General features: G+C 47.7%; 1 protein-coding gene across 1 annotated transcript; it reads right to left on the minus strand.

Moving 5' to 3' along the window:
- Positions 1-47,310: 47,310 nt before the first annotated feature.
- Positions 47,311-120,965, minus strand: WDR1 (WD repeat domain 1). The gene is made up of 15 exons (XM_075346891.1): positions 120,813-120,965; positions 119,271-119,392; positions 115,975-116,065; positions 111,731-111,878; positions 94,064-94,244; positions 87,334-87,411; positions 87,162-87,242; positions 78,747-78,980; positions 78,558-78,647; positions 59,414-59,568; positions 58,415-58,496; positions 55,795-55,905; positions 53,468-53,641; positions 52,934-53,078; positions 47,311-47,994 (listed from the first exon to the last, which is right to left on the minus strand). The coding sequence occupies exons 1-15, from the start codon at positions 120,826-120,828 to the stop codon at positions 47,885-47,887; spliced, it is 1,818 nt and encodes a 605-aa protein (XP_075203006.1). The 5' UTR covers positions 120,829-120,965; the 3' UTR covers positions 47,311-47,884.
- Between the last annotated feature and the right edge of the window lie 9,271 nt (positions 120,966-130,236).

Genomic DNA, 130,236 nt, shown 5'->3' on the forward strand with positions numbered 1-130,236 from the left:
TGTAGTGATGTATATTACAGGTGTATATAGGGATGTAGTGATGTATATGACAGGTGCAGTATATAGGGATGTAGTGATGTATATTACAGGTGCAGTATATAGGGATGTAGTGATGTATATTACAGGTGCAGTATATAGGGATGTAGTGATGTATATTACAGGTGTAGTATATAGGGGTGTAGTGATGTATATTACAGGTGTATATAGGGATGTAGTGATGTATATTACAGGTGCAGTATATAGGGGTGGAGTGATGTATATTATAGGTGTATATAGGGATGTAGTGATGTATATTACAGGTGCAGGATATAGGGGTGTTGTGATGTATATTACAGGTGCAGTATATAGGGGTGGAGTGATGTATATTACAGGTGTATATAGGGATGTAGTGATGTATATTACAGGTGCAGTATATAGGGGTGGAGTGATGTATATTACAGGTGTATATAGGGATGTAGTGATGTATATTACAGGTGCAGGATATAGGGATGTAGTGATGTATATAACAGGTGCAGTATATAGGGATGTAGTGATGTATATTACAGGTGCAGTATATAGGAATGTAGTGATGTATATTACAGGTGTAGTATATAGGGGGTGTAGTGATGTATATTACAGGTGTATATAGGAATGTAGTGATGTATATTACAGGTGCAGTATATAGGGATGTAGTGATGTATATTACAGGTGCAGTATATAGGAGTGTAGTGATGTATATTACAGGTGTATATAGGGATCTAGTGATGTATATTACAGGTGCAGTATATAGGGGTGTAGTGATGTATATTACAGGTGTAGTATATAGGGGTGTAGTGATGTATATTACAGGTGCAGTATATAGGAATGTAGTGATGTATATTACAGGTGTAGTATATAGGAATGTAGTGATGTATATTACAGGTGCAGTATATAGGGGTGGAGTGATGTATATTACAGGTGTAGTATATAGGGATCTAGTGATGTATATTACAGGTGCAGTATATAGGAATGTAGTGATGTATATTACAGGTGCAGTATATAGGGGTGTAGTGATGTATATTACAGGCGTAGTATATAGGAGTGTAGTGATGTATTTTACAGGTGTATATAGGGATGTAGTGATGTATATTACAGGTGCAGTATATAGGGGTGTAGTGATGTATATTACATGTGCAGTATATAGGCGTGTAGTGATATATATTACAGGTGTATATAGGAATGTATTGATGTACATTACAGGTGTAGTATATAGGGGTGTAGTCATGTACATTACAAGTGTGTATATAGGGATGTAGTGATGCATATTACAGGTGTAATATATAGGGGTGTAGTGATGTATAGTACAGGTGTATATAGGGATGTAGTGATGTATATTATAGGTGCAGGATACAGGGCTGTAGTGATGTATATTACAGGTGCAGTATATAGGGGTGTAGTGATGTATATTACAGGTGCAGTATATAGGGATGTAGTGATGTATATTACAGGTGCAGTATATAGGGGTGTAGTGATGTATATTACAGGTGCAGTATATAGGGATGTAGTGATGTATATTACAGGTAAAGTATATAGGGGTGTAGTGATGTATATTACAGGTGTAGTACATAGGGGTGTAGTGATGTACATTACTGGTATATATAGGGATGTAGTGATGTATATTTCAGGTGCAGTATATAGGGGTGTAGTGATGTATATTACAGGTGTAGTATATAGGGGTGTAGTGATGTACATTTCAGTTGTATATAGGGGTGTAGTGATGTACATTACAGGTGTATATAGGGATGTAGTGATGTATATTACAAGTACAAAAAACAAACAAAACCGCTCACCACTGCAGAGACAAGCCTGAATATATCCTCCTGTTAGTCCCCTTTGGTCCGGCACGGATTACGGCAGCAAGCCGAGAAGATAATAGAAGAAAGCAGTGTAAAAATCCAGCTGGACTCCAAAGGGATAAATAAAAATGCTTCTTTATTTATATCAACTCGATTAAAAATATATATCCATTTCTCAAGTAAAGACACCGGCTTGTTCACACTGATGCATGGCAGATGTATACTACTACGCGTTTCGGCGGAACGCCTTCCTCAGGTCATAGTCAGTACAAGATTAAGAGGATATTTATAAATGTTTTTCCTGAGCAGCGAAGTAACTCACATGTTCTCAATAAATTAATTATATAGGGGAGTATACACTGCTCAGGTAAAATCACAAATTCACAAGAGGAAAGTACAAAAAGACCATGAAGTATTTATCTAACCTTAAATTACATAGGTATCCATCCAGATAAAATACAGAAAAAAATATATATATATCAATTAACATCTAGGTATGAAAATCTTATATATAGATAAATATACATATCTTTTTTTCTTTCTTTTTTTTCCCATAAATGGACATGAAAATCAATAGACACAATAAAACCCCACTTTATAGATGTAGATAATCACATTCGTTTGTCAAAACACATTATAGGAAGCAAGACATATAAAAAGGACATTGCCCACAGGTATAAGAAGAGAGAGAGAGAAAAAAAAAAAAAAAAAAAAAAAAAATTATAATGTCTCGCAGTTGTCAGCCGAGGCCTACCCGTATATGTAAGGCTCAAACAGAACACATATCAATATTAATGAGCGACAGAAATATCAGTGTTGAGATCTACAACAACAAATCAACCACGCTCATACAATGGAAGTGTAAAGTGCTGTTGTATTAGTCTCGCAGTTGTCAGCCAAAAAAAAAAAAAGTTAAATTTCTCTCTTTTTTTCAAAAACCTCAATAGCATAAGATCAAATCATGTCTGCTATTTAATCCCTTTGGGAGGCGGGTATCCAACATAAAAATCCACCGACTTTCATGATTAAGTAGCTTTCTCCTATAGTCGCCTCCTCTCAATGGTTTAAAAACCTTCTCTATACCCTTGAATTTAAAAGCTGTCAAATTGCCCTTGTGGACTGTTGCAAAATGTCTAGATACCGCAGAGATACCAATGGTATTAGCGTTCACTGAATCGGACATGTGCTTGCGTATACGTTTTTTAAGTGGCCCCACTGTACAGCCTACGTACTGAATCTGGCATTGTTCACACTCTATCAGATATACCACATGATCACTATTACAGTTAATGAAAGTATTAATGTTAAAGCTATTACCATTGTGGAAAGATACAAAGGTATCACTCTTGCTAACAAAACTGCAGCATTTACATTTAGCGGCACCGCACTTAAAAAAACCTTTGACTTCTAACCACGTGGTAGATCTGACCGGCCGTGCGGAGACAAATGTGCTAGGGGACAAAATACTCTGCAAAGTGGGAGCCTTTCTGGCAACAAATCTAACTGCATTCTTGCTCATGATTTCCTTCAATCTCAGATCTTGGTTCAGCAGAGGTAAGTATTTTTTTATGATATTTTTTATACTGTCAAATTGATCACTGAATTGCGTAGAGAAGGTAATAAAACAATTATCGTTGTCCCTCTGTTTAGATTTGTCGGTAAGGAGGTCTACTCTATTTACTCTATCAACTATATGCTCTGCTCTGTCTAGTACCCACCCAGGATAATCTCGTGCTCTGAGTCTGTCTTTAACCCTTTGTGCCTCTTTTTTGTATGTAGCTGGGCTGGAACTATTTCTCTTAGTACGGATCAATTCTCCCACTGGAATATTTCTCAGAACATGTTTAGGATGGCAGGAAGATGCATTCAGTGTGTTATTAGTGGCCAGAGGTTTCCTAAATGGAGAAATACATACTCTGTTATCTTTGATGGAGAATTCAATGTCCAAAAAATTAATTTTTGTTTTATGTAGATTGTGTGTGAATTTCAGATTGAACTCATTATTATCCAAATATGAAAACAATTCCTCAGCTCTGGATTCTGTGCTCCTCCATACGAGTAACATGTCATCTATGTATCTCCCCAGCCACAAAATATCACTAAAAAAAGGTGAATTAGTACTGTATAAAAACCTCTCTTCCCAAACCGCCATAACAATGTTAGCAAGGGAGGGTGAGAAAACCGCTCCCATGCTAACACCGCTCCGCTGCAAAAAAAAACGTTTATCAAATGAAAAATAATTGTGACTGAGGAGATACTTGACCGCAATTAGCAAAAATTCGACAATAGAAGGGTTATAATTGCTGAAACTGTTCAAAAAATATTCCAAACAATTAATGGCTACATCATGAGGTATATTACAGGTGCAGTATATAGGGATGTAGAGGTCATCGGAGTTTACAATGAACTCTGATGACCCCCATGCGACACCCACGCTACAGCTTCACGGGTTCATCAGAGTTCATTGGGAACTGTGATGAGTCCCCGATGCGGTCCCTGCGATGCTCCGGCTTCCAAGTTCTCACCACACACACATATGTATACACACAAAGCAGACACACATGGATACACCGAGCACATATACAAGTATAGCGCACATGCATGTATACACTGAACATACACTCTTCTTTATACTCACCCAGTGATGCGGTCCCCGGGACTGAAGTCCCCGCATTGCTCCTGCTTCCAGCTCCACAAGGCACTGAATATTCAGTGAGTATAATGAGCGGGGGTCAGGAGCGGGAGGCAGCAGAGCCAGAGACAGCATCGCTGGAGAGAGGTAAATATAGAAAATCTTTTTATTAAAAAGATCCATTTTTTCTCCGGTACGTGTCACACTGATGTCACACGGATCACATCAGTGTGCGATCCATGTGACACCCGTGCTACCGGTGAAAAAACAGAACTGTCTGCGTGTGTGCGTGCTTGGCCACGAGGGGTCACACAGTCCGTGTGAGTAACAGCAAATAACAACATGGGTACGTGTGGCATCTGTGTTAAAAACTGATGTCCCACATACCTGAAACACGGACGTCTGAAACCGGCCTAAAGTTGCCAATTTTCTAAAGTGAACAGTCACAAGTTAATTAAAGTTCATCATCTCATCATTAAATAGTGATGTAATTAGGTCCTTCATATTATCATTGAATCTTTGGATTATTTAACTTACTGTTTGTTTATGAAGGGATAGTATATACACTATATACAGTATTGGGTAAAACTGAGTTAATTATATTAGCCCGGCCCTCTAAAACCATCCCAATTTCTCATGCGGCCCCATGGAAAAATTAATTGTCCACCCCTGCTCTAACGGGTGGGCAATTAAGGAAAATCAGATAAAAATATCATTTGCATAATAATTTGGAACATGGTGTAGTGAGTCCGAGTGTCTGCACTTCTGTCTTCTGGGCTGTGCTCTTTTTGGAGGTCTATTGTTTCATCTGTGGGGGGTGTCAGAACCCGGATCACGGCTCATGAAGAAAGTTTAGCTAATCATTAAATAAAGTCACAGAAGTTATTTTATATCTGTAAGAAGGTAACTTTATAAGAAACAAACAACAAATAACTGGGAAACCGCAACTGTAAAATGATGTAATTGGGAAGTTTTCTTTTTTCTTACTAGCATTATGATGGTGATTGGTATTTTATCAAGGTAAGTGTACGAGAAAAATATATCTCCAGCACTGTGTCACGGCCATCTCCATTACTAGAGACTTGTGACAGGATCTGGGCCAGAGTCTCTCTTTGCCATCTGAGACTCCTCACATTAAATGTATTCCATTTCCTTTGGTGCTGCAAGGGTTAATGACCATTTTACTTTCCAGCAGCTTCTGACTCCTGGCCTCAGGTGTTGATGGTTGGTGACCACTCCCTTCCCCTATATATGGTCAAATCTGCCAATAAAGGGTGCCAGTTATTCTGAATCCATTCTGAAGCTAGACCTCGAGGTGGAAAGAGATGCTGGAGCCATTTTTGTTGGGAAGTGGTGTAGGTTGCAGTCCTGGTGTCTGACTGCAGCCATGAAGTTGGGCTTTTTTCCTTTTTTGTTCCGTCTGTCTGTCATATCTTCCTCTTCATGTTGTATTAGTGCAGCGGTGGGACTAGTGATCCTTACCTGCCAGCTCACTAGCCATTATTATTAAAGGGTCTCTCATAGCTTCATGTATCCTGCTTGGTGACAGGTGCAGAACCTGTATAGGGACTGGCTAGGAGTGCAGACTGCAGGGGGTGTCCCTTGCCCCTCTTTAGCATCAGGGCTCACCATTGTTAAAGTGTCACGGTTGTTACCACTTGTTTGTTGTGGTGAACCCCCTATTTGCTGTGTGTCGCCGTGTACTGGACCCTCCACAAGTCTGTGTGACTCGCCCACCCCAGGGCTATGGGACACCCGGTGCCGGGCCGGACTAGTCCGGTGGTAGTCAGTGGTGGCTGGGCCCGGCTCCGTGGCCCTGGTGGGTGTCAGTATAATATGTGGCTGATGACTAAGTTTGTGTTCGTGACGCCACCTGTGGTATGCGGCTAATAAGCCGCCGCTGCTGTGTGAGGCCTCCGGGATGATGTTATGGCAGCAATGGTAGTACTGCTCCCCACAGGTGGAGCAATGCCCGGGGCACAGTTGGTGCTTGTGAATGTCTATGCAGATGAAATAACTGAGGCAACTTCAGAGGTGCAGTTCAAGTTCTTTACTCACAGTTCTTGTCAGGGCAGGCAGGACCCTTGGACTGCTGGGACCGCTGTCAGGGACCTCCGTCTTCTGGGTGATTCCGAGTGTGAAATCCGGTACCCTCTCTCTTAGTGTCTCCTTCTCTGCTGTCTTCACTAGCCTTGCCCGAGTTTGGATGGCCCTGGCTTGGCCTCCACTACAGCCTCCAGGCTGGGGGGTCACCTGTCGGCTGATTACCCCTTTTCTGAAGGTCTGCTATGGGTTCTGGCCCTGGGAGCTTGCAACGTCCCTGGGCCTCGGTTTTTACTGTTTGGAGATTGTCTTTGCACTCCTCCAGTCTCTAGGGACCGTCCCCTGTCGCAGCTTAATCACTCCACCGATGTCAATGTGGACCAGGCCACCGCAGCCTGCAGCTACTCGTAGCGCCTCTGGGCCCTCGGCTTCGGTACCCAACAAGGACTGCTCGTGGTACCTACAGGACTACCCGCGGCCCTGCGACTCCTTCTGTTCCTACGTGGTGTCACCTGGACCTATGGGTCCCAGGGTCTTCACCAGGAAGCGTCTCTTTCAGTTCCTCTGCTCCTGTCTGACTTGGAGCTTTCTTTCCTTCTTTCTTTCTTTCTTTCTTTCTTTTCTTTCTCCTCCTTGCCTGCCTCCAGCAGGCCTCCTCCTCCCTCCTTTCTCTCGTTCTTCTCCTCCAACTACATGCTGCTTCTCTCACTCCCTGAGGTAAACTGAAACTAACTTGACCTTCCTTTCTCTATCTGCTCTCTGGTGGCTCCTCCCACCTCCCCAGTTGCTAAGCTACCACCCTATGGGAGCAGGGATGGGTCTTACAGCCCCTCTCAGCATGCAGCATGGGAGGGTTGCCTGCCACTTTCCCTGGTCCTGTGTGTCCCTAGCAATGGGTGTAGTGTGGATTTACCAGGGGACCGGAGTTCACTCTCTTCCTCTCCCAGAATGGGGCATCACACCGCTGATGGGGTGCAATGACCTGTGGCGACGGAAGCCTCAGGGGCGCCACACTCCCCCACAGCAAATCCCAGCACGTCCTCGGGCTGAAAAACAACAAAAACATGTGAAGAAACTGCAAAATTTTTGTTATGCAAAACATAAAACAATAAAACATTTCTTCCCTTTATGGGAGGCACATATCAGTGAACGTTGCGAACTTCTTATAAAGAAAACTCTAAGTGTGCACTTCCAGTCCATTGCACGGTTTGGCAAATCCCCCATAATTCTGGTAGGGGGCACAACAGGTGCAACTAATTACATTTTTGGCTACAACAAGTCCAGTAGCCCGGCAGTTCGTTTCTTTCAATCAAACAAAATGACATAATCAACCAGCCATTAAGTCCAATGGCCTGGTTACATAGGACACATAAACAACATACCAGCCACTAAGTCCAGTGGCCTGGTATGACATGCCACATACACTTCCACCGGGGCCCACATTCCAGTTCAGTGGCCCGGTAGCACATAACATGGGGGGTGACGTCTTCAAAAAGAATAAGGGGCAAAACACAGCAGGAAAGGGTGTCGTCTTCGAAAAGAATGAGGGGCAGACAGGGGCTATCTACAGTTCAGCATCTCTTCATCTTTACTTGTAGGGATTCTTCTCCGGCTCCCCACCTGGCAGCAGGTAGACAGCGGTCAGCACAGTCTGCGTCTCCTGCGTGGCTGTAGCAGGCCTGCTGCAAGATGCTGCGGCCTGGGCCTGCTCTGAGGTAGTGCTGCTGGCTTGCATAGGGTTACTGGCTGGCGCGAGGCTGCTGGCTTGCAGGGGGTTACCAGCCATACGGCGCCACTCTGGCTCTTCTGGGGCTGCCTCCTTGTCTTGGCGAGCCACGCCTGGCATGGCGGCGGCCTGGGTTGGAGTCGCTGCTGCGGTGAGATCTTGGCGGGCCGCACCTGGCGTAGCTGCGGCCCGGATCGGCGTCGCCGTGTCGGGCGTCTCTCCAGGGACCGCGGGCATGGCAGCGGGGGTTGGGGCTCTCGCGCCGGCAGGGGCATTAAATGACTCACCCCTCAGTTGCATCTCCGGTGTTCTGGTGGTCGCTGTCTTGCTGCAGGGTGCTGGTATCGGAGCTGCGGTCGTGGCACGCGCGCCTGCAGGAGGACCGGGCAGGAACCCCACCGGGCAATCCGGGCTCCGCCGGCTGGGGGTGTCACTCTCTTTACCCGGCTCTGCAGCGGCGGCTGGATCTTCTCCGCTCTCCAGGACGCAGGACACAACCCGGTTCTGAGGTGCGTGTCCCGGCTCGGCCACTCCTCCTCTGGCCGCTCGTTGCTCGGCGTCCATCCTTTTAGCTTCTTCACGCGCCATCTTTTCTTCCTCCGCCTTCTATGGCGGGCACCGCTTCGCGCGCTTTTCTTGGACAAGGGGGCGGGGCTTCTCTTCGCGCCCTTTCTTCTTGCACGCCCCCCTTCTTCCCGCTCTCAGCAGCGCTAATGGCGGTGGTTTCTCAGTAAAGTACACAGTCTGTCACACGGTTCTTCAGGCGCACAGTACCCGGTTAGACCGGGCACGAAATCCTGTTCGTGACGCCAAAGTTGACTCGCCCACCCCAGGGCTATGGGACACCCGGTGCCGGGCCGGACTAGTCCGGTGGTAGTCAGTGGTGGCTGGGCCCGGCTCCGTGGCCCTGGTGGGTGTCAGTATAATATGTGGCTGATGACTAAGTTTGTGTTCGTGACGCCACCTGTGGTATGCGGCTAATAAGCCGCCGCTGCTGTGTGAGGCCTCCGGGATGATGTTATGGCAGCAATGGTAGTACTGCTCCCCACAGGTGGAGCAATGCCCGGGGCACAGTTGGTGCTTGTGAATGTCTATGCAGATGAAATAACTGAGGCAACTTCAGAGGTGCAGTTCAAGTTCTTTACTCACAGTTCTTGTCAGGGCAGGCAGGACCCTTGGACTGCTGGGACCGCTGTCAGGGACCTCCGTCTTCTGGGTGATTCCGAGTGTGAAATCCGGTACCCTCTCTCTTAGTGTCTCCTTCTCTGCTGTCTTCACTAGCCTTGCCCGAGTTTGGATGGCCCTGGCTTGGCCTCCACTACAGCCTCCAGGCTGGGGGGTCACCTGTCGGCTGATTACCCCTTTTCTGAAGGTCTGCTATGGGTTCTGGCCCTGGGAGCTTGCAACGTCCCTGGGCCTCGGTTTTTACTGTTTGGAGATTGTCTTTGCACTCCTCCAGTCTCTAGGGACCGTCCCCTGTCGCAGCTTAATCACTCCACCGATGTCAATGTGGACCAGGCCACCGCAGCCTGCAGCTACTCGTAGCGCCTCTGGGCCCTCGGCTTCGGTACCCAACAAGGACTGCTCGTGGTACCTACAGGACTACCTGCGGCCCTGCGACTCCTTCTGTTCCTACGTGGTGTCACCTGGACCTATGGGTCCCAGGGTCTTCACCAGGAAGCGTCTCTTTCAGTTCCTCTGCTCCTGTCTGACTTGGAGCTTTCTTTCCTTCTTTCTTTCTTTCTTTTCTTTCTCCTCCTTGCCTGCCTCCAGCAGGCCTCCTCCTCCCTCCTTTCTCTCGTTCTTCTCCTCCAACTACATGCTGCTTCTCTCACTCCCTGAGGTAAACTGAAACTAACTTGACCTTCCTTTCTCTATCTGCTCTCTGGTGGCTCCTCCCACCTCCCCAGTTGCTAAGCTACCACCCTATGGGAGCAGGGATGGGTCTTACAGCCCCTCTCAGCATGCAGCATGGGAGGGTTGCCTGCCACTTTCCCTGGTCCTGTGTGTCCCTAGCAATGGGTGTAGTGTGGATTTACCAGGGGACCGGAGTTCACTCTCTTCCTCTCCCAGAATGGGGCATCACACCGCTGATGGCGTGCAATGACCTGTGGCGACGGAAGCCTCAGGGGCGCCACATGTGCGTGACACACTGATGCCTATCGTGTGAAAAGCACTGAGCGTGCAAATTATTAAACTATCGAGTAGAACAGTGAGTGTAAAGAATGGCGACCATTCATGTAATGGTAATAGGTATAAAAAATAAGTAGTTACTGACCTCTGTGTGGGGACAGTGTACTGCCCGTCCAATGGTGATATGGGGTAAATATTTCTCCAAACAGCGGAGGAAGAAAAATTTAACTTTTCAAAAGGCGTTCGATTTCTTGTCCACCTTGAACTTCCAAAGTCATAGGTGAGGTTACTGCCAGGGGCATCTTTGTATCTTCTTTGTATTCATGGACATTGGAAGTTACCAAAGGTGTGGGCAATTTATCAGATTAAATTCAGACCAGATTCTCCTTTACCAACTATTTCTCTATGGAGAAGCATTTACACCACTGGACCGTAGGACGGGCAGCAGATTATTGGTAGGCTCTCATCACACATAGGTCATCAACAACTTACTTTTTATACCTATTATCATTATGTGTATAGTTGCCATTCATTACACTTAAGGGGGCTTTACACGCAATGATATCACTAACGAGATGTCGTTGGGGTCACGGAATTCGTGACACACATCCGGCCTCGTTAGTAACGTTGTTGCGTGTGACACGTACGAGCGACCGCTAACGATGCAAAATACTCACCAATTCGTTGATCGTTGACACGTCGTCCATTTCCAAAATATCGTTGCTGCTTTTGGACGCAGGTTGTTCGTCGTTCCTGAGGCGGCAGCACATCGCTACGTGTGACATCCCAGGAACCGTACCTGCGTCCTCCGGCAACGAGGTGGGTGTGACTTTCATGCGGCTGCTCTCCGCCCCTCCGATTCTATTGGACGCCTGCCGTGTGACGTCGCTGTGATGCCGCACGAACCGCCCCCTTAAAAAAAGAGGCTGTTCGCCGGCCACAGCAACGTCGCTAGGAAGGTAAGTATGTGTGACGGGTACTAGCGATTTTGTGTACCACGGGCAGCGATTTGCCCGTGACGCACAAACGCTAGCGATGTCGCTGAGTGTAAAGCAGCCTTTAGTGTTACCTTTGTATTTTTATAATAAGCACACTCAGTGCTTTGTACACCGTACACCTCAGCACAGGATATATTTTTCCTATTCATTGATTTCTTAATTGGGGAATTACAGACACACCTTACACCACTATATTTCATGTAGCATTAATGTAGTTTAAACTTCCTACATTCTATGTTTGCATATGTCTTGGCGCTTACAGAGACTGCTGTATCCCTTTGTGTTTAGTGTAGTTTTAGCAGTTAGCACTTGCTATATTTGGAGATGTATTTTCTTTGCAGTATATATTGGAGCAATAGACAGCCTCCTATTCCTATATTTTATCTGGAGATGCAGTTTTTTGGTTCTATTGGCATCGTATTTACTGTATAGTTACCATTCATTACACTCACTGTTCCCTTTGTATTTAATAAGCTCACTTAGTGCTTTGCACACTGTAGACATCAGCGCAGGAGATATATTTTTCCTATACATTGATTTCTTAATTGGTCGATACCGACTCCTTACACCGCTGCAATGTCATTGTTTTGGAAATACTGCAAGGTCTCATAAAACTAACATATAAAGGTAGGTAGGTGTGTGTGTGTGTGTGTGTGTGTGTGTGTGTGTGTGTGTGTGTGTGTGTGTGTGTGTGTGTGTGTGTGTGTGTCCACTAAAGGAATTTGCACCGTCGTATGTACAATCATGAAATTTTGCACAGACAATCCATTTGACTCAGGGAATGTCATAGACCATGTTTTGAGGGGAAATTTTAACCCCTCGCTTTACAGTTATTCGTCAACAAACCTTGCTCCATTAAAGTCAATGGAGCTGGGAGCACAGTGCAGCCATAATGTCACAAGAATGCGCAGCCACGCCCTTAAATGGAATGTTGGCATGCCACAATGCAGCCAGGGAAAGAGACCGACAAAGACAGACAGACACAGGGAAAGGGATAGTCAGAGACAAACAGACAAAGAGAGACAGACAGGGAAAGAGACAGACAGAGAGAGACAGAAAGAGACTGGGAGACAGAGAGACCGCAACGCCGGGTGCTACAGCTAGCATATCTAGTTATTTATCTATCTATCTATATACATATATATACATATATATATATATATATATATATATATATACATATACATATATATATACACATACATGTTGAATGCACAACATTTTATTTATATATATATATATATATATATATATACACATACACACACATATACACATACACACACACATGTTGTGCGTACGACTATATATTTTATATATATATAAATTATATTCGCTTATCCATGTTATGTGAAAGCTTATAACCGGACTTTAAATTCATCCATTGGTTTCATAAATTACTCTTTTAAAAGCTGAAACTCTCCCAAATTTGGTTTAGGTTATGAAAATAAAGTTGCTGAAATATTGATCATTTAATGAACACAGAAGGGTCAGATTTTGGAAAGACAAAAGTTTTGTCACCTTGTCATATAATGCACCCAACCCTAGTTTACATCCTCACCTGTGCTCACTAAATGATTGGTTAATTAGTGGGTGCGTATAAAAAGAAACCCAGCACCCCAGACCTTCATTTGAACTGCAACTTGACCTCTGACAACATGACAAAAATCCACCCTGCGACCAAAGCCTTGATTATCAAGAGGCTGAAGACCAGATCCACTGCAGAGGTGACTGGCACCTTTAATGTGTCTCAGCGTCAAGTACAAAGAATTAAAAAAAGATTTGAAGAGACTGGAGATGTTTTTGACAAGCCCAGGTCCAGCAGACCCCAAAAGACAACTGCTCAGGAGGAACGTTTGGTGGTTAGAAAATCCAAAGCCAGCACCTCTTCCACTGCAGCAGAGCTCCAACAGGCCTGGTCACCTCAAGTCCCTGTGTCAACTAGAACAGTTTATAGGATTCTGTCTCGAAATGGCCTCCATTGTCAAATCAGTGCACATAAGCCAGCACTAAACAAAAGGGAATTAAAAAACCGTGTGGCATTTGCAAAGCCACACATCCTGCTAAACAGATGAATGCTAGAATAGTGGCAGAAGGTGGATTTATCTGATGAATCTTCAGTTGAATTACTCCACAGCTGCCGCAAATACTGCAGGAGACCTACTGGAGCCCGAAGACAGTTAAGTTTGGTGGTGGAAAGATCATGGTCTGTAGTTGTATTCAGTATGGGGGTGTGCAAAACACTTGCAAGGTGGAAGGCAATATCAATAGTCTAAAATATTAAGAAGTATTAGCTAACTCTTACATTCCCAATCATAAAAGGGGTCAAATTCTACAGCAGGATGGTGCTCCATCTCATACATCCATCTCTACAACAAAGTTCCTCCTGGCAAAGAAGATCAAGGTACTCAAGGACTGGCCAGCCCAGTCACCAGACATGAACATCATTGAGCATGTTTGGGGTAGGATGAAAGAGGAAGCTTGGAAGACAAAACCAAAGAATCTAGATGAACTCTGGGAGGCATGTAAGACTGCATTCTTTGCTATTCCTGATGACTTCATCAATAAATTGTGTGAATCATTGTTGAACCGCATGGATGCAGTCCTTCAAGCTCATTGAAGTCACACAAAATATTAAATATGGCTCTAATAGCACCACAGCTTCATTCACCAATGTTATGCAACATATTTTTGTATTAGAAGTTAAATATTTGTTTGAATTTCACATTACTTTCTGGGGGTGACAAAACTTTTGTCTTGCCAAAATCTGACCTTTCTGTGCTCATTAAATGATCAATATTTCAGCTTTGCAGCAACTATATTTTCATAACCTTAGCCAAATGTGGGAGGGTTTCAGCTTTCAAAAGAGTAATTTATAAAACCAATGGATGAATTTAAAGTCAGGTTATAAGCTTTTATTTACACAACATGGATAAGCGACAGAACTTCTGTCAGGGAGTGTGTGTGTGTGTGTGTGTGTGTGTGTGTATATATATATATATATATATATATATTATATATTTTTCACATGTTACATTTTTACAGCGTTCTTTTCCTGCATGAAAACTTTTGGCAGTAAAATCACTGTGTATAAAACGTTGCTATTTGCTGCTTTTTTTTTTGTATGGATAACGTGCGACTTCTATACAGTACATATTAAGCTTGTTTTATTCACCAAAAATGCTGCCAAAAATGTTAGAATTTACACGCTCCAGATTTTCCAAAACGCTACAGTGCTCAAACTCAATCAGCAATTCTGACTTCTGTTTTCGAAGAAAAACATCAGAGATAATGGCAGATCTCGAGTAGGGTATATGTAAATCGAAATGTCTGTGAGCCATCAACCTGTCAACAGAAGACACTGTGCGCAGTGGTAGTTCACAAATGTGGTGACGTGATGCCAGAGCGGCACTGTAAGTGACAGAAGAATATACAGGGTAAGTCATTTTATACACTCTCCAAACCATATTAATAATTGTTACCAGATCAGCATTTTTATTTGTTTTTAAAGGGACTCTGTCAGCAGATTTCAGCCATGTAATCTGAAGACAGCATGCTGTGAGTGTTAAAACAGATTTCAGCTCTGCCTCTGTTATTTTGAAGTCTTTTCTTGTTTACCTGTAATGTTAGCTTAAGCCTGTTATCTTTTTTATTAGTGGCTCTCAGCAGGTGTGAGTTGTAGTGCAAAGCTAGGGTCACACGTAGCGACGCAGCAGCGATCACGACTGACAACCTGACCTTATCAGGATCGCTGCTGCATCGTTACATGGTCGCTGGTGAGCTGTCAAACAGGCAGATCTCACCAGCGACCAGCCCCCAGCGACGCGTGGAAGCGATGCTGCTCTTGGTAACTAAGGTAAATATCGGGTAACCAAGCAAAATGCTTCGCTGGTTACCCGATATTTACCTTGGTTACCAGCGCACACCACTTAGCGCTGGCTCCCTGCACTCCTAGCCAGAGTACACATCGGGTTAATAAGCAAACCTTTGCTTATTTACCTGATGTGTACTCTGGCTACGCGTGCAGAGAGCAGGGAGCCGGCACTGGCAGCCTGAGAGCGGCGGACATTAGTACCTAGGGTAAATATCGGGTAACCAGCGAAGCACTTCGCTTGCTTACCCGATGTTTACCTTGGTTACAGCTTACCGCAGGCTGCCAGACGCCGGCTCCCTGCTCGCTTCAGTTCATCGCTCTCTCGCTGTCACACACAGCGATGTGGGCTTCACAGCGGGAGAGCAACGTCCAAAAAATGAAGCAGGACATTCAGCAATGACCGGCGACCTCACAGCAGGGGCCAGGTCGCTGCTACGTCACACACAGCGACTGCGACGGGACGTCGCTGCTACGTCACAGAAAATGGTGACTTAGCAGCGACGTCGTTGTCACCGTCGCTGTGTGTAACACCACACTAACTCCGCCCCCTCTGTGATTATCAGCTTCTGTCTATGGAAATGGACACTGAAAGCCTGGTGTGGGCGAGAACAGCTCTCCCAGCAGTGCTACACACAAAAGCTAAAATCTTTCACAGTGTCAAAACAGCTGCAGCCACTAATCTAAGTGATACATCATTTAACTCAGAGCCTCTTTGCCAACATTATGCTGCTCTTAGATGAATTAGCAAAAACCTACTGACAGATTCCCTTTAAATAATGAAAATGTCATGAAAACTCTAAAATGCAGTGGTGAACAACTAGAGCATGAGCCGGAGTGAAGAGGAGAGTACTGTCATTTCGTTATTTGGAGCTTTTGATCACTCTTTAAAAGAGTTTTCCAACTAAACCCATTTTTGACCTATACACAAAACTGGGATTAATAAAAGAAAGAAAGCTTCAATTTTATTTAACATCATAAATATGCTATTTTTATTGTCACAGATTGCATGCTTTAGTTATAAATGGATATAAGCTATAAAGACATGGACTCCACATCCCAAAATCACAAACTGATCTTATGCTGCCAGGTGAAAACTTAGTAAACTGAACATGTCATGGCGAACCTCTCAGGGGGTATGATCTTTAAATGTGCGGTCCTTGTCTTTTTCTGTGGAGTTATAGCATAAATGTATATAGTGTTTATTCTCTAGGAGAGGATCTGCACACGATTATTAAAAAAAAGGCTTTTTTTTGTTTGTTTGTTTTATTAGGAAAACAGCGTTATACCGGTCCACAGGTTGCATGTAGTATTGCAGCTCAGCCTCATTTATGGTTTCTGGAATAAATCAGCCATGCTTTTCTTATGTTGTTCAAATGTTTTTTGTGCCACATTTTGGAAGTTCTAATATATGTGCAACAAGAGAGAAGTAGCTAAAAAAAAATAAAAAAAATAATAATTATTCTATTATTATTATTATTATTAATATATTGTAATTGGGATTTTAAGACTTGCTGTGTTCTCAGGAAAAGAATAAAAAAATATATATTATAATAATTGAGATTGAGATTTGCTGTGTTCTCAGTAAAATTTAAAAAAAAAAAAATAATTATATTATATTGTATTGATTTTTTTAATATTTTACTGAGAACACAGCAAATCTCAAAATCCCAATTTTTATTATTATTATTAATAATAATAATTGGGATTTTGAGATTTGCTGTGTTCTCAGCAAAAAAAAATAAAAAATTCTTATGCAGAACAAACTGTGGCCAATGTGACATTACTGCTCCCAATCTAAGGTTTGGAAATCCCATGAATGACATCACAGTGGATGTAGATATGTGATGCTACACTGCCGTCTGCTGTTCACTCTCACGCACTGCATACATATCATGTATTATATCGCAGGACAAAAGTTTGCTGGATTAGGACTAATTAGTCATTTCATACCCTCTTCCCGCCAGGGCCATAACAAGCATTCAAAGGGTAAAATCAGGAATAAACCATCATTTTGTAGACCTTTTCTGAATTGTAGTGACGCAGATCGTGGATAGTGGTGGCGTCTCTGCTGTAGTCATATAGAAAGTTAGCAACAAGTGTTGCTGTATTCCCACAACAAGGGAAATTAGGTAATACAAGGTGGAAGGGTAAGAAGGAGCATCATACTGTGTATAGGGGCATTGTGGGGGGCATCATACTGAGTGATGTGGGGGGGAGGGGGGAGTGTAGGCATTAAACTTTGGCAAAGGCAGGCAAGAATTCAGTCTGGCATCTCCCCCACGCCCGCATGTGGTTTGAGTAGTTGACATGTGACCGCTCATTCATATGCAATTTACACACTTTTTGGATTCTCCCATGCTGGCAGCAAGAGTGGACGCTCATGTGAGCTCTAGAATGTGATTTGCATACTTCTGGCCACATTCTAACTAGACGTGTGCGAGCCCTGCAAGAATTCAGCAGTCTACAGAACCTTCATTAGTACAGAAACACATCACCATAACCAGCAGCAGTACAGAAATACATCACAAGAGCCAGCATCAGTACATGGTACATCAATTGTAATGTCAAGTCAAACCTGATCGAAAGAACCTACAACTCCCAGTATGTACTTAAGAATGGAAAGAATATATTGGGAGTTGTTATCAGTCATCATCAGACTGCAGACCATGCAGGTACCACAGTACTGATGAGAATTTATCAGTACTGCAAATAAACATTTACATCCATGTACTTTATAGATGACGTCTCTGTTTGGAGATGTTTTTTTTCTTTTCTTCATCTTGTCCAGACACCATGAGGACTATTCACATGCATAACTCTCCATTGCAGACTTCTCCGATCTTCTTCAGCACATCCCAACACGATGCCCTTAAATATAGCAGAATGATAAGGCTCTTTAATAAAAAAAATATCTGTCTTATAGTGTGGGCCTGAATAAATAATTGCTTCTCACTGTATTCTCTGCACAAAGTATGACCGAAACACTGGCACTCTTATGGTACATGCCCTCCATACTGCTATCTCCTTTCTATACTGCGCCCTCTCTTCACACTGTTCTCTCACAGAGTCCCCACTATACTGCCTCTTCTCTACATTGTGCCCACTTATCACACTCCCCCTCCTCAGCATACTGTCCCCTGATAGATATGCCCTCACACTGCCCCCCAATGCTATTCCCTCTCTATACCGTCCACTCCCCCCACACACACCCACACACATTACCCAGTTTCTCTTCTGTGCCTCCTCATATTTTTCTCCCCCCCATACTGTCTCCTTACCCTATTCCCCCCATACTGTCTCCTCACACATTTCCCCCTCCCTTATACTGTCTCCTCTCATATCAACCCTGCTAATCATACCGTCTCCTCACATATTTACCCCCTCACTCTCTATACTGTCTTGTCACACATCCCCCCACTCCTTATACTGTGTCTGCACCCATCCCTCTCGCTCCCCATAGTGTGCATGTAAACATCCCCCCTCTCATACAATTTCCTCATACATGCCCATTTTTGTCCTTCATACTGTTTCTTCACACATACCCCTCACTCACCATTCTGTGAACACATACTACCCCCTCATTCTGCTTCTTTATACATGTTCCCCTTTGCTTCCCATACTGTGTCTGCATCCATCCCCCCTCTCATATTGTTTCCTTATACATCCCCCTCTTGTTCCTCATACTGTCCGCACCCATCCTCTTCCTCTTGCACTCCATACTGTGTTTGCATACATTCCCTCCCTTGCACCTCATACTGTGTCCACACCCAGCCCCCCTCGCTCCCCATACTGTGTCCACACCCAGCCCTTTCCTCACTTTCCAAACTGTGCTCAAATTTCACCCTTCCCCTTCACTCCTCTTTCAGTGTCAGCACTCAGCACCCATCCCATCCTTTTGTTCTCCAAACTCAAATGAACCCTCCCCAATTAAAATAAATCTTTGGTTTATTCAGCTCCACTGGAGCACTGATGACCTGACTACGCTGCTGAAGTCGCCCTGATCAATGCTCAGGGCTTCAATTGTACTTGTGTCTGAAAGGCGCAAGTACAATTAATCGCTGGGAGCCGTAGAGCTGCACTTTATCTGAGCCATCTGTCAGTTCAACAGCCAGCTCAGAGTATGGCCAAATCCCAGTCCAGGGGGGCAGCAAAACAAAACTACTGGATAGACACCTTGGACCACCATATCAAAGGGCTCGATAACGCATTCCTGCCAGCTGCACCCAGAGCAAATCCCCCGCTCAACACCCCCCACCCCCTCCAAATACACCCCTGGTACGAGGAAAATATGAGAATATAAGTGGGCATTCTACTGCTTAGGGGGCCAAGAAGGGGTATTAAAGTGGGAACACTAAAGGAGCTTTAGTAGGTGTATGGCTTTGCAGTGAAGGCGCAGTGACAGACGGGCCTGATTCATCATTTGCATACTATTTTTGAGACAATTTTCTATTTTTCATCTGGTGGAATTTGTGATTGTTTTTTGCACCAAATATTTCAAAGTTACACACGTGGTTTGTGAATTTTACTCAAAGTAAAAAATACTCTATGTCTGTCTATAACTTTTGTTGTAACGGTTTAGGGGAAAAAGTCCCACGCTTCACTAAAATGTCGCTAAATTTGAGCAAACATTTCAGGCACATGTAAAATTACTCCACAGGATGGATGGGGGTGACTGGAATACATTTGCACAAAAAATTGGGACTTTGAAAAATTGGAATTGCTTAATTGCAGCAAATATCTAGAAACCTTAAACTCCAACCATAAGGATGTAAAATACTATAGTATAAAGAAAACCAGGCAAACATGTATAAAATAGACTAAAAAGGCACAAAAATAAAAGAGGAAATAAGCACAAATGAAAAACAGTAAAAAAAAAACCACCAAAAGCTAGACAATAATGCATCAGGCGCCAAGTGTCCAAGCTTCCAGCTCTTTACTGATGGAAGATATATAATGGTGTCACCATTACATACCTCACTTCCTAAACAGAAAATTACCACTATTCTTGTACCTAAGTGAGCCCCTCATTCTCACTTAGGTACAATTCTACAATTCTTCACTCTCATTCGCAGCTGCTATGGTTATATGTATGGCCAAGCTTATAGCATAACATTGAGAGAGAAGTTCATATTAACTCCTTATAGGGATTCTCAAAGAATTTGTTAAAATGGAGTCCCTGGTATAACTCAAACTGCAACTTGTCCTAGTCACATGTACTTATGGGCTGCAGGCTGAAAATATATAACTCCTAAGACCTGTGTATCAACTGATGAGCTGTATCACATATACCTCAGTCAGAGCCTGGGAGCACAGGTTGCACAAGTTGAGGGGAATAGGTTCATCCTCCTCAATGTTTATTTGTTTTCTTGTTGGGCATGCCAGTCTCCCATTCATGGCTATAAAACTGTCAGACTGATTGAGGAAGGGAGCAAAGCTGGAAATCTTGTCAAGAACAACATGGATTAAAAAAATTATTTTCTTCATGTATTACAGCCAGTTGTTGACTGAGGTATGTGTGATACAATTTTTGTAAGCTGAAACAAAGGCCTCAGAACTGTAAATCTTTAGACTACAGCCCATACTGACACATGACTAGGACGGTTGAAGTTTGAAGTATATCAGAAACAACATTTTATGTCATTCTTTGAGAAACGAATTAAGCAGAGCCTAATAAATAGAGTGCATCCTTCATCAGTATGCTTGAAAGGGAATGTGAAATCAGGAAATTACCTGTAATTTAGATAAGGTTTTTATGTTGATTTTGTTTTCTTACCATTTTCTGAGCAAGCTCTAATTTGGGCAAATGTCATTGTGATGGGAGGAGGAAGAGGTGAGCTGTAACATCACTTATTGTGAAATTTCATTACTGGGTTCCGTACTGTATATCAAGGAGTTACCGGTTAATGTAATCGTGCCTGTGATGATTATATTACTGTTGAAAAGTCAATTTTACACAACAGGGTCAGTGTAGTATTAGGGTTAGCAGCCAGTGTGATCAGATAGTGATATGGAAACTTGAATTTAAAAAAAAACAAAAAAAAAAAAACGGAAAATAAATGTTTAATATAAAAGTCTGACTTAAAGGAAATATGCCATTGGAAAATGGTCTATTGTTTAACAGGAATCTGTCAGCAGATTTTTACTATGTAATCTGAAAGCAGCATGGTATAGGAGAAGAAACCCTGATTCCAGCAATGTATCGTTTATGGGGTTGTGTTTTGCTTTATCAATATAACTAGTGTTTTATCAGCTGGAGATTATCATTAAAGGACTAGGAATCCCATGTTTGGCAGTCAGGCTAACTTGTGTAACTCCCTCCCTCCCAGACCAATGATTTGCAGCTTTCTGACAGAGCAAAGTCTACACTGAAAGCTGCCAATCAGTGTTGTGGGCGGGGTTATACACAGCTCAGCATTCTGAGTTCTGCTAGATCTGCAGAAGAGGGTGATTTTACCACAACTGCTGTGTCCAGTATATAAGTAATGGTTAAATTAACAATTGTAGGATAGTGACAATAACTGAGGGCAGAATGAAATATTTCCTCCTTTTCTTCTAGAGAAAGAAAGAGGAAGAGATATAAGACAGAAAGTTACATCTCTTCATAAACCTCACCCTCCTTACAGTAAACACATATTAAGCTCTTTTCTATTAAAGGGAATCTGTCAGCTGTTATTTGCTATGTAATCTGAGAGCAGCATAATGTAGGGGCTGAGACCCGGATTCCAGGAATGTGTCCCTTACTGAGCTGTGTGCTGAAGTTTCAATACAGTCAGTGTTTTATCAGCAGGAGATTATCAATACAGGACTAGGTCTCACTTGCATGCCAGACCAGTTAATCTGTGTTAACCTGCCTCCTCCACTGATTGGCAGCTAGCTGACAGTGCATAGTGTCCACAGGAATCTGACAAGGGTTTTGGCAGGGTTTACACCAAGCTCAGCATTCTGAGCACTGCAACATTAGTGAAAACAAGGATTCTAGCAAACCTGCACCAAGCAGTCCAGCAAGTGAAACATTGCTGGAATAAAAAAAATCAGTGCAGATGGTGGAGCTAAAATGACTGTTGATCCAATTATGTGGTATAGGCTTTAAGAGGAGAGGGAGTGAAAGTCATCACCAATCAAAGTACGTAGTACAGCAATGGAACCAGGAGAGAGAAAACAAACAATATAGAGTTATAATAGTGCACTGCCAAAAATACTAGTGTGGAAGAGGCAATAAAAGTAATAACCTTTTTATTAGGGTTTTTATAGTTCACAAACCGGTTTTCGGCTCTCTACCGGAGTCTCGGTCCCTACATCATTAGATCATATGGCAAAAACCTACTGACAAATTCTATTTAAAGGATTATTCCAGCACATTCAACATCAGACAATGAGTGACAGTAGTGGCATCCTGTCTACTGATACCTGTCTTATTAGAACAAGTTTCGGAGTCTACATAATCCTTTCAATATGAGCAAAATTTATGAATCTGGGTATTTTCTTCCTAAAAATCCCTAAAACGTTAAATTAATTAGTCAGCTTAACCATGATCTGCGTAAAGAAATGAACATGTTTCTTAAAAAAAGATGGATCATCTTTCCTATATAGTAGAAACCACAAAGCCAAAATGTGCAATACACTCCGTTCTGCAGACGATAAAATCCAAGATATGACCTAAAACTCCTGCGGATTTCCAGATTGTAGCCTCTTACGGAAACAATTCACATAGTTACTGTAAAATTAACCTGTGATATTGTATTTTGCAACCTTGTGTGACACAGACCACCCACACAAAAAAAGGGACCCTTCAATCTTTTGCATTTCTATGTGCTGTTACCTTAGGGAAAAGTGGGACAAATGTCACCAGAAACCATTTATTCATTAAAATCCTGCCAGATAGGGACAAATCTCTTCAATCCACTTCTATTCCTGGATCTGATAGTGTGCTGCTGAGAAGAGCCATGGAAAAAAAAGCGCAACTTTAGGAACCTCAATGGGAACAAAGTTGGCACCAATGTTTGCCATCCTGTTCTAGAAACAGTACATCTGTAACCTGTGGCCCATCTGAAGCTGTATCTGTCATAGAAGATGGGATCAAAGTTAAGGGTTAAAAAAATACAATGGCAATCAATGCCAGCTCACCGTACATTTAGTTGCTCCTTCACAGTGCCTCACCCCAGGATCGGGGCAAAAATATATCCTCAAGTAGGAAATCAATTCAGCACTCCAGTAGTAAAATTTTACTGCAACTAGTTAAAATCCAATACATGTAATCAGTGCACAGGCCGCACGGCTGCTGACACGTTTCAGGCGTCTCCACGCCCTTAGTCCAAGCATGTGTAAGTACAATGGGAAGTGTGATTTAAAGGGATCACAACCAAATGAAAATACAGACTTGATTAGATACACAAATACAATGCAAAATAAACCAGTCAATAAGGGCCTGTTCACACACAATTCCTCTAGATTAACCTCTCTACTGCAAGGAACAAAGCACATCAAAGCGAGGAAAAAAAGGAAAGAAGAAACAGAGGAAAATTTTCTTTTCTGCCTTTTGTTTCCTGTTCCCTTTTTATTCTCTCCACCTTCCATTGAAGAGATGTGTGTGTGTGTGTGTGTGTAAATAAATTAAATATATTATATTATATAATATACAATATACACACACACATCTCACGCTCTCTCTCTCTCGCTCTCTCTCTCTATATATATATATATATATATATATATATATATATATAATTTATTACACACACACACACACACACACACACACACACACAGTGTCCACCGCCATTAACTTGAGAACGGCAGCAGCTATGGGCATAGAAGTGGTGTCTAGGTATAGTAAAGTAGCCATGCGTTATGCAATGAAACCACCTATAGTGCCACCTGGTGGAAAACAACGGCAATCGCATTTTTCATCTCGAAAACGGAACGAGATAGAGAAAAAAAATTGAATTACAAAGTTGTAGGGCATTGTCAGCTTTGCCCATATATTTTCAATAGGATTGAGATTAGGGCTTTTTGATGGCCACTCCTTAACCACCACGGGCAGTAATATTGTGTTCTAGCTGTCATAGTGTTAATCTCGGCACACATTTCAGCTGATTTATACAGCGGACATGTGTGCCTGCCAGGCACGAGCAGACTAGTTATCCGCTCATGCCTTTTAACCCCTTAAATGGCGGTCTATGTGACAGCGATATTATAATAGCGATCACGCTTTAACTTTGCTCACAGGCCTCCACCGGAAGTCACATGGCGTGATCACGTGGATCCGGTGGTTGTCATGGTAGCAAAGAGTCATTGAGGACTCCTGTGCTCACATGACTAAGGTTCTGTAAACAAACAGCCGACTACTGGCTGTTACAAGAGATGATCAATTCTCCCGGTCTGAGCGATGCTGCTCTGATCGGGAGAAATAAATGAGCGATCAGACTGCTGATCATTATAGCCCCCTAGGGGAGCTAGTTAAAAAAAAAAGTTGACAAAATAAAAAGGTATCGCCGCGTTCAGAAATGTCTGATCAAAATTTAAAATGAATTAATCTGATCGATAAACAGCGTATCGGAAAAAAAATTCCAATCGCCAAAATTACATTTTTTGGTCGCCACAAATTTTGTGCAAAATGCAAACAGGCGATCAAAACGTAGCATCTGCACAAAAACGGTACAGTTAAAAACGTCAGCTCAAGACGCAAAAAATAAGCCATAACAGCCATAGATCCTGGAAAATGAGAACGCTATGGGTCACAGAAAAGGGTGCAAAATGTGCGCCACTTTTTTCGGACAAATTTGTGATTTTTTTTAACCCCTTAGATAAAAGTAAACATTCATGTTTGGTGTCTACGACCTCACACCAACTTCAGGCATCACAGCGACACATCAGTTTTACCATATAGTTAACACTGAATAAAATCTCAAACAATAGTGCAATCGCACTTTTTTGCAATTTTTCCGCATTTGGAATTTTTTTGCCGTTTTTAAAAATTCTGGCTTTTATAACAGCTTGCAGTCTCTGAGGAATGGACTCAATGAGTGACAAACAATACTCTTCATCAATCTGGCTCCAACTTTCTCTGATTGCTGCTGCCAGATCAGCTTTACAGGTTGGAGCCTTGTCATGGGCCATTTTCTTCAACTTCCAAAGATTTTCAAATTGGATTGAGATCTGGACTATTTGCAGGCCATGTCATTGACCTTATGTGTCTTCTTTCAAGGAATGTTTTCACAGTTTTTTTCTCTATGGCAGGATGCATTATCATCTTGATAAATTATTTCATCATCCCTAAACATACTTTCAATTGATGGGATAAGAAAAGTGTCCAAAATGTCAATGTAAACTTGGGCATTTATTGAAGATGTCATGACAGCCATCTCCCCAATGCCTTTACCTGACATGCAGTCCCATATCATCAATGACTGTGGAAATGTACATGTTCACTTCAGGCATTGTTTATGGTTTACCTTTTCAGTATGTAAATCCCATTTCCTTTAAGCAGTTTCTTACAGTTCGGTCAGACATTGACTCCAGTTTCCTCCCATTCGTTCCGCATTTGTTTTGTTGTGCATTTCCCATTTTGGAGACATATTACTTTGTTTCCGGTCTTGACGCTTTGATGTCTTCCTTGGTCTACCAGTATGTTTGCCTATAACCACCTTCCCATGTTGTTTGTATTTGGTCCAGATTTTAGACGGCTGATTGAACAACATCTTTTGAAACATTGTGTGATTTACCCGCTTTTAAGAGTTTGATAATCCTCTCCTTTGTTTCAATTGACATCTCTCGTATTGGATATGTATTCATGATTTTTTTTTTTTTTAGTGTTTCTTAAAGCCAGAAAGTTGCCATTTGAAATGACTTTAGTTTTGTGCCATGTCTGTGATCTGCTTTTTTTAAATAAAAGTAAACAACTGAATGTACATCCTCAGAGCCAGGTGAGTCCATAATTTTTGCCATGGGTTGTATATGATAACTCATGGTTTCATTTAAAAGTACAGCTCATTATGTAAATAAAAACATAATAAAAAAAAAAAAAAAAACCACGAGCCCTCACAGGACCAGATTGACTGAAAAATAAAAAAAAAGTTACGTCTCTTGTAAGAATGTCGAAAAAAGCCCGGAAAGTGCAAAATCGGCTGGTCGTAAGGGGGTTAAGCCACTTTGTAACCAGTTTGGCAGTATGCTTCGGGTCATTGTCCATTTGAAAGACCCATTTACGCTGAAGCCTTAAAGTTCCTGGCTGATGTCTTGAGATTTTGTTTCCGTATTGCCACATAATAATCTTTCCTCATGACGCCAGGTATTTTGTGAAGTGCACCAGTCCCTCCTGCAGCGAAACAACCCACATGATGCTGCCACTTCCGTGTTTCACAGTTGGGATGATGTTCTTAGGCTTCAAAGCTTCTCCCTTTTTCCACCAAACGTAACGATGGTCATTATGGACAAAATTCAATTTTAGTTTCGTCAGATAACAGGACAGGTCTCCAAAAATTAAGGACTTTGTTCCTGTGTGCATTTGCCAACATTACTCTGGTTTTGTTAGGTTTCTTTTGATGTAATGGCTTCTTCCTGGCAGAGTGGCCTTTCAGCCCATGTAAAATGCAGTACTCGTTTCACTGTGCCAATAATGATACAATCTTACCAGCTTCCGCCAGCATCTTCACAAGGTCTTTTGCTTTTGTTCTTGGGTTGATATGCACATGTCTGACCAAAGCACATTCATCTCTGCTACACAGAACCCATCTCCTTCCTGAGCGGTATGATTGCTGGACATTGCCATCTTGTTTGTACTTGTGTATAATTGTTTGAACAGATAAATGAGGCACCTTCAGATATTATAATATGGAAATTGCACCCAAGGATGAACCAGACTTGTGCAAGGTCATAATTCTCTTCCTGAGATCTTTGCTGATTTCTTTTGACTTTCCCATGATGCTACACAGAGCAGCAGTATTTGCGGTGTGCATTAAAACATCCACAGGTGTGTCTCTAACTCAGATGTTGCCAAACCTATCAGAAGCTTTCAAAGACATGACATCACCATAGGGGCAGTCCCATATTGTTTAAAGGCATCGTACTGTTAGTGGATGTAAACGTTTGACTTTGCAGAAAGTAAAAAAAATGCCTTAAAACATTTCTCATTCATTTTTGGCAAATATAAATAATTTTGGTTCCTAATTGACCTAAAATAGGAAAAGTGTATTCTGATTTCATGTCAGATAGTGAGAAAAACATGCAGATGTGTCTTCAGAGTGGATGGAAACTTCTGGTTTCAACTGTATGCTTTAATACAAACAGGACTAGGTCACTGTATCCAGCACACTCTTCTTCTGTTATCATTATTCCCATATAATTGAAGGACATTCCATAGCTAATGGCCCTCGCACACCAGACCTCACATATGAGTGGGCAAGGCCTTACCTGCCACAAGTAACCAACACTTCTCTCGCTGGTGGCATCATTTCAATTTGATTACTCGTTATGCTCTGAATGACTTCCCAAGCATATTCACAATCAAAACAGGGCGGACCACAGAACTACCAGAGGCAACCAAAATCTCCTGTGATGGCATAAATCATCCTATCGATTGTTTGGAAGATCAACTTTCACGCGCTAAGAACTAGACAGCAATGAGGCCAGTCATGGGGCCAGATTCCAACTAGGCAGACTTTTGGTGGCTCATTATGACTCCATAGACTATGTCCATGCATTGGGTTTTGAGGTTACAGAGGTACAGCGTGATTTTTGGCTTATGGGGTAGTAAGAAGGAAGGGAGGAACAAAAAAAAAAAATTAAAAAAAAAGTAACCCACACCAGTCAAAATCTGTTGGCCAGTTTAAGAAAACATTTAAATGTGCTTATTGAGGAGCTCAGAGTGTTACGGGTGGGGACGCTCCTCTAACCGCAGCAATACACACTTTGATACAAATTCTGGAATGGAGACTTTAACTGCAAACTAATTTAATTTTTTTTTTTTGCAGAGATTGCAATTAAAAACCCTTTTGTGACCAAAAACTTGTCTGCAAAGGAAAGGTCAGACGTGCTTGATGAAATCTCAGGACTTCAATTTATTAACATGGAAATTTGAACCTAATTTCCCAACATATACTCACTTTGGGAAGGGGAAATCAAGTACCCCAGTAAAGAGAAAATATTAGTTAATCTTAGGCCCCTTTCAGACGTCCTTGTTTCAGGTACAGGTGACATCCGTTTTTAACACGGATGCCAGACGTACCCATGTTATTCTCTGGAGTTACTCAGACGGCAGTGTTCTCACATGGAACGTGGGACCCCTTGTGACCACACACACACACACACACGTACGTCATTTTTTTCCAGCAGCACGGGTGTCACACGGATCGCACACTGATGTGATGCGTGTGACATCGGTGAGACACATACCGGAGAAAATACGTCTTTGAAATAAACGGATTTTTCTGTACTCACCGTAAAATAGTTCTCTCTTAGCAATCATTGGGGGACACAGGACCATGGGTGTTATGCTGCTTATCCATAGGAGGACACTAAGTAGATGCAAAGATGTTAGCTCCTCCCCTGCAGTATACACCCCCTGGCCCAGCCAGGCTACATCAGTTTTAGTACACAAGCAGTAGGAGAACAAGTAACAAAAACCGTGAGTGAATACTCATAACAAAAAAGTACTAAGAGAGAAAAAACCTAAGGCCCAACAGGGCAACACGGAGGGTGCTGTGTCCCCCAATGATGGCTAAGAGAAAACGATTTTATGGTGAGTACACAAAAATCCGTTTTTCTCTGACGCCGCATTGGGGGACACAGGACCATGGGATGTCCTAAAGCAGTCCCTGGGTGGGTAAACAAACAACACAACCCAAGGACTAGGAACCAGTCCCAGATAGGTGCTCCACTATCGTTTGCAGAATTTTCCTACTTCGGTTCGCCTCAGCCGAAGCCTGGGTATGGACTCGGTAATGCTTTGAAACAGTATGTAGGCAAGACCAGGTCGCAGCCTTACACCCCTGTTCCACTGAAGCCCTATGCCCAAGAGGTGCCAACTGCTCGCGTGGAATAAGTCCGCAGCCCACTAGGACTGGGCTTTAGTTTCAAGTGTTAGACCTCCTGGATCGCAGAGCGAAGCCAGCGTTGCCTATGAAGCTGCCTCTCCTTCGTTAGGCCTTTCAGGAATGACGAACGAGGAGTCCATGGTCCTAAAGGGGCTGTCCTGGGTACGTAATATTTGAGAGCCCTCAAGGTCTAGCGAATATAGGAACCTTTCCACCCTATGGACTGGGTGTGGACAAAAGGAAGGCAGAACAATGTCCTCGTTCATATGAAACGGGGAAGTAACCTTCGGAAGAAAATCCGGAAGGGGGCGTAGAACCACCTTGTCCTGATGAAAGATCAGAAAGGGTTCGCGGTAAGAGAGTGCTGCCAGTTCCGAAACTTGTCTGATGGACGTAATCGCCACTAAGAATGTTACCTTCCAGGATAGAAGAGCAAGAGAAGATTCCTTAAGAGGTTCAAAGGGGGACCTCTGGATACCGTCCAAAACGAGATTGAGGTCCCATGGGTCCAGCGACCGTTTGTACGGGGGAACTAGATGGGAAACGCCCTTGAGGAAAGTCTTGACTTGCGGATTGCAAGCTAGGCGGTATTGATAGAATATTGAGAGAGATGAAACCTGCCCCTTAAGGGAGCTGAGGGCCAACCCCTTTTGCAACCTACTGCAAAGAAAAAAAAAAAAACATCAAGAATTCTGGGGTTCGCCAGAGGCATAGGTTGGACATTAGATTCCCTGCACTGGGAAAGTGTACAGGTGCTAGAGGTGGGGAGACAGAAGGCGCAAATAGGGTCTTACCCGGTATGACTGGAGATGACAGAAATAAGAGTACACTCACCTGATCTGGTTGTGCCAGTCACAACTCCTGAGATCGCATGTGAGTGTCAGATTGGTTTGAAAGCAGCGGCCCCGTGGCTAGCAATTGTCAAATATATAGAAATAGGAAGACGGGTTTTAGCCGCGCTGAAAAACCACTGGTACAGGATTAATGAAGAGGTTTCTTTTTTATTTCAGCATTTCCAACGCGTTTCAGAGACTGGAACCGTTTCCTTCCTCAGGGAAAAAAGAAATCATCATGATTTCTTTTTTCCCTGAGGAAGGAAACGGTTCCAGTCTCTGAAACGCGTTGGAAATGCTGAAATAAAAAAGAAACCTCTTCATTAATCCTGTACCAGTGGTTTTTCAGCGCGGCTAAAACCCGTCTTCCTATTTCTATATATTTGACAATTGCACTGGGAAAGGAAAGTTTTCCACATACGGTGGTAAATACGGGATGAAGGCCAGCTTTCGGGCACTGTACATGGTGGAGATGACCACGGGAGAGAATCTTCATCTTGTTAAAGTCCAGGTCTCAATGGCCAGGCCGTCAGCTTCAGGGCTCTGGAGTTCTGATGGGAAATCGGCCCTTGGGTCAGCAGGTCTGGGATGCTTACGAGGCGCCATGAGCAATTGTACTAATTCGGCATACCAGGCGCACCTGGGCTAGTCCGGTGCTATTAGTATCACCGGGACTCCTTCTGCCTTGATCTTCCTGATTACTCGCGGCAGCAGGGGCAGAGGCGAAAAACATGTAAGGTAGACGGAAGCGACTTAAGGAGACTAGAGCATCCGCGCCGATGGACTGTGGATCACGTGACCTGGCTAAGAACGCGGGTACCTTTGCGTTCAACCTTGAGGCCATTAGATCCACGTCTGGTGTACCCCAGCGAGTGCAGATGTGTGGGAACACTTCTGGGTGGAGAAACCACTCTCCGGCGGCCAGGCCTTGGCGACTTAGTAGGTCCGCCGCCCAGTTCTCTACTCCCGGTATGTGTAACGCTGAAAACACAGACCCCAGTCGATTCGGCCCAGGTGAGGATCCTGAGGACCTCGAGATAAGCGGTCTTGCTGCTGGTACCTCCCTGCAGATTGACCTAGGCCACAGCTGTTGCATTGTCCAATTGGACCCGAATCAAACGACCTGCTAGCAGAAAGGGGTAATGACTTGAGCGCGAGAAAGATCGCACTGATTTTCAGGATGATTTCTGGGAAGGGAAGACTCCTGGGCGTCCATCGTCCCGAAGCAGTGTGGAGCCTGTGCGCTGCTCCCCAGACTAAGAGGCTGGCGTCCGTGGTCAGGAGTAGCCAGTCCACTTGGGGGAGAAAAACTCCCTCTCGATATGGAAGAGGACTGAAGCCACCAGCAAAGAGCATACCTGACTGAAGGTGTCAGGTGAAAAGTTCGTCCAAGGAAAAGGGGCTTTTGTCCCAGGCAGCTAGAAGCGCAAGCTGCAGTGGGCGGTAGTGTGGCTAAGCGAGCAGCACTGCCTGTATAGCCGCCGCTATCCTACCTAGAACTCATACTGAAATCATATGGAGCGAGAGGAGTATGTAGAAGGCAGTGTACCGCTTGTTGTAGAGCCTTGTCTTGAGGGAGAAATATCGAGCCCCGAAGGGTGTCCAGGGACATGCCCAAGGAGGTGATGGATTTTGACGGGACCGGGGATGATTTGACTGGAGTCAGAAGCCGCCCTAAGCGGGATAGGGTGCTCACAGAGATCTGCACGCTGGTTGAGCCCTTGATGAGGAGGTCATCCAAGCAAGGCAGAACAGCCACTCTCCTGGCGTGAAGGGCACTCATGGCGGCTGCCATGACCTTTGTTAAGACCCTTGGTGCTGTGGCAGAGCCGAGGCAAGGGCCACAAATGAAAAAAAGAAGTCCTGAACAGCGAAGCGGAGGAACTTTTGGTGAGCTGGAGCGATGGGTATGTGCAGGTACGCGTCCCTGATAGCTAGGGAGGCAAGGAATTCTCCTTCGACCATAAAGGTAAAAAATGGACCCTAGGAATTCCATTCTGAATCTCCTTACGTGCACGTTTGCTCAGGTGTTAGAGGTCCAGGATGGGTCGAACAGACCCGTCCTTTTTTGGGGACCACGAGAGGTTGGAATAGAAGGCCTTGAACCTCTCGCCGTCCGGAACAGGTACCATCATCCCTGCCATTTGGAGGGAGAGGATCGCTGAGGAGAAGGCCTCGCGGTGTTTTGGAGTCTTTGGGGGGGGGGTTGAGAGAAAAGACTGATCAGGGAATCGGGTCCGGAATTCAATGTGGTAATCAGAAGACACAAGGTATCGCACCCATTTGTGGTCTGAGGCGGCAGCCCAGATGGAGGAGGACGAGCCTCCTCGGTCTTTGTCTAGACTGCCAGGACGAGGTGGACTCGGGGAGGGCTGAGAAGGTCGAGCCCCGCGTGTCTAGTAAAAAAACATCCTGGGCTAGAGTTGGGGGAGGGAGGTACTCTATTTTCCTCCCGTGGCGTAAAAAAAAAGAGCCTGCCCAGACGATCGGTAAACCATAGGTCTGGAAAGGGGTCCTGTGAGAGGCTTCTTAGAGACAGAGTCCGCTCTCTATTATAGGAACCAGAGGGCCTTACAGATGGCTATGGTATTTGAGGCGGCAATAACTGCGCAGGTAGCAGCGTCGAGGGAGGCCTGCATGAGGTAGTCTGCCGCCGCAGCAATGTGAACTGTTACATCTGTGAGGGTCTGAGGGAAACTGGTAGTCCTGGTGCCTGTGCGACCCACACGGAAGGGGAGGGGGACACGCAGCCTCAAGGCGGAGCGATCGAGCTGCTCCACTTGTAAGTCTGTCGGGTCCTTGAAAGAGGATCTATCAAGTCAAAGACAGGAGGGTCCTTCAGGCAGGCGGAAGCCGGGTGAGGGTCCACCGAGGCCGGATCAGCCCAGCCCTTAGAGACAGCTAAGCCAAAGAGGTACCGGGATTCCATGAGTTTACGGATACCGAAGCGGCGTCAAACATTTTTTTTTTTAGGTCTCTTCACCCTTTTAAAAAGGAGACCGCAGGGTCAGTAGTAGTGGATGGGAGATCTTCCACATGCAGAGTTTGGTTAATTGCTGCAATAAGGGAGTCCATCGCAGCTTGATCGCTCGGGGAGGTTGAAACCAAGGAATCATCCCGGTACAAACATCATTCCCCTTCCTCCGGCTCCTCAGAGACTGCGGAACATGTGGGAGAACCCCATCTGTGTACCCCAGAGGGAAAACCATGGGGGTCATGCCCTTTTTCTGATCTGCATCCGGTGAAGCAGAGGGCTGATTCTTATCAGAAGGACCCTCTATAGAGGTGTCATCAGGTTGCGTTCTGTCCAGGGGCCCCGAGGGGTGTGAGGACGATGTTGCATAGCCAGCACCAGGTTCTGGGAACTGTGCCCATTCCAGGGGACTGGGAGCCGTAGGCTCTCGGCTGGCAGCGGTTGCTGCGGTGGTGGTGGTGGGAGGGGGGAGCTACAGGGGCACCGGACTCGCAGAAGGAAGAGGTGCTATCATCCCCTAGTAGCTCAGCGTGGCAGGATACATTAAGGGTATGTGCGCACGTTGCTTTTTACCTGCTTTTTACCTGCTTTTTTGCTGCTTTTTCTTCTGCGCTGTTTAATGCCAAAATGGATGTGTTCTTCTATTCAAGCAAAGTCTATGGGAATTTGGGTTTCTTGTTCACACTATGTTGTTCAAAATGCTGCCTTTTTGAGGCAGAACTTTGGTCAAAAACTCAGCTTTTCAAAGAAGCAACATGTCAATTGTTTTTGCCATTTGGGTTTTGCACTGCAAAGCTGAGTTTTTGACCAAAGTTCTGCCACAAAAAGGCAGCATTTTGAACAACATAGTGTGAACAAGAAACCCAAATTCCCATAGACTTTGCTTGAATAGAAGAACACATCCATTTTGGCATTAAACAGCGCAGAAGAAAACGCAGCAAAAAAAGCAGGTAAAAAGCAGGTAAAAAGCAACGTGCGCACATACCCTAAAAAAGTCTTATAGTTGTTACTGTAGTTGTGCAGGGTATAAAACGTGACTGCAGCCTCTGGCTGATGAGCCACAACTCTGATTGTAATGAGGGAGCAATGCTCTGCAGAGCTAATCTGCAAGTGAGGATATAACTCACCCAGAACACTGATGGCCCCTCCCCCCCTCCTCCTGCATCCCAGTTCCTGTGGGAAGGAGGAAGCCAGCTCTGAGATACACCCACAGGCTCTGATCACAACAAGAGGGAGCAATGCTCTGCGGGGCCCCTGTGTGAGGAGAGGTATGCGCGCTTTCGTGAGGGGGCGGGGCTTAGCTCTGACAAGAAGGCATGAGAAAATAGAATATAAAGAAAATGGTGGGAAGGGACTCCCCTTCCCCCCTCCAGCCCTGCACAACAATGGTGGACAGAAAAAACTAAGTGTACCGCAGCTGCGGGTGCACTGAGTACTGGGAGCTCTCCCCTCCCCCCACCACAGGTGGAATGCTATGCAGGAGTCTGCAATCAGCCCATGTGCATCCAGTCAGTGTGACCTTTGCTCCAATTCCTGTCAAAGAGCCAGTGTGGAGATTCTGACGCCTGCTGTGCACGGTCACAGAGCTTATATCAACTCAGAGCCTGCCAGAGGAACTGAGGAAGTTTTTCATCTGCTCTGGAAAAAATCGGAAGGATCTCACCTCCGCTCCTGAGGAGATGGCAGTCTCTGCCTGGTCACGCTGGTGCGGAGCGTGTATCAACTCAGAGCCTGCAAGAGGGACTGAGGAAGTTTTCATCTGCTCTGGGCTCTGGAAAACCTGTGCCTGTGAGACCCGTCGTCCAGTGAGTAACAGCCCAGGATCCAGCGTCGTAGGAGGGGGTACGGGGAGGAGACACTCCGCGTTCCCGCCTGTTGATGGTTTTGGGAAATCGGTCCCCGAAGGAAATAGGCACGCTCTAAAAAAACGATTTTTGTGTACTCACCGTAAAATAGTTTTCTCTTAACCATCATTGGGGGGACACAGGACCATGGGTGTTATGCTGCCTATCCATAGGAGGACACTAAGTAGATGCAAAAGCATAGCTCCTCCTCTGCAGTATACACCCCCTGGCCGGGCCAGGCAGCCTCAGTTTTAGTATACAAGCAGTAGGAGGAAAAACCAGTAAAAACTTCTCAGAGGAACATGAGAAAAAGAAGAATCATAACCAAATAAGGTACTGAGAGAACCAAGGCCCAACAGGGCAACAGGGTGGGTGCTGTGGCCCCCAATGATGGGTAAGAGAAAACGATTTTACGGGAGTACACAAAAATCCGTTTTTCTCTGACGCCTCATTGGGGGACACAGGACCATGGGACGTCCTAAAGCAGTCCATGGGTGGGAAACATAAAAGAAGACAAGCCAACCCAACCCAAGGACTAGGAACCAGTCCCAGACAGCCTGGAGCGCCTACTGAGAGAGGTGCTCTACTGCCGTTTGCAGAATTTTCCTACCTAGATTTGCCTCAGTTGAAACCTGGGTATGGACTCTGTAATGCTTTGAAAACGTATGTAGGCTAGACCAGGTCGCAGCCTTACACACCTGTTCCACTGAAGCCTGATGCCGAATGGCCCATGAAGCATCAACTGCTCGCGTGGAATGAGCCCGCAGCCCACTAGGAATGGGCTTGAGTTGCAGGCGGTAGACTTCCTGGATCGCAGAGCGAATCCAGCGAGCCAGAGTCGCCTTTGAAGCTGCCTGTCACTTCTTAGGCCCCTCAGGAATGACGAACAAAGAGTCCGTTTTCCTAAGGGGGCTGTCCTGGATATGTAATATCTGAGAGCTCTGACAAGGTCTAACGAATCCAGAGACCTTTCCACCCTATGAACTGGGTGTGGACAAAAAGGCAGAACAATGTCCTCGTTCAAATGAAACGGAGTAAGAAACTTTGGAAGGAAATCCGGAAGGGGGCGTAGAACCACCTTGTCTTGGTGAAAGATCAGAAAAGGCTCGCGGTAAGAGTGCTGCTAGCTCCGAAACCCGTCTGATGGACGTAATTGCCACCAGGAATGTTACCTTCCAGGACAGAAGAGCAAGGGAGGATTCCTTGAGAGGTTCAAATGGAGACCTCTGGAGACCGTCCATAACGAGGTTGAGGTCCCATGGGTCCAGCGGCCGTTTGTACGGGGGAACTAGATGGGAAATGCCCTGGAGGAAGGTCTTGACTTGCGTTTTTTTGAGCCAGGCGGCATTGGTAGAAGATTGAGAGCGCTGAGACCTGCCCTTTAAAGGGAACTGAGAGCCAACCCCGCTTGCAAGCCAGACTGTAGAATGTCGAGAATTCTGGGGATGGCCAGAGGCATAGGCTAGACGTTAGTTTCCCTGCACCATGAAAGGAAGATTTTCCACGTACGGTGGTAAACGCGGGATGAAGCAGGCTTTCGGGCGCTGATCATGGTGGGAATAACCGCGGGGGAGAATCCCGCTCTTGTTAGTACCCAGGTCTCAATGGCCATGCCGTCAGCTTCAGGGCTCTGAAGTTCTGATGGGAAATGGGCCCTTGGGTCAGCAAGTCTGGGATGTCTGCAAGGCGCCACGGTGCGTCTGCAAGCATTTGTACTAACTCGGCGTACCAGGCACGCCTGGGCCAGTCCAGTGCTATCAGTATAACCGGAACTCCTTCTGCCTTGATCTTCCTGATTACCCGCGGGCAGCAGTGGTAGAGGTGGAAATATGTAAGGCAGGCGGAAGTGGTGCCAGAAGCAGACTAGAGCATCTGCGCCGATGGACTGCAGGTCACGTGACCTGGCTATGAACGCGGGTACCTTTGCACTCAATCTTGAGGCCATTAGGTCCACGTCTGGTGTGCCCCAGCGAGTGCAGATGTATAGAAACACATCTGGGTGGAGAGACCATTCTCTGGCGGCCAGGCCTTGGCGACTTAGAAAGTCTGTTGCCCAGTTCTCAACCCCCGGTATGTGTACCGCTGATATCACTGATCTCGTCGATTCGGCCCAGCTGATGATCTTGTGGGCCTCGAGATAAGCCGCTTTGCTGCGGGTGCCCCCCTGCCGATTGATATAGGCTACAGCTGTCGCATTGTCCGATTGGACTCGAATCTGATGACCCGCCAGCAGAGGGCAAAACGCTCTGAGCGCGAGGAAGATCGCGCGGAGTTCCAGGATGTTTATGGGTAGGAAAGACTCCTGGGGCGTCCAACGTCCTTGAGCAGTGTGGAGCCGGTACACTGCTCCCCAGTCTAGGAGGCTGGCGTCCGTTGTCAGGACCAGCCAGTTCACTGGGAGAAAAGATCTCCCCTTCGATAGGGATGAGGACCGAAGCCACCAGCGGCGTGCATACCTGACTGAAGGCGTCAGGTGAAGAGGTCTGTCCAGGGAGAAGGGGCTCTTTACCAGGCCGCTAGAAGGGCTAGCTGCAGTGGGCGGAGGTGCAGTTGAGCAAAGGGTACTGCTTCCATAGCCGCCACCATCCTGCCGAGCACTTTCATGCTGAATCGAATGGAGCGAGACTGAGGACGTAGAAGGCAGCGTACCGCTCGTTGAAGAGCGATCGCCTTGTCCTGAAGGAGAAGGCTCAAGCCTCGACGGGTGTCCAGGGACATGCCCAGGTAGTTGATGGCTCGTGATGGGATCGGGGATGATTTGTCCAGATTCACTAGCCACCCTAAGCGGGATAGGGTGTCCACAGTGATCTGTACGCTGGTTGAGCAGTCGCGGAAGGAGGGGACCTTGATGAGGAGGTTGTCCAAGTAAGGGAGAACGACTACTCCCCTGGCGTGAAGGACGCTCATGGTGGCCGCCATGACTTTGGTGAAGACCCTTGGTGCGGTGGCAAGGCCGAAGGGTAGAGCTACGAATTGAAAGTGGGAGTCCTGAATTGCAAAGTGGAGGAACTTTTGGTGATTTGGGGCAATGGGTATGTGCAGGTACGCGTCCTTGATGTCTAAGGATGCGAGGAATTCCCCTTCGACCATGGACATGTCGGTTAAGGTGTTTGAGGTCCAGGATGGGTCGAACTGACCCATCCTTTTTGGGGACCACAAAGAGGTTGGAATAAAAACCCCCGAACTTCTCGTCGTCTGGGACAGGTATTATCACTCCTGCTGTTTGGAGCGAGTGGATTGCTGAGAAAGAAGGGAATTTTGTTTACTTACCGTAAATTCCTTTTCTTCTAGCTCCAATTGGGAGACCCAGACAATTGGGTGTATAGCTACTGCCTCCGGAGGCCACACAAAGTATTACACTTAAAAGTGTAAGGCCCCTCCCCTTCTGGCTATACACCCTCCCGTGGGATCACGGGCTCCTCAGTTTTAGTGCAAAAGCAAGAAGGAGGAAAGCCAATAACAGGTTTAAAGACAAATTCAATCCGAAGAAAACATCGGAGAACTGAAACCATTCAACATGAACATGTGTACTCGAAAAAACCAAAAATCCCTAAGAAAACAGGGCGGGTGCTGGGTCTCCCAATTGGAGCTAGAAGAAAAGGAATTTACGGTAAGTAAACAAAATTCCCTTCTTCTTTGTCGCTCCTAATTGGGAGACCCAGACAATTGGGACGTCCAAAAGCAGTCCCTGGGTGGGTAAAAGAATACCTCGTGATAGGGCCGTCAAACAGCCCTGTCCTACAGGTGGGCAACCGCCGCCTGAAGGACTTGTCTACCTAGGCTGGCGTCCGCCGAAGCGTAGGTATGCACCTGATAATGCTTGGTAAAGGTGTGCAGACTCGACCAGGTAGCCGCCTGGCACACCTGCTGAGCCGTAGCCTGGTACCGTAATGCCCAGGACGCACCCACGGCACTGGTAGAATGGGCCTTCAGCCCTGAAGGAACCGGAAGCCCCGCAGAACGGTAGGTTTCAAGAATTGGTTCCTTGATCCACCGAGCCAGAGTGGATTTGGAAGCTTGCGACCCTTTACGCTGACCAGCGACAAGGACAAAGAGTGCATCCGAGCGGCGTAAGGGCGCCGTGCGGGAAATGTAGATCCTGAGTGCTCTGACCAGATCCAACAAATGCAAACCTTTCTCAAATTGATGAACTGGATGAGGACACAAGGAAGGTAATGTGACATCCTGATTGAGATGAAAGGGGGATACCACCTTAGGGAGAAACTCAGGAACCGGACGTAGAACCACCTTGTCCTGGTGAAACACCAGGAAGGGAGATTTGCATGAGAGCGCCGCTAGCTCGGACACTCTCCGAAGAGACGTGACCGCTACTAGAAAAGCCACTTTCTGTGAAAGACGAGAAAGGGAAACATCCTTCATAGGCTCGAAAGGCGGCTTCTGGAGAGCAATTAGAACCTTGTTCAGATCCCAGGGCTCTAACGGCCGCTTGTAAGGAGGGACGATATGACCAACTCCTTGCAGGAACGTGCGCACCTGAGTAAGTCGTGCTAGGAGTTTCTGAAAAAATACAGATAGCGCTGAGACTTGTCCTTTAAGGGAGCTGAGCGACAAACCTTTTTCCAACCCGGATTGCAGGAAGGAAAGAAAAGTAGGCAATGCAAAAGGCCAGGGAGGAACTCCCTGAGCCGCGCACCAAGATAAGAATATCTTCCACGTCCTGTGGTAGATCTTGGCGGAGGATGGTTTTCTAGCCTGTCTCATGGTGGTAATAACATTTCTAGATAATCCTGAAGACGCTAGGATCCAGGACTCAATGGCCACACAGTCAGGTTCAGGGCCGCAGAATTCAGGTGGAAAAACGGGCCTTGAGATAGCAAGTCTGGTCGTTCTGGTAGTGCCCATGGTTGGCCTACCGTGAGGTGCCACAGATCTGGGTACCACGATCTCCTCGGCCAGTCTGGAGCGACGAAGATGGCGCGACGGCAGTCGGCCCTGATCTTGCGCAGCACTCTGGGTAACAATGCCAGAGGTGGGAACACATAAGGTAGCCGGAATTGCGACCAATCTTGAACTAAGGCGTCTGCTGCCAGAGCTCGGTGATCGTGAGACCGTGCCATGAAAGCCGGGACCTTGTTGTTGTACCGTGACGCAAATCAGGTCGACGTCCGGCATCCCCCAGCGGCGACAGATCTCCTGAAACACGTCCGGGTGAAGGGACCATTCCCCTGCGTCCATACCCTGGCGACTGAGGAAGTCTGCTTCCCAGTTTTCCACGCCTGGGATGTGAACTGCGGAAATGGTGGAAGCCGTGTCTTCCACCCACGTTAGAATCCGTCGGACTTCCTGGAAGGCTTGCCGACTGCGTGTGCCACCTTGGTGGTTGATGTATGCTACCGCTGTGGAGTTGTCCGACTGAATTCGGATCTGCTTGCCTTCCAGCCACTGCTGGAAGTCTTGTAGGGCAAGATACACTGCTCTGATTTCTAGAACATTGATCTGAAGGGTGGACTCTTGCTGAGTCCACGTACCCTGAGCCCTGTGGTGGAGAAAAACCGCTCCCCACCCTGACAGGCTCGCGTCCGTCGTGACCACCGCCCAGGATGGGGGTAGGAAGGACTTTCCCTTTGACAATGAGGTGGGAAGAAGCCACCACTGAAGAGATTCCTTGGCCGCCTGAGAAAGGGAGACGTTCCTGTCGAGGGACGTCGACTTCCCGTCCCATTGACGGAGAATGTCCCATTGTAGTGGACGCAGATGAAACTGCGCGAAAGGGACTGCCTCCATTGCTGCTACCATCTTCCCTAGGAAGTGCATGAGGCGTCTCAAGGGGTGTGACTGGCCTTGAAGGAGAGATTGCACCCCTGTCTGTAGTGAACGCTGTTTGTCCAGCGGAAACCTCACTATCGCTGAGAGAGTATGAAACTCCATGCCAAGGTATGTTATCGATTGGGTCGGGGTGAGATTTGACTTTGAAAAGTTGATGATCCACCCGAAACTCTGGAGAGTCTCCAGCGCAACGTTCAGGCTGTTTTGGCATGCCTCTTGAGAGGGTGCCTTGACAAGTAGATCGTCCAAGTAAGGGATCACAGAGTGACCCTGAGAGTGCAGGACTGCTACTACTGCTGCCATGACCTTGGTGAAGACCCTTGGAGCTGTCGCCAAACCGAAAGGCAGGGCTACGAACTGAAGGTGTTCGTCTCCTATAACGAAGCGTAGAAAACGCTGGTGTTCTGCAGCAATCGGCACGTGGAGATAAGCATCCTTGATGTCTATTGATGCTAGGAAATCTCCTTGAGACATTGAGGCGATGACGGAGCGGAGGGATTCCATCCGGAACCGCCTGGTTTTCACATGCTTGTTGAGCAGTTTTAGGTCCAGAACAGGACGGAAAGACCCGTCCTTTTTTGGCACCACAAACAAATTGGAGTAAAAACCGTGACCTTGTTCCAGAAGAGGAACGGGGGTCACCACTCCTTCCGCTTTTAGAGTGGACACCGCTAGCCGCAGAGCATCGGCTCGGTCGGGAGGTGGAGAAGTTCTGAAGAAGCGAGTTGGAGGACGAGAGCTGAACACTATCCTGTACCCGTGAGACAGAATGTCTCTCACCCAACGGTCTGTGACCTGTGGCAGCCAAATGTCGCCAAAGCGGGAGAGCCTGCCACCGACCGAGGATGCGGAGAGAGGAGGCCGAAAGTCATGAGGAAGCCGCCTTGGTAGCGGGTCTTCCGGCTGTCTTTTTTGGGCGTGACTGAGTTCGCCAAGAATCTGAGCTCCTCAGATCCTTTTGAGTCCTTTTGGACGAGGAGAATTGGGACCTGCCTGAGCCTCGAAAGGACCGAAACCCCGACTGTCCTCTCCTCTGTTGGGGTTTATTTTGTCTGGGCTGAGGTAAAGATGAATCTTTACCCTTGGAGTGTTTAATGATTTCATCTAAGCGCTCCCCAAACAGTCGGTCACGAGAAAATGGCAAACTGGTTAAACACTTTTTGGAAGCAGAATCTGCCTTCCATTCTCTTAACCACAAGGCTCTGCGTAAAACTACGGAGTTGGCGGACGCCACTGCCGTACGGCTCGTAGAGTCTAGGACAGCATTGATCGCGTAAGACGCAAATGCAGACATTTGAGAGGTTAAGGGTGCCACCTGCGGAGCAGATGTACGTGTGACCGTGTCAATCTGTGTAAGACCAGCTGAAATAGCTTGGAGTGCCCATACGGCTGCGAATGCTGGAGCAAACGACGCGCCGATAGCTTCATAGATGGATTTCAACCAGAGCTCCATCTGCCTGTCAGTGGCATCTTTAAGTGCCGCCCCATCTTCCACTGCAACTAAGGATCTAGCTGCAAGCCTGGAGATTGGAGGATCCACCTTGGGACACTGGGTCCAGCCCTTGACCACGTCTGGGGGAAAAGGATAACGTGTATCCTTAAGCCGCTTGGAAAAACGCTTATCCGGATAAGCGTGGTGTTTCTGGATTGCCTCTCTAAAGTCAGAGTGGTCCAGAAATACACTTAATTTACGCTTGGGATACCTGAAATGGAATTTCTCCTGCTGTGAAGCTGTCTCCTCCACAGGAGGAGCAGGGGGAGAAATGTCCAACATTTTATTGATGGACGCTATAAGATCATTCACTATGGCGTCACCATCTGGTGTATCCAAATTGAGAGCGGTCTCAGGATCAGAATCCTGATCAGCTATCTCCGCCTTATCATACAGAGAGTCCTCCTGCTGGGACCCTGACCAGTGTGATTAAGTCGAGGGCCGCTCATAGCGAGCTCGTTTAGGCTGTCTGGGACTGTCGTCCGTGTCAGAGCCATCACCCTGGGATGCAAGAGACACCCCCGGATCCCGGAGCTGTTCCGACTGAGGGGGTCCAGGGAGCAATGAGTTAACAGTGTCCATGGCCTGAGGTACTGGTCTAGACTGCAATGTTTCAAGAATTTTAGTCATAGTCACAGACAATCTGTCAGCAAAGATTGCAAACTCCGTCCCTGTCACCTGGACAGTATTTACAGGAGGTTCTGCCTGGGTCACCTCCAGCAGAGGCCCCGGCCGAGCAAGTGCCACAGGGGCCGAGCACTGCACACAGTGGGGGTCAGTGGAACCTGCCGGTAGAACAGCCCCACAAGCGGTACAAGCAGCATAGAAAGCCTGTGCCTTGGCACCTTTGCTTTTTGCGGTCGACATGCTGTTGTGTCCTCTGAGAAATCTAGGAGGGTATATAGCAGAGGATCCCCAGCGACCGTACAGTGCAATGTAAAGCTGCAAGCATAAAATACAATATACACTTCGGCACCAGTGGGGTCAGCCCTTGAGGGCAGCTTACCGCCCGCTGAAAAGCGGGTGTGTGGGCACCAGAATCCCGTGTCTGGGTCTCCCAGCCTCCTCTCTCCAGCTCAGACTGCACACAGGAATGGCTGCCGGCGTCCTGTGAAGAGAGGGATCGTGGGCGTGCCTCAAACAAAGTGCGGGAAACTGGCGTCCCACTGTGCCCAGTGTGAGGGCTGGAGTATGCAAAGCAGACTCCAGCTCTCTGCGCTGACGTTCTATACAGCGTCCCGCCCTTCCCCTGACTGGCAGGCCTGGGGGCGGGAACGAAACGAAACTAGGCCGCAGAAAGCCGGGGACTCGAGTAATAAGCGCGGCCGTGATATATGCACGGCCAGCGCGGAAGTCCCCGGCGCACCACAAGTCCCAGCCGCGCCGCAGCGAAAAAACTGACAACAGCGGCCGCGCGGCAGTTTCAAATACATGTCCCCTCTCAGCAAAGCTGTAGATAGGAATGGCACCAGCGCGCAGCGCTGTTGTCCCCGGCGCACTAACACACCCAGCAATGCTGCAGTGTGCGCGCGGACTGTACGGGGACACAGAGTACCTTGGCGTAGCAGGGCCCTGTCCCTGACGATACTCCGCTCCATATCCAGCAGATTCCCCAGGGGCTGTGGACGGAGCACGGTCTCTGTGCCTGGAGACCGGTAAATCCCACTTCACCCAGAGCCCTAAGGGGGATGGGGAAGGATGCAGCATGTGGGCTCCAGCCTCTGTACCCGCAATGGGTACCTCAACCTTAACAAACACCGCCGACAAAAGTGGGGTGAGAAGGGAGCATGCTGGGGGCCCCATATGGGCCCTCTTTTCTTCCATCCGACATAGTCAGCAGCTGCTGCTGACTAAACAGTGGAGCTATGCGTGTATGTGTGCCTCCTTCGCACAAAGCATGAAAACTGAGGAGCCCGTGATCCCACGGGAGGGTGTATAGCCAGAAGGGGAGGGGCCTTACACTTTTAAGTGTAATACTTTGTGTGGCCTCCGGAGGCAGTAGCTATACACCCAATTGTCTGGGTCTCCCAATTAGGAGCGACAAAGAAAAAAACTTCGCGTCGTTTGAGTCTTTGGGGGGTTTGAGAGAAAGAACCGACTTGGGGGTCGGGTCTGAAATTCTATGCGGTAACCGGAAGACACAAGGTCTCGCACCCATTTGTCGTCTGAGGCGGCAGCCCAGATGTGTTTAAAGAGCCGCAGTCGACCTCCTACAATGAGTGTGTCTTCCGGGGCGCCGAAGGAGTCATGAGGGGGGAAAACGTCGTGGCCAAGTCTCCCTAGTTCTGGACTGTTTCGGTCTAGGTTGCCATGACGAAGTGGGTTTCGGGGAGAGCTGAGAAGGTCAGTCCGCAGCTGGTGGCGGGGACTGCACGGGATGTCGACCAACCAAATGAGTTCCGAAAGGAGCGGAACGAGGACTGTGGACGTCTGGTGAAGGACGTCCTGGACTTCAGCTGGGGGAGGGAGGTACTCTTTCCTCCCATGGCGTCAGAAATGAGGTTGTCCAGACGTTCGCCAAAGAATCGGTCTGGAAAAAAGGGAAGGCCCGTGAGAGACTTCTTGGAGGCAGAGTCCGCTCGCCATTGTCTGAGCCAGAGAGCTCTACGGATGGCTATGGTATTTGAGGCAGCAAACGCTGCGCAGGTAGCAGCGTCCATGGAGGCCTGCATGAGGTACTCCACCGCAGCGGCAATTTGAGCTGTTACCTCTGTGAAGGTATGAGTGAACTGGGATTCCTCAAGCGAAGTGTTAAGGGATTCTGCCCAGACAGAGATCGCCTTTGCGACCCACACAGAGGCAAAGGAGGGCGAGAGGGAGGAATCCGCAGCCTCAAAAGCAGAGCAGGCGAGGTGCTCCACCTGTCTGTCTGTTGGGTCCTTGATTGAGGAAACATTGGGTAAAGACAGGAGCGTCTTTGTGGTAAGGCGGGAGACCGGGAGGTCGACCGAGGGCGGATCAGCCTAGCTCTTAGGGGCAGGTGAGGCAAAAGGGTACCGGGACTCCATGAGTTTTCGGTTACCGAAGCGCCTGTCAGGCTTCTCCCTTTGCTTTGTGAGGATATCCTGAAACTCTGGGTGATCAGCGAAAACCTTATGGCCAGTGGTAGTGGATGGGGGATCCTCCACATGCAGAGTTTGGTTGATTGCTGCTATAAGGGAGTCTATTGCAGTTTGATCATCTGGGGAGGATGAAACCAAGGAATCCTCCTGGTACAAACAGCATTCTCCCTCCTGCAGCTCTTCAGAAGCCGTGGAGCGTGTGGGAGAGCCTGCCCTGTGTGCTCCCGAGGGAGAGCCCACTGGAGACACCCGGCCGTGTGCTCTTTTCCTGATCCCTGCAACCGGTGAAGCACCTCCATAGGGGTATCCTCAGGCTGCGTTCCGTCCAGGGACCCAGAAGGGTGTGGAGGACGCATTGCATATTCAGCACCAGGTTCTGTGACAGTTTTTCCATGGATTGGGACAGAAACTGTGCCCATTCCGGTGGGCTGGGAGCCCTAGTCTCTGGGCTGACTGTTGCGGTGGTGGTGGCAGGGGGGTCTTGGGGGGCTATAGGGGCACAGAACTCACAGAGAGAAGAGTGTGTGTTTACGTGGTAGCTCAGCGTGGCAGGCAGTGGAGGCTGAATAATAGACTATAAGGGCCTTAGCACTCTTAGTGCCCTTAGAATTCTGCATGTTCCTAATAGGAGTATGCCAGGAGGGGGAGCAATGCTCAGCAGGGCTACAAGTGAAGCAAGCACCTCACCAGAATCTGCCAAGGGCCCTGTCCTCAGGAAGGAGTAAGCTTTGTGGAGATCTTCCCACGCTTTCCGGGGGTAAGGGGGGGGCTTATCGCGCCCGCGGGGGGCGGGGCTTAGCACTAAAAGAGCACGAAGAAAAAGTCAGTGTGCCCCCCTCCTGCTGTGGCTTCTGGCAGTTTTCCTCCCTCTCCCTCCAGTCAGCACACAGCTTGTCACTGGTGGTTCTCTCTGCCAGCTTTTCTGCTAGAGCAAATAAACAGTGTGAGTCCCTGAGCTCTGTGCCCCTCCCCCTGCCACCGGGAAATTATCTGTGCAGGAGTTTCTGCAAACAGGAGTGACTCCACCCCCCCCCCACCCCCTCCTCCAGCCAGCAAGCTAGAAAAAAGTTAACACTGTTCAGGATCCCTGGGCTCTCCTCCTTGCAATCAGCAAGGGACTTTCTCATAATAAATACTGTAAATTCAAGCTTATGACAGTTTGCAGGAGGAGGAGCTATGCTTTTGCATCTACTTAGTGTCCTTCTGTGGATAGGCAGCATAACACCCATGGTCCTGTGTCCCCCAATGAGGCGTCAAAGAAACAAAAAATTCTTGCTGCAGTAGTCTGCAGAGATGTGCCTCCAACAGACACTAAGCTAAAACTGAAGTAGCCTGGCTGGGCCAGGGGGTGTATACTGCAGGGGAGGAGCTAACATCTTTGCATCTACTTAGTGTCCTCCTATGGATAAGCAGCGTAACACCCATGGTCCTGTGTCCCCCAATGAGGCGTCAGAGAAAAAAAAAGATTTTCTATATTCACCTGTATCCAGCACTGTTTTCTCTGGCTTTGCAGTCTCCTGCTTCTGACCCCCGATCATTATACTCTGATTATTCACTGCACTGAGGACCTGGAAACCGGAGCATTGTGATGACAGCACCGCAAGGACAGTATTGCTGTGGACAGGTGATTAGCCAGCAACCTGTGTGTATAGTGACATCCAGGAGGTCATTGGAGTTCCCAATGAACTCTGATGAACTCGTGAAGTTACCATGGTGATACCTGCTGTAGCACAGGTGTCATCAGAGTTCATTTGGAACTCCAAGGACCTTCTAGACGTCACTGCACACACTGCTGGATAATCACCTGTCACCAGCGGTGATGTCCCTGCAATGCTCTGGCTCCCAGGTCCTCAGTGCAGTGAATAATCAATGAATATAATGAGCCGGGGTCAGAAGCAGGAGATAGCAGAGCCGAAGACAGCATCACTGGATACAGGTAAATATAGAAAATCTTTTTATTTCAAAGACCCGTGTTTTCTCCGGTATGTGTCACATTGATGTCACACGTATGCAAACACAGATATCACACGAGTGACACACATCACAGACCCACAAGGAACAAGAAAACTATACATAAAAAAAACCTTTATTTTTTTTTCTTTCGCACCCCATTGTCGTTAGAAGGGTACAGTACTTGGTTTTATATCGTTTGAGGCAACAGTTTCCTGAACAAACAGAGCAAGAAAAAAATACACAGTAAATGCACACCAGGAGTGTAAAAATAGATCACAACTATTGTCACCATGGGAGCAGATACGGAAATGTTCTGTAAAAGGAAAGTAGTGAGGAGTCTGCATTCTCTCATGCTGGGACGTAGCACGCACACATACAGTCTCACCGGTGGAAATCGCCCAAACCTTCCCGTGAGCGTACAGTACTTGGCCGCTCGCCTCTGGAATGTCGATGACATAACCGGACATGTAAGATATTCACCTGCACGCAGTCACTGACTAAAGCTTTTTTTTTGTTTTTCTTTTTATAGACAGACACACCACCTATGTCTGGAGAATGAGAATGTGGCCACATAACCACTGAGCATAGAACAGAAATATATATATATATATCATTTTTTTTCTGTTATTTTTAATAGAATTTCCAATTGCAGTAGTCCTAGCTATGTTGTGCCGGTTGGACGCCGGGACTCATTTGTAGGTGACTGTCCACTGTTTGACACAAGCGTCATGGGACACGGTGACCAAGGTGTGCTCGTCCAGCCAGGCCAGGCCGCTGACGTGGTGAAGCCGATGGGTATCTGAAATCAAAGAGATGTCAATTAGAGAGGCCACGTCCATGTCCTTTGCACAATCATTCTGTGCCGATAGTCCCTTTAAACAAAGTACAGTGGAACCTCGGATTACGAGTAACCCAGTTACGAGTATTTCACTATACGGGCAAAGCTTGCTGTAAATTTGTAACTCAGTTTACGAGCAAATACTCACCGCACACACTTCCGGTTCCCTACTTTCCCCGCGCTCTGACCCGCTCTTGCAGTCCGCACAAACACGCACATATGCTCACCTTATCTTCCGTTCTATCGTTGGCCTCCTTGTTCTTGTAGTTCGCCGGTACAGGATGTGTATCGGGTAACCATTGCGATGGAGGAACTTCCGTTGTCAGACGCTTCTCAAAGGCAGCGTGCGCTGGCCAATCAGAGGCAAGCGGCTCATGCCTTTGAAGTCAGCGCTCTGGCAGCGGAAGCTCCTCCATACACATCCTGTACCGGCGAACTACAAGAACTGGGATGCCGGCGATGGAACGGAAGGTAAGCATAATGTGTGTGTGTGTGTGTGTGTGTGTGATATATATAGTGGCACAATAGGGAACCAGGAAGGGACATTCAACAAGTTGTGGAACGAATTGTCTGAGCTTGCATTATTTCCTATGGGAAATTTTGCTTTGCTAGACGAGTAACTTGGTTTACAAGCGCACTGCCAAAACGGATTGTTCTTGTAAACCAAGGTTCCACTGTACATGCGCTCGGTGCATCAAGGCGTCGCCAAACAATTAAGTGCACCTTCTCACCCATCTCCCCCCACTCTTTGGTTGACAGCTCTGGCTTCATAGAGCCAGAGATGGGTGGAGATAGAAAGGAAGGTGCACATGAATGTTTGGCCGTGTCATGATGCACCAAGCACCTGTCAGAACTGACTGTTTAGAGTCCCGAGAGCCGTAACTTTTTTATTTTCCCGTCAATCTTGCCATATGAGGGCTTTTTTTTTGCGGGACAAGTTGTACTTTTAAATGAAACCATAAGTTTTACCATATGGTGTACTGGAAAAGCGCAAAAATAATTCCAAAAGCGGAAAAATTGCAAAAAAACCTGATGGCACAATAGTTTTTGGGATGTTTTATTCATGGTGTTCACTATATGGTAAAACTGAAGTGTGGGTATGATGCCTGAGGTCGGTGCGAGTTTGTAGACACCAAACATGTATAGGTTTACTTGTATCTAAGGGGTTAAAAAAAATTCACAAGTTTGTCCAATAAAAGTGGCGCACGTTTTGCGCCATTTTCCAAAACACGTAGCGTTATTTTTTGGGATCTATGGCTCAGTGATTTCTTATTTTTTGCGTCTCGAACTGTCGTTTCTAATGGTACCATTTTAGCGCAGATGCTACGTTTTGATCGCCTGTTATTGCATTTTGCGTAAAACTTGCGGCGACCAAAAAACGTAATTTTGGCGTTTGGAATTTTTTTGCCACTACGCCGTTTACCAATCAGATTAATTGATTTTATATTTGATAGATCGGGCATTTCTGAACGCGGCGATACCAAATATGTGTATATTTATTTATTTTTTAACCCTTTAAATTTTCAATGGGGGAAAGGGGGGTGATTTGAACTTTTAGGTTTTCTGGTTTTTTTAATTTTTTAAAACTTTTTTTCACTTTTTTTATTTTACTAGTTCCCCTAGGGGGCTATAGCGATCAGCAATCCGATCGCTCTTATCTATCTGCTGATCACAGCTATACAGCTGTAAACAGCAGATTCAGTCACTTTCTTTTTCTCTCTGCTCGCGGCCGAGGGAAAACGAAAGTGAAACTTCATAGCTGCAGGCCTCATCACATGACCATGTGCTACGATGGCAACCACTGATAGTCACGTGATCACGCACGGGACTTCCGGTGGGGGCGGCGGTAAGTAAAAAACATGGCCGCGCGCATTTAGATCTTGCTGCCAGACTTTGGCAGCAAGATTTAAGGGGTTAATGGTCGCGGGTGGAAGCGATTCCACCCGCGGCTAGCAAGCTCACATGTCAGCTGTTGAAAACAGCAGATGTGTGCCGACCGCTGCCGCCTGCCCGTGGCAGGGGGCGGGGCTTAACGGGACACGCTCCATGACTGATGTATCCGTACATGGTCGTGAAGGGGTTGAAAAAGATAATCTCTGTCAGTAGGATCAACCCTCCTGAGCCGTATATATGGGCTGAAGAACAGCATACCTTAATATCTGCAATCCAATGTCTTATGTCAGAAAAATCTACATATATCTTATATGTAAATGAGCTGTTCCAGGCTATGGGCCGGCCACTGATCTGCATGAGAATCCTCCAGAGATGAATTGAAACAGGGAGTACTACCAGTACTAGTATTGATGGGCGAGCACTAAAACGCTCAAATGTTTGTTACTCAATTCAAGCTGGTCAGACGCTCTGATGAGCTCAACACGATGCGGACAAAATATCAGAGCACCCCCGATACTCGGCTGAGTCCCGCGACTACCCGAGCAATTCTGATGCTTAATCGAGTAACTAGTAGTGCCGAACACCCATCACTAGTATCCAGCCCAGAAGAGTAGAACTGAACTGGTCTTCTTATAAACATGTCAGTAGCTGCAGCTGTCACAGCTCTGCTGTAGTGTAACAATGCTGCAGGGGAGATGAAGCGGAGCGGCACCTGCACATGGGGGAGTGATAATCACACACAGCTCTGCAGGGAGATCAGACCTAACACTGGTAACATCCCTTTATATTAAAACTAAGCCCCAGAGGCAGATTAGGGAAATTAGTGCCCGGCCCATAGCCTGGAACAGCTCATTTACAGAAGAAAAGTGTGGATTTGTCTGTAATAAAGACACCAGATCGCAGATGTCAAGGCATCATTTTATTCAGCTTCCTATGACCTATATGCCCACATAGACTGATTAGGACGGTTGGTCCTATTGACTGTTTTTATTTCCCGCCATACAGGAGCTGCAGACATTGATTACACAGCATAATGGATTACATGCAAGCAAAAGAGGAATGTAGCATCAAACCCTACTGTGGAGAACCGCTCACCACCGGGAAAGGAAGGACGCAAAAAGCGATGGCGGGAAATCTGGTCCCGCTAACAAGCTCAACTGTAACCTCTTCCAAACAGGGTGATTTTTTTTTGGTTTCCGATTTTCGTCCTCTTCTTAAGGCTATGTGTGCACAGTGCGTTTTTCTGGTGCGGTTTTGGGCTCAAAACTGCATGACTTTGCTGGAAAAACGCAGAGATCGAAAATGCAGCAAAACAGCCAAAAACGCACCAAAACACGGTAAAAACGCATGCGTTTTTACCAGTGCATTTTTGCGCGTTTTTTAGCAACCAAAAACGCAGCGTCAAAAAAAAAAACAAAAAAAAAACGCAGCTTGCGCACATAGCCTAAGGGTAATTTTTTTTCTACTATTTTTCCATAATAAATCCATAAGGACTTTTTTTTAACTCCGGTTACCATATAACCTACAAAACAAAAAAATAAAAAAATATGGCGGCGGGGGAGCAAAATCTAAGTGCTCAATTTTTTTTCACTCTCTAAATGACATCTAGTGTGCAGTAGAAAAAAAAAATAAGTTTGGAAACTCCTATGAATACGTCAATACCAAATACCAATAATGACATACAATTTTATAGTTCAGAACTTATATACACACATACATATGAGAGATATAGCTATATAAATAAAATTTACACACACACACACACACACACACACACACACACACACACACACACACACACACACACACCTTGGATAACGCAAAGTTAAGTTTTCCCCTCAAACCATTGTCTGACGTTCCCCGAGTCAAATGAGGAGTCTGTGCAAAATTTCGTGATTGTAAATGCGACGGTGCAGATTCCTTTAGCGGACACATATACATACATACATACATACATACATACATACATACATACATACACACACCTTACTTTACCAATCAGAGGCAGGAGCCGCTTGCCTCTGATTGGTCAGCACGCTGCCTTTAAGTAGTGGCTGACAGCGGAAGTTCCTCCCTCGTCACGATGGTATATACTATAAAAGCATGGAATGGGGTGGGGGGGGTGAACATCCAACCATCCAATACTTTTCAGATTGTGAGATGCACTTTTCCCTCCCCAAAATTTGGGAGGAAAATGAGGGGCGAGTCTTAAAATCCGAATGTAGCTTACGGGAGGTGGAGAATGGGCGCTGTGCTGGCTGCAGTGGGGGCTGTGCTCGCGGTTGTGTGAAGCAGAGCAGTACGGCGGGTGTCCCAGATGCTTGGCTTCAAATAAGGGCGCAAAGAGTTGGCACGTGTGCAGATGGAGCTCTCGGCTCGCGGTCTTTGAAGCCCGCACCGCCAACAGAGCATCTGGGACACCTGCCGCACCACTCTGCTCCACACAGCCCGACTGCTGCCAGCATAGACCCCACCGCAGCATCGCCCTACTCCAGCACTGTCCTGTCTCCTGTGACCACCGCTGCCGCCCCCCTCTCCGGTAAGACACCACAAGAGTATAAGATGGACCCTATTACCTTTTTTTTTTTTCTTTAAGCTTTTTTATCTCTAAATTTGGGTTTGTCTTACAATCTGGTGCATATTATAAAAAACTTATAAAAATACAGTACATGTAAAATTTAAGACTTTACTTTTTTTTCTTAATTTTTAGTCCCCATAAGGATCCTACACAGCACTACCATAATGATGAGCACATTCGGTAAAAGTCACCAGTTTTGGTAAAATCATTGACAAATGTAATGTGTTTTGGGGACATCACAGCTCTTTCTAAAATAAAACAAAACACAAAAATGACAAACACAACCACAGACACATACTCTCTTTTGTATATCCTGGTGGCCAATATGTCATTCATGTGTTCTTTGGAAACGACGTTTGGTTAGATGAGCAACAACAAAGTAACCGGCAGAGGACATTCACCAAATCCTATTATTTCCCGGCCGCTTACCTGGCATTTTGATACGGGCATCGGCATCACTTACGGTCCATACAAAAACCATCATATCCATGCCCCCGGTGGCAAAGTGTTCATTGTCAGGTGACCAGGCCACGCACACGACTTTTGCATGGTGTCCATAAAACCGGTCCTTCTCCTGGTGATTAAAACAAGGGAGAATCACTACCGAGAGCTACAAAATCTACCATTATGATGCCAAGCAACAATCAGATCAAAGAGGAATGACAATTGCAGGAGCGAAACCATTACGGTAGAGGTATATAAACTGGTATTACAGGTCTGTAAACTTTTACTGGTATAGAATGGATAAGATTTGCACCTTTGTATAATCCATTTACATGGGGAGGGGGTGGTGGGGGGGAGTAGTAGTGTAACAACAGCTGGATTGCTGCAGGTAGGTAAATAATCTAGAAGACATTTCTTGTAGCATCTTGCCAGCATTGTAGATACCAGGCAAATTATCAGCCACAACAACCAGCCAAAGGAGCCGAATAAGAATGACGTTCCCCGTGGCCAACTGCTTACCGCATATCCATCAGCAACAGTGAAGACGGTCACCCCCCTGTTGACGTCAGTGGCAGCGAGAAAGGCCCCATCATTGGAATAGGCGAGGCTGGTGACAGCGGCCTTCACCAGCAGAGACTTCCCTTCATCCTTCAGAGCGCCTCCTTGAATGGAATATAGATGGATGTTGCCGTCCTGTCTCGGAAGAGAACAGATTAAATGAGCTGGGTGCAGATAATGCTTGGATGTGCAGGTCCACCAAAGCAAGTTTTCCATTTCATTGTAGCCCATAAATGGGGATCGTAAGTGGGAACCTCAACTTTGTGGTACCTGAAGACCTTTAAAATAGGGATATTCCACAAAACTACACGAAATAAATACCGTATCTGTCAGTTTATAAGACGCACTGGATTATAAGACCCAGCCCAAGTTTAGAGAGCAAAGAAAAATGGGAGGTGTGGGGGGGGGGGGTTGGGTCAGTCTTACAATCCAGTGGTGTCTTACCGGGTGGGGGGTGGAGCGATGGTAGAACGGGGGTCACAGGAAGCAGGGGCAGTGGTGTTGTAGGTCGATGCTGCAGGCGGTGCGGCCGGCAGGTGTACCTGATGCTTCGGCATCTGCCAGTCAGTGGTGCGGGCGTCAAATAAATGGCACTCAATTGGCGCGTGCACAGTTTGGGCTACTGGCCGAGATCTCATCCGCACACATCCGGACGTCATTTTCCTTAAGTCCGCTGCTGGGAGATTAATGTCTGGAGGCAGCGCATGTGCAGACGAGCTCTTGAGCCGAGAGCTATATCTGTGCACACGCCGACTCCAGGAGCCTTTATTTGAAGCCCACACCACCAACTTCAGGATGCCCCTGCCTCACCGCACACAGCACCCCGCAGGCCCCAGTACAGTCCCTACCTCCCGAAAGATGCATTTGAATAAGACACACCCCTCATTTTCTTCCTAATTTTTTGTGAGTCTTATAATCCGAAAAATAAGGTAAATAAATAAATTTAAAATGGTACTATGCTTTCTCCACCAGTCCCATAGACAAGGAAAAGTTTTTGAACCGGCACACCTCCAGCTTCATTCTAGACAGGATTACAGAGCCCCTTTCTTAAGGGATGAAGGGTTAAGGGTGCTTTACATGCTGCGACATCGCTAGCAATCTCCTTAGCGATGTGACATGCAAGATCGCAGATAAGATTTGCAGAGATCGCACATAGGTCATTTTTGTAGCGCCGGTCATATGTGCGATCTCAGCAAATCGTATGTGCGATCTGGCGTGTTACATCGCTAACGAGATCGCTAGCAATGTCGTAGCGTATAAAGCACCCTTAAGGCTATGTGCCCATGGGACTCTGTACCCGCAGATATATCCGCAGGTTTCCCGCAGCTGATCCCCGGAATCCGCAGCTATGCATTGCTGCGGGACTCCAGCAAAATATCTGCGGTAAACCTGCGGGCATTCGTGCGACTTACCTGCGGAAGTCCCGGCCTCTAACTCTATAGTGGAGAGGTGGGATTTCCGCAGGTAATTCCGCAGGAATAATTGACATGCAGTTACGTGCGGCTGCGGGACATCCACAGCATATACTGCAGCATGGACACAGCACTCCCCATGTCCCATAGGATAACATGTCTGTGCTTGCTAAAATTTGCGGATTAATCTAAGAAAATCCAGATAAATCCGCAGGTTTTCCGTGGCAAATTCTGCGGTTACAGAGTCCCGTGGGCACAGTCTTAATCCCAAACAAGCGAGAGATGCCTTCAGTGATGTGGAAGGTCTGAGACATAATCCTCATACAAGTTCCATCCTTCTATGAAGGCTAAGCCAAGAGCCCCATCTAGTGGACGGATGGCAGAAGTAGTTAGTTGCTCGCATTGTCCTATATGAAGACCTGCTACGAGCGCCCTCGTTATTGAGTAATTACCCAACCATAACACAATTTTTTTTTATTTTTCCAGCTGGATCTTTAGTGAAGATTGTTAAAGTATGTAAAGACTGTCCTGCCCCTGGTATGGAGGCAATGGCTGATTCAGCAGCAGAACTCTACAAAACTAAACAGATCTGGATAATGCCGAAGTCTGACATCTGAGTATGGGCGGGCCGGGGGTCTCTTAACCTGAACTTGACAGTGTCCTGTATTTATGAGGCTGTGGAGTTCGGATTTGGAAACCTGCGGCAGATGTGTGAGCACGGTGGTGTGAATGTGATAAAAGACCAGATATTGGCGATGGTGCACAGCTACCGGTATGTATGTGGGGGACATATCTGCACCCTTCACCTCCTGGTGCTGAAGTGTGCAGTGCCTCTTCACACCCAAATGCCCCCCACACTTCGGACAAAGTACATACCGCCCCGCCAACTGCGACATCTCCGGAGCCTGGGTGAATGGCGACAGCTTCCGGTTCGTAGTCCAGAGAATCAAGGACAAACACCTTCTTCTTGTCCTTTAGCAGCACAATCTGTGGAAGGATAAAAGATAAGATGTAATGTCCAGCACAGGAAAGCGTGGCCATATTGTACAGACCAGAAGTGTGCCCTCTTCTAAAAGTGTTAGTCAGGGAGAGCAGAATTCAGGGACGGCAGCTACAAAGCGTGCGGATACTTTAGGCCGGGGGGGGGGGGGTCACACTGGTCACAGAGGATTCTAATGCGAGGGCATCAATGCAAGATACCAATGATACTTGGCTCAAACTCCACTGTGTGCGTGAAGAGAGTGTCATCTACTCTGCTCAGATGCCTTCACACGTGAGAATCTGGGCACCAGGGTGGAGAAGATGGAGACGTTCATTTCTCCATTGTCTGTGTACGTCATACAGCACTTGGATGACAGCGGAGTGCAGTCTGGTGTTTCACATGCACCTATAGACTTGTATGGGTGCGTGCCGTCTGGGATGCGCTGACAATCACAGCATGCAGCAATTGATTTCTCATGCCAAATAGGCTTAAGAGGAAATAAAAATTGCAGATCTGCTGTGCTGTAAAGCATAAAACACTGGGGTGAGCGCTATGTGATAAAACATCAGCTGGTGAGAGCGCATTAAGGGTATGTGTGCACGCTGCACCTTTTGGCAGACTGGACAACTGTAAACACTGCGTTTGACAAAAAAAAAAAAAAATGCATCCAAAACGCATGCATTTTGAATGCATTTTTGACAGTGTGGTCTCACTCGGCTCTGCTACATCCCCATAGAGCATGGCTGGCTGTGAGACAGAGCCACGCGATCAGGATGAACATCACTGTCATCGCGCGGCTGTGCGCGCACGCGCCACGGCGGCCTGATTTCCCTTCACCGGTGACCACAAATCCCCTGAGTGACTGAAGTGAGCCACACTATCAGCAGTGCCGTTCCTCAGGTTACCTGCGGCCAGTTGGAGTCCTTCACCTGAGATTGCAAATCACCTGAGTGAGGGTACTGGTGATCGCGCAGCTCACTTCAGTCCCTCGGGCGACTTGCAGTCACAGTTGGAGGATCCAGCTATGGCCGCAGGTAACCTGAGTGACTTCACTGCTGACAGTGCGACTCACTTCAGTTGCTGCGTGGAGCTGACAGAGTGGTCGTGGTCTGTGGCCGCTCGCTATCAGCTTCTGATGTAGCAGAGCTGAAAGCATCTTGGAAACTCGTGTGGATTACGTCGGACCTGGAGAGGTATTTGGGGATCTGAATAAAGTGGTGAAAGAGGGTTTTTTTATGTCTTATTCCAAATAAACACATACACCCAGAAAAAATGCTTTATTTTCTTTCCCTTAAAGATTAAACATGGGGGATGGGGGGTCTCAGACGCCTGCCATGATTAACCTAGGACTTCGTGGCGGCTATGGGTTACCATTAACTCCTTATTACCCCGATTACCCTGGTGCAGTAGTTATTCGGGATGAGCCGGGTAGAGTCCCGGGACTGTATCATGTAATGGATGCGACAATTCTGGGCGGCTGCTGGCTGATATTTTTAGGCTGGGGGGCTCCACATAACGTGGGGCTCCCCATCCCGAGAATACCAGCCTTGGCTGGTATCAAAATTGGGGGAGTGGGACCGAACACAGTTTTTTTTTTAAATTAATTTATTTTACTGCACACTATAGACCCGCCCACCGCCAGCTGTGATTGGTTGTAGTGAGACAGCTGTCACTCAGCGGGGGGCTCGTCTGACTGCAACCAATCATAGGCGCCGGTGGGCCGGGGAAGCAGTGAATACGAGATGGATTAATGAGCGGCCGACATTTTCAAAAGCAGGAGAAGCCGCCAGAGCTTTGACAGCCGTGCAGCGTCGCACCGGTGACCGGTCAGACCGCCATTTTGGTTGCGTTTTGACACACCTCATTCATTTCAACGGGTGGAAAATGCAACCAAAACGCACAGAAGAAGCGACATGCTGCTTTTTTAAAAGCATCGATTTTGTCAAATATTTGGCATCCAAAATGCTGCGTTTAAAAAAGCACCGTGCGCACGGAATTTGCTGACTTCAGACACTGCTGGGGAAGCACAACGCATGCATTTTGACAATGACACGCTGCAGTTTTAAACACAGCCAAAACGCAGGAAAAAAAGCAACGTGCGCACATGGCCTAACATTGCAACTCTACTGAGCACAAGGAGGAAAAGATCACTCCTAATGGGGGCAGATTCGGTTTGCATTGCGTCTCCATGCTGCTTCTGACCCGCCCTACCCTATATACTCAATAGGTGCCTATTTTTGTACTTTGCTCCATTTAATATTTAACTAGTAAGTTAGAAAACGTAAAGATTAGGGTGTAAAGCCGCACAGAATCTGCAGAGCCGACTCCATGGGTGGCAAATCCACAACATCATGTTGGCTGCACATTGTCAAAGCCTTAGAGAAAACCTTGTGAGTGCTCAATTACATAAAAAAAGAAAAAACAAAATGTATTATTATTATGTTAGAAAATGTAACTTCAGGATGTATTAGATGCAGCAGATACTCGGCCAGACATTGCTCTTGCGTCACATACCTGGCCGATGCACACCGTGACCGCATACCCTACATCACCTGCAGCAATGCTTTTCGGTTGGACATCCAACTTAATGGAAGGACTAGATAGAAGGGAAAAACAAATTAATACAAGTGAAAAATATAACTTCTCTAGCCTGTTTTAGTCCAAAGCTGTATTCACAATAATGTATGCTTCAGAGCTGAACTCTCCCTTGCAATGCTTAGTGGATCATTGAATGCACAAATCCAGCTCAAATGTCGTGCGTCTTTATACTAGGTATTTAATGTCGCTAAAAGAAAAAAAATCTGTACATATAAAACTAAAAAAGCTGCCCATACAGATGTCTGTCTCTTTCCAGAAACCGCACCTTAACGGTCTACAGGTTGTGTGTGGTATTGCACCTCAACCTCATTCATATCAAGGTATTGGAGAAAGTATAGTGCATGGACCGGTACAGGTACTTTTCTGGAAGACATCAACCATGAAGGAGCAGCATGTGCGATTACAGTCATCTGATTGGTCATGGTCCTGATTGATGTCTGTAAGTGAGCGGCTGCAGGGAGAATACAATTACATTTCTCCCTGCAGCTGGGTTCCCAAATAGCCATATATTATAGGCTTTAAAATGGCTTTCCTACAGATAGAGTTGAGCGGATCGGCTATAATCCGGGTCCGACGGATCCGGATCGGGTTTCTGCCGAAGTCCGCATCCGATCCGGAATCCGCGGCGTGGGATCCGGGAGAGCGAGCGAGCAAAAAAAAAAAATAAATAAAAAAAGGATCCGTATCGTGCACCCCGGATCCCGTTCGGACTCTGATCGGAACCTCGAACCGTGCGGATCCGGATTTTTCAGATACGGGTCCGCTCAACACTACCTACAGATTACACTATGGCTGCAGGCAAATAGATTTTTTTTTTTTTGGGTTAATGACTGGATCCTGTTAATCTACATACAGGGCTGTAGTGCATCATACAATAACAGAAAGCCTCCTGATCATCAGCAGCAACACACAAACCTGTAGGCGCTGTCCGTGAGATTAGTGTAACGCACGGTGTCGTCCATGCTGCAAGTGACCAGTTGGTTGGAACGGTCCACGGCCATGCTGGACACCTGGTTTGTGTGGCCCTTGCCGGAGAAGGTGTCGTTCTCCCCTGTCTCCGCATCAAAATAATTTATGGCCGATTGTTAAGAAAAATATATGAAATGTATAATAAAGAAAAAAAAACATATATAAAAATTCAATTGTGAAAGGATTAGATTCTCAATATGACGAATTATCTTAAGAAATAAGTCCCATCACTAAATACATTAGACCAAATGCCCTCTGCCTGGTCCAGTACCGCTCGCTGCCCGAGACAGCTGGAGGGCTGAAAACCGCAGGTGTCGCATCGGGCACTGCGCCACGGTGTCGCATCGGGCACTGCGCCACGGTGTCGCATCGGGCACTGCGCCACGGTGTCGCATCGGGCACTGCGCCACGGTGTCGCATCGGGCACTGCGCCACGGTGTCGCATCGGGCACTGCGCCACGGTGTCGCATCGGGCACTGCGCCACGGTGTCGCATCGGGCACTGCGCCACGGTGTCGCATCGGGCACTGCGCCACGGTGTCGCATCGGGCACTGCGCCACGGTGTCGCATCGGGCACTGCGCCACGGTGTCGCATCGGGCACTGCGCCACGGTGTCGCATCGGGCACTGCGCCACGGTGTCGCATCGGGCACTGCGCCACGGTCCCCGTCTGCTTCCCGATTCAGCCTGTCAGTGCTCAGATGCCACACACTGCATCACATTGGTCTGCATGGCTGTTGTCCCAGAAGGAAGCCTCTTCTAAAAGATGACATACAAGAAAGCCTGCAAACAGTTTGCCGAGGACAAGAAGACTAAGGATATGGATTCCTGGAACCATGTCCTGTCATCTGATGAGGCCAAGATAAAGTTATTTGGTTCAGATGATGTCCACCATGTGTGGCGGCAACCAGGTGAGTAATACAAAGACACGCGTGTCCTCCCTACAGTCAAGCATGCTGATGGAAGTGTCATGGTTTGGGGCTGCATGAGTGCTACCGGCTGTGGGAAGCTATAGTCCATTGAGGGAACCATGAATGCCAACATGTACTGTGACATACTGAAGTTTACTATTATCCACTCCCTTCGGAAACTGGGCCAGAGGGAAGTATTCCGACATGATAATGACAGCTCCAAGATGTCCACTGCCTTGCTAAAGAAACTGAGGGTAAAGTTGCTGGACTGGCCAAGCGTCGCCAGACCTAAACCCTATTGAGCATCTGTGGAGCATCCTTAAACGGAAGGTGGAGGAGCACAAAGTCTCCAACATCCACCAGCTCCGTGATGTCATCATGGAGGATGGAAGAGAATCCAGTGGCTCCTGTGAAACTAGTGAACTCCATGCCCAAGTGAGTTAATGCAGTGCTTGAAAACAATGGTGGCCACACAAAATATTGACACTCTAAGCACAATTTGGCCATTTTCACTTAGGGGTGTACTCACTTGTTTCCAGCGGTTTAGACATTAATGGCTGTGTGTTGAGTTATTTAGAGGACACCAAGTTTGCACTGTTATACAAGCTGCACACTGACACTGTACATTGTTTCACAGGGTCAGATCTTCAGTGCTGTCCCATGAAAAGAAAAAAATGTTACAAAAATGTGAGAGAGGTGTACTCACTTTTGAGTCCTACTGTATATAGGATTCTGTACCATATAAAAGAAGATGCACAATAATAAATATGAAAAAGGGGTGCTTGATGCCAGTAATGTGAACATGTGGAAACCAAAGAGGGGAACCAGCAGAAGCAGAGCACGCCAAAACCAATAATGATAGGCACCTTCCCCTCATCCCGATGAAGCTGCCCCAACAGCGATACGTGTGGGGTTATAAAAATATTTTTTGCCCTTTTCTATTGGTTGTGGTGTGCTCTGCTTCTGCTGGTTCCTTTTTGTTCGGTTTCCACATACTGTATGTAGGAGACTGTGGGGGCTCCTACTGCATAAGGGGGCTATGTGAGGGCTCATGCTGCATAAGAGGGGGTTGTGTGAGGGATCACACTGTACATAGGATGATGTCAGTATACTTATGTTCGTTCAATATTTAGTAATGACAATCATTTATAATATTGAGTAGAGTTAATTACAGCCTATTGCTGTGGCCCTCCACACCCGTCACAGGCTCTCATGTGGCCCCTTGGGAAAATTAATTGCCCACCCCTGCATTAGACTATAGGATGATTCTACAAAAAAAAAAAAAAAAAAAGGTATATTTAACGATTGCCATATTTGTCCAGCACATACATCTATACCCTCATACAGGAGAGAGGGATGTAGGGGTAAGAGCCCATTCCTCAGTGTACAGCGGCTGCAGACAATATGGCACATACGTAATTAGCGGCGTGCCTCCTGGATATACTAGCCCTATTTTACGGTTCTGTTTTCTTACTTCTGTTCTCCATCTCCCAGAATAGTGTTAGAGCCGCATTTCCCTTTATGGAAATATTACCGCACTCCGAAACAGTGCTTAAAAGAATCCAGAAAACTGCAAAAACAGCTCAAGAACCTGGAGGCCATGGAGTACACGAGACGGAAGAAAGATGAAGACACCGAAATCTTGTTATATATAGTAAGACTTAGACGAGCCTGTAAAATGGCGCACAAATCTGCAATACGGCTTAAGCTTTAATTCATCACTTGTCTTAAAGGGAACCAGTCACCACTTTTTTGGCCTATAAAGCTGCAGCCACCAAGAGCCCAGGTTGGGAGTATAACATAAAAAAACCTTTAGAATACTTACCCAATGGTCGCTCTGTGGTGGATGAGGCCCTAATGGGCGTCTCCGTTCTCCGGAGCCTCCTCTTTCGGCCATCTACGTCCTCTTTCTGAAGCCTGGGTGCATGACGCATCCTACGTCATACACACTCGCCGATCCTGCGCAGGTGCACTACAATACTTTGATCTGCCCTGCTCAGGACCTGAATGCCGACGAGGGTGGATGACGTCGGACCTGTCAAGCACCGCGGCTAGAGAAGGAGGACAAAGATGGACAAAAGATGCGGCGCCGGGAATGGACAACTGAGATGCCCACTTGGCCCACCGCGCGACCGTTAGGTAAGTATTATAAAGTGTTTATGTTCTACCCCCGGCCTGGGCTCTTCTATACAGCAAGTTAGAACGCTGTATATAAGGCTATGTGCGCACTTTGCGTCGACCTAGTTGATGTTCTAAAACGCATCCTTTGGCAGAAATTGCTTTTATAAATCACCAACAAGAAAAGGAATCAATATAAAAAATTAATTTTTATTAGTTATAAAATATAAAAATATACACAGGATGTTTCAGGAAAAGTAAGCCCCACAGAAGGGGTAAAAAATATAGATCTTAATATAATGTTGGGAACACCATAATTTCACATAGTAAATAACTATCAACCCGTGTAAAGAATAGTAAGAATGTAACTATGGCGATATATGAAAACACAAGTGTGCTGTAATGATAGAAAGCTAAAACAAAAAGTAGCAGAGTCACAATCAAAATACCTACGGGGTATAACAAGGAATAAATGGCTGTCCCGCACCCTCTCCGACGCACATTTCACACTGTGTAGCGCTTTTTCCAGGAGAAATTGCTTTTGCCAAAAGTTGCATTTGTCCACTATATCACGGTAAATACGCATGCGTTTTTACCGCGTTTTAGCACTTTTTACCTGCTTTTCCATTGTGTTTAGACAGATGCATTTTGAACATTAAGACACTGCTAAAGTTTAAACAGTCAAACAAAATGAAAAAAGCAACAGATATAATTCTTGAAATCATAACAAAAAAGGGAATTTTGTTTACTTACCGTAAATTCCTTTTCTTCTAGCTCCTATTGGGAGACCCAGACAATTGGGTGTATAGCTTCTGCCTCTGGAGGCCACACAAAGTATTACACTTTAAAAAGTGTAACCCCTCCCCTCTGCCTATACACCCTCCCGTGGATCACGGGCTCCTCAGTTTGGTGCAAAAGCAGGAAGGAGAAAACTTATAAATTGGTCTAGGGTAAATTCAATCCGAAGGATGTTCGGAGAACTGAAGACCATGAACCAAAAGAACAAATCAACATCAACAACATGTGTACACAAAAGAACAACCAGCTCGAAGGGAACAGGGGCGGGTGCTGGGTCTCCCAATAGGAGCTAGAAAAGGAATTTACGGTAAGTAAACAAAATTCCCTTTTTCTTTGTCGCTCCATTGGGAGACCCAGACAATTGGGACGTCCAAGAGCAGTCCCTGGGTGGGTAAAGCAATACCTCAATAAAAAGAGCCGAAAACGGCCCCCTCTTACAGGTGGGCAACCGCCGCCTGAAGGACTCGCCTACCTAGACTGGCATCTGCCGAAGCATAGGTATGCACTTGATAGTGCTTCGTCAAAGTGTGCAGACTAGACCACGTAGCTGCCTGACACACCTGCTGAGCCGTCGCCCGGTGCCGCAATGCCCAGGACGCACCTACGGCTCTGGTAGAATGGGCTTTCAACCCTGAAGGGAGCGGAAGCCCAGAAGTACGGTAGGCCTCGAGAATCGGTTCCTTGATCCACCGAGCCAAGGTTGACTTGGAGGCCTGAGAGCCCTTACGCTGGCCAGCGACAAGGACAAAGAGCGCGTCTGAACGGCGCAGGGGCGCCGTGCGAGACACGTAGAACCGGAGTGCTCTCACTAGATCCAAAGAGTGCAAATCCTTTTCACACTGGTGAATTGGATTAGGGCAAAAGGAAGGCAAGGAGATATCCTGATTTAGATGAAAAGGGGATACCACCTTAGGGAGAAATTCCGGGACAGGACGCAGAACCACCTTATCCTGGTGGAAAACCAGGAAGGGAGCTTTGCATGACAGCGCTGCAAGCTCAGACACTCTCCGAAGTGATGTGACTGCCACCAGGAAGGCCACCTTCTGAGAAAGACGGGAGAGAGAGACATCCCGCAGCGGCTCAAAAGGCAGCTTTTGAAGAGCCGTCAGGACCCTGTTAAGATCCCAAGGTTCCAACGGACGTTTGTAAGGTGGGACCATGTGGCAAACCCCCTGCAGGAACGTGCGGACCTGCGGAAGCCTGGCTAGACGCGTTTGACAAAACACGGAGAGCGCCGACACTTGGCCCTTGAGAGAGCCGAGGGACAAACCCTTGTCCATTGCAGATTGTAGGAATGAAAGAAATGTGGGTAAGGCAAACGGCCATGGAGGAAAACCGTTATCAGAGCACCAGGATAAGAAGATTTGCCAAGACCGGTGATAGATCTTGGCGGACGTTTGCTTCCTGGCTTGTCTCATGGTGGCAATTACATCCTGAGATAACCCTGAAGACGCTAGGAGCCAGGACTCAATGGCCACACAGTCAGGTTGAGGGCCACAGAATTCAGATGGAAAAACTGGCCTTGTGACAGCAAGTCTGGGCAGTCTGGAAGTGCCCACGGTTGACCCACCGTGAGATGCCACAGATCCGGATACCACGACCGTCTCGGCCAGTCTGGAGCGACGAGAATGGCGCGACGGCAGTCGGACCGGATCTTGCGTAGTACCCTGGGCAGCATCGCCAGAGGGGGAAACACATATGGCAGTCGAAACTGCGACCAATCTTAGACCAAAGCGTCCGCTGCCAGAGCTCTGTGATCCTGAGACCGTGCCATGAAGGCCGGGACCTTGTTGTTGTGTCGTGACGCCATGAGATAGACGTCCGGCGTTCCCCAGCGGCGACAGATCTCTCGAAACACGTCTGGGTGAAGAGACCATTCCCCCGCGTCCATGCCCTGACGACTGAGAAAATCTGCTTCCCAGTTTTCTACGCCCGGGATGTGAACTGCGGAGATGGTGGAGTCTGTGACTTCCACCCACTGCAGAATCCGCGGGACTTCCTGGAAGGCTTGACGACTGCGAGTGCCGCCTTGGTGGTTGATGTAGGCGACGGCAGTGGCGTTGTCCGACTGGATTCGGATCTGCCTGCCCTCCAGCCACCGATGGAAAGCCAATAGGGCTAGATATACTGCCCTTATCTCCAGGATATTGATCTGAAGGGACGATTCTATTGGAGTCCAGGTTCCTTGAGCCCTGTGGTGGAGAAAAACCGCTCTCCAACCTGACAGGCTCGCGTCCGTGGTGACCACGGCCCAGGTTGGGGGTAGGAAGGATTTTCCCCGGGACAGAGATGTGGGTAGGAGCCACCACTGAAGTGATGTTTTGGTTGTGAGGGAAAGAGATGTTCTTGTCGAGGGAAGCCGAACTCTTGTCCCATTTGCGAAGAATGTCCCATTGGAGTGGCCGTAGATGGAATTGCGCGAACGGCACTGCCTCCATAGCTGCCACCATCTTCCCCAGGAAGTGCATGAGGCGCCTTAACGGGTGTGTCTGACTCCGAAGAAGTGACTGCACCCCCGCCTACAGAGAAAGCTGTTTGTCCCGCGGTAGCTTGACTAACGCTGGCTGGGTATGAAACTCCATCCCGAGGTAAGTCAGTGATTGGGTCGGCGTCAACTTGGATTTCGGGAAATTGATGATCCACCCGAACCTCTGGAGAGTCGCCAGAGTGACGGTAAGACTTCGTTGACACGCCACCCGAGAAGGGGCCCTGACTAGGAGATCGTCCAAGTAAGGGATCACCGAGTGGCCCTGAGAGTGCAGGACCGCCACGACGGATGCCATGACTTTGGTGAAAACCCGTGGGGCTGTTGCAAGGCCGAAAGGCAATGCCACGAACTGGAGGTGTTCGTCCCCGATGGAGAAACGCAGGAAACGATGTTCGGGTGCGATCGGCACATGGAGATAAGCATCTTTGATGTCGATCGATGCTAGGAAGTCTCCTTGTGACATCGAGGCGATGACCAAGCGGAGAGATTCCATCCGAAACCGTCTGGTTCTCACATGTCTGTTGAGCAGCTTGAGGTCCAGAACGGGACGGAATGACCCGTCCTTTTTTGGCACCACGAACAAGTTGGAGTAAAATCCGCGACCACGTTCCTGAAGGGAACAGGAATCACAACTCCTATCTTTAGAGCGTCCACTGCCTGAAAAGAAGGGAATTTTGTTTACTTACCGTAAATTCCTTTTCTTCTAGCTCCTATTGGGAGACCCAGACAATTGGGTGTATAGCTTCTGCCTCCGGAGGCCACACAAAGTATTACACTTTAAAAAGTGTAACCCCTCCCCTCTGCCTATACACCCTCCCGTGCATCACGGGCTCCTCAGTTTTGGTGCAAAAGCAGGAAGGAGGAAACTTATAAATTGGCCTAAGGTAAATTCAATCCGAAGGATGTTCGGAGAACTGAAACCATGGACCAAAAGAACAATTCAACATGAACAACATGTGTACACAAAAGAACAACAGCCCGAAGGGAACAGGGGCGGGTGCTGGGTCTCCCAATAGGAGCTAGAAGAAAAGGAATTTACGGTAAGTAAACAAAATTCCCTTCTTCTTTGTCGCTCCATTGGGAGACCCAGACAATTGGGATGTCCAAAAGCAATCCCTGGGTGGGTAAAAGAATTCCTCGATAAAAAGAGCCGAAAAACGGCCCCCTCTTACAGGTGGGCAACTGCCGCCTGAAGGACTCGCCTACCTAGGCTGGCATCTGCCGAATCATCGGCATGCACCTGATAGTGTTTCGTGAAAGTGTGCAGACTCGACCAGGTAGCCGCCTGACACACCTGCCGAGCCGTAGTCTGGTGTCGCAATGCTCAGGACACCGACGGCTCTGGTAGAATGGGCCTTCAGCCCTGCAGGAATCGGAAGCCCAAAAGAACGGTATGCTTCAAGAATCGGTTCCTTGATTCACCGAGCCAAGGTTGACTTGAAAACCTGAAATCCCTTACTCTGGTCCGCGATGAGGACAAGAGCGCATCAGACCGGCGCAGGGGCGCCGTGCGAGAAATGTAGAGCCGGAGTGCTCTTACCAGATCTAATAAACGCAAATCCTTTTCACATTGGTGAACTGGATGCGGACCCAAAGAGGGTAAGACGAAACGGGGATACCTTAGTGAGAAAGGCCGGGACCGGACGTAGAACCACCCTATCCTGGTGAAACACCAGGAAGGTGGCTTTGCATGACAGCTCTGCCAGCTGAGATACTCTTCTGAGTGATGTGACTGCCACTAGGAAGGCCACCCTTTGCGAAAGAAAGTGGGCAAGGCAAACGGCCAGGGAGTAAAACCCTGATCAGAGCACCAGGATAAGAAGATCCTCCAAGTCCTGTGATAGATCTTGGCGGACGTTGGTTTCCTGGCCTGTCTCATGGTGGCAATGACATCTGGAGATATCCCTGATGACGCTAGGAGCCACCACACAGTGAGGATTAGAGCCGTAGAATTCCGAAGGAAATATGGCCCTTGAGGCAGCAAGTCTGGTCGGTCTGGGAGTGCCCACGGTTGACCCACCGTGAGGTGCCACAGATCCGGGTACCACGATCACCTCGGCCAGTCTGGAGCAACGAGGATGGCGCGGCGACAGTCTGACCTTATCTTGCGTAACACTCTGGGCAGTAGTGCCAGAGGAGGAAATACATAAGGCAGTCGAAACTGCGACCAGTCGTGAACTAGCGCGTCTGCCGCCAGAGCTCTGTGATCCTTGGACCGAGCGATGAATGCCGGGACTTTGTTGTAGTGCTGAGACGCCATTAGATCGACGTCCGGCGTTCCCCAACGGCAACAGATCTCTAGAAACACGTGCGGGTGAAGACCATTCCCCTGTGTCCATGCCCTGGCGACTGAGAAAAATCTGCTTCCCAGTTTTCTACGCCCGGGATGTGAACTGCGGAGATGTTGGAGGCTGTGGCTTCCGCCCACAGCCGAAACTGCCGAACTGCTCGGAAGGCTTGACGACTGCGTGTGCCGCCCTGGTGGTTGATGTACGCAACTGCCTTGGCGTTGTCCGACTGAATTCGGATCTGCCTGCCATCCAGCTACCGCTGGAACACCTTTAGGGCTAAATCCACTGCCCTCATCTCCAGAACATTTAACCGAGGGGAGGACTCTGTCGGAGTCCAGGTTCCCTGAGCCGAGTGGTGGAGGAAGACCGCTCCCCACCCTGACAGACTCGCGTCCGTCGTGACCCCAGCCCCGGCTGGGGGCCGGAAGGATCTTTCCTTCGCCCAGGAAGTGGAAAGAAGACACCACTGAAGAGAGGTTTTGCTGCAAGGGAAAGAGAGACGTTCTTGTCTAGGGACGTCGACCTCCTGTCCCATTTGCGGTGTCCGATTGAATCGGATGCAGACGAAACTGCGCAAGGGAACTGCCTCCCTTGCTGTCACCATCTTCCTGGGACAGTGCATGAGGCGCCTCAAGGGGTGACTGGGCCCGTCTGTCTGTAGTGAACGCTGACTATGCAGCGGAAGCTTCACTATCGCTGAGAGAGTATAAAACTCCATCCCGAGATAAGTCAGTGATTGGGTCGGTGTCAATTTTGACCCTGGAATTTTGATGATCTACCCGAACCCCTGGAGAGTCTCCAGAGCAATGGTCAGGTTGTGTTGACATGCCACCCAGGAGGGTGTCTTGACTAGAGGATCGTCTAGGTAAGTGATCACCGAGTGGCCCTGTAGGACCGCCACCACTGCTGCCATGACCTTGGTGAAGACCCGTGGGGCTGTCGCCAGGCCGAATGGCAGTGCCACGAACTGAAGGTGTTCATCCCTGATGGCGAAACGCAGAAAGCTTTGAAGCTCGGATGCGATCGGCACATGGAGATAAGCATCCTTGATGTCAAGTGATGGTAGGAAGTCTCCTTGTGACATCGAGGCTTCAGAGTGTTCACCGTGCATCGGCTCACTCGGGGGGCGGAGATGTTCTGAAGAAAAGAGTCGGAGGACGAGAGGAGAGCTGTATCCTGTAACCGTGAGACAGAATGTCTCTCACCCATCGGTCTTGGACTGCGGCAAGGACGAGACTGTCTAGTAACTTCATCCAATTGCTCGCCAAACAAACGGTCGCCAGAAAATGGCAAACCGGTTAAGAACTTCTTGGAAGCAGAGCCTGCCTTCCATTCACGTAGCCACATGGCCCTGCAGACTGCCACTGAATTGGTGGATACAACCGCTGTACGGCTCGCAGAGTCCAGGAACGGCGTTCATGGCGTAGAACGAAAAAACCTACGCCTGAGAAGTGAAGAACACAACCTGCGTGGCAGAGTTATGTGCAACCGCAATAATCTCAGCCGGAGAAGCTGAGATAGCTTGGAGTGCCCTCGCGGCTGCGAAGGCTGGAGCAAAAGATGCGACTATGGCTTCATAGATGGATTTCATCATAAGCGTTATTTGCCTGTCAGTGGCATTCGTGAGAGATGGACATCTGCCCCTAATACTACGGATCTAGCCGCCAGCCTAGAGACTGGAGGATCCACCCTGTGACACTGAGCCCAACCCTTAAGCACGTCAGGGGGGAAAAGGGTAACGCGTGTCAATAAGGCGCTTAGTAAGCGCTTGTCCGTCAAGTTCTGTGCTACTGGACGGCCCCTCTGGAGTTAGAGTGATCGAAACACGCACTCATGATGAAGTCGGGGAAGGTTCCCAGCGGGCCAGCTTAGCCTATCATAGGCCGCGGTCCGTGACGGAGTTCTCACCGTGGAATCTGGGTGTTACCCCAGGATGTTGTACCGACTCAGAGGGACCCGGGAGCGATGAACTCACAGCTCCCTGGCCCTGTGGAATCGGTCTGACTGCAAGGCTTCCAGTATCTTAGCAGACCCCCTGTCCATAGACTGAGTCCTGTGATGTGAAAGCTATTCAGAGATTTGCTGATTTCATCATGCAAACTCTGTTGCTGTCATCTGTGCAGTGCCTGTAATATAGCCGCACAAGAGGTACCGGTTGTAAAATAAGCCAGTGCCTTGGCACCCTTACTCTTTAAGAGCAGACAACAGCATGTCGTCCGCAGAGTAATCAGTGAGGGTATACAGCCAAAAACAAATAATGCTGCCGAACAGTGAGATCATATACCATATAAATAAACACACACATATACATATATACATATAATACATATAATACATATATACAAATAATATATACATATAATATATATACATATATATATACATATATACATACATACATACATACATACATACATATATATATATATATATATATATATATTATACACTGCGGCACCAAGGGGGGGGGACAGCAGAAAAACTGGTGCCCCCCAGTGCTCATTGAGGGGGAAGGAGGATACCAACGTATGCTCCAGCCCTCCCTGCCGACGTCCAGTCGGCCGTCCCGTCGTTACCCCTGACTGGCAGGCCCGAGAACGGGAGTATATGGCACTAGGCCGTAAGAGCCAGGGACTAAATTTAAAAACGCGGCCGGCAAACATGGCGCGGACGGCGCGGTAGTCCCAGTCTCACAAACCAGTCAGCAACCGCTGCGGCGTTTGTAACACAGATGCTGCATGCACCGTCCCTCAGGGGACACCGAGTACGTTATGATGCCGGGCTCTGTCCCTCTAGTCACAAAAGTGCGGGAATCTGGTGGCCTATAGTGATCAGTGAGGGGGGGCGGAGGACAGCGAGGTGTGCTCCAGCCCTCACTGTCGGCATCATACCGACCGTCCCGCCCTTCTCCCTGACTGGCAGGCCTGGGGGCAGGAGAATCCCATACTAGGCCGCAAAAGCCGGGGACTAAAGTAAAAACCGCGGCCGGCAAACAGGCACGGTCGGCGCGGTAGTCCCAGACAAAAAATCCACACCGCAGTCGCAGCTGCGTCTGAGGCCAAGGTGTTTCATGCACCGTCCCAACGGGGACATAGAGTACCTGTAGATGCAGGGCCATGTCCCTGACGATACTCCGTCTCCTGTCCGGCAGATCCCCCCAGGGGCTGCGGATGTAACTTGTGGCCACCAGATTCACTGCCCCGGGTCTCCCTCAGCTGCAGCCAGAAGTTGCTGAAAACATGGCTGACGGCGTTCTCTGAGGAGGAGGGAGGCGTGGGCGTAGTCACAAAAAGTGCGGGAATCTGGTGCCCCAGCGTGAGTAGTGAGGGGGGGTGGAGGACAGCTCAGTGTACTCCAGCCCTCACTGTCGGCGTCATACCGACCGTCCCGCCCTTTTCCCTGACTGGCAGGCCTGGGGGCAGGAGAATCCCATACTAGGCCGCAAAATCCGGGGACTAAAGTTAAAATCGCGGCCGGCCGGCAGTGCACGGTCGGCGCGGTAGTCCCGGACCCATACGCACGCCGCAGTCGCTGCAGCGTCTGGGCTCAAGGTGCTTTATGCGCCGTCCCAACGGGGACATAGAGCACCTTGCCCAAGAAAGTGCGGGAATCTTCCAGTGCAGCGTCCTTCCCTTCCCCTGACTGGCAGGCCCGGGGGCGGGAATATGCGGTACTAGGCCGCAGAAGCCGGGGACTAGAGTTATAAGCGCGGCCGGCAAACAAGTGCGGTCAGCGCGGTAGTCCCGGCGCACTAACACGCCCAGCAGTGCTGCAGCGTGTATGACACAAGCGCTCCATGCGCCGTCCCCAAGGGGACACAGAGTACCTCACAGTAGCAGGGCCATGTCCCTGACAATACCCAGCTCCTGTCCAGCAGATTCCCCAGGGGCTGCGGAGGGAGCACGGTCCCAGTGTCTGGAGACCGATTATGGATCCCACTTCACCCAGAGCCCTGCAGGGATGGGGAAGGAAAACAGCATGTTGGCTCCTGCCTATGTACCCGCAATGGGTACCTCAACCTTAACAGCACCGCCGACCAGAGTGGGGTGAGAAGGGAGCATGCCGGGGGCCCTATATGGGCCCACTTTTCTTCCATCCGATATAGTCAGCAGCTGCTGCTGACTAAATTGTGGAGCTATGCGTGCATGTGTGCCTCCTTCGCACAAAGCATAAAAACTGAGGAGCCCGTGATGCACGGGAGGGTGTATAGGCAGAGGGGAGGGGTTACACTTTTTAAAGTGTAATACTTTGTGTGGCCTCCGGAGGCAGAAGCTATACACCCAATTGTCTGGGTCTCCCAATGGAGCGACAAAGAAAGTGCGTCGGCCTGTGCGGGGGGTGGGGAGGTTCTGAAGAAACGAGCCGTAGGTCGAGAGCTGAACTCTATCCTGTAACCATGAGACAGAATGTCTCTCACCCATCGGTCTTGAACGTGTGGCCACCAGGCGTCGCCAAAGCGGGAGAGCCTGCCACCGACCGAGGATGTGGCTAAATGAGGCCGAGAGTCATGTGGAGGCAGTGCCTCCCGCGGCCTTTTGGGGGCGTGACTTGGACCGCCACACATAGGAGTTCCTCTGGCCTTTCGCCGGCCGGTTGGACGAAGAGGATTGGGTCTTGGCGGAGGGACGAAAGGACCGAAACCTCGATTGGATTTTCCTCTGCTGAGGTCTCTTAGGTTTGGACTGGGGTAAGGAGGAGTCCTTTCCCGAGGATTCCTTAATAATCTCATCCAACCGTTCGCCAAACAAACGGTCGCCAGAAAAAGGCAAACCAGTTAAGAACCTTTTGGAAGCAGAGTCTGCTTTCCATTCGCGCAGCCACATGGCCCTGCGGACTGCCACGGAGTTAGCGGATGCCACAGCCGTATGGCTAGCGGAGTCCAGGACGGCGTTCATGGCGTAGGACGAAAATGCTGATGCCTGAGAGGTCAAGGAAGAAACATGCGGAGCAGAATTCCGCGTGACGGCATTAATCTCAGTCAGACATGCCGAGATTGCTTGGAGAGCCCACACTGCCGCAAAGGCCGGGGCGAAAGACGCGCCCGTGGCCTCATAAATAGACTTCACCAAGAGCTCTGTCTGTCAGTGGCATCCTTCAGGGATGAGCCATCGGCAACAGACACAACGGACCTAGCAGCCAATCTAGAGACTGGAGGATCCACCTTGGGAGAGTGCGCCCAGCCCTTAACGACTTCAGGTGGAAAGGGATAACGCGTGTCAGTGTGCTGTTTAGCAAAGCGCTTGTCCGGGACCGCTCTGGGCTTCTGGACAGCGTCCCTGAAGTTAGAGTGATCAAAAAAAACTTATTGCGCGTACGTTTGGGGAATCGAAATTGGTGTTTCTCCTGCTGAGAAGCCGGCTCCTCTGCAGGAGGAGGTGGGGGTGAGAGATCCAACACCTGGTTGATGGACGAGATAAGATCATTTACTAAGGCGTCCCCCTCAGGGGCATCAAGGTTAAGGGTGAAGTCAGGGTCAGAGCCCTGAGCTCCTACGTCCGCCTCATCTTCTTGAGAGTCCTCAAGCTGGGATCCAGAGCAGCGTGAGGAGGCCGGGGAAGAGTCCCAGCGAGGCCGCTTAGCCGGCCTGGGGCTGCGATCTGGGCAGGAGTCCTCCGCCTGGGACCTAGGGGCTATCCTGGGAGCGCGCTGCGGCGCGGACCGAGAAGGGCCTGGAGGAGACTAACAGGGGCCGGGGCCTGTGAAGGGCCCGGTCTGGACTGCAATGCCTCAAGGAGCTTAGATGACCATTTGTCCATAGACTGTGCAATGGATTGAGAAAGTGACTGGGAGAGTTTCTCAGCGAAAGAGGCCAACGACGGTGACTCTGTCCCTGCAGACTGCTCAGGGGGGAGCAGGGGGATCTACATGAGCCGAGGGGTCCACAAGTGCCAGAGGCTCCGGCTGAGCAAGCGTGGCAGGAGTCGAACATTGATCACAGTGAGGGTAGGTGGATCCCGCAGGCAACATAGCCCCACAAGAGGTACAGGCCGCGAAAAAAATCTGTGCCTCAGTAGCTTTGCTCCTTGTGGACGACATGCTGTTGTCTCTTAGGAGAGTGACCACTGAGGGTATATGGGAAAAGGGTATACAGCCTTTCCGAACAGATATAGAGATGTATATATATATATTAAATATATATATATATATATATATATTTATTTAATATATATATATTTAATATATATATATATATATATATATATATATATATATATATTTATTTAATATATATATATTTAATATATATATATATATATATATATATATATATATATATATATATATATATATATATATATATATATATATATATATATATATATATATATATATATATATATATATATATATCTATCTCCATCCATCCATCCCGGCACCCTAGGGGGACCAACACCGGGTGACCGGTGTGGCTTACCAACCGCTAACGAGCGGAGTGTGTCCTCCAGATTCCCTGTCGTGGATCCCCCGGAGCTGCAGAGCTTTGCCGCTGAGTAGCATCCACCGGCAGAATGCTAAAAATGGCCGCCAGAGCTCTCAGGAAGGGGTGTGGAGCCGAGGGCGGCGCTAGCAAAGAGCGGGAATCTGGAGTCCCCAAAGTGGTCAATGAGGGGGGGGGAGACATGCAAAGATGCTCCAGCCCTCAAAGCAGACGTCATGTCGGTAATCCCGCCCTTACCCCTGACAGGCAGGCTCGGGGGCGGGATTTTTCACGACTAGGCCGCGGCGAAGCCGGGGACTAAATTTAAGGCCGCGCCCGACAAGCAGGCACGGTCGGCGCGGAAGTCCGCCGAAAAAACAACGGACGGAACTACCGCGGCTTCCGGGGAGAAGGTGCGACCTCCCTCCCTGTACAGTCCCCACATGGGGACACAGAGTACCTTCAAGTTGCAGGGCCCGGTCCCTGGGGGTGAAGAAGCTCCGGTCCGGCAGGTTCCACCAGGGGCTGCGGATGGAGCACGGTCCCAGCACATGGATGACCGCTTAGGATCCCACTTCTCCCAGAGCCGCATAAGGGATGGTGAAGGAGACGGCATGTGGCTCCAGCCTCCGTACCCGAATGGGTACCTCAACCTTAACAACACTGCCGACATAGTGGGGTGAGAAGGGAACATGTCGGGGACCCCATCGGGGTCCTCTTTTCTTCCATCCGTCATAACTACGTATGAGAATGCATGAGTGGATGTGTGCCTCCTTCCACACAAAGCATAAAACTGAGGAGCCCGTGGTCCACGGGAGGGTGTATAGGCAGAGGGGAGGGGTTACACTTTTTTAAAAGTGTAATACTTTGTGTGGCCTCCAGAGGCAGAAGCTATACACCCAATTGTCTGGGTCTCCCAATGGAGCGACAAAGAAAATAGTTATATTTCATATAATTATAGTGGTTTTATACTATTTAACGCTAAAATAACAATAAATTAATATTTTTCATTAATTTAATTGTCGGACTATGTGTGTGTGTAAAGGGACATATTTTTCCATTATATTGATGTCAGAAAAGCATGCGTTTATTTAGTCCAAAACACCTTGTTTCTGCACCTAAAAAGCAGGTAAAACGCAGGAATTTTGAAGGTTGTTGCTTTTTCAAAACTCATTGACTTCAATGTTATCAAAACGCTGCAGAAATGGCAAACAATTGACAGGCTGCTTCTTTGAACGCTGAGTTTTTGCCACAAATTATGCAAATTAAACGTAGCGTTTGGAAACGCTAAGTGCGGACAGGAAATCGTCATTTGCCATAGACTATTATGGAAAATCAAAACGCATGCCTTTTTGCATGAAAACGCTGCGGAAACACAGGTGAAAACGCAAAGTGCGCACATGGCCTAAGAGCCCGGTGGTGGTGGCCGCAGCTTATAGGCCAAAAAAGTGGTGACAGGTTCCCTTTAAAAGTTAGATCCACGCAGACCGATCGTACAGATGACAAGGCTTTCTATCAAGAGTTAAAATAAACAAATGGAAGGAAAACCTGGATCACAGCGGGATTTACTGCAACAATTTTGGAGATGACTAAGAATGGGAACATTATTAACCCCTTAGCAACATTTGCTGAACATGTACAATACAAGCTGAAAGTGGGTGTATAGAGCTGGCTCAGGGGGGTGAGTCCACACTATAATCTGTAGGTAATGGCCGTGTGTGACAGCCAGGACCTGCCTGTAATAGTCATGGGTGGATCAGAGTCCAACACACAATTGTTAACCTGTTAAATTCCGCTGTAAAAACGGACAGCGGCATTAGCACTGGAATAAGGGTGCATCATTCCGTGTGCCCATAGGAGCATCCATGACATGATCACAGGTGCTGATAGTTTGCCATGACAGCCAGGGGCAGCTGAAGACCTCAAAACTTGTCATCACAGAGGTCCCTTGAAATATGCCGTTGGCCGGGCTTCAAAGGAGACCGATTTTTACAATATACTGTGGTATTGCTAGATAGTACAAGTGATCAAAATACATAAATCAACCCAATACGTATACACCATAAACAGAAACAAAAAAAACAAAACTGAACGTTTGGTTTTGCCATCATACTGCAAGTTCATTGTTAGCACAAACTTATGGCTTAGAAGCAATTCCAAAAAAAAAAAAAAAAAAACAATCAGAGTTCCAAGGGAGGTTGGGGGGGGGGGGGGGGGACAGAAAGTTTTAAGGGGTTTTTTTTTGCACAATTTCACAGCAGACATTTTTTCCCCATTCACCAGTACATTATGCGGTATAATGAACGGTGTCATTGAAAAGTAGGTGACAAACGAGCCCTCATACATCTACTTGGACAGGAAAAAGCAAAAAAAAGTTACAGCTCTGGGAGGAAAAAATGAAGGCGCAAAAACTGAAATTGACCACATTGGTAAGGGGTCAAATTAAAATGCTGAAACTCCCATCTAGGAGAAGACACAACCCTAAAATGTTATTGTCTAAGTTTTTGCTGAGCCTTACAGCATGATCAGGGATAAATTATAAGCCAGAAACTCCTGTAGACGTCTGTTTTGGGGCTCTCGCCCCCTCAGTGTAGAGTCCATCAGGCCGAGGGTGACACCCCTGAGAATTAGTACTCCCTCCACGTCCCAGCATAAAAAGAAAACCTCACCAACTGATTTTGAGAGCCATCTCTCCTCCTCATCCTGCCAGGACCATTACTGATCCTTAGGCCGGAGCTCCGCTTAAGTATGACTCGCGCGAGTCTCGCATCGGTATCACCCGGCACAGCCGCACACTCTCCAGATATAAGCATGGAAATACATGCAGCCGACCCGCTCCTGTCAGAAGTGTGCGCGCTGTGGCGGGGGATGCCGATGTGAGACTCGCACAAGTCATACGAAAGTGGAAACGTACCCTAAGAATGAATAAAGCGCCACCACCGTACCCGATGAAATACAATGGAACTCAGTCCCTTCATTCTCTGGATATTTGGATGAGCCCAAATTGTGCCCCTAACTCCCCATAACCCTGACCCCCTTCCCCCCACACTTACTGTATTTCTCTTGCTTTGGCAATACTAATTGTATTTTGGTCCTGCCAATAAAGCATATTTGAATTTGAATATGGAGACTACAACACCATCCCAAGACCTACCCGAACAATTATCGTATTTTGGTTTGTAAGACGCACCGGATTATAAGGATGCACACCAAATTTAGAGAAAGAAGAAGATAGATAGATATTAAAAAAGGTAGGGGGGAATCTGTCTTCCTATCCGGTGATGCTTTACCGGGGGAAAGGGGAATGGAAGCGGTGGTGGAACAGGGTCACAGGAGGCAGGGGCAGTGGTGGAGCACAGCTATGCTGTGGGCGGTGTGGCCGTCAGGCGTCCTAGTGCTGTGCAGTAGGCATCTTCCAGAAACTGTCGGCGGTGCGGGCTTTGTAGGAATGGCACCCAGAGTCCACATGTGCACAGATTGAGCTCTTGGCTCAATGACAAGCTGAGATCTCATCTGCGCAAGCAACAATTCCAGGCGCTATTTTCCTTAAATCCGTTGCTGGGAGATCAATGCGCCGGAAGCAGTGCTTGCTCAGATGAGATCTTGAACCCAGAGCTTCATCTGCGCACATGCTGACTCTGCACACCATTGTTTGAAGCCTGCACCGCTGACATTTTCAGGATGTCCCTGCCTCAGGAGACCCTGCACAGCAGCCGAACACCCTGCGCAGACGCCGGTGACCCCGCACAGCGACTGCAGACACTGCACAGCCCCTAGACAGCCGCCTCAGCATTGCCCCGGCCTCTTGCAACCTCTCTGCACCACCCCAGTAAGCTACATTCAGATTATAAGACACACCCCTCACTTTCATTCCAAATTTTGGGGAGGAAAAAGACGTCTTATAAATAAAAAAATATGGTTTATTCTTTGAAAACGACCCTGATGAGCGCCGCCATCCCATGGAAGTCAACGACCTCTCCATATATATCAGCACTCAACAGCGTCCGTTGGCGAGACTCATCTACTGTACATTTGTGGAATAGCCTAGGGATTTTCATAGAAAGGATATTGATATGTCCATCATGGCTGCCGGTGTAAATTGTAGAGCGGCCATCATTTTTGTGGACAGTCATGCACTGGATTGACTTGTTGTGTCCCTGAAATGAAAAACAAAGATATTCCTTACCAGTCCCTAACCCTAAAGCCGGTATACATCACTGTCCATATAGAGAAAGTGAATACGGTGCCCACCATACCTTCACCACACGGATGGGTCTGTCCGGGTTATTCTTGTCCAGGTAGTTGATGTAGCCGGACAGAGACACAGACAGCAGGTTGTCCTTCTGCCACAAGCATCCCAGCTGCTGATCCAGCATATCGCTCCCCAGGTGGAACGTGGTGACTGCTTTAGAAGCCGCAACATCCCATATTTTAGAGGTTTTGTCCCCAGATGCGGAAAGGAGTTGGGTGCCGTCAGCGCTCCAGCTAATCTGTAGTAACACAAAGAGGTGGAAATTAGAGAATGACGTCTGCAGAAACACCGGAAGAGGACAAAATGAGCCCACATTGAATCTGGGGGGCAGTTCACACTTTTGCAATGCATTGATGTCTGCACCCCAACATTAATATAAACTACAGAACAGAATCTTGTGACCTCCCAAACCTGTGCTCAACAGGGAGCTGGAGCCACACAACTGCCCCGAAAACAAAAAGAATTGGGCATGTTCAAACACAGCAGCCCAATCTTTATTTTCCCCAATCATGAAAAAATGGGGCCGGTGACATGATGCAGTTACCATCCACGTGTGTGCGAACTCCAGAGCACCAGCTCCAGTGCACGTGACGAAGCCGGCAACAGTGGATGCAGCATTACTGGCCACACTCCCCTTTGGATGCAGAAGGAGCTGGAATATACCTTTAATGTAATTTACCACATTTTTTAGTTTAAATTGTGCATCCCAAATTTAGAACCCCCCCCCCCCCCCCCAAAAAAAAACAAAACATGGGGTCAGTCTTATAATCCGGCAGTGTCTTAACGGGGATAGGGGAGGCAGGTTCAGAGCAGGAAGATGCTGCTGGGTGGGGTGCGGTGGGCGTCTCAAATGCAGTCCTAGAAACTGTCGGTGGTGCGGGCTTCAAAGAAATGGCACCCAGAGTCGGCGTGTGCAATGATTGAGCTATTAGCTCCATTATAAGCAGAGATATCATCTGCTCACGTGACACCTTCGGGCGCCATTTTTCTTAAAGGGAACCTGTCACCAGTTTTTTCCCTATTAAACCAAAAGTATCACCTTCTGCAGCTCCTGGGCTGCATTCTAGGAAGGTGCACCTTGTTGCTGGCCCCTAAAAGAACTTTAGAAAATCTGTTTCCTATGCAAATGAGATTGGTTGGCCAGATGGGCGGGCTCTAATTCGGCTCCTGTCCCCCCCTCCTGCCGCTGTTAGACGTCCCCCCAGTCATGATTTACATGAATGATGCGGCTTCTCGCTGCTGGAGTCTTGCGCAGGCGCTTTTCGCTGTGACCCTATCGCGGGGGTGAGCATAAAGTTTCCCTCGCGCGAGTGCCGGTGATGTTGCGCAGGCGCAAGATTATGGGCAGCGCTGTGCATGACCTCACCAGTGTCATCCTCAAACCCGCCCATAATCTCGCACCTGCGCAACTACATCCCCGACGTTCGCGCGAGGGAAACTTTATGCTCAGCCCCCACGATAGGGGCACAGCGAAATGCGCCTGAACGAGACTCCAGCAGTGAGAGGTGGCATCATCCATGTAAATCATGACTGGGGGACGGCGATCAGCAGCAGGAGGGGGGACAGGGGCCGAATTAGAGCCCGCCCATCTGGCCAACTAAACTCATTTGCATAGGAAACAGTAAGATTTTATAAAGTTCTTTTTGGAGTCTGCAAGGGGGGCCAGCAACAAGGCGCAGCTTCCTAGAATGCAGCCCAGGAGCTGCAGAAGGGGATATGTTTGGTTTAATAGGGAAAAAACTGGGGACAGGTTTCCTTTAAGTCCGCTACTGGTAGACCAATGGGTTGGAGGCGGCGGTGGACAAATGTGATCTTAAGTGAAGAGCTCCATCTACGCACACGCCCACTATGGGCACCATTAGTTGAAGCCAGCACCGCCAACGTTGTCAGGGTGGCCCATGCCTCCCCACCCGCAGCCCCAGCATTTTCCGGGTGACCCCTGCCTCCCCACCCTCAGCCCCAGCATTGCCAACATTTTCCGGGTGACCCCTGCCTCCCCACCCGCAGCCCCAGCATTGCCCCTTCCACCACTTCCCAGTAAGCTACATTTGGATTATAAGACGTACCCCTCATTTTCCACCCACATTTTTGAAGGGGAAAAAAGAGAATTTTGTTACTTACCGTAAATTCTTTTTCTTATAGTTCCGTATTGGGAGACCCAGACCATGGGTGTTTAGCTTCTGCCTCCGGAGGACACACAAAGTACTACACTTAAAAGTGTAGCTCCTCCCTCTGAGCTTATACACCCCCTGGTAGCCAGTCCTAGCCAGTTTAGTGCAAAAGCTGAAGGAGAATAGCCACCCACAAGTAGAACCGAGTAAGAACCGGAACAACCGGAGACTCCGTCCACGACAACAGCCGGTGATAACACACGGAACAAGAAAATTGCCAACAGGCAACAGGGAGGGAGCTGGGTCTCCCAATACGGAACTATAAGAAAAAGAATTTACGGTAAGTAACAAAATTCTCTTTTTCTTTATCGTTCCTTTGGGAGACCCAGACCATGGGACGTTCCAAAGCTGTCCCTGGGTGGGAATAAACAAAAAAAACCGAAGTAGGCGGAGCCTAACTTCACAAGTGGGCGACAGCCGCCTGAAGGATGCGTCTGCCCAAGCTCGCATCTGCCGAAGCATGAGCATGCACTTGGTAGTGCTTCGAAAAGGTATGCAGGCTAGTCCAAGTGGCAGCCTGACAGACTTGTTGAGCCGTAGCCTGGGTGCCTAAAAGCCCAAGAGGCACCGACTGCTCTGGTCGAGTGTGCTTTGATCCCCGGCGGGGGAGGCACCTGAGTACTCTGGTAGGCGTCCGAAATGGTCGATCTAATCCAACGGGCCAAGGTCGGCTTAGAAGCAGAGAGACCCTTGCGCCGCCCTGTGGTTAGCACAAAAAGAGAGGTGCACTGCCTAGGCGCAGCGGTGCGAGACACAGATCCGGAGAGCACGCACCAGATCTAGAGTATGCAGCGCTTTCTCAAAGCGATGAACAGGGGCCGGACAGAAGGAAGGCAAGGATATATCCTGGTTAAGGTGGAAGGGAGAGACCACCTTAGGAAGAAAGTCCGGGGTCGGACGGAGAACTACCTTGTCTTGGTGAAAAACCAAAAAAGGTGACTCCGAAGAGAGCGCAGCCAAATCAGAGACTCTCCTGAGAGAAGTTATGGCAACTAGAAAGGCCACCTTTTGAGAAAGACGATACAAAGAAACCTCCCTAAGGGGCTCGAAAGGGGGTTTCTGCAATACCGTGAGGACCAAGTTAAGGTCCCAGGGATCCAAGGGCCGCCGATAAGGTGGAATGATGTGAGACGCACCTTGCATGAAGGTGCGGACCTGAGCCAGCCGGGCGAGACGCCGCTGGAACAGCACTGATAGAGCTGAGACTTGTCCCTTGAGAGAGTTGAGGGACAGTCCTAGCTGCAGACCGGACTGTAAAAAAAAAAACCAGAAGGGTCGGCAACGAGAATGGCCAAGGAGAATGGCCGGAAGAGCGACACCAGGACAGGAAAATTTTCCAAGTCCTGTGATAGATCTTGACGGAGGAAGACTTACGGGCCCGAGTCATAATGGAGATGACTTCAGGAGGAATACCAGAAGCCGTCAAAATCCAGGACTCAAGAGCCACGCCGTCAATTTGAGTGCTGCAGAATTCGGGCGGAAAAACGGACCTTGCGAGAGCAGGTCTGGAAGGTCCGGAAGATGCTACGGCATCTCCACGGACAGTTTGAGCAGGTCCGGATACCAAGCTCGCCTGGGCCAGTCCGGAGGATGACTCGACGGCCCTCCATTCGGATCTTGCGCAGGACTCTGGGCAAGAGAGCTAGAGGGGGAAACATGTAGGACAGACGAAACTGGGACCAGTCTTGAACCAGAGCGTCCGCGGCGAAGGCCTGAGGATCGTGGGAGCGAGCCACGTAAACCGGAACCTTGTTGTTGTGACGGGATGCCATTAGGTCCACGTCCAGAGTGCCCCACTTGCGGCAGATTGACTGAAACACTGCCGGGTGCAGGGACCACTCGCCACCGTCCACGGATTGACGGCTGAGATAATCTGCCTCCCAGTTTTCTACGCCAGGGATGTGGACTGCGGATATGGTGGACTTGGAGTCCTCCGCCCATTGAAGAATGCGTTGGACCTCCAACATTGCCAGGCGGCTGCGTGTCCCGCCTTGGTGATTGATGTAGGCAACCGCTGTCGCGTTGTCTGACTGGACTCCAATGTGCCTGCCCGCCAACAGGTGGTGAAAGGCTAGGAGAGCTAGAAGCACAGCTCTGGTCTCCAGCACATTGATTGAAAGGGCTGACTCGGACGGAGTCCAAGTGCCCTGTGCTCTGTGGTGGAGATGTACCGCTCCCCAGCCGGATAGGCTGGCATCCGTGGTGAGAATCACCCAGGACGGAGTCAGGAAGGAGTGCCCTTGGGACAGGGAGAGGAGTCGAAGCCACCACTGAAGAGAGCTCCTGGTCCGTGGCGACAGAGCCACTAACCTCTGTAAGGAGGAAGGCCGCTTGTCCCAACAGCGGAGAATGTCCAGCTGCAGAGGACGCAGATGGAACTGGGCAAAGGGAACCGCCTCCATGGAGGCCACCATTTGACCCAGCACCTGCATCAGACGCCTGAGGGTATAACGGCGGGGCCTCAGGAGAGAGCGCACCGCCAACCGGAGTGACAGCTGTTTGTCTAAGGGCAACTTCACAAGTGCCGGCAAAGTCTCGAACTGCATCCCTAGGTACGTGAGACTCTGGGTCGGAGTCACAGTGGATTTGGGAAGATTGACAATCCACCCGAATTGGGCTAGGGTGGCGAGAGTGAGCGAAACACTCCGCTGACAGTCTGCGCTGGATGTACCCTTGACCAGAAGGTCGTCCAGATAAGGAAGCACTGCTAACCCCTGGAGGTGCAGGACCGCAATCACTGCCGCCATGACCTTGGTGAATACCCGAGGGGCCGTTGCTAACCCGAAGGGGAGAGCCACGAATTGGAAATGATCCTCTCCTATCGCAAAACGTAACCAATGCTGATGTGACACTGCAATTGGCACATGTAGATAGGCATCTCTGATGTCGATGGACGCCAGGAACTCCCCTTGGGTCATAGAGGCAATGACCGATCGCAGAGACTCCATGCGAAAATGCCGCACCCGGACATGCTTGTTGAGAAGCTTGAGATCCAGGATGGGCCGGAAGGTACCGTCCTTTTTTGGAACTAGGAAGAGATTTGAGTAAAAACCTCTGAACCGTTCCTGAGCGGGAACTGGGACAATCACTCCGTTTGCCTGCAAGGACGCCACAGCCTGCGAGAAGGCGGAGGCCTTGGAGCAGGGGGGAGTTGAGAGAAAAAAAATCTGTTTGGCAGGCTGGAAGAGAATTCTATCCTGTAGCCATGAGATATGATATCTCTCACCCACTGATCGGAGACTTGCTTTAACCAAGCGTCGCCAAAGTGGGAGAGCCTGCCACCGACTAAGGACGTGGCTGGAGCGGGCCGAGAGTCATGAGGAAGTTGCCTTAGTGGCAAAACCTCCTGCGGTCTTCTGCGGACGCGCTTTTGGGCGCCAGTTGGATTTCTGATCCTTGGCTGAGTTAGCGGACGAGGCGGAAGGCTTAGAGGATGACCAGTTGGAGGAACGAAAGGAACGAAACCTCGATTGATTCCTACCCTGGGCGGGTTTCCTGGTCTTTGTTTGTGGCATGGAAGTACTCTTCCCGCCAGTAGCTTCTTTAATGATTTCATCCAGCTGTTCACCAAACAGCCGTGAACCAGCAAAAGGGAGCCCAACAAGAAACTTCTTGGAAGAAGCATCTGCCTTCCACTCTCGAAGCAACAAGATCCTGCGGATAACAAGAGAATTAGCTGAAGCCACCGCAGTGCGGTGAGAAGCCTCCAGCATGGCAGACATGGCATAAGATGAAAAAGCTGAAGCTTGAGAAGTTAAGGCAATCATCTCGGGCATAGATTCCCTGGCGAGGGAATGCATCTCCTCTAGAGAAGCAGAGATGGCTTTGAGAGCCCACACTGCTGCAAAAGTCGGGGAAAACGCGGCCCCTGCAGCTTCATACACAGATTTGGCCAGAAGGTCAATCTGACGGTCAGTGGAATCCTTAAGTGAGGTGCCGTCAGCCACCGACACAACGGTCCGGGCTGAGAGTCTACACACCGGAGGGTCTACCTTTGGGGAGTGACCACTCCTTGACCACCTCAGGTGGAAATGGAAACCGGTCATCAGAACCACGCTTTGGAAAGCGTTTGTCAGGGCAGGCCCTGGGTTTGGTCACAGCGGTCTGAAAACTGGAGTGGTTAAAGAACACACTCTTCACTCTCTTAGGCGAGGTAAACTGATGTTTTTCTGCCAAAGAGAGTTGCTCCTCTGACACTGGCGGATTGAGATCCAGCACAGAATTAATAGAAGCAATCAAATCACTAAGATCTGAGTCACCCTCAGAGAAATCGATGGGATACATAGCCTCCGAGCCCCCAGTGAGGGCATCCTCCTCATCTTGAGAGTCAGCTCTTGAGGCACAGCCGTGGGATGGGGAGGGGGAGGAAACCCTGCGCCTTCTCTTAGAAGGACGGTGTCTGGGATCAGATGATGAATCCTCCGTGAGCTCCGATGGACGGAGGTCAGAGGATAGGAGTCCTCTGTCAAGAGTATTAGAGGCACCCTGTGAGGGGGGCTGATGCATATTCATCAAAGTCCTGGACAAAAGCCCCATGGACTCAGCAAATGACTGGGAAATGGACCTAGAAAAGGACTCAACCCAGGCCGGGGGTTCAATCACAGGTGCAGCAGCAGCCTGAGAGACCACTGGGGGTGAGACTCCAGGCTGTGGCACCGCCACGTTAGAGCAGACATCACAATGTGGATAGGTGCTCGGCTCAGGCAGCAGGAGCTTACATGCAGTGCATGCAGAATAAAGCTTTGGAGCCTTGCTCCTTGTGTGAGACATGCTGCTGGAGTGGGGGCTTTGCAGAGAATGAACCCCAGGGAGAATATACAGAGGTCCACAACCGGAGACCGGCTGTGGCTTACCAGACCGCTGAGCGCGGTGTTGTGTGCCCTCCAGATCCCGAAGCCCGGTCCCCCAGTCGCAGCACCTCAGCAGAGATGCAGAATGCAGGATGTTCCAGAGCAGAGTGAACTCTGCCTGAGAAGAGGGCGTTCCTATAAAAGAGCGGGAACTGGAGGGCTATAGAGACCTGCAGAGAAGGAGGGACGCCCCAGCAGTGGGGAGTGTCCCTCCTTCCCTGCAGGTCCCGGCGAGGCCGACAAGCAGGCACCATCGGCGCGGTTCTCAGGGAAAAGCTAGAGAACCCGCCGGAAAAGTTAAAACAATCACATACAGCATACTCTCCCCATACAATAAAGAACCGGGACCCCCAACATAAACGTCTCAGGTACGTAGCTGCTGAGACGCAGGGCCATGTCCCTGGGGATGAGTGCTCCGGTCCAACAGAATCCTCAAGGGGCTGTGGATGGAGACCGGACTCCTGCCAGGCATGGAGACCGTGCTGGCTCCCACTTCAAGCCAGAGAGGGATGGTAAAGGAGCGCGGCATGTAAGGCTGCAGCCTTGTAAATCAACCTTAACACCGCCAGACATGGACCAGAACAAGTCCAGACATGGACCCGCTTTTCTTCAAACTCTTTCCAAAAGTCAAACAAATCAGATGAGAATGCATGTGTGGATGTATGCCTCCTGACACAAAGCAATAAACTGGCTAGGACTGGCTACCAGGGGGTGTATAAGCTCAGAGATGTATATATACATACACATATACATGCTGGAGGAGGTGAGTAAAGAGTTTATTATTTTACTATGGGCAGCACGGGAGGCCATATCTAACACAGGGGGAGGGGGGATCCTGTGCGATCAATGGTAAGCACAGGCAGATAATATGCACAGCTCCCCCAGCCCATCAGCGTGATGCAGTTTCAGCACCACGCTTCTGATGGACAGCGGCTGTGCATATTATATGAGCGGGAGCAGGAGATCAAACACTGCCGCTCCCAGCACCGCTCCAGAGCTGCCCGCACCTCCACTGGACATATATATATATATATATATATATATATATATATACACATACATACATACATACATACATACATACATACATACATACATACATACATACATACATACATACATACATACATACATACATACATATACATATATATACATACATATACATATACACATACACATACATATATATATACATACATACATACATACACACACACACACACACACATACACACATACATACATACATACATACATACATACATACATACATACACATATACATACACACACACACACACGTCTATGGCAGCTGCACGTCTAAAGCACTCCCCCTGCTGCACGGTCTATACAGGAACATTAAAAAGGCTCAACGAAAGAAAAAAAACAAATTACAGCATAAATGCCTCCATCGTGGGCTTTTCCATTTCCAATGCAGTCAATTTTTTCTGCAGTTTTTCCATCGTATAGGAATATCTATAAAATACAGAAAATGTTAAAATTAGTTAGGAGAGTTTCGCCTCACAGTAAGCAGTTTTTTAGGTCTCCACCATTCCCCATCCATTACCTGGCCGTCTGCGCTGGCTGTAGCAAATCTGCTGCCATCGGGAGAAAATCGTACACAGTTCACAAAGCGGTTGTGGTCCTGCGTTGGGGGGGGGGGATAAAGGAATAAATTAAAAAGGTTGGAGGATAAGGTATGACGACCTATCCAAGTCTATGACAGCTTTGGCAGATGTTTCGCAGCCTGAGTGGACTTTACATCCTCATAGGCACATAAGGCTGATTAATATGGGGTCAGGAGATGTGCGGCTTGTCCGGGCCTCACAGGACATACTCCGCCTGAGAAAACAAGTATGGTCACAGCTAATTGGGCTGCTTGCTCAATTACAGTAGTTTATCTTCTGCAGCTCTGCTTGTCCTGTCAGTAATAAGCCGCGGATAGCTCCGCCCACATCAACTCGTCACACTGTGCATAGGCAGAAATCTGTCAATGGTGGGGGCGGGTTATACAGAGGTCATGAATACAGGGACAACACGGAGCCATAACACAGAGGAGCTCAGAATATTTTTTGGCTTTAGAATCCCTGAACGAGCTCACTGATGGGTTCTCAGTCAGAGCTCGGTCACTTTCTCATTCGTGCAGGCTTCCTTACGACCAGCACTTCTGTCCATACAATGGCTGCTGGCGGAGAATCATGTGACCAGACCTGTCCATCAGCCTCCAATAGAAAAGCAGCTTTCCCCTTTGAGGAGTTTTACAATTGGAGACAGTTGATTGACAGGTTTGTCACATGATCCTCCCGCCAGCAGCCATTGTATGGAACCTATCCCATTATGTAATAGGTGTATTATTGGTAGCAAATACCTCCAATTAGTAGTATAGAATGTAGTATAGTCCTCCTGATTAGCTATGTCTCTTACTTCATGTACAGGACATTACAGCTTAAGTATCCATGGTTACATCCACTCATACAGCGACAGTAAGTTATCCATGTATGTAACCATGGATACCTAAGCTGCAATGCCCTGCACATGAGGTGAGACATAAGTAATCAGGAAAAATTGGACATTTCTAATTGGAGGTATTTGCTATACTACTCCAACTTCATATTGGGATAGGATCTTGGAGATTGGAAAAATCCTTTAAAAGGGAACCTGTCACCAGATTTTGGCCTTCTAAAACTAAACCTAGCACCTTAAGCAGCGCCAGTGTTGCATTCCATGAAGGTGCACGTTACCCCCTGACTACGCTGTAGACCCCAAAATACCTTTATAAAATCTGCCGCCCTGTATGTAAATTGTCCGGTCCGATGGGCATCCTAATCTGCGCCTCCTGTCCCTCCTTTCGCCATCCTCCTGAGCTGATTGATGTGGATGAAGCCTCGGGCGCCATCCACGTTAGGCGGGCAAACAAAATCCATATTCCTGGCTCGCAGGTGTGAGATTTTGATGTTGATGACGTCACCCGCTTCATCCACGTTGCTGGTATAATCTCACGCCCGCGCAGACTCACCTATGTTTCAGCTCTATCCGTAACAGGGCAGAGCAAAGTGCGTCTGCGCGAGACAAGAATATGGAGATTTTGCCCACATACATTGAATGGTGTCCGAGGAGTCATCCACATCAATCAGCACAGGACGGTGAAAGGAGGGACAGGAGGTGCAGATTAGGACGCCCATTGGAGCAGACAATTTACATAAAGGGCGGGAGATTTTATAAAAGGTATTTGTGGGGTCTACAGGGGGTGGTCAGGGGGTTATGTGCACCTTTACAGAATGTAGCACAGGCGCTGCTTGAGGGGCTAGTTTAAAGGTGGTGTCACATAGCGACGACAACGACGTCGCTGCTAAGTCACCATTTTCTGTGACGTAGCAGCGACGTCCCATCCCTGTCGCTGTGTGACACATCCAGCAACGACCTGGCCCCTGCTGTGAGCTCGACGCTCGTTACTGAAGGTCCTGCTTCACTTTTTGGACGTTGCTCTCCCGCTGTGAAGTACACATCGCTGTGTGTGACAGCGAGAGAGAGCGACGAACTGAAGCGAGCAGAGAGCAGGGAGACTGCTTCTGGCAGCTGCGGAAAGCTGTAACCACGGTAAACATCGGGTAGCCAAGAAGCCCTTTCCTTGGTTACCCGATATTTACCTTAGTTACTAGCACCGCTGCTCTCACGCTGCCAATGCCGGCTTCCTGCACACGTAGCTGGAGTACACATCAGGTAATTAACCTGATGTGTACTCTGGCTAGGAGTGTAGGGAGCCGGCACTGGCAGCGTGAGAGCGGCGGTGCTAGCAACTAAGGTAAATATCGGGTAACCAAGAGAAGTGCTTTCTTTGGTTACCCGATATTTACCTTAGTTACGCTTCCACGCGTCACTGCTGGCTGGGGGCTGTCACTGGTGAGATCTGCCTGTTCGACAGCTCACCAGGCGACCATGTAACGACGCAGCAGCGATCCTGATAAGGTCAGATCGCTGGTCGTGATCGCTGCTGCGTCGCTATGTGTGATACCACCCTAAGTTTAGAACGACAAAATCTGGTGACCGGTTCCTTTAAGTACCCATGTGGCATGTAACAAGCTGTGAAAGGGTTGAGAAACTAGTAATGGATGGAGGACGACTGCTCCATAATCTGAGGAGGGATCGGCGGGATCATCGGTCACTCGGGTAGATTACAAGAAAAGTGACTGGACAGAGTAGCGAATGACAATATGCCTAATCCCTCAGGTCACACAGTGGCTGGCGCTGAAGTCTCACAGCCCCTCAGCAGGCGAGGCCTCCTCACCCCCGTGTGTTCTCCCTCTCTAGAGACCATGTTATTTTAGGAATGGACATATTGCACAGCGGTGCTCCCCGTACACATGACAGATTTGAAGCCCTCTGTCACATTAGCAGGATCGAGTGGTCACAATGATAACGCGCTCTTATCTTCCATTAATAGTGATCACACATAAAAAGGCCATAGAGTACACAATCTGCACATCCGTTGCTATGGTTGAGATTAGCTGCCTATAGCAACCAATCAGACTGAGGCTCTCTTTTTCAAAGCGGTTATGTGGAATACAAGCAGTGCTCCGATTGGCTGCTGTAAGCATAGACCCGCTCCTCACTTGTGCTCCTCAATTAGTTTTTCTATTATCTTTTATTGAAGATCATTATATTAAATTTGAAGTGCACAGCCGATTAGACGACACCTGATCAATAAATGTAACGAGTCGTGCACCGGTGTGATCACTTAAAGGGAATCTGTCACCAGGTTTTTGCCACCTAATCTGAGAGAGCAGCATAATGTAGGGTCAGAGACCCTGATTCCAGAGATGTGTCACTTACTGGGCTGCTTCGTGTAGTTTTGATAAAAATCACGGTTTAATCAGCAGGAGATTATCATTACAGGACTACCTGGCATGCTGCAGGTAGTCCAGCATATTCATGAGCTTTGTAAAACTGCTAGATCTGCAGCAGAGAAAACACTGATTTTATCAAACAGCTCAGTAAGTGACACATCACTGGAATCGGTCTCTCGCTGTCTCTACATTATGCTGCTTTGAGATGAGGTAGCATAAACCTGGTGACCGATTCCTTTAACCTTTGTCCGGTTGAATATATTTCGTTTTAAAATTGCAATACATTTTTTTTTCCAAAAGCCGTAGAGGGCTGAAATTTTGTGACATCTCTGCAGTTTTGGTCCAGAATATATTGGCCAAATTTCAATAAAATATCTCCACCCCCTTCAGAGATAAGGGGTCGCTGTTAACGTTGTAAAATTATGCAGCCTGACGAAGGTTAAAGGGGTATTCCCCATTCATGTGTATGTACAAGATGGGAATTCTGACCACCTCCCCCCATTAAGCTGCGTTAGCTCACACACAAATAATGGTGGTTAAATGGCATTTTACCTGTGTGCAGTGATTGTTAGCAGCGGTACAGTGCTGCGGACTGCAGAGAGGCATCTATCACCAGTATTAGACAGTGGTGATGGCGAGTAAGAAGCCTGTTTTTTCTAAGACAATGGAGCTGAAGTTCGAGCGAAGGAAAGTGCAAGATGGCTGACAGTGTGTATAGGGGCCTCCCAAACATCCCTTGACAGATGGCGGTGAAGGATCCCTCCGGACGAGTATTGGGGCTCTGATATAGTGTGAATGGTTTACCCTATAGAAATGAGCGAATACATTGTCAAGACCCCGGCACATGAGGCCGCTAACCCTCCACAATGCCCTCTACTTACTGGAATCCCAGTACCTCTCCTGATTTAAAGCCGCCAACATTGCAATGATCAGAAGACGCATCGGCGATTCCAGCATGTCAGAGGGTTTTACGGATATGGCCATTGATCAGGGTCCTGAGAGTCGATTTGCTCAACTCTTACCTTATTGACAGCAAGTAGAGATATTGAAAAGTTGTGAACACTTGATCCCCCCACAAAAAAAAAAAAAAATATTAATTCAAATATATAAAATTATTATTATATATTTTAATTATAATTAAATTATAGTATTTTTATATTTGTATTATTGATTTTATTTAATTATATTTTATTTACTAATAAAATTATAAATAATTACATTTTAATAAAATATAAATTGAATTAAATATATTTAACTATAATTTATTATATTTGTATTTTTTATTGACTTATTTTAATTAACAAAATAGAATAAATAACTATTTGTATATTATTGATTTTTTTAATAATAATTGAAAAACTAATATATTAAAATATTATAATTAAAATACAATTTTGACTTATTTTAATTAATTAACAAAATAGAATAAATAACTGTGTATATTATTGATTTTATTAATAATAGTTTTTCAATTAATATATTAAAATATTATAATTAAAATACAATTTTACTTATAATAATATATAACTTCATTTATTATTGTTATTCGTTATAATATTTTATTTTTAACAATTACTGATATTAAAATAATAGAAATATAATAATATGAAATGAATAATTTTTGAGCATAGATTTTGGCTGCAGTGTTCATCACAAAGCCCTATTTTTTGCAAGACCCCCTCCGGTCAGTCTTCGTGCCGTCTCCAATCGCTTTGGGTTTATACTGTTTTTTTTGAGCAGTGACAGCAGATATGAGGGGTGGTGGTGGGGGGGGGGGTTGGGGGTCAACAGAAAATCATTTAGGAAAGCCATTACAGTATTAACACAAGAACAGCAGCGGAGCAGAGATTTGCCAGACGGCTCCTCTCTGGAAACAGACTGATCCGGCCGGCGGGTTAAGGAGGCATGAATAATTCAGAGGGACAGGAGCCTGGATCATTAGGGACAGAGCGAAAGACACAAGACCGGGGGGTCTCCGGCTCTTTGTATGTGCGACCGGGAACAAGAAAGCAGATTACAATGAGGGGTGGCGGAGCGGCACGACGAGGTCTGGGCCGGTCACAGTCACGTACACAAGGACCGACATTGGTGGTGGGGGGGGGGAGGGGGGGACTTTTATAATTCACCGTATTAGTAAAGTGTATGTATAATATTGCAATCAGTAACAGCCACAACCTCACCGCTCCTTGGGAATTATTCACACTGCAGAAATAATGGCTTCCTGGGTTAACACTTACATGCCCAAAGCCATTGTGAATGAGAAGGATTACCAGACCGTGCAGTGCCCCCCACTTTAATATTTGGGCATGTGGTCACATTAGCCATGAATAAGTTTAGGAAGGCGGGAGACATCACTAAGCCTACTGAGGGCTCTGACTGGCAGGAGCCACTTCCCCCTGGCCGGTTAATGCCGTCAATACATGTTGGTATTTGGTGATAAAAAGCCACATTTTTGGCACATGCCAAGACTTTTTGACATTTTATGGTGGTGTTAAAAAGTGGGTGTATGTCCTTGTGCACACGGTGGAGTGTTTGCTGCATTTTTTGTTTTGTGCCGTTTGTTGTCTAACTCTGAATGTCTATCCCTAGGCCCGCAAAGCCAATGAGGACTCTGAAGCGCTGTGCACACATTGCTTGTTTTTCCTGCACCCAAAACTGCAAGGAAAAAAAGAAAGCAAAGATGATTGCTGTTGGTGCGTTTTAAGGGGTGGGGGTGGTTTAAGCCCTTCCAGCCACTGATGTCTTCACAAGAAAGACATGGCATAAAAACCTCACACAAGAGGAAGAACGACAACCTCAAAGACAACGACGACAACACCACCAAAGACAACGACGACGACACCACCAAAGACAACGACGACGACACCACCAAAGACAACGACGACGACACCACCAAAGACAACGACGACGACACCACCAAAGACAACGACGACGACACCACCAAAGACAACGACGACGACACCACCAAAGACAACGACGACGACACCACCAAAGACAACGACGACGACACCACCAAAGACAACGACGACGACACCACCAAAGACAACGACGACGACACCACCAACAAAGACAACAACACAAAACAAAGGAAAGTTTGTCAACATCATTATGCAACTCTTGGCGCAAAAACTGTCGCCAGTAAGGCTAATGTAGCCATAGACAACTGATTGCATAGATACTCATATCACCCCCTTTCCAAACATTCTGGGGCTCCTGTCTTTTCCACATAAGCAGGAAAATAATTCATTAGAGAATCCAATCTCTGCAATGTAGTGAAAATTTGCCAGCTGCAGAATAACACGCCGACAGCGCTGATCCCGGAGATCCCACATCCCGTGTGGTTTCCCCTCCATTATCCCTCCCCTACATAATCTCTAAGCGAAAGCAGCAGGAATGAAAACAGTTCAGGCCAGGTCAGAGCGAAGCCTCAGTATACGGAAGAGCAGGACTCACGCCAATCGTAAACTTGAATTTGAATGGTGGTCCCTCGAAGAAAGCCGCGCAGTTGTCATCGCTGCCGGTCACCAGACGATAGGGCCGGGTCTGCTTTATGTCCACGCTGTTAATCACTTTATTGTGTCCTGTGATTTCCCCCACAGAGGAGCCGGTGTCCCACAGAAAGACGGAGCCAAACCTAAAGGTGGAGAAGAGGGTCAGAAATGAGACGTCTTATGTAAAATATAGAATATATTAATTACACCCTTATCTGGGTGAGGAGCAGGGGTCGAGGACACACAAAGGTCGCAGTACTCCTCCTGCAGCTCAGCACTATAAGACTAGCCTCAGTATAAGGCTGGAAACACTTATGCGTGTAAAATCGGTCCAAGTTGCATGATAAAAAGTCAGACTGACGATTTCAGTTCACTTTATGATCAGTGTGCAATGCAACTGCACTGCGATCCTGGGATTTTTATCATGATTGCAGTGCGTGTTTGATGCTTATGGGATCCGTTTTTACTATGTCATCTGCCATTCAGCTCTGCTACATGGCGGCTGACAGCAGACACAGACAGAGCCATGTAGCAGAGCTGAATGGTCGCTGACAGCAGACACAGACAGAGCCATGTAGCAGAGCTGAATGGCCGCTGACAGCAGACACAGACAGAGCCACGCGATCAGAATGAAGTCGGATGAACTTCACCCGACTTCATTGTCATCCCGCGGCTCTGTGTGTGGCATGGCCCCTGATTTTCGGTCACAGGTGAAGGTCTCGCCGGTGATCGCAAATCCCCTGAGTGACCGCAGTGAGCCGCGCGATCAGCGGTGCAGTCACTGAGGTTACCCACGGCCACAGCAGAAGTCCTCCCGCTGAGATCTGTGGCCGCGGGTAACCTGAGTGATGTCATCGCTGATAGCGTGACTCACTTCAGTCGCTGCGGGGAGCTCACAGAGAGCGGTCGTGGTCTGTGACCGCTCCTGTCAGCTTCTGATGTAGCAGAGCTGACAGCGTCCAGGGACCTCTGTGGATTACGTCAGACATGGAAGAGTATTTGGGGACTTGAAGTGGTGAAAGGGGATTTTTTTTTTTTTGTTATTTATTTCAAATAAGGGATTTTTGGGGGGTGTATGTCTTCATTTTCTAAAACTTACAGGTTAATCATGGAAGGTATCTCGGGGAGACGCCTGCCATGATTAATCTAGGTCTTAGTGGCAGCTATGGGCTGCTGCCATTAACTCCTTATTACCCCGATTGCCACCGCACCAGGGCAATTCGGGATGGCCAGGTAGTCCCGGACTGTCGCATCTAATGGATGCGGCTATTCCAGGAGGCTGCTGGCTGATATTGTTAGGGTGGTTGGCTCTCCATAACATGGGGCTCCTCATCCTGACAATACCAGCCTTCAGCCGTGTGGCTTTACCCTGGCTGGTATTAAAATTGGAGGGAACCGCATGCAGTTTTTTTTTTTTTAATTATTTATTTTACTGCATGATATAGACCCACCCGCCGGCAGCTGTGATTGGCTGCAGTGAGACAGCTGTCACTCATCGTGGGGGCGTGTCTGACTGCAACCAATCATAGGCGCCGGTGGGCGGGTAAAGCAGGGAATACGAGATTGAATAATGAGCGGCCGGCTTTTTCAAAAGAGAAGCCGCTAGAGCAGTGTGACCGCCGTGCAGCACCGCGCTGGGGATCAGTGAGTAAGAGAGGGGGGGGGAGCTGGAATAGACCAACCTGGACAGAGAGTGACCGACCGAGAGGGAGAGACCGACTGAGAGCTAGAGATTGACCGACATTGTGAGACCTCACTCATTTCCAGTGTTTTGTGAAACATGCGATAAATGTATTTAGAAAAACGCATGTCACTAGAATGGTGTGTGCGCCGTCCATGTGACATCCGTTTATTTACCCGTTGCATTGGAGAGACTCGTGCGAGAAACTCTCCAAAACGCAGCATGCTGCGATTTTTTTTTGCAGTCCGATTGGGACTGAGGAAAAAAAAAAAAAAAAAAAAATAGCAGATGGGAGCTGCCTCATTGATGAACATGTGTCAGAGTGCAATGCGAGAATTTTATGCATTGCACTACTGCGAGAAAATCGCAAGTGAGAAGCCGGCCTTACAACCAACTCCACACAAAATAGAAGCAATGATATCCACACTAAATGTATACTCCAAGTCCCCACCCAATCTACCTCATCTGGGTGGGCACAGGCGGACTATGGTGCTCAACGGCAACACGGACAGGAAGACCAAGATCTCTGCCCCATGGTCATTACCTGCCAACACAATTATATACTAAACACAAAATATATAGTAATAGGTTTATCCATCTATGTTGGATAGATAGATAGAGGGATAGATAGATAGATAGAGGGATAGATAGATAGATAGATAGATAGAGGGATAGATAGATAGAGGGATAGATAGATAGAGGGATAGATAGATAGATAGATAGATAGAGGGATAGATAGATAGATAGATAGAGGGATAGATAGATAGATAGATAGATAGAGGGATAGATAGATAGAGGGATAGATAGATGGATAGTGGGATAGATAGATGGATAGTGGGATAGATAGTGGGATAGATAGATAGTGGGATAGATAGATAGTGGGATAGATAGATAGTGGGATAGATAGATAGTGGGATAGATAGATAGTGGGATAGATAGATGGATAGTGGGATAGATAGATGGATAGTGGGATAGATAGATGGATAGTGGGATAGATAGTGGGATAGATAGATAGTGGGATAGATAGATAGATAGTGGGATAGATAGATAGATAGGAGATAGATAGATATATCGGACAGCAAAATAATTCTATCATCTCTGCTCCCAAGAAATGATGTATCCAGCCAAACTACCCAGAGCATCAACACGGACCTGACCACAAGAATCAAGGCTGTGCCCGACGTGATCCTGGCACAACACCCCTCCATAAAACACCAACACCTCTATGACGACAAGCACCTAAACAAACAAGGGGTCAGCCTACTGGCCAAAGAGCTGAAGGACATTATACTAAACAGAGACCCCATGCCTGGACTCAACAACAACCAAAATCCCATGGAAAGACCCCCAACAATAAAAAGACAGGAAACCCCAATTTCACCACAGGAGGCCAGAAACAAAGCCCTTCACCCAACATCGGGCCATCAGAGGAGGAGACCACCATGGAGGGGACCATCAGCCCCACACAGAGACATGCAGGGCAGAGATATGGAAGAGAGTAGAACCCTGCTCAGCACATTGTGCAGGAAACTAACACACCTATAAACCAGTCGTAAATCCAGAGTGTCTTACACAGCCGCACTCATTACAAGGTATATACACATGAGGTATATAGGAAAAAAAAAAAAAAAAAAAAAAAAATGACCTCATTCACAATCAGCAGCTGGAACATCCAAGGCCTGAGCACCTCGGCCTTTGGATGTAAAACAAATGACCCCGACTTTATTCAAAGACTGAAGAATATAGACATTCAGATCCTCCTGGAAACATGGACCAGAGCTGAAAACGAATCTCTGGTGCCAATCGGATACAGGGAAATCTCTGTCCCTGCCCTTAAAAATAAAAACACCAAACAGGGCCGCTGCTCAGGAGGAATATTGATCTGGTATAAAGAAGAGCTCCACCAGTACATCAAACCAGTGAAGAGAGGAGGCAGCCACATATGGATCAGAATCAGCAGCTCCATCCTCACCTCTCAGTCCGATGTCTACCTCTGCACCACCTATATACCACCGCCAGAGTCCCCCTACTTCAATCCAGACAGCTTTGAGATCTTACAAGAAGAAGCCACCCATTATCAGGTCCTGGGCAAAGTTCTCATCTTTGGAGACCTCAATGCAAGAACAGGGAGAGAAAAAGACTTTCTGACGACAGATGGAAACATCTACATATTTGGGGCAGAGAACGACAGTCACGACTCAGAACACTCAGAGAGAAACAGCTATGACAGTACAGTCAACAAAAGTGGCAAAAAGCTCCTGAACTTATGTAAAAGTTTAGGTCTTCATATTCTTAATGGACGTACAAAGGGAGACTCACTGGGAAGATATACACTAGACTCCCATGTAGGAAGGAGTGTAGTAGACTACGCCATTACAGATATGGACCCGGCAAGTATTAGCGCCTTCATAGTCACCCCACAAACGCACCTGTCAGACCACAGCCAACGTCTCCTGTTCATAAAATCTACAGAGAAACCATCCACACAAAAGCCACAGCAGAGCAGCCTCTACAAGCGACCTCCATCTTATAACTGGTCCAAGACGTCAGAAATAAAATATAAAGAGGCTCCCAACAGACCGGAATTACAGGAGATGATCCACAACTTCTACAGCTACAAGTACAAGTCAAACCCAGAAGGAGTGAATCAAGCTGCAAAAGACCTCAACAAAATATTCCACACCATGGCCAAATTGTCCGACCTCAAACAAGTCAACTACAAGAGGCCAAAAGAAAAGCAGATCAATGGTTGGTTTGACAGAGTGTAAAGCCGTTCGAAAGACCCTGAGAACAGCCTCAAACAATAAACACAGAGACCCCAACAACCGAGACCTGAGGGAAGCCTATGACACCATACAAAAGCAGTACAAAACCATCCTCAGGAGGAAGAAGCAGAGCTACATCTCTACCAAACTTAGCCAACTCCAAGACGCCCTCCAAGACAACTCCTTCTGGGAAATATGGAGCCACATGGACACAAAGAGCAAGAGAAAGAATGACACCCATATCCAAAATGGCAACATCTGGCTCCAGTACTTCAGAGACCTCTACAAAGACATCCCAAAAGAAGGACTAAGCCAAGAGCAGGAAAACATAACATCAAAACTAAAGGCAATGGAAGAGAAAATCAAAAACTTCCAAAACCCACTGGACACACCAATTACATTACAGGAAGTTGCAGAGAAAATCACTTCCATAAAGTGTAAAAAATCTAGTGGTCTGGATGGAATAACCCCAGAGATGTTGAAGTACAGCCCACCAGAAATGCAAGCTGCAATGGTTAAACTGTTCAACATTGTGCTGAGTGCTGGCTACTTCCCTCGTACCTGGAACTAAGGACTCATTACACCGATCCACAAGAGTGGGGACAGGTATGACCCTGCCAACTACAGAGGCATATGTGTCAGCAGTAACTTGGGAAAATTGTTCAACAGCATCCTAAACAAAAGGATCATCAGTTTCCTTACCGAGCACAATGTCCTGAGCAAAAGCCAAGCAGGGTTCGTGCCAAACCACCGCACCACGGACCACATCTACACCCTGCACAGTCTCATTCAGAGCCACGTCCACAATACAAAGCATGGGAAGATATACGCCTGCTTTGTAGACTTTAAAAAGGCCTTTGACTCAGTGTGGCACCCGGGCTTGTTCTTAAAAATGCTGGAAAGCGGAATAGGAGGAAAGACCTACGATGTCATCAAAAGCTGCTACACCGAGAACCTCTGCAGTGTGAGTGTGAACGGTAGAAGAACGGCTTATTTCCAGCAGAGCCGAGGAGTCAGACAAGGCTGCAGCCTAAGTCCAACGCTCTTCAATATTTACATCAATGAGCTGGCTACTGCTCTAGAATCTTCAACTGCTCCAGGTCTCACACTCCATGACGCCCAGGTGAAATTCTTGCTCTATGCAGATGACCTACTGCTGGTGTCACCAACCGAGAAAGGTCTCCAAGACAACCTACAAATTTTGGAGAAATTCAGCTCCACATGGGCACTACCGATCAATCTAAAGAAAACCAACATCATGGTGTTCCAGAAGAGAAAAAGAAGATTTGACCAGCATCCTTCATTTGTCGTAAACGGCTGCACTCTAACAGGAACAGACAAATACACCTACTTGGGCCTGGAAATTCACCAGGAAGCTTCAAACAAGCCATAGAGACCCTGAAAAACAAGGCCTGCAAAACCTTTTATGCCATCCGAAGGAAATTGTATCATCTGAAGCCACCAGTGAGGGTCTGGCTAAAAATCTTCGATTCCATCATTGCTCCAATCCTCCTGTATGGCAGCTAAGTCTGGGGCCCTCACACTTACCCAGATTGGTCAAGGTGGGATTCCAGCCCAACAGAAATATTCCACCTGGAATTCTGTAAGCACCTTCTCCAGGTCCATCGAAGCACCTCCAACAGCGCCTGTCGAGCTGAGCTGGGCAGATTCCCTCTACACCTAGCAGCTCTGAAGAGGTCACTATCATTTCAGGCTCACCTACAGAGTAGCAATCCAAGCTCCCATCACCACAAAGCTCTGATATATATACGTGGGCCAGATGAACCAGGACCCCTGGCACAGCTCTCCCAAACCCAACTGGACAAAATAACCAATCACAGCAGCCTGACAAGAACCAGAATCAGGAAGATGGTAGACGAGGGCCAGGAGAGGTATGTCAGTGACTGGAGGACCGACATCAACACCTCACAGAAACTGACCACGTACCAGAGTCTACAGAGAGACTACAGACTGGCCCCATATCTGGAAAAACTCCCGGATCCCAGAGACCACAGGACCCTGAGCCGATATAGACTCAGTGCCCACAGTCTAGCCATCGAATCCGGCCGACACAAGCAGAGCTACAAGCCCAGGGAGGACAGACTGTGCCAACACTGTGACCTGGAGGCCCTGGAGGATGAAACCCACTTCCTGCTACACTGCACCAAGTACTCAGCAGTGAGGGACACTCACTTCAGGAGACTCTCCCATCTCTTCCCGGATTTCAGCTCCATGGAGGAGGAAGAGAAAATATATATCCTGCTGGGGGAAGAAGAGAGCGCAGTGGAGATAGCAGCGCGGTATGTGAGCGAATGTCAGAGACTTCGAGAAAGAGAACTATGATAAGTCATGGACTTCCATAGCCCCCCATCCCAGATGTGGCCCCCCCAATCCCCGCCCTGGATATGCCCCAACCACCGTTACTACAGTCCCCACCCTGGATATGCCCCATCATAAGCCATGGACTTCCATAGCCCCCATCCTAGAAGTGCCCCCACAGTCCCCACCCTGGATGTGCCCCATCCATCCTTCCTACAGTCCCCACCCACCATCCCCACAGCCCCAGCCCCTAATGTACACTTGCTTTGGCAAAACTAATTTGTATTTGGTCCTGCCAAGAAAGCTTATTTGATTTGATTTGATAGATAGATAGAGATAGAGCCGTGACTTCATCAGGAGTGGTTTTTAGTAGGTATCAAAACAGAACCCCGAATATACGTGGTCCCTACCCATTAAAGCCCTTAGATGATAGTGTCAAGAGTTAACCATGGTATCAAAATGGCTACACCACATGTGTGCTCTCCCTCTGCGACACCATGGATGTGCCAGCGATGCATTTCACCCTAAAGCCCAGCACCAGATCCGAAGTGGACACTTTTTGTCCTCATTTAATTTTCATTTGCTACCGCGAGTATTTTATTAATCTGCCATTTGCTTCCAGCCTTTTTACGTGGTGCTAATTTTTTGGTCTTTAACTAAGAAGCGATGCTCCCAGGCAGTGATTCTGAGCAGTCGAAAGACCTGCCCCAGAGGATCTGAGCCGTGCCCCCTCGAAATTCATCCCGTGGCAGTCCCGGTGGATCAGCATCACCGATCCTAAGCCTCCCCGTCCAGAATCACCAGCAATAATTGATCAGGAAGTGGATTTTGAAATCTGCAAATGTTACAGTATTACCCATTTAAGGGGCTCATCCTCATAAAGGACTGACTGACTGACTGACTGACTGACTGACTGACTGACTGACTGACTGACTGACTGACTGACTGACTGACTGACTGACTGACTGACTGACTGACTGACTGACTGACTGACTGACTGACTGACTGACTGACTGACTGACTGACTGACTATGTAGATAGATATAAAAATACACACACAATCATTCTCCAGACCGCAGGGATTTTGAAGTATATTGTTTCCAGCCCACTGCTTCAGTTATCACTCACTGTGGTGTATGAGCGTTGACCGGTCTCCTAGACAGGAAGTGCAGCGCTTACGGGTCCTGTCTATGCAGCTTGTAAGCCCTGCTCTGAAGCTGGCTTGGTCCAGCCAGTGTCTGTGCATGGTTAGACCAAAAGGCACGAGACACCTAGTCCTGTAGTCAATCGCCAGCTGATAAAACTACAAAATACAGCCTAGTAACTGACATCGCTGGAATCAGGGGCTCTGCCCCTACCTAGCAACAACCTGACAGACTCAGTTTGCAGACAGTCTTGGTAATCCCCATGGATATTTAGATACCTTTGCGGCACATATTGATTGGCTTAGCTTACGCCAATATTTTGGTGCTCAGTCAGATTTTAAGTCATTTCCAGGAATGTTACACCCCTTTTCACCAAGTCATGCCCACTTGTTACATTAAGCAGAGGAAATCTGAGGCCTCCAATACTGCGGGGCAGGGCATTTATACAGGTCTGTGTGTGTGTGTGTGTGTGTGCGCAAATGTGTTATTTCCCCTTGGGAGTTTCTTCAAAGGGAATTTGTCAGCAGGTTTTTGTTATGCAAGCTGAAGCCACCATGCTGCAAGGGTTAATACAGAGAATTCAGGAATGCCAGTTTTGTCACAGTCCAATCTTTTATTTGCCATGTCTGTTTATTACAGGACTAGAAACTCACAATTGGCAGCCCAACAAGCCCTCTCCAGCTTGGCACCTCACTGTGTGTGCAATCTCTATAGAGAGTCTGGTGTGGGCGGGGGCTGCTCTTTCAGCGCTGCTGCATTGCTAAATCTAATGATTTGAATGTGTCTGAATGGCTCCATTAAGTAATCTAAGTGATACATCGTTTGATTCATGATCTCTTAGTTTATATCATGCAGCTCTCAGGTGAGGTCACAAAAACCTGCTGACAGATTCCCTTGAAAACTTCAATTGAAAAAATAAAAAAAAATAAAAAATTAATAAATCCACGATTGTTGGTTCTTTGGATATACAAATGCACATTGCAGATGAATCTTCTCCACCATACGTGGAGACTGCACACAGGCATACTAAATGGTGGTGACAGTGTTAATGAAAGGTGTGGGATCTGCAGACGTAGCTATGGATGCAGCAGGGAGGCTATAATTACACCAGGCATCTTCATGGCAACCGCACTCTCTGGGTACCCGAGATTTGTCAGCGAGAGCTGCGTGGGGGCCGATTGCACGCAGCCAGTCACCTCTCGCCTCCTGGTTTGTACCATTACATTGTGAATCGGAGAGTTGCATTAAGTCTTGTAGAGAAAATGCAAAGAAGTAAATTATACAAGATATGAAAATGTACCAGACACGAGAAAATCACCACACGTGCCAAAAGTTTGGGTGGTAAATACACAAATCTAAGATTTGTTATATTTATTTCTGTCATTAGTCACTCCGGATCCCTAGAGAGGCACAGCCCTGCGCCCCTCAGTCTCACCGATCATCAGCCCTTTAAATCTCTGCACCCTCCATCACTCAAAGCTGGAACTTATCCTGGAAAACATAAGCGCAGATACGAGTAGGTTGTCAAAAGCGACAAGTTGCTGTGACCCTAAAGGCGGCGTTACACGTAGCGATATCGCTAGCGAGCGTAACCGTCCCCGTCAATTATGCGTCACGGGCAAATCGCTGCCGGTGGCGCACAATATCGTTCGGAGCTGTCACACGGACTTACCTGCCTAGCGACGTCGCTGTGGCCGGCGAACCGCCTTTCTAAGGGGGCGGTTTGTGCGGCGTCATCAAGCGGCCGCACAATAGAAGTGGAGATGAGCGGCCGTAACATCCCGCCCACCTCCTTTCTTCCTCATTGTTGGCGGCCGCAGGCAAGCTGTAGTTAATCGTTCCCGAGGTGTCACACGTAGCGATGTGCGCTGCCGCAGGAATGACGCACAACCTGCGTGCTCAACAATCAACGATGTTTTGAAAATGAACGACTGAGTATTTTCCATCATTAACGGTCGTTCATGCGGGTCACACGCAACGACGTCGCTAACGATGCCGGATGTGAGTCACGGAACCCGTGACCCCGGCGATATATCGTTAGATACGTCCTTGCGTGTAACAGGGCCTTAAGGCTGTATGCCCATGGGACAATGAATCCGCGGATATTTCCACAGGTTTGTCCACAGGTTTTCCGCAGTTGTTCCCCGGAATACGCAGCTATCCATTGCTGCGGGATTCGAGCGTTTTGTGTTGCGGTAAACCTGCAGGACAAGTGCGGAAATACCTGCGGAAGTCCCGCCCTGTATCTCCATAGTGGAGGAGCGGGAATTCCGCAGATATTGCCGCATGAATAATTGACATGCATTTACGTGCGGCTGCGGGAAATCCGCAGCATATTCCGCAACTGCACATACCGCACCACTGATACAGCACTCTCCAAATCCCATAGGATAACATGGGGAGTGTCTGTACTTGCTAAAACCTGCGGGTTTTCCAGGCCAAAATCCGCGGCTATGTTGTCCCGTGGGCACATAGCCTAAGGGGGCGAACATTATTTACCCCCTTGGGGATCATAGTTGCATCAGAGCTTTCTTTTGCAAGACGAGATGTAGTTTTGGATGACACCAATGGCTCCCAAATGAAAGTACAACCAGTATCTGATGAATAAACTATGCCAAGGTAGCGTCAGCCATACATCATAAGAACGCAGCTACGCTTTTTTTTCTGCTTTCATCTGTTTAACATTGACCGCCTTAAAGGGGTGGTTCACCCATATTTTTTATTGTCTAGATCGATATATTGATAAACAATGTTTCTCCCAAATACCTTATGTTGGCAATAGTGCCTGTGAGAGGCGCTTTGCCGACCGCTGTTCCCAGCTCTGCGACCCCCAAGCCCCGTGACCTCACGTCAAGTTCCTGACACTGTGGCCGGCCAAAGTCTTCCCAACTCACTGAGCTGTGGGCGATGTTTCACCGCTTGTCACAGCCAATCAGCTCCCTCCTCCTTCACAGCAGAGCGCTGCAAGCAGGAGACACACTGGGCTGTGACAAGCGGTGAAACACCGCCCACAGCCTATCAGTCAGGAAGGCTGCAGCCGCCGTAGGGATGCGACGTGTCCGGAACTTGACGTGACGTCACTGGATCCCCGAGGTCACGGAGCCCGGGGGTCATGGAGTGAGGAAGAGCGGTCTGCAATAGCACCTCTCACAGGAACTATTGCCAACATAAGGTATTTCAGAGAAACATTGTTTTTCAATATAATATCGATCTAGACAAAAAATAAGGGTGAACCACCCTTTTAATCATGCTCACTACAAACAAAGATGGTAGCCAGCCGCCGGACCGCCATCATGAAAGCAAGTCTAGCCGCAAGATTACCATACAGGACATTTTCACTTGGAGCAGGACTCTTCCGCTACATATTAAAAGGGAACCTGTCACCAGATTTGGCCCCTATAAGCTGCGGCCACCACCAGTGAGCTCTTATATACAGCATTCTAGAATACTGTATACAAGAGGAAAGGCTGCTTTATATAACAAACACTTCTTGTACTCTCCTAGGGTGGCAGTCTGGTTCAATGGGTGTTGCTGCTCTTCAGTCCGGCGCCTCCTCTCTGCGATGATCTCCATCCTCCTTCTACACAGCCCAGTGTGGATGACGCGTCTACCTCATCCGCCCAGACCGACATTGTGTGCATGCGCACTTTGATCTGCACTGCTGAGGGCACAAAGTACTGCAATGTGCGGGCACAAGGAAAGGTTACAGACAGCCCCGCGCATGCGCACTACAATACTTTGATCTGCCCTGAGCAGGACAGATCACAGTGCACCTGCGCAGGACTGCAATGTCGGCCTGTGCGGATGACGTAGGACACATTATCCATACTGAGCTAGGTAGAAGGATGGAGCTAGTCGCAGATAGGCAACTCTGATTTCCAGTCCGGCGTCTATCGGACCGGACCACCCCCCTAATTGAGTATTATAAGACCGTTTTATACACAGCGGCCTGGGTTCTTATATGCAGAATTCCAGAATACTGTATATAAGAGCCCACTGGTGGTGGCCGCAGCTTATAGGGGCCAAATCTGGTGACAGGTTCCCTTTAAAAGTAAGACCTTACATTAGCGTATATACTGCTTTACTCTACTGTCTGATCCTGCCTATCTAGTCTCCGCAGTAAAATACACTGAACATAACTTCTCATGGAGGAGAGCGCTACGTAACTTTCTACGTGAACGTTTCCAAGAAAATATTAATATTAAAGTGTGTCATTAAATGGCGAAGTTTCTTAATTAGGCTGGGGCCACACGAGCATTTAATGCGAGTGCATCAAATGACACTCTACTCCCGCTCTGCTGCGAGTGTAAGCTGACTGTCATGCCACTGTGATCCGATCCTGAGATCAGACCACGGCTGCGGAGGAGGAGGGGGGCCGGTGCTGCGGAAGAGGAGGGAGGATTAATCCCCCTATCTCCTCTATTGTCAGCTGACGCAATTATCGCACTGCACTCTGCTGTAATGCGAGTGCAATGTGATGTTTCTCTCGCACCCATAGACTTGTATGGGTGTGAGTGAAGACCAATCGGATTCCACCCGCAGTATAATGTGACTGTTTTCTCAGTCCGATTAGAGCGGAAAGGGGGGGGGGGGATATCTCTCATGGGAGTGACCCCATAGAGTAACATTGGTCCGAGTGGAATGTGATTTTTTTTTATCGCATTCCACTCGCTCCGTTTTTCTCGCCGTGTGGCCTTAGCCTTAGGCTGGTGTCACACTGTCTGTATTTAGGATGAGACGATTTGGTCCACCCCCCGCTGGGCTTCCTGCCCGGACCTCACTGCCTATGAGGAGACCCCGGCGGTCGGCCTGGTTATTCTCATCTGAGCACAGTACGTCAACACATACCGTAAGAAACCGGCCTCAATGAAATACCAGATTATAAGAATGGGGCCACCTGCTCCATCTGTGCACAATAAGAAGCAAACAATCCTCACAGTGGCACAATAATCCTCACAATAGGATCTGTCATTCTGGCCGGGGAAAGCCCATTACGAAGGAAACCGCGAGAAGGTGGAGAAGTAGAGAACGACAGCACTCCACACGTCAGCCATGTCTGGGAATTCAGTCTGCGTACAGCAATGTCTCTACGATAAGACGTGTTTTTACTAAAATGAAGTTTAGTAGTCCATAGAAAAAGCCAGAAATGTGTATTGAGGGACTCTGTTGACCTGGAGATTGCCAGATCAACACCCAGTACAAGTGACATCCCCTACTTCTGCTAATTTACAGAGGAAGAGAGCACAACTTCAGGGCCTGACCACACAGGTTCGCATGTGGTCTGTTACCATGGAGACATATAGAAACAGCCGGTATAGACAAAAATTGTAGGAAATATATGAGGACTATTCAAAGTTACTTAAAGCGCACCAATCACCAGGATTTTCCTATATAACCTAAAGCCAGAGCTATACTGGCACTATCAGGCTGATTCTATACACACCTTTAGTTGTCAGCTCGGATATATAGGTTTTGAAATACTCAAAAAGCTACTCATTTTACTTTTTTGTAACAGCAGCTGCCAATCAGCTGATGGCTGGAGTGGGTATTCCTAGTGATTCCCCCCCCTGCCTATCCATCATCCCCCTCTTATTTATGCCAATTCTATTATAGAATCGTTTTACTAAGTGGCCAGAAGGACCTGTGCTAATGTCATACCCATGTGACCAGAAGGGGCAGGACCACAGCCAACAGGAAAATAATGTTGCTTCCTGTTATCAGCTATGTTGGCTGAGACCCCGCCCCTTCTGGTCACATGGGTATGACATCAGCACAGGTCCTTCTGGCCACGTAGTAATGCGAATTCTATTATAGAATCGTTTTACTAACAGATGGGGAGGACAGACAGGCAGGGAGCGGGAATCACTATCAAAACCCACCCCAGCTATCAACAGCTGCTGTCATTCAAACAGCTGCTCATTTTACAAACTTTACTTTCTTGTGTTTCAAAACCTGCCTGTAGTGGTCAGCTCGGATGTGTATGTATAGAATCAGCACTGGCTTTAGGTTATAAAAGAAAATCCTGGTGATTAGTGCCCTTTAATTTTTCATTACAGATGCACAAGAGCACTAACAACCATGATTTTAGTTGTGAAGGAGAACATAGACATTCAGCGCAGATTACACTGGGTGTGAGGGCCATAGCTGCACCCACAGCGGAGACATTTAGCAATGCGACCTAACAAGTCTGAAGAGGAAGACAACCCCCACCCCCAATGATAAGTCACACAATTAAAGACTGGTTGGGGAAGTGATCCACAACATTATGACCCAAAACAAGATGGCAGCGCCGATCACTCTCCACTGAAATGAATGGTAACTACCGAAGCTACTGGCTACAGGGGCGCCGCTCTGTACCAGGGGTTAGGACCGGTACGTTCTGATGATGGGCGAACGCCTGAAAAGCCGATCATAGGGCGATTCACATTGGTTTTACATCTCTAGAGAGTGAAATAAGAGGATATTGGCTCCACGAAAAACAGAGGAAAAGGCCTTTACCAGAACCAGAATCCCCTCTGGTTGCATCTTCCAAAAAGAGCACCATTACACAAAAGGTGCTCGATTTTAACAAAAGCAAATCTGTTATTTTCCATTACCCTTTAACCTCTCCGTGAAGTCCAGTCATTTAAGAGTTAAAAGGGAATCTGTCAGCAGGTTTTTGCTACCTCATCTGACAGCAGCATGATGTAGGTAAAGAGATATTGAATCCAGCAATGTAGCACTTAGATTACTGGGTGCAGCGGTTCTGGCACAATCAGAGCTTTTAGATTTAGCAAAGCAGCAGAGCTGAGAAAGGTGCTACCCAGGGCTGTGGAGTCGGAGTCGGAGCTCATTTTGGTGGAGTCGGAGTCGGTATAAAATGCACCGACTCAGACTCCTAAAATATATAATAAATTGGGGACAGGAGTGCAATGCAGAATGTGCTGAATATTTTACTAAATAATAACATTTAGTATAATGCTTATATTTAAGTGAAAAATTTATTGTAGTACAATGTGAACATCAGACATTTAATTGTTTTTATGATACAATAATCAAGATATTTGGATAGAACATAAAATATTTATTGGAATACAACTTTAGAACACAAAAAACTAATAAATTGTAAATATGTAATATATATATATATATATATATATATATATATATATATATATATATATATACACACAGTGTATATACACACACAAGATATATATGTAATCTACTGTATATTACATAGTGTATTACATATTTACAATTTATTACAGTTTTTTGTGTTCTAAAGTTGTATTCCAATAAATATATTTTATGTTCTATCCAAATATCTTGATTATCGTATCATAAAAATTATTAAATGTCTGATGTTCACATACACATATTCATGTACTACAATAAATTTTTCACCTAACTAAGCAATATATGTAGGAGTCGGAGCCGGAGTCGGAGTCGGAGCCGGAGTCGGAGTCGGAGTCGGAGCAAGAGAATTTGAGGAGTCGGAGTCGGAGTCGAAGGTTTGGCTTACCGACTCCACAGCCCTGGTGCTACCGCCCACTCCAGGCTCTGTATGTACAATGTCTGTAGACAGTGAGGTGCCAATCACAGCAGGGGGCATGCCGGACTAGCTGACCGCAGGTAAACAACTGCACAGTGTGAGAGGAGACGGATCACTGAAATCTGTTAGCTCCTACAGCATGCAGTCCACAGATTACCTAGGAAAAAAAAAAAAAAAAAAAACACCTGACAGATTCCCTTTAAGTATTTTCTCCACTCCTCAGGGCACAAATGGAAGCTTTTATCTGGGGAGGGGTCCTCCATTTCCTCCACGTCTCCAGAGACCTTACCTCCATTATACCTAATGCATACATGGATTTTATAGGCATTTAACCCACATCATATACAATGTTTATGACCTGCCCGGCACTAACAGCCCCGATATAGACAGAGGAGAGAGGGCTACCCAATCATATAGGATATGACACAGGGCACTCGTATAGCGATGTGCTAACCGTTATACAAGGATTTACAAGAATTATTAGGGGCAACACTAACCCATAGTTTTGCTCACATACATTATATACTGATCAGGCCCAAGATACCAGGCAATGGGGGCCACAAACAGTCAGACCCCTAATCGATAAACCAATTTATTACCAGTTCTATTGGACACTCATGACAAACTTTGCCATCTACATTATGAGAGCAAGACCCATCCGCCTGGGCACAAAGTTTCAGCCACTAACTGCATCCATCCATGTAAGTGAATGGCCACTATATAGTACACACCAGGGCGGGAGACTCGAGAAGCTTGGTGCACAGCTCCAGTTACAAGACTCTGCTCGAGATCTAGACACCCGAGCATGGTAGTGCCCGCTCATCACTAGTTACAAAAACAGAGCACCTGAGCATGGTAGTGCCCGCTCATCACTAGTTACAAAAACAGAGCACCCAAGCATGGTAGTGCTCACTCATCACTAGTTACGAGTACTGAGCACCCGAGCATGGTAGTGCCCGCTCATCACTAGTTACCAGTACCGAGCACCCGAGCATGGTAGTATGGTAGTGCGCGCTCATCACTAGTTACGAGTACTGAGCACCCGAGCATGGTAGTGCCCGCTCATCACTAGTTACCAGTACCGAGCACCCGAGCATGGTAGTATGGTAGTGCGCGCTCATCACTAGTTACGAGTACTGAGCACCCGAGCATGGTAGTGCCCGCTCATCACTAGTTACGAGTACTGAGCACCCGAGCATGGTAGTGCCCGCTCATCACTAGTTACAAGTACTGAGCACCCGAGCATGGTAGTGCCCGCTCATCACTAGTTACGATTACAGAGCACCTGAGCAAGGTAGTGCCCGCTCATCACTAGTTACAAAAACCGAGCACCCAAGCATGGTAGTGTTCACTCATCACTAGTTACAAGAACAGAGCACCCAAGCATGGTAGTGCCTGCTCATCACTAGTTACAAGAACCGAGCACCCAAGCATGGTAGTGCCCGCTCATCACTAGTTACAAGAACCGAGCACCCGAGCATGGTAGTGCCCGCTCATCACTAGTTACAAGAACCGAGCACCCAAGCATGGTAGTGCCCGCTCATCACTAGTTACAAGCACTGAGCACCCAAGCATGGTAGTGCTCGCTCATCCCTAGTTACAAGAACAGAGCACCCAAGCATGGTAGTGCTCGCTCATCACTAGTTACAAGAACCGAGCACCCGAGCATGGTAGTGCCTGCTCATCACTAGTTACAAGCACTGAGCACCCAAGCATGGTAGTGCTCACTCATCACTAGTTACAAGAACCGAGCACCCAAGCATGGTAGTGCCCACTTATCCCTAGTTACGAGTACAGAGCACCCGAGCATGGTAGTGCCCGCTCACCACTAGTTACAAGAACTGAGCACCCGAGCATGATAGTGCCCGCTCATCACTAGTTACGAGTACAGAGCACCCGAGCATGGTAGTGCCCGCTCATCACTAGTTAGGTATAGAAAAGCCGGACAGGTTCAGGTCCAGAGACGCGCAGCCACTGTATACTCAGACACTCAGGTGTGTGAATCCGGCCTTAACCAGAGGCATATAAATCCAATGACCAATGCCTTGCAGTGCCTGCATTACACTATACACTTTCTTAGTCAGATTTGATAATCTGCACTTAGCAGTTTCCATCATTAATGCATATCAGAGATTTAGTACAACACATGATAGCCTCAGATCAGGACGCTCCATGCAGGACTTACGTTTCTCGTCCTTCACCCACCACGGCGATCCTCTTGCTGTCCTCGGTCCAGGCAATGTCCTTAATCTTCCCCACAAATGGCTGGTACTCGTACTTCAGCAGATGCTCCTTCTGCGTGGTGTCCCATATCCTCAGCTTACCGGTGATATCTAGAGGACGGACACTTGTCATCACATTACAGGTGACAGCAATGAGCTCACTGAATAATGGATGGCACTTATAACACTATCTGCTGACATTCACTTTCACTGAGCTGGAGAAACGTCCTCCTTCCATCCCTTTATTTATGCCCATCTGGACTGTGACCCGCCGGTCTGACCACGGAGGAGAGCGGCACAGGTTATACAGGGGGAAAGTGATTAGGGGCATCTGGCGAAGGTACATGTGTTGTCAATAGAGACGAAGGAGGACCCAGAAAGGCTGGAGATCCTATACACAGCCTATTGCAGTGCTCCCTTCCCCCTGTGGTGGCGCTGTAGAGAAACTGAGCACTTGCTGACTGGTTCCCGCACAGGTTACTGCCCACCATTGAAGGTTGCATCTAATCAGCCTTCAGGTTAGGGATCTTGTAAGGCCTTGTGCGCACACTGCGTTTTTCCCTGCGTTTTTTCCGCGTTTTTTGCTGCAGAAATTTGTTGAGAAATGTTTGTAATCTTCTGCAGACATTTCCCAGCAAAACCTATTGGAAAAAAAAAAAATAGCTGTGCGCACGCTGCATTTTTTTTCTCAAGAACATTCTTTCTGCAGAATTTCTTGAGAAAATTTCTTATGAAAATGTGCATGTCGCTTCTTTTCCGCAGGTACCTGCGGTATTTCACTCCATTCACTGTAATGTAATCACGAAATACCGCGGGTAGCAAATGATGTGCGGTATACCCTCGGTATAGCCGCAGTTCACCTGCGGTAATGTTCATCGCTGCCTGCGGTTTGCAGGGAAGTGATGTCATTATGACAGGAAGAGGAAGCGGAGCAGAGTAAACACAGACATCACACTCCCTGGACGACGCACGGAAGCACTTTCGTGTGACTTCCGTCGGGTGCCCGTCGGGCGCTCCCTGCCAGCTACGCGGCTGCCTGCACTGCAGTATCAGCAGCTTCTCACACTGCAGTGCAGGCAGCCGCGGGGATGATGAGCGCTGCGGTCAGGAGGTTAGATGAGGTCATTATCTGCTGTGACGATCTCCTGCTCTCCTGACGTCAGCGCTGTCACTGCCTTCCATTGCCCGCCGAGATCTCACATCACGTCTCGCGGGCGGCCCGAGACTGTCACTAGCGGTGACGTCACGGGCTCCCGCAATTCCTCGCTGAGAACACGGCGGGCATAGAAGGCAGTGACAGCGCTGACGTCAGGAGAGCAGGAGATCGTCACAGCAGGTAATGATCTCATCTATCCTCCTGATGGCAGCGCTCGTCATCCCCTGCAGTGACCTGGGCTGACCTATTGATGTTAGCTCAGGTCACTGCATTGCTCTCCCAGCCAATGGGGAATATTCTGTTCTTCATTGACTGGGACAGTGACTATGGTATGGATCATCATGGGACCCCCATATTAGATTACCCAGATTTGATTGTTCTTTTCAATAAATTGGTGAAAGAGGGAATGTTTTTTCAAATAAAACTTTTTTGTTATCTATTTTTTTTTATTTTTTATTACTGACTGGGTTGGTGATGTCTGGTATCTGATAGACGAGTGACATTACTAACCCCAGGGCTTGATGCCAGGTTTCATTACACCTCTGACATCAACCCCATATATTACCCCGTTTGCCACCGCACCAGAGCAATGGGATGAGTTGGGGCGAAGCACCAGGATTGGCACGTCTAATGGATGCGCCACTTCTGGGGCAGCTGAGGCCTGCTATTTGTAGGCTGGGGAGTGTCCAATAACGGTGGACCTCCCTAGTCTGATGATATAATTTGGGGGGGGTTACTCCCATGTTTTTTGTTTTAAATCATTTAATGTAAAATAACAAAATGGGGTGCCCTCTGTTTTGGATTACCAGCCAAGGTGAAGCTGCCAGCTGTGGTTTGCAGGCTGCAGCAGTCTGCTTTACCCTAGCTGGCTAGGCTACAAAAGATAGGGGGACCTCATGTCGTTTTTTTTTAATTATTTATTTTTTGGCTAAATACAAGGCTAAGCACCCTTTAGTGCCACATGAAAGTCACTAAAGGGTGCCAGCTTAGAATATGCAGGGGGGTGGGACATTAAATAGGTCTTTCTCATCTATTATCTATCTATTTATTCATCTATCCATCTTTCCCTCTATCCATTATCTGTCTGTCTATCGATTATCTATTATCTATATTATTTATTGCAGTCACAGCATAAAAAACCGCAGGGACCAACCTGCGGAAAAAACGCATGAGTTTTTCCCGCGGTTTTGGTGCGTTTTTTTACCGCAGATGTGGTAATCTTCAACTCCCAGAAGTTTCTCAAGAAATTTTCTTGAGAAAAATCACTTTTCTAGTGCGCACACAGCCTAACACAAAGGCATGGATAGCCACAAGAGAAAACTTTGTCTAGCGCCACATTCCTTGTATTTTCTATTTTAGAAACCTAACCTCCTCCACATCACAGCAAGACGCCACCATCTCTGTGCAAGACATTTACTTTACTAGAAGGAAAATGACATCCTTATTCCTACAGAATGTACATATAGATAACACGTCTGACGCCATCTGCAGTAGATGAAGGCACAGATTGTGCTCATGTCTTTTACAAAATAAGACTGAGGCAGTACTGATAGTACTGCCACCTAGTCTCTCCCACTATAAAATGAGAAAGGGAGGTAGTACTGCCACCTAGTCTCTCCCACTATAAAATGAGAAAGGGAGGTAGTACTGCCACCTAGTCTCTCCCACTATAAAATGAGAAAGGGAGGTAGTACTGCCACCTAGTCTCTCCCACTATAAAATGAGAAAGGGAGATAGTACTGCCACCTAGTCTCTCCCACTATAAAATGAGACAGGGAGGTAGTACTGCCACCTAGTCTCTCCCACTATAAAATGAGACAGGGAGGTAGTACTGCCACCTAGTCTCTCCCACTATAAAATGAGACAGGGAGGTAGTACTGCCACCCAGTCTCTCCCACTATAAAATGAGACAGGGAGGTAGTACTGCCACCTAGTCTCTCCCACTATAAAATGAGACGGAGTACTGTAGTATTGCCACCTTCTCTTACTATAAAATGAGAAAGTGAGGTAGTACTGCCACCTAGTCTCTCCCACTATAAAATGAGACGGAGTACTGTAGTATTGCCACCTTCTCTTACTATAAAATGAGAAAGTGAGGTAGTACTGCCACCTAGTCTCTCCCACTATAAAATGAGACAGGGAGGTAGTACTGCCACCTAGTCTCTCCCACTATAAAATGAGACAGGGAGGTAGTACTGCCACCTAGTCTCTCCCACTATAAAATGAGACTGGGAGGTAGTACTGCCATCTCCTACTATAAAATGAGACAGGGAGGTAGTACTGCCACCTAGTCTCTCCCACTATAAAATGAGACAGAGTACTGTAGTATTGCCACCTTCTCTTACTATAAAATGAGAAAGTGAGGTAGTACTGCCACCTAGTCTCTCCCACTATAAAATGAGACTGGGAGGTAGTACTGCCATCTCCTACTATAAAATGAGACAGGGAGGTAGTACTGCCACCTAGTCTCTCCTACTATAAAATGAGACCAGGAGGTAGTACTGCCATCTGGTCTTACCTAGTGCAAAATGAAACCGTACTGTCACCTGGTCTCACCTAGTACAAAATGAGAATTATGGCAGTTCTTACTGCCATGAGTGGTTATCTAGTGTTGACTGGTATTATGCCAGTCACTTTCATTGTAAAAGGGCTTCTCCCCAGTGCGGCTTAAAGGGGCTTTCTTATTGATCAGTTTGTGTCTGACCACTGTGACCACCACTGATTCGCTAGAAAGCAGCGCCGCTCCATTCATTTCCTGTGCAGCTTTTTCCAGCAGCCTTCTAGAAAATGCACGGTGTGGCTGTCAGGGGTCCGCCCGGCCACGTCACTGCATAGAGAGAGAATGCCCCATTCTGCTAATCAGTGGGGGTCCCAGTTATCACCTATCCTGTTTATTTTTATCACTGGACAACCCCTTTAAATGTCCTACAATTACTACACGGGTATGTTCACATGTAGCGCTATTACCCATTAAGATCAATGAGCTCAAAAAAATGCAAAAACACAAATATCTTGTAAGGGTTAATGAGGAACATGGTGGTGGTTCGCTACCTCCAGAGGCGATGTAGAATCCACTAGGAGCGTATTTGGCAACGACGACCTGCTGAGCGTGCTCGGTGTAGACGTCTGCGATGGACGGGTTCTGCAAAGGGGAACACAACAGGGCGGGTTACATACAGCACAGACAGCAGCTCATCATACAAGCACCCGCGCAGCCCCGCGTAAACGCCCGCCTATCAAAGGAAATGCCCGCTCCGTCCGGGCCATAGAGGGGAGACGTCTTTAACGGGGGACTCCGAGAATCAAAGCAGATCTACAAGCCGCAGCATTAATCATTCATCTTCCTCCACATCCATCCTCATTATGGACGCCTTACACGGAGGATCAAACGCTGCCATCAGGGATCTCCAGCTGTGCACGGCTTATGTGTAAGAGCATTAGACGCGCTGCCCGCATGTCGGCCATCACAGACCTGCTCTAATGGGCAGCAGCCCCGAGCGACCAGCAGCCCCGAGCGACCAGCAGCCCCGAGCGACCAGCAGCCCCGAGCGACCAGCAGCCCCGAGCGACCAGCAGCCCCGAGCGACCAGCAGCTCCCACACTGCGACGCCCCAAGAGTAAGATGGGGACGCCGAGCAGACAGCGCACTTGTGTGGTCAGGGTAAGGGCGGCCCACCCCAGACATCACAGGGGGTCTCCTACTGGAAACAACTTATTCCCTATCCACTGAGGGAGAGAAGAAACTGGGGGTAGCCTGCAGAAAAGCAATGAAGGGGGGGCATCCTACTAAACTCAATGAACAGTTAGTGACCACGTGCTACTGCTGCTCTAATGTCTGTCTACAGCTCCTGTAGATCAATGATGAACAGTGACCACGTGCTACCACTGCTCCAATAACTGTCTACAGCTCCTGCAGATCAAGGATGAACAGTTAGTGACCACGTGCTACCACTGCTCCAATAATTGTTCATTACTGATCTGCAGGAGCTGTACAGTTAATGGAGCACATGGTTAATGGTAGCACATGCTCACTGTCCACAGCTCCTACAGATCGATAATGGACCGTTCGTGACCACATGCTACCACTGCTCCAATAACTGTCTACAGCTCTTACAGATCGATACTGGACAGTAAGGCTCCTTTCACACATCAGTTTTTTGCCATCAGGCACAATCCGGCAGAAACATGAAAAAACAGATCCAGTGTCTGTTGCTGCCGGATCAGTTTTTTCCCTCACAGACTTCTATTAGCGCCGGATGGCCTTGCTTGTCCGGCGGCCGGATGGAACGTTGAAGTGAACGTTTGTCTCCGGCGACAAACCGTATCACGCCGGATCCGGTGCAGTACGGCGTGTTTTATAATGGAAGCCTATGGACGACGGATCCGGCAAAAAACGGATTACGGCCACCGGTTTTTTGAACTGAGCATGCTCAGTATCCCAACGGATCTGTCAAAGAACTGAAGGAACTGATTGAAAAAAACTGATGCAACTGATCCGGTTTTTCGCCGGATCTGTTGCGTCACTTTTTCCGCCGGATCATGCCTGATTGCAAAAACTGATGCGTGAAAGCAGCCTTCGTGAGCACGTGCTACCACTGCTCCAATAATTGTCTTCTAGTCCTACACATCATTAATAGACAGTTATTGGAGCAGTGATAGCACATGCTCACTAAACTGTCCATTATTGATCTGCAGGAGCTGTAGACAGTTATTGGAGCAGTAGTAGCACATGCCCACTGTCTGCAGCTCCTACAGATCAATAATGGACAGTTAGTAAGCAAGTGCTACGACTGCTCCAATAACTGTCTACAGCTCCTACAAACCGCCAATGGACAGTAATTGGGTATGTGCTACCACTGCTCCCAGAGATCATTAATGTACACTAAGCATGTGCTACCACTGCTCCAATAACGGTCTACAGCTCCTGCAGATCAATAATGGACAGTGAGTGAGCAAGTGCTACCACTGCTCCAATAACTGTCTACAGATCCTACAAACCACCAATGGACAGTTAGTGGGCATGTGCTACCACTGCTCCCAGAGATCATTAATGTACACTAAGCATGTGCTACCACTGCTCCAATAACTGTCTACAGCTCCTACAAACCAGCAATGGACAGTTAGTGGGCATGTGCTCCCACAGATCATTAATGAACATTAGGCATGTGCTACCACTGCTCCAATAACTCTACAGCTCCTACAAACCAGTGGTAGACAGTTAAAGAGCATTTGCTATGACTGCCCCCACTTACTATTAGTGGACAGTTAGTGAGCACGTGCTACCACTGCTCCAATAACTGTCTACAGCTCCTAAATATCAGTAAGGGGCAGCGAATGTAGCAGTGGTCGCACATGCTCACTAACACTCCATTCACATAACTGACTTTGGTCCCTTTATTGTCAGGACCAGTGTGTGGGGGGTATCAGCAGCCAGACCCCATACAGTCATCATCTACCCCTCACTGGTATGTATGGATTTTGCAGCTACATCTGCTGGTTAGGAGAGAACTCATCAATGACTGGAAATAAACAGCTTAAGCCAAAAAGCAGACGTCACATTTCTCACCTCTTCTGACTATTCCTGGCTTTGGGTCCCAGGCGTTTTACGCTGAGAGGTGCATAACATTTGGGATCTCTGCAGGTTGTGTGCAGCGAGGCCTGGGGCTGCAGGTGGCCTGTGCTGGGCGAGCCCTTCCAGGACGGAGGACGTGCGCTCTCGGGGTGCGGCTGTGACTCACTGAGCTGCAGACATCCTATGGCAGCGCTCCGCTCTGTACACCGGCCACCACGTCCCAGCTCAGCAGGACAAGCCCCGGCTCGCTGAATGCCCCATCCCTACAGTGTATAGCAATGTGCATAGATGGAATAGCGAGGGTCAGGCGGCCACGGCTGCTCGTACTCACCACTTCCCCAATGTAAAGCTTCTGCAAAATACTGTACAAAGCCGGAGCCGTCACTCCCCTCTAGATTTTATCTACACCGCCCTGGTGATGCCAACAATCATCACTATGTACGATTCTGCACACCGCCATCAACTACAATCTGGATGAAGAAGAGCGCGAAAAATGACAGACTGTGCAATGGAGGAAACTCATGGAGACAAGATCGCACTCCAGAACCTGCTCATGCTTCTTGGAGAACAATGTACAAGACGGGGACGAGGGGTCTCTCCTGACCGGCCCCATTGATCCAGCGGGAGCCCCCCCATTTTCAAGTTCTGTAATACCCCACTGATACAGGTCTGCAACCTGAACCCGGACCAAGCCCCATCTAGATCCTCTCCGCAGCACCCCAGGTGGGGACCATGGACAACGCCGGGACCTCACACCGTGCTGATGATGCCGTACCTCAATGTTCCTGATGATCACACATTTCCCATTCGTGTACACAAAGTTGTTGCCCTTGGGGTCTCCTCCGAGGACCTTGGCCACCCCTCTTTCCATCTGAGGAAGGCTGGCGAAGACATGTTCTAAGGAGAGAAACAAGGAATAGAGAGGTCAGGAAACTCAAGACTAAGCAGGTTACCCCATCTATAAACCATCGCCAGGAGGACAGGACCCCGAGGAGGAAGGCAGCGGTGGTGGGGCCGGACACACGACCACGAGAGAGCAACATCCACCGCAGGCGCAACATTATAGCACATCAGTGAGGAAATCAGCAGCGATTATTCCTCCGTATACCATAACACTGTACAAGAAGCATTATGGGTAACATTACTGTCTTCATTCTTCTGCTCCCAGAAGGCGCTTCAACCGACAACCTTGTACATCTGCCCGCCACCGAGCGCCACAAGCCACGCCAAGGCTGCCCGAACCTATGCTGGCCAGCTGCTGGACCGCCACCGGCCGCAAAAACCCACGCCGGACCGCCACCGGCCGCAAAAACCCACGCCGGACCGCCACCGGCCGCAAAAACCCACGCCGGACCGCCACCGGGCGCAAAAACCCCACGCCGGGCCGCCACCGGCTTCGCAAGCCCACGCCGGGCCGCCACCGGGTGCAAAAACCCACGCCGGACCGCCACCGGCCGCAAAAACCCACGCCGGACCGCCACCGGGCGCAAAAACCCCACGCCGGGCCGCCACCGGCTTCGCAAGCCCACGCCGGGCCGCCACCGGGTGCAAAAACCCACGCCGGACCGCCACCGGGCGCAAAAACCCACGCCGGGCCGCCACCGGGCGCAAAAACCCACGCCGGGCCGCCACCGGGCGCAAAAACCCACGCCAGGCCGCCACCGGGTGCAAAAACCCACGCCGGGCCGCCACCGGGTGCAAAAACCCACGCCGGGCCGCCACCGGGTGCAAAAACCCCACGTCGGGCCGCCACCAGCTTCGCAAGCCCACACCGGGCACAAAAATAAACACACCGGACCGCCATCGGGCGGAAAAAACCCACGTCGGGCCGCCACCGGGCGCAAAAAAACACACCGGACCGCCATCGGGCGCAAAAACCCACGCCGGACCGCCATCAGACCACCACTGGCCGCTACACAGATTTTCAACTCACGCCAGACCACCACCAGGCGCTCCACCAGCACCAGCCAGTGAAGGGATTAAACTGGTGACAGCCGGAGTCATCAGCGCACCCCAATAACACAAGTGTCAGCTATATTTCAATCTTTTGGGAGCCACATCCCAACCCCCCCTAATACGTGCAGCCACACACACAGTGGGAGGTCAGCCGTCCTCCGTTATCTGGTCCCAGCTCTCGGCCTCGGCTCGGAAAATCGCATCATCTGCACAGGAGGGTGGAGATCACCGCAACAGGCGGAGGAGCGGCCGGAAAACTCCGCACCAAGTGATGGAGCCCGGCGCCCCTGTATACACACAGTGCTGACGTCACGGCCCCATCCCGCGGCCGCTATCTGTGGCGGCAGCCCCGCTCACTTACTGCTCTCGTAGGGCATGGTGTGCGGTGTCCGGGGCTGCGGAGACTCTGGGGATGTGGCTGCTCCCTCCCGGCCGCCAACGACTCAAACCCGGAAGCCGAACAGCAGCTCCCAGCGGCAGCGTCTCCCCGAGCCCGTGACCATATATGGTCAACACACAGCGCTGCTCCAGCCGCTCCCCCCGCAGCCCGCGCAGCGCTGTCACTGCACGTGACGTCACCCGGGGCGGGAGACGGCTGGCGCCATGTTTATCGAGGGCAACGGTGAGGGCGGAGTCGTGTGTCATCTTGTGTCATGTACTGGGGGGCGCACAGGCCGCGTACACAGGGGGCTGTCATTAATTACCTATCCCCATAGTGTTACACTGCAGTCCACCCAATAAAGCAATACGTCACGTATTGTATGCCAATAGAAAGGAGTGTGACCCATACACCCCATTGTGCACGGCGCCGTCCATCCGGCCGCACTCCAATGTGACCCCGAGCAGTACGGGAAGGAGCAGCAACCCCCGGAGCCCTGCACAGCGGCGACAGCCCGAGATCAGAGCGACTATCTGCGACATGACATGAGACATGAGACGCAATGTGCAGCGAATTACTCATGTTTCTCTGTTTGTAAATAGCTTCTTCCTTCATGTCTTGTACTTTATTTTCTTTCTTTCTTTCCTCTTGTTCCCATCACTTTTTTTTACAGTCCCTTTCTTTTTTTCCTGTTTTCCTTACGTCTTCCTTTCCATCCATCCCTTCTTTACTTTTTTTTTTCTTCCTTTCCCTCTCTCTTCATTTCCTTCCCTTCTTTCCACTCCATTTATTTTCTTTCTTTCTTTTTCCTTTCTCAATCTCTTCTTTTATTTCCTTCCTTCCACTCCTTCCGTAATTTTTTCTCTTTTCTTCCTCCTTCCGTTCACCAATCTTTTCTTTCCCTTCTTTTTCCTTCCTACATCCTTTCCTTCCTTCCCTCCCCTTCCTAACTTCCATAACTTTCCTTTCTTCCTTCCCTTTCCCCTTCCTTCCATAACCCTTCTTTCCAATTCCATAACTTTTCTTTCCCCTTCCTTCCTTCCTTCCTTCCTTTCCTCCTTCCCTTTTCCTTTTTTCCTTTCCTCTTCCTTCTTTCCCTTCATAACCTTTCCTCTTTCTTCCCTCCTTCCCTTTCCTCTTCCTTCTTTCCCTTGATAACCTTTCCTCTTCCTTCCTTCCTTCCTTCCCTTTCCTCTTCTTTCCTTATCTTTCATTTCCTCTTCCTTCCATTCCTTTTCTTTCTTTCCTTCCTTACTTCCATAACTTTTCTTTCCTCTTGTTCCTTCCCTTTGCTCTTCCTTTCCCACATCTTTTCTTTCTTACATAACTTTTCTTTCCTCTTTCTTCCTTCCTTCCCTTTCCTCTTTTTTCCTCATCTTTCCTCTTCCTTCCATTCCTTTTCTTATGTTCCTCCTTTCTTTCCTTAACTTTTCTTTCCTCTTCCTTCCTTCCATAAGTTTCCTCTTCCTTCCTTTCATTTTTGTCCCATCCTTCTCTTTCTTTCTTTTCTTCCCTTCCTTCTCTTTCTTTCCTTTCTTCCCTTTCTTCTCTTTCCTTCGTTCCATTACCTTTTCTTTCTCCTTCCTTCCTCCATAATGAAAAAGAAAATCAAAACACCAGAATGAAAATAAGTCAAAATGTAGGCTCACTCCCCCTGCAAAACCATCAGCCTTCACAAAAAATGTAGCCGCCTGGTGTGAGAGTGATCGCCCTGACCTGGAGAATCACATTGAAGCATCAGTTACAGTGCCTTGCGAAAGTATTCAGCCCTCTTGCATTTTTCAACCTTTTCCCACATTTCAGGCTTCAAATATAAAGATAAAACTGTTAATATTCTGGTGAAGAATCAACAACAAGTGGGACACAATTGTGAAGTAGAACGAAATTTATTGCTTATTTTAAACGTTTATAAAAAATAACTGAAAATTGGGGGGTGCAATATTATTTGTCCCCTTGAAGTTAATACTTTATAGCGCCCCCTTTTGCTGCGATTACAGCTGCAGTCGCTTGGGGGATGTGTCTATCAGTTTTGCACATCGAGAGACTGAAATTCTCGCCCATTCTTCCTTTGTAAACAGCTGGAGCTGAGTGAGGTTGGATGGAGGCGTTTGTGAACAGCAGTTTTCAGCTCTTTCCACAGATTCTCGATTGGATTCAGGTCTGGACTGTGACTTGGCCATTCTAACACCTGGATATGTTTATTTGTGAACCATTCCATTGTAGATTTTACTTTATGTTTGGGATCATTGTCTTGTTGGAAGACAAATCTCAGTCCCAGTCTCAGGTCTTTTGCAGACTCCAACAGGTTTTCTTCAAGAATGGTCCTGTATTTGGCTCCATCCATCTTCCTATCAATTTTAACCATCTTCCCTGTCCCTGCTGAAGAAAAGCAGGCCTAAACCATGACACTGCCACCACCATGTTTGACAGTGGGGATGCTGTGTTCAGGGTGGTGAGCTGTGTTGCTTTTACGCCAAACATATAATTTGGCATTATGCCCACATAGTTTGATTTTGGTTTCATCTGACCAGAGCACCTTCTTCCACATGTTTGGTGTCTCCCAGGTGGCTTGTGGTAAACTTTAAACAACACTTTTTATGTATATCTTTGAGAACTGGCTTTCTTCTTGCCACTCTTCCATAGATTTGTGCAGTGTACGACTGATTGTTGTCCTATGGACAGACTCTCCCACCTCAGCTGTAGATCTCTGCAGTTCATCCAGAGTGATCATGGGCCTCTTGGCTGCATCTCTCATCAGTCTTCTCCTTGTTTGAGATGAAAGTTTGGATGGACGGCCAGGTCTTGGTAGATTTGCAGTGGTATGATTCTCCTTCCATTTCAATATGATCGCTTGCACAGTGCACCTTGGGATGTTTAAAGTTGTGGAAATCTTTTTGTAACCAAATCTGGCTTTAAACTTCTCCATAACAGTATCACGGACCTGCCTGTTGTGTTCCTTGGTCTTCATGATGCTCTCTGCGGTTTAAACAGAACATTGAGACTATCACAGAGCAGGTGCAATTATAGAGACTTGATTACACTTGATTTATCATCAGTCATTTAGGACAACATTGGATCATTCAGAGATCCTCATTGAACTTCTGGAGTGAGTTTGCTGCACTGAAAGTAAAGGGGATGAATAATATTGCACGCCCCAATTTTCAGATATTTTAGTTATTTATTTTTTACAAAAATTTAAAATGCGCAATAAATTTCGTTCACTTTCACAATTGTGTCCCACTTGTTGATTCTTCACCATAAAATTTAAATTTTTATCTTTGTTTGAAGCCTGAAATGAGGGAAAAGGGTGAAAAATTCAAGGGGGTCGAATACTTTCGCAAGGCACTTTACATTACACCATTTCACTTGATTGTGTTTTTCTGTTTCCAGCACATTGTACGGTAAAATAAATGATGTGTAACCATCCTGGGACTTGCAGTCCTTTACAGCTGGCCTAGGATAATACAATATTCCCACTTCAAAGATGGCCGCCGGGTCAGTGAGGAGAACACACAGCCGGCACCATCTTTACTATGGGCAAACACAATACAATCACTTCAGTGCTCGGGTTTGTTCAGGTTCTCTTCCTTCATTCCAGCCCCTTCTCACATGAGGAAGAAAGGACAATTCCCACTATAAATCTGCCGGGGTTTAGAGCCCCCTATACAAGGAGCTGTGTGGACGGCCATGGGTCTGGTCATGGCCGAGCTCGTGTTACATGTCGCCGGAGAGCCGTGTGAGCTCATGGCTATATGTAGTATATATGTATTCGCTGTCACTGATGTCTCACTCCCGGGTGATGGAGGAATCTTTACCAAATGTGGCTGTCCTGCAGCTCGGACGGACTCTGCGGGGTGACGGAGCTGACAGGACACGATGGCTTCCTCCTTCCACATTTTTAGAACTTGATTTATGCTTCATTGAGCGTTTCCTCTTTAAAGAAAATGGAACTAGCAACTATAATCATTATGTCTGGGGGGAAATCCACTGAAATGTCAATTTATGCCGCAGTAATCTGCGCTAAATCTGTGCAACTTGATGCTGATTTTGCCACTAAGGATTTTTCACTATAGAAAATCCACACATATACTTTTCCTAGGGCTAATGTAGGGGGTTTTGTATTTATAAAAATCTAGAATGAAATGTTATGTGAAAGCCTTCGTTTAACCCCTTAGTGACCAAGCCAATTTTGACCTTAAAGGGGTATTCCCATCCCCAAGATCCTATCCCAATATGTTGTAGGCGAATTAATAATAAAAAATATTAGCAAATATCTCTAAGTAGAAATGTAGTTCTCCTGATATAGCCATGTCTCTTACCTCATGTGCAGGGCATTGCAGCTTAGGTGTCCATGGTTACAGTCACAAGCAACTAACTAATTCTGCAATGCCCTGCACATGAGGTATGAGACATGGTTATATCAGGAGAACTATACTACATTTCTATTTGGAGGTATTTGATAATATATTTATTATTAAAGGGAAGCGTTCACCAGGTTTTTCCCTTATGAGCTGCGGCCACCACCACTAAGCCCTTATACACAGCATATATATATATATATATACATACAGTACAGACCAAACATTTGGACACATCTTCCCATTCAATGAGTTTTCTTTATTTTCATGAGTCTGAAAATTGTAGATTCACATTGAAGGCAACAAAACTATGAATTAAAACATGTGGGATGAAATACTTAAAAAAGTGTGAAACAACTGAAAGTATGTCTTATATTCTAGGTTCTTCAAAGTAGCCACCTTTCGCTTTCATTACTGCTTTGCACACTCTTGGCATTCTCTTGATGATCTTTAAGAGGTAGTCACCGGAAATGGTCTTCCAACAGTCTTGAAGGAGTTCCCAGAGATGCTTAGCACTTGTTGGCCCTTTTGCCTTCACTCTGCGGTCCAGCTCACCCCAAACCATCTCGATTGGGTTCAGGTCTGGTGACTGTGGAGACCAGGTCATCTGGCGTAGCACCCCATCACTCTCCTTCTTAGTCAAATAGCCCTTACACAGCCTGGAGGTGTGTTTGGGGTCATTGTCCTGTTGAAAAATAAATGATGGTCCAACTAAACGCAATTCGGATGGAATAGCACGCCGCTGACAGATGCTGTGGTAGCCATGCTGGTTCAGTATGCCTTCAATTTTGAATAAATCCCCAACAGTGTCACCAGCAAAGCACCCCCACACCATCACACCTCCTCCTCCATGCTTCACGGTGGGGACCAGCGGAGTCCATCCGTTCACCTTTTCTGTGTCGCACAAAGACACGGTGGTTGGATCCAAAGATCTCAAATTTGGACTCATCAGACCAAAGCACAGATTTCCACTGGTCTAATGTCCATTCCTTGTGTTCTTTAGCCCAAACAAGTCTCTTCTGCTTGTTGCCTGTCCTTAGCAGTGGTTTCCTAGCAGCTATTTTACCATGAAGGCCTGCTGCACAAAGTCTCCTCTTAATAGTTGTTCTAGAGATGAGAAGGTGTGTCCAAACTTCTGGTCTGTACTGTATATATATATATATATATATATACAGTGCCTACAAGTAGTATTCAACGCCCTGCAGATTTAGCAGGTTTGATAAGATGCAAATAAGTTAGAGCCTGCAAACTTCAAACAAGAGCAGGATTTATTAACAGATGCAGGGCCAGATTAAGGTTGGTGGAGCTCCTGGGCAGAAAATCTGGTGGGGGCCCCATAACGTTAACATTTTTAGCCATAACAGTAGAGTGCGAACCGTAGCATTTAGAAATAAATCCACTGAGCATGGATCTTATCCTGTTCTGCCACATTCAGATTTACACTTATAAACAGAAAGTTACTCACATTTTTTTTATTGATCCCAATATTAAGACAGCCATGGAATAGTAAAAATACAGAAAGGGAAAGTTCTCACTGGCAGCAATGGTTGCTGAAAATCACAATGTGCTCTCTATTGTATTGTCTCCGGAGTAGTACATAGCAGCTGATGTCTGTACACGGTATGCCATACACAGTATCAGAGGTGGATCTAGGTTTTCCTGTCCATGGAGTAGGAGTTCAGTTTGGCGCCCCCTTCTATACACGGCTTATGCGGTTTGAGTAGTTGTCATGTGACCGCTCATACGCCATTTTCACACGTGCCGATGAGCTGCTCTTGCTAATTCTCTCGATGTTCAGTGAAATACTACAGCCCATAAAGAGAAGCAGGAAGAGAAGCTAATTGTGACTCAAAGTATTAAAATGACCTGCAAGTGGTCATGTGACCACTTCTAAAATTAGCAAGCAGAGCTGAATCCTTACATTGAGTATATTACAGGTTGTTGGATTGGGCATGCTACGGGGCTTACTTTTATTATTAAAGGGGTTGTCCAGGTCGACAAGGAAAATTTGTTGTTATCCTATATGACTGCAGACTTCTGAATTCTCACAGCTTGCGGACTGCACACGGTCATGATTTTCCCGTGCCATGAGCAAGTAGTCATGGGACTGCAAGTATGCGATTTGCTTACTTCCGGCCACATTCAAATTAGACGTCTGCAGCCTCACTCAATAGTTACATGCCCTCAAGCTCTCACTGCTGGCATCGGAGAGTCCTGACAGTGTGCAGTGTGCACACTGAGGATTCAGAAGTCTGCAGTCACATAGAAACTTTCATCACAAACCTGGACAACCCCTTTAATGCTACTAACATAATGTAGAAACCCTTGCGGTCATGTAATTTTACAAATTATGGCTTGCTACATGTGTACAGGATCAGAATCAGTAAAATGTACATAAATACACTGTGTGTAGAATTATTAGACAAATGAGTATTTTGATCACATGATACTTTTTATACATGTCGTCCTACTCCAAGCTGTATAGGCTGAGAGCCAACTACCAATTAAGTAAATCCGGTGATGTGCATCTCTGTAATGAGGGGGGTGTGGTGTAATGACATCAACACCCTATATAAGGTGTGCTTAATTATTAGGCAACTTCCTTTCCTTTGGCAGAATGGGTCAGAAGAGAGATGTGACGGGCTCTGAAAAGTTCATATTGTGAGATGTCTTGCAGAGGGATGCAGCAGTCTTGAAATTGCCAAACTTTTGAAGCGTGATCACCGAATAATCAAGCGTTTCATGGCAAATAGCCAACAGGGTTGCAAGAAGCGTGTTGGGCAAAAAAGGTGCAAAATAACTGCCCATGAATTGAGGAAAATCAAGCGTGAAACTGCCAAGATGCCATTTGCCACCAGTTTGGCCTATTTCAGAGCTGCAACGTTACTGGAGTATCAAAAAGCACAAGGTGTGCCATACTCAGGGACAGGCCAAGGTAAGGAAGGCTGAAAAACGACCACCTTTGACCAAGACACAGAAGATAAACTGTCAAGACTGGGCCAAGAAATATCTTAAGACTGATTTTTCAAAGGTTTTATGGACTGATGAAATGAGAGTGACTCTTGATGGGCCAGATGGATGGGCCAGAGGCTGGATCAGTAAAGAGCAGAGAGCTCCACTCCGACTCAGACGCCAGCAAGGTGGAGGTGGGGTACTGGTATGGGCTGGGATCATCAAAGATCAACTTGTGGGACCTTTTCGCGTTGAGGATGGAGTGAAGGTCAACTCCCAGACCTACTGCCAGTTTCTGGAAGACAACTTCTTCAAGCAGTGGTACAGGAAGAAGTCGGCATTGTTCAAGAAAAACATGATTTTCATGCAGGACAATGCTCCATCACATGCATCCAACTACTCCACAGCGTGGCAGGCCAGTAAAGGTCTAAAAGATGAAAAAATTATGACATGGCCCCCTTGTTCACCTGATCTGAACCCCATAGAGAAACTGTGGTCCCTCATAAAATGTGAGATCTACAGGGAGGGAAAACAGTCCACCTCTGGGAACAGTGTCTGGGAGGCTGTGATGGCTGCTGCATGCAATGTTGATGGTAAACAGATCAAGCAATGACAGAATCTATGGATGGTCGGCTGCTGAGTGTCATCAGAAAGAAGGGTGGCTATACTGGTCACTAATTTTTTGGGTTTTGTGTTTGCATGTCAGAAATGTTTATTTCTAAATGTTGTGCAGTTATATTGGTTTATCTGGTGAAAATAAACAAGTGAGATGGGGATAGATTTGCTTTTTATTAAGTTGCCTAATAATTCTGCACAGTAATAGTTACCTGCACAAATAGATCATCCAAAGATAGCCAAATCTAAAACACCCCACTCCAACTGCCAAAAATATTAAGATTTGATATTTATGAGTCTTTTGGGCTAATTGAGAACATTGCTGTTGATAATAAAAAAAATCCTCTAAAATACAACTTGCCTAATAATTCTGCACATAGTGTACAGCACCAGAACCAAAAGCAATACCAAAATACATCACTAGCACCCTCATCAGTAAACGAATATATCACCAGAACCACCAATACATGACTACAGTACCAAATTTACTACAACAATATATTGTAGTGTCACATCCCCATATACATTTGTATCACATGAATTAACAACTCCCAGTATGTCCTTAACAATTGTGAGAAAATGCTGGGAGTTGTTATTAGTATTTATCAGACTTTGGACCATACAGGAACCACAGTCCTGAGGAGAAGCATTGAGTATCACAAACATACAGTCACATCCAGGTACCTTGTAGGTGACATCTCTGATCGGAGTCATCTTATTCTTTCTTCTCCATCTTGTCCAGACGTCATGATGACTATTCACATCCACAGCTCATCTCTGCAGACCTCCCGGGTCTTCTACAGCTCCTCTCTGCAGACCTCCCGGGTCTTCTACAGCTCCTCTCTGCAGACCTCCCGGGTCTTCTACAGCTCCTCTCTGCAGACCTCCCGGGTCTTCTACAGCTCCTCTCTGCAGACCTCCCGGGCCTTCTGCAGCACATCTCGACATTATGCCCTTAAAATAAATAGCAGAATGATTATAATGCTCCTAAATATAAATACATGACCTACGCTGTGCGTCTGAATAAATAATTGCCCCTCACTGTGCTCCCTGCACAAAATGACCCACACAATGTCCCTCTTATGGTACATGGCCTCTTCTTTCAGTACTGGGCCCCCTCTTCACACCGTCCTCTACATTGTGTACCCACTATACTTCCAAATGTCTATACTGTGCCCCCTCCTCACACTCCCCCTCCTGAGCTGTACCCTCACACTGTTCCCCATGCAATCCCCTCTCTATACTGCCCTCACCCTCAGCACCAAAATCACTGAAAGTGCAACTCAATCTCACATTCCCCCTCCTCAGCATACTGTGCCCTCCATACTGTGCCCTCACACTGCCCACCATGCTGCCCCTTCTCTATACTGCCTACCTCCTTCACTATACAGTCACTATACCACACCTCAGTCTCATATTCCCCCTCCTCAGCATACTGTGCCCTCCATACTGTGCCCTCACACTGCCCACCATGCTGCCCC

Source organism: Anomaloglossus baeobatrachus, chromosome 1, assembly GCF_048569485.1.
Source record: "Anomaloglossus baeobatrachus isolate aAnoBae1 chromosome 1, aAnoBae1.hap1, whole genome shotgun sequence".
In the NCBI taxonomy this organism is placed as follows: Eukaryota; Metazoa; Chordata; class Amphibia; order Anura; family Aromobatidae; genus Anomaloglossus; species Anomaloglossus baeobatrachus.

What these genes read in the sequence shown, in the direction of transcription:
- WDR1 (XM_075346891.1), bottom strand. An exon ending in TGATCATCAGGAACATTGAG is followed by an intron (nt 116,066 to 119,270) that starts GTACGGCATCAT and finishes TCCCCTTTGCAG; the next exon opens with AACCCGTCCATCGCAGACGT. An exon ending in TGCCCGTATCAAAATGCCAG is followed by an intron (nt 47,995 to 52,933) that starts GTAAGCGGCCGG and finishes CTTTGATTTCAG; the next exon opens with ATACCCATCGGCTTCACCAC.